At 38.7% G+C, this 132,537-nt stretch overlaps 1 protein-coding gene across 1 annotated transcript; it reads right to left on the reverse strand.

Annotated features, from left to right (window-relative positions):
• Positions 1-11,240: 11,240 nt before the first annotated feature.
• On the reverse strand, positions 11,241-116,823 carry STK33 (serine/threonine kinase 33). The gene is made up of 13 exons (XM_043972391.1): positions 116,440-116,823; positions 114,989-115,111; positions 102,442-102,555; positions 96,819-96,923; positions 81,547-81,685; positions 78,323-78,411; positions 59,096-59,180; positions 53,439-53,514; positions 42,937-43,049; positions 41,728-41,813; positions 32,349-32,573; positions 18,223-18,306; positions 11,241-11,995 (listed from the first exon to the last, which is right to left on the reverse strand). The coding sequence occupies exons 1-13, from the start codon at positions 116,821-116,823 to the stop codon at positions 11,789-11,791; spliced, it is 1,830 nt and encodes a 609-aa protein (XP_043828326.1). The 3' UTR covers positions 11,241-11,788.
• Positions 116,824-132,537: the final 15,714 nt, after the last annotated feature.

Genomic DNA, 132,537 nt, shown 5'->3' on the forward strand with positions numbered 1-132,537 from the left:
GGAAAGAGCACTGAACTTGGAGTTAGGGCACATGGGCCCAAGTCCAAGCTCTGCCAATGGGATTTGTCCTCTCTTGGTTTTGAGTTCCTCTTCTGTAAATGATGGCGTTAGGATCTTGCGATACTATTCTCTGTTCCAGGGTCATTTCTGGCTTGGAGATTCGATATTATCTGTGTTGATCTTCTATATTATGGAGTTCTTTCATCTCTGAAACTGTATGTCCTTTGTTTTAAGCCATTCCCTCTCTGATTATCTATGACTGATCTCGTCCTATCAGAGTATATCTCTGCCAAGCTAAGCCTACATTACATCCTACGGATTCTTTGATTCTATGAAATGTCTTCACCTTCTACTTAAAAGCAGACCTTGAAGAAAGAAAGAAAAAAAAACAGGCCTTGGAATGATGCAGTCTCTGTCTGGGTTAATAAAGCTCAGAGAATTTCCTCCCACTGCCCAGCTGGACCCTACATTCTTGCCTAAATGGCAAAACTGTTATGAATTCCTGCCTTTCCCCTGTGAGTCTAATTCCTCAGGCAGGGCCCTGCTGCTCTGTCCCACTGCCCTGCTGTTTGCACAAGGGATACCAAAGGGATGGTGTTAGCAACAGCACAAGCCATAGCTGTTGCCACATCCCTGCAGAGAGCAGAATCTGAAGGCTGAGATTGCAGAGAAACACAGGATGGCTGGGAATGACATTCACCAAAATGTAAGGGAGAATAATCCCGGGCTCTTCCCTCTTCCACATCCCTACCTCAAATCAATTACCAAGTCATAGTCTATTCATTATGCCTCCAAAACATTTTTCATTATCAATTCTCCCTCCCACTCCCTGTTCTCCCAATTAGCCCCTCCCACTGCCACTATCCTAATTTGGACCACATTTTCTCTTAACCTTGATTACTGTGATAGACTTCTTTTTTTGTTTTGTTTTTTAGTGAGACAATTGGGGTTAAGTGACTTGCCCAGGGTCACACAGCTAGTAAGTGTTAAGTGTCTGAGGCCGGATTTGAACTCAGGTACTCCTGACTCCAAGGCCGGTGCTCTATCCACTGTGCCACCTAGCTGCCCCTGTGATAGACTTCTAACTAGTCTTCATGCCTTCAGTAACTCTCCTACCTAATCCATCCTTTACACACCACCAAAGCAATGTTCCTAATGCAAAGTTCTGATGACATCATTCCCTTCCTCAAAGACCTTCAACTGCCATCAATTGTCTCAAGAATAAAGTTCTTGTTCTTGATCCTGACAGTCAAGGTCCTACCTTATGGTTAGAAGTTACAAAAAGCTAGGTTTAGGATTGAGACAAGAAAAACACTCCTTAATTTTTTTATCTATCTAAAATGGAAGATAGTGAGTTCCCTGTCACTGGAGACCTTTGAGGAAAAGGCTAGATGAGCATTTGTCGGGGATGTTGTAAAGATCACTGATGTACAAGTTCATGGCAGAGGAGATGACTTCGGAAGTTCCTTCTGTGATTCTGCTGCTTTTTAGGGAAGCTTTCCTGATGACCTTTGCTAAAAGTCACCCCCTCCTTTCCTGAATTTCTCAAATCATTCTTCCACTGCATCCACACTCCAACTTATACTGTAGCTATGTGTGTGTCTGTCACCAACTCCTTGAGGGCAAAGTTGATGCCTTTTTTGTTCCTATTTGTATAATGAGAACCAAGTAAAAGTTCTTTAATGGAGCAGGTATTAACTGATTTAAAGGGAGAGTTGGGGTCTGGAGGAGTGATATGACAACCAAGGTCACAGAATGGAGATCTCCTGTGCTTTTCCCACTAGCCTTTGTGGTTGGCTCATCCCTCTCACACTGGGAGCTGGGTAGTCTTAAGTGATTTCACTCTCCCAACCCAGGGCTCATTCATTACCCAGACCAATCCACTGAGGCCTCTCTTTACCATGGGAAGGGCATTGGGCTCCTATCTCCTCCCCGATATCCCAGTTTTATGTCATTGATCAACAGGGTCTTTGGTGGTCTTTCTTTCAGACTGCCAGGGAATCAAATGACAGAATCTTGGCTGGACGTTGCTCTGATTCCCCCACCCCATCCATTGTCACCCTGCTCTGCTGGAGGCACCTCCTGCTGCCAGGGTCAAGACTCACTAACCACAGGCACAGTGATGGCAAAAGACTTTGAGCACTATGAGAGAGCCTCCAGGGTTCTGACCTCAATTATAGTGCCATTCAAAAGTTATTCCCTAGCTCCATCAATGTGCACCAACAGTATCCTCCTTCCTCAGAAGCAACCATCAGTCCAACACAATCTTCCTCTCTTACAGGAACCACCACTCACATGTGGGCACACAGGTTCATTAGTATATACACTACACCCACATGTTCTCACACGTACAGTGCAGTGTCTATACATATGTGCCCTAACATGCCCACAGTCATGTATACGATGCACACAGGGCACATACCTACACATCCACAAATGTCTACACATATATACATGGACACCTGATTGCATATACAGGGTTTGCACTCATTCACCTAGGCGCTCACATATACATGTTCCCATGTGTCCTCACACACACACACACACACACACACACACACACACACACAAGCATTTGCTTGCCCCATTTTCTCTTTGTTGGATTGTATGCGGTACTGTACAATGTTTCCAATTCATTTCCTATTTTTCTTCCTGAAACGCCAGCGATAACTAGCTCCCTAATGCATTCTCTGGCAACCTCCCCTATAATTCAGTTTGTGCCTTCTCCTTTCTCCATATATCTCAATAGATAATTAGCAAGCCTGATACTTAGGAAAATGAGTCTTTCTTTCCCTGTAATCTCAGGACTCTGCTAATAAATGCAGACTTGGAGATATCTGCGTGGGCTCTTGTCACTCCCCCAATTCCACTCTGATTGGAAGCAGCTTCGGCTGTGATCATCTATACCGTGTTACAGGAACACTGATAGGAAAATAAATATGCTTCAGGGACCCATTTTAATTAAAGCTCGTCCTATTAAACTCAAATTAGATCTACCAAGAATACTTGCTGACAAGAAGGTGATCTTGGGCTGCATTCACAAAAGTCTACCATCCAGAGCAAAGGAAGTGATAAGCCTGTAGTTTTCTGGTCAGACCACATAGAGAGTGCTGTATTCAGTTGTGGGGGTGCCACATTTCAGGAAGGATAGCAGGAATCTGAAAACTGGCAACCAGGCTGGGGCCCAGCACTAGAGCCCATGCCACATGAGGAATGGGTACAGAAACTAGCAATGTTCAACCTGGAGAAGATTTGGGAATTGGTGTGTGTGTGTGTGTGTGTGTGTGTGTGTGTGTGTGTGTGTGTGTGGAGTGTTTGTGATCATTGCCTTTAATGGGCTGTTTCTCCAAGGATAACCTGTATTCTGCTTCACCCCAGAGGACAAAAATAGCAGTAAAAGGAGAAAGTTACAGGGAAGCATCTTTTCACTCAAAATAGGAAGATCTTTCTAGGAACCCAAACTGCTTAAAAATTGAGTGGACTCACCTGTTATGTATCTAACTTGGACTGGAAATGTTCAGGCAGAGGCTGGATGATCTAAGAAGTATTCTTATACTGGCTGGGAGTTTGGACTAAATGTTCTTTGAGGTCTCTTCCAGCTCTGAGATGGTAAGACTCTGTGAAATCTCGGTCTGCGTCTGGTACTTTGTTCATCAAGGTGGCTTGTTTTGATTTGTGTGGGATGGAAGAGAAACTACCCTGAGTCATATTGTTTTGGCTTATTGCTTATTGGAAGATGTGAAACCGTGTTCTAGAAGCTGTGGGCTCATCATGATTCAGCTATGGGAAACAGAGGCCATGAGTCCTAAGTCTATCTCCTAGATATTCTCTCGCAAAACACTGCCTGGACATGATCTTCCCCATTCCCATTCCTATCACTACCATCATTGCTATCATCACTACAGGCCCCCCTTTTTTCTGGCCTTATGATCTGATTGGGCTTCTTGACCACTGTTAATGAAGGGTATAAAAAATCATGTTACAACATCTTCACTCACACTTGTCCTGAACCTTTCCCACAGAGTATGTGCCCATCTCTCCCCACAACCCCAAGGAAAATTCTATCCATCCTTCAAAACCCAACTTTAAGAGCATCTCTCAAGGAAGTCTTCTTTGAACACTATAGTCCACTGTGTTCTTTCTTTTCTCTGTGGTCCTGTTAATCTTTAGGTCTGTGTTACTCATCTCATCACTTAATCACAGATAATGAGGATCTCAGTGTTCAAAGGGGCTTCAAGAGTCCCCTGGATTCTAAATGTCTTCTATGAGATCCTCCACGAGGGGGCACCACAGCTGTCTTAGATTATCATGCAACTTTGGGCACCTATTAATTCAGTTATTGCAATGGAAACACATGCTTGACTTGGGAGGTGCAAGTCAGGTCAACTACTTTTGCCGTTTCTGATCTTCTTAGTGCATGAGGGAAGCTGTTAGCTTCCAGAGAGCAGGGACTATTTCCTTTGTAGCTGCTGCTGTTTGTCATTCATTCTTAAAGAGGACTGTGCAGTGAATTGGACTTAAATGAGGTAGGACCATGAAAGGTCACCAATCTCACTCTACCTACCTCACTCTCCTCCAGAGCAATCTGGGTCCAGTGGCAAAATATATATCAGGATGAATGGAGATGACCCCAGATGTTTAAGGCAATTGGGGTTAAGTGACTTTCCTAGGGTCACTCAGAGCTGAGGCTCTTCCGGAATGTGAGCTCTCTCTCTCTCTCTCTCTGGCTTCTGCCCTTCCAGTGGTGTGAGCAACTGTAGACTTTTCAGGTGTTGGTGAGTAAACAACAGAAAACCCTAAATTCCTTTGAATTAGCTTAATTGGAAATGATCTGGGGATTGCATAGGCTAAGTTTAGAGTTGAGTATTTATCTGTATTTCTCTTTTTCCTATTTCCTTGTCTTTGATTTTTATTAGTTTCACCTTTGTTGTTTAATTAATTCCCAAGTAATAAAATCTGATCCTTTTGTGAATTAAAGCTTAAAGGCTCCTTTCTTATTGGCCTGGGAGAAATATCTAAAAAGGGCAGTTCAGAGGGGAGGGTGAACCTAAAAGGTCCCTCATATTTCCAGGACCCCAACATTTAGGTGAGTCACCCAATTAATGCTCCGTATATGAAATTTGGCCCTCACATAAACCTTAGTTATAAAATCATGATTTCTTATATACATGCATATATATGTAAAGATGTGAATATGTATGTATGTATAAGTAGATAAAACCCATTTCTATGGTGCTTTGTTTACAAAACATTTTCCTTATATACAACATGTGAACGTATATGCATAAACACACACACACACACACACACAGCACATTGCTTGTCACCAGGTGGCTAAGTCATGTAGAGGGAATCCAGTTCTTCAGCTATCCAATCACAATCCTTTTTGTTAAGGCTCCTCTGGGCAAAATGATTGTCATTGCTATGACTGACCTACCATTAGTGGCTTTTACAGCTACCAGATTATGAGGTGGCTCTTCTCATTGGGATGGTTATCATCACTGTAATTCATTTAACCTAAATTACTTTACCAGGTGGTCAACAGAAGGTTACTCAGATATACTCACTTCTGACCAATTTTCCGTGCCTTCCGTGAGATTTCTTATCCATATAGGCTTATCTGATTTGCAGTTGGAAGGAACTTTCTAGATAGTACAATCCAACTGCCCCTTTTTGTATGGTGTCCTCTTCTAAATTTTAGTAGCTAAGGAAGTCATCTAATAATGGTGAAGCTCGTTTGTGTAAAAAGTACCCTTACCTAGGGACTAGTCAGTCCTTGGATGTGGTGGTTTCATTTATTAGATTTTCTCTTATGACCTTAGGAGAAGCAAAATTCTTTGAGGTATGTGCAGGGGGGAAGGGGGAGACCTCTCTCTCTCTCCCTCCCCCCTTCTCTCTCTCTCCTTTCAAGCAAACAGGAGAGTTTACTGGTCATTTAGGTTTTTATAAAGACTCAGTTTCAAGCCTGGGCACAAGAGGATGCTCGGTAGAAGTCTGGATTCGAAGATCCAGGATTAGGAGGTTAAGGAGGACACAAATGACCTAGATAACGTGCTCTTATTGCCAAGGCCAAGACCTTTGAGGACATCATTTCCAGCTCACCCAAAAAGTAAATCGTGTTCATCACAAACCTGCTATTTCGAATGAGTATGTCTGAGTGAGGGCTCAGTGTTCTGCTTCTGAAAGTCTTCAAGCTTCCTTGTGAACTTCCAACATGGCAACTAAGTTTTAAACCAGCTGACAGGATCCTAAATTATGAATCATTTTCCTTCTCTGGGGACAAAACTACGGCAGGCAGTTATCTGATTGGGAGGGGCTGCTATATCAAACTTGGCTTGGCTATCTCACCGGCACCGAACGCTTTCCCCAATCTTGGACTGTTCCTGTGTCTCTTGGAATGATCTACGCTCTCTGAAACAGGATGCTGTCTGCCTGATAAGGAAAACATCATCACTCCACTTAACACTATCCAAGGCAGTATCAACAGTGAGAGCTGAGAGGGAGAGGCACCGACTCCAGCCATGGAGGCGGAGGAGTGAAATGCTCCAGCAGCTGCCCATATATTCAGCCGCACAGCTTGCCCATGCTCCTCCAATGAGGAATTATAGGAAATAGGAATGTTACAGTGATTCTTCAACCCCCAGCTGACCTGTAAAGGCAATTATGACACTTTTCTTACTGCTAGCATCAATCTCCTGGAGCAGCACACGCATGAAGGCCCCCAGCTATGGAAATGCCTGACCAGGAAATGCGCTCCCCATTCCCTCTTTGGTTGGGAGCACATTCCAAGGTTGCTGGAAGCTTTGTGCTTGCAAATGACTATCATGACACCACGGATGGTCTTTGCAAACATTTTCGAGTATACTTTATTATAAAATATTGTCATTCAAAGAGTACAGAAGGCAATAGACCAAATAGAGAACTGAATTAGGTCTGCTTTTGCTCTTTCTCCCCTAAATTTCTCAGTGACTAACAGGAATTGAAACTCACTCCTTTTGTAAACCCCAGGGCCCAGAGACTACTCCAAGGAGCTTACTGCTGATGGAAAGAGCTGAGCTCTCCCAGGTAGTTGCAGGGCCTTCACAGGCTTCAGTCATTGCTCAGCCTTTCCGAAGTCTATGCCCGAACTCAGAAACAATCACAGGCTTAGATTATGAGGGAGCAAAGATATCTGAGCCTAACTGAGCTGAACTGGGTGAGGACATTTCTTCAGAAAATTCAGAGACACCCTTTCACCAATAAATGTTAAATATCCAGCTTGTCAAAGACCTTAGATTTCCAGGGAGCTTGGTGCCAGCCAGCAGTTAAGCCCTCTTTCACTCAGCCTGGGTATTTGTAGGGCAGGGATGGAGAGGCTAATACCAGTTGGTTGGTCCAGGGCAGGTCTAGTTGACTCAGAGCAAATCCAATCAATTGTTCCACATACAGACAGTTCAGGAATGGAATTCATTGCATATTGCTAAAATATTCTACACATTCAAGAGAAGTCATGAGCTGCGGCTCTAGACCTGACCCCCACGGAAAGCAGCTGGTCTTCTGTAGCCTCTGTCCCTGGAAGAGGAAGTAAGATGCCGAGAGAACGTGCAAGCTTTCCATGGGGAAGGGAGATAATAAGGGTTACTAGGGTCCAAGATGCAGAAATAACTTAGGGAGGGAAGTGTACAGAGCTAGCCCATGCATCACTGAGAATTCCTTGGGAGAGCGCAGGGGCTGTGGAACTCCTTACAGAAGCCACAATAATTACCTAAGTCTTCAGATACCAATTACTTGCAGGCTAAGAGGGGGAAAGGGCAGTTCTTTGGGATACCATCAACCTTCTACTTATTGAATTTGCCTAATAATTCCAGATAATAAAATATTCAGATTTTTTTGTCAGTGAGGTAGAAAAAAATTTATTGTACTAGCTACTGAAAAGGGCTGAGGAAGGTATAAGACATATGCCTTACTTTGGAGGGGAAAAAAAGGTAAAGAAAACTGGCTTCACCAATAAGCATTAAAGTGATAATCATTTCCTAAACCCAAATCAAAATCAAACTTAAGTCAGCTTATTGAAAAGAATTCAGGATCCTGAAAGAGAATGTGAAAGCCTTCTTGAATAGTGAATCACCACTTAATTGCTTTGCTAAATGACTTTAGCACTTGTGAATTGGGGTTACATGAAAATCACAGGGAACTCAGTCTTTGTCTTTCTTTGCTGTACATGGCCCCTGGGTCAATGGTCAGAGCTGGAAGTCAGCCTAGTGGGTCACTGCCTAGCCTGAAAAGCCTGCAGGCAGAGAGATAGTAATGGTCAGCTTCCATCCTCTGACTATCTCCATCTGCTCAAAGGGACCAGAAAAGGTATTCATTGTGTCTTTTGGAGGAATGAGGTATCTTCTTGGCTCAGAGACCAGTTAGAAAGACCCGAAGCGCATGCCAACATGAATTTTGGTATTTTGTCATTCTTACTTTATCTCGGTGGACCTGGGTTTGGTTCTCTGGTGACATATCAGAATCCTCAAGTGTCTTCTGTCTTATAGTTGTATATACCCTTAGAAGCAAGGGTGGGGAGAATAGTTCTAAAAAAGCCAGATACATTGATGCTATATTTAAACACATGGAAGGTATTTGTTTGGGTGCTTTTCTCTATTTTGGGTTTCTCTGGTACTGTCAGAAGTTATGGGAAAGGTATAAAAGGAGAGATCATTTCCTCCCCTCCAGAGACACATATTGATCTCCATCCAGAGATGTTTTTGAGAACAAAACTTCCTTGGTCAATTCCACAGCTTTACTTGATACTGAGAGAGCAAGTCTGAACACAGCATTTACTCTGGATTCCCAAATCAGGTTTGCCTTGAATTCATCTAACCTGGAGCTTATGTATTGGAGTCAAATAGAATTACTTAATTAAAGTATTTCCAAAACAGATGCTTTAGCTGTATTCATCATTCAGACACCTCATTTAAATATTCTTATTTAAAATGGATGGAGGATTTGGCCACACTTTAGAAAGCTTACCTCACTTGGATCTGCTCTGGAAAAATCTTCTATTGTATAGATTTGTCGGTGTCCAGGCAAAAGCAAGCCTGGAACTGGCTGGGACAGTGTGAAGCCCCATTCTTTTGGGGGGTGGGCAATGAGGGTTAAGTGACTTGCCCAAGGTCATACAGCTAGTAAGTGTCAAGTGTCTCAGGCCGGATTTGAACTCAGGTCCTCCTGAATGCAGGGTTGGTGCTTTATCCACTGTACCACCTACCTGTCCCTGAGGGCTACCCTTTTCTTTCCTTTTCTTTCCTTTTCTTTTCTTTTCTTTTTTTTTGGTGAGGTAATTGGGGTTAAGTGACTTGCCCAAGGTCACACAGCTAGTAAGTGTCAAGTGTCTGATGCTGGATTTGAACTCAGGTCCTCCTGACTCCAGGGCCCGTGCTCTATTCACTGTACCATCTGGCTGCCCTTAGGGCTACCCTCTTAAAGCAATGAGAGGTCATCCAGCTCCTTCCTTGAGCACAGAATAGCTTATTGTCTTCATTAGTATGCTTTGCTTGTATTTCTGTTTGGATTTAAGCCCTTCCCTTATTTCACTTGTTTCCCTGAATTGAACCACATTCGTTTGTTCCTCTTCTCACTATCCTAGCTCCCATACTTTAATTTATCTCTTACCTGAGCTGGTGTGTGATCTGCATTACATGGCCTGGACATAGCTACTTTTTTGCCTTGACTGATTATGTCTCTCTGTTACACAGCAAAGCCTTCCTTGCTCTAGGATTCATGGGGCATAAGTGCTACAGAGAAGATGAAGGCATCCAGCAGTTGGCTTATGGTCTTCAGAAGCCAACATGAAATGGAATAGTTAGTTCACCATCTTGACAGCAGGTAGCATATTAATAATGGCAGGGTGGGAAGAAGATATGGCCAAGATGCTTAAGAGCTATTTAAAAGTCACTCGTAGCAAAAAGAGTTCATCCATGATGTGATCTTAGCTAAATAATGTGTGACTGACAACTTTAAAGAGAACCAGGATAGGGAAGAATGTATGTAAATTCATATAGTACAATAGTGCTGGTTTTGTCTGGACCTCAACCCAAATCTACTGAGTGGAATTAACTAATTTCTCAGCACCAAAGAGTAATAGTGCCCAATTTAACAGCATCACTTTCTATCCTCAGAAGGGCATAACTCTAAACTAGATTGCTATAAAAATTAAGAGCATGATGAGGACATAGAACCTTCATTTTCAGGCCTCAGGAATCGACAAACTTAAAACCCAAAGGCAGAATCAAAGCTGGGGCCGTGCCTTATTTTTTTTCCACAGAAAGCCCTGGCCAGACTCTGGAGCATCAGGGTTGGTGCCCTACAGGAACTTTTATGTGGAAGATAAAAGACTGGTGGGTTATACTTCTTTGAGTATTATTAGGTGAGGGTGATCCCCACCTGTCTAATGAGGCCACCTTCCTAATTAGGTGAACAGAAACTGGCTCTTCAAAGGTAGGTTCACTTAGCACTGAATAAAGGCTAAAGGCTAACAGAGATGGTGTGTAGGTTGGTGGGCCTCTAATAGTCTAATCAGGGATCAGAAGGTCTTTGGAGAAAGCTCCACTCAATCCAGTTTGAAAAGGAAAGTTAAACCCATTAAGGTGAAGTTGGATGGACCAATTACTGAGGAGCCCCCCTGGGAACACCAACACTTTTGGGAGAACCATACAATTGGGTAGTAGGATTTGACAGTGGATCCCATCCTGCAGATGACCCCCTAAGTGTACATTGGCCTTCAGGTTTCACTCCTGCTAGAAGACTGAGATGATCTCATATAACAAGGGTTTGGAACGAAACCAGGCTACTACTCTTGATGAAGACAAAAGTAACTGCTTCTTCCTTGTGCCCTGTTTCTAATTTGTCTGAGAGGCCTGCAGAAGCATCTAATTGTTTGTACAGCCTCAGATGGCAAACCCTCAGCCAGCTGGCTAGAAGACGCTTGTGACACAAGTCTAAGGGAAATTAAACAAAACCTTCTGGAAATAGTTTCTCAGTTCAATACTCTGACTAGCCACAAAGAAATTCTGCACACAGAAAAATAGACATTCCCTTTTTTAGCAGCAGAACAAGTTCAGAATCTGTACACGAGCTCAGCCAATCTCAATATGTTCACCCTCTCCTCTTTTATGTAAAAGTTAACTAGAGTGGTTAATATCTGTTTTTATTGATTTACTCAATACAACTGGGAAGATAACAGCAGGTAGTTATAAAAAAACAAACTTCTCCCATTTTCCAAGTTTAAAATGAGTTAAGTAATCTAAGATGACCTAAAAGAACAATGATACATGCGATGTGTGGGTTTCATTGCACTGTATGCCTGGAGCAAGGTGATGGGCATTTTCCTAGCAAAGTCCTCCAGGGTAAAGTGCTCACAGGTAGCAGGATCCCCAGGGACCAAGTCTGCCCTCTCATATGTTCCCTATAAATATCTGTGGCTAAATTTAAGAATCTTAGGTAAAACAGAGCAGAAGGGCTCGGGAAACTCTCATAAGTGGCTTGCCGCCTCAGACTAAAAAAATACTTACATGTACCTCTAGTCAGTGACAGCTCTGCTCTGCCAACACTGCTGTGAATGGGTGTTTGTTAACAGGGTACACGCTGCTTTAGAAGGAGCTTCAGGTTGAAGCCGGTGCAGACAGAGAACTCTCCCCTGACAGGGTGGAGGAGAGCTAAAAGACTCAATGTGGCCCTGTCCACTTTGTCCTTTATATATACCCTTCTTCCACCAAAAGGAATCACAGCCCTGGATCTGTGCTGCACAGAGCTGAAGGATACCTTAGGATTTCTTTTTGATCTTAGATGTGGCAGGGGTTTTGGAGTAGTTTTTTGGTGACAATCCTGGACTTCGGGTCATGGAAGACTTATCTAACTCCCCCTTTGGTGAAGGGGTGACCGGTTTGGATGATGGGGAACCCTGAGGGAACACATTTTCGGAACTGTCCATATTCCGCTTCGGACTGGCTATTTTTCCACTAGTAGGGACCTAAAAACAAAAGGAAAGTCCAGAGTGAATTCTTCTCTCTCTTCTCTCTCTTCTCTCTCTCTCTCTCTCTCTCTCTCTCTCTCTCTCTCTCTCTCTCTCTCTCTCTCTCTTGCATGCACACACACACACACACACACACACAAATATGTTGAATATTGAGAAACATGCAAACAACTCCAAAATTCTTCTGAATGTTCAGATGTATAATGCTAGATAGATTTTTAGGTAAAATGAAATAATGTAAGTATAGTGCTCTGCAAACCTTAAATTGTCCCATAAATGTCAGTAATTTTCTATATCTATGTAAGACATTGGTATGTAATAATAATGATAACTCACATATTCAAGTGTTTTATGGTTTGCAAAATGCTTTCCCCAAAATAAGCGTGGGACACTGTAGGTAGTATATGCCTGGTTAATTGCTGTGAAGCTCTAGCACATTGTAGGGGCAAGGGGACTCAGCACTCTGTTTGTTATATCATATCACTCTCCTGACATTTATTTCTCAAAGGTCACCTAGGACCCCCTTATCACTAAATCCAGACCACTTCTTAGGCCTTTTCCTCTCTGATCTCTATTTTATAGGTGAAGACACTGAGGTTCAGAGTGGCGAAGCAATTTTCCCAAGGTCACACAATTAGGAGGTGTGTGAGATGGGATGAAATTTGAACTTAAGCCTCCTGACTCCATGTCAAGCACTATTTCTACAGCACCAAGCTGTAAAGTCAATATGAAATGTCAATGGAAACTCCTGTTAACAGCTCCATGGAAGCTCTCAATTGTGGAGTGTTTGAAGCAATGGGAATTGAATAGGCTCAGTTTCAAATCCTCATCTGAGAAAAGAAAATAACACTTAGATGGTAAAGTCCACTTTGACCTGACAGCTCTTATCTGATGTCATCAGTATTTAGAGACATTTCTATATAGATTCTGTAAATTATAGGAATGACTTTAAAAGTACATTTTGACCCCTGCTCAGAGTTATCCTCTTCTTCAAGCTCAGGAAATACGTTTCCTGAGCATCAAGGGGATGCGTTTGGACTATTTCCTATTTGCTACCCATCCACTAGACTGATATGAGTATTTACACATATCTACTCACTCTGCTGCAGACTTGAACTACCCTTTAATGTTTAAAAATGATGAATCTGGTATAAAGAAGGTAAAGGGATTTCCTTCTGGCCACCAGGATGGATTTAGAAAGGGACACTTTCCAACTGTATCTTAGCGTTCTAAGGGAACTACACAAGTAGTAAGCAATTAAATTGGGATTGAATCACAGTAAATTCACATTCATTAAAAAACCCCAATACCTTCCCTTGACCCTTCTAATGCCTCATATTTCTGCTCTTTTTCATTGCCAACCTCCTTGAAAAGTTATCTACATTTTGGGGCAGCTAGGTAGCGCAGTGGATAGAGCACCGGCCCTGGAGTCAGGAGGACCTGAGTTCAAATCCGGCCTCAGACACTTAACACTTACTAGCTGTGTGACCCTGGGCAAGTGACTTAACCCCAATTGCCTCACCCAAAAAAAAGTTATGTACATTTCATATCTCCCTTGTTTCACCATCTGAGGAAGGAGGAAGCATGGTTACCCCTACCATCATGAAAGAATTCCAGGTTGATATCTTGCATATTATCATGACTTTTAGTCATAAAGGCTTTGGGGTTCATAGGGCAAACAATCAGTATAAGGGACCTTAGATATGAAAGAGTCCAAACTCCTCATCTTTACAGATGAGGGAATTGAGGTTTTAAGTGATTTGTCCAAGGTCACACAATTCATAAGGCAGAATTCAATCCCAGGTTTTCCTGATCCTCGTCCTTGTCCAGCACTCTATCCACCATGCTGGCCTGATGTTCCCATTTACTTTACAACATGGCAAAGAAGAAAGGACAGTCCAGAGACCTGAATTCTGACACTTTCTTGTAGGATGACCTTGGGAAATTAATTTCCCATCTCTGAAAGCACTTAAATGTCATGTGAGGCTGTCAAATGCTTTGCTGGAGCCTCGTTCTCTATGTCCCTTGGTCTAGCTGCAAAAGGACATGATTTATTTTGCGTGACCTATTTCTTGATGAAGCAGTGTTAATTCTCAGTGATCCTCACTTCCATTTCTAAATGCGCACAAACCATCCCTTTAACCATATAGTCTAGAATTTTACTAGTAACAGAAGTCTAGCTTATTGGCCTAAGGTTTGCTGACTCCATTATCTTTCCTTTTTATGAAAGTTAGGACATTTGTTCTTCTCCAGTTCCAGATCACTGATAGTGCGATGACCTGTCTAGGTTTCTTCTAGACTCAATTCATTCCTAATTTACTTGTCTACATTGGCTTCTTCTGTCAACTCCTGGCTTTGTTCTCAGCAAACCTCCTTCCTTTGCACTTTGTTCTTCTCTTCTTCCTTCCCTACAATATTCCCTACTCAAGAATATTTTTCTTTCTTTATCCAGGTCTATTAAGTGTAGCTAATTTCTAGAACACTGTGGGGGACAAACCCCTTATGTACCCCTATTGATATTGCCTTCTCTTTCCTTTTTTTTTTTGGTGGGGGCAGGGCAATGAGGGTTAAGTGACTTGTTCAGGGTCACACAGATAGTATCAAGTGTTTGAGGCTGTATTTGAACTCAGGTCCTCCTGAATCCAGGGCCAGTGCTTTATCCACTGCGTCACCTAGCTGTCCCCGATATTGCCTTCTCTAAGGTCATCTGGGTGCTACCAGCAAAAATTCAGGCCTCTTCTCATTCCCTTTCTTCTTTGATCTCTCTACAGTATTTGAGACAGTTGACCACAGTGGCATTTATTCTCCCTTGTATTGTGGTTGTTTGCAAATGTCATCCCCTAAACTAATGGGAAGCTTCTTGAGAGGATGGTCTATGTTCTAGCTATCTTTTTTATTACCCTGTTGCCTAGCATAGGACCTTGCAAATAGCAGGGTCTTAATAAATGTGTGTTGAATTACATGCTACATGCAAAAGATTCATTGACAGAATGAGTCATACCTAATCCTTGACCTTGTGGAATTTATGGGGGGAAGATTTGAGGGAGACAGTTCATTGGAGCTAGGAGTGAAGGGCTCAGGGCTGGAGACAGATCTAGATCTGAGAGTCATCTCTGTAGAGCTTATCTTAGATGTCTTGGGAACGTGTGAGATTGCTAGAGCAGAGTATGGGAGAGAAGGGATGGCGTTTGCCAGGACAGAGGAGACCAGGAAGTCAGGGTTTCTGTGGTGCCTCATGAAGCTGGGTTTCCTCTCACTCTCTGGCTTGGCCTTTTCCGCCTCCTTTGCCAGCTGATTCTTCATAACATGTCTATCCCATAGTAACAATAACTAACCTTTATATATAGCTTTAATCACAACCCATTAAGGTAGATTCTGTGATGGTCCCTCTTTTACAGATGGAGAGAAATTAAAGAACTCACCCAGGGTTACAGCTAGTTAAGTGTCTAAGGCAGGATTTAAACTCAGGCGTTTCTGACCCCAGTCTAATACTCTATCCATTGCACTACCAAGCTGCTTAAGGTGAACATTGTCCATTTTATGGGCATAGTGAAGAAAGATGCCCTGAGACATGGGGATAGGGTTTGAAGAGGAATTTGGGAGTGAGCATTCCTGGCCTGGGGGCCCTTTCTTAACTGGGAGGTTCCAATCTTTTTTCCTGCTCTGCTGGTCTCCTGACTGTGCTGCACAGGCTAATGCTGACGAGAGTTCGACTGGGCCCCGCTCGAGGTTAGCAGCAGCATGCACTTGACACGGTCTCTCTCTCTCTCCCCAAAGGTGGCCTTGGGTTTTTGGTGAGTTTTATACGGAATATAGACTAAGCTTAGACTTAAGACGATTTGTATTGTATTTCTACTTTCCTATCCTTCTAATCAACATCACCCTGTGACTACCATACAATAAAAGCTCTAACTAGAAAACCAGAAGCCTCTTCCATTTACTAGTCTGGGAGATAAATTAAGGGAAAGGTTAAAGAGGGGAGATTTATGATCTAATATCCAATTTTAAATCTCACAGAGAGGGAGAAGGTGGAGGGATGCTCTAGGATGAGAAGCCTGCTAGAGCATGGTGGTGAGCTCAAATCTGGACTCAGACACTTACTAGCTGTGTGACCCTGGGAAAATCACTTCACCCTGTTTGCCTCTGTTTCCTCATCTGTAACAATGATCTGGAGAAATAAATGCTAAAAACACTCCAGTATCTCTGCCAAGAAAAGTCCTAATGGGGTCACAAAGGGTTGGACATGACTGAAAATGACCGAACAACAAAAAAGAGGACAACAAGATAGCAGAAGGGTTATTGGGATATACACTGAAGCCTCTAGGATGATAAGAATGAGAAAAGATGTGGAAAGGAAAAGTGAACTGGGTACCAAAGTCATGGGAAAAGATGGAAAAGAGTCCAAGAGATTAGTTGATGGCATAGGCTAGGTTTGGGGGAAAATGGAACAGTTGAATAAAATGAACTTTAAAAGAGAAAAGGCTATTAAATGATGTTGGCAGAGCAAAGACTTGGATGCAGCAGTGACTTTGGAGTGACATGGTAGCTGTGACTGCTAATTCTCTCCCCAGGCCTTGCCAGGATGGGGGAGAATGAGTAGCCAACAATGGAAGGGGCTGCCACAGATTTGGATCCCTCAGGAGAGAGCCCCACTTCGATAAATGCAAGCTGGCAGAAGGGAGACAGCAGGGAACAGCTCGAGGATGAAGGGGAGTTTATCAACAGTGGAACAATTTCCCAAGGGCACAGTAGAGAAGATGGCCAGGAAAAAGTAGAGACTAAGGTGGGTGTGGAGTAGGGGATAGAGTGAACAGGAGGGAGAATACAAGGAGAGCTATCAAGGGGACAGGGCTTGTGCATAGAGCAGTACATCTGGATAACTGGGATTAGGAGAGTGGCACATTCAGAGCAACCTTACCGATATCACCAAATATCTGCTTACCAGGGAAGCCATTCCTAGTTTACTTTCTGCTAGCACGACCTAATACTTGAACTGATAATTTTGGGGGTGGGGTGGGGAATGAGGGTTAAGTGACTTACTCAGGGCCATACAGCTAGTACGAGTCAAGTGTCTACGGCCACATTTGAACTCAGGTCCTCCTGAATCTAGGGCTAGTGCTTTTTTCACTGCTCCACCTAGCTGCCCGTGAGCTAATACTTTTTAAACAATTTGTTCATTACAAAGATTTGAAAACTGCAAGAACATCTTTCCTATAGGGTTTTACTCCAAAGGAACTGCTGATTTTCTTTCCTGGAGTTTCTTTCAATGGGTGGATGTGATTTTTTTGGGCGGGGTGGGGGGGGTGGATGTGATTTTAAGATTTTCTAAAGGGCTCTAAAGACTAGAGTCTAGTTACTTTTGCAACAGCAGGAAAACATACACATATAAATTTCTTTCTGTCTACTTAAGGATTTGTTACTTTGAGAAGTACAGGCATAGCATACCTAATATTATTAATTGAACTTGTGAAAATAGAATGTTAGGGGGTAGACTACTTTGACAGAGAGCAGTTAGAAAAATGAAGACAGCCAGGAACACTCAGGTAGCTGATGAAACAATATCACAGTGAGGTTTGGTTATAACAACAGTAACATCTTGAGGCTTTTCTCATAAGAGCTGTCAGGGAGGGTGAGTGTCATTACTTCCAGAAAAAATGTGACTTGCCCAAAGTCACCCAGTCAGCAAGTGACCAATCTGAGAAAGAAAATCGGTTTTCCCGACTCCAAGATGGGCCTCACTGCTTTCACATAGCACTCCACCTCTCCAAAACGTCCAATTAAGATAACAATGTTTCAGTTATTGTAATGACTGTAAAACAGCACTGATAGGGGCAATGCTACGTGGTAAACACGTTTATGATAGTGTTCATCAAGAGGTGAACGCTACTAGAAATAATCAGTTCATAAAAATCCATTCTCTACCCAAATCCTACCTAAAGGTGGTCACTCCTTTCTTCCTCCAATCTGAGGCTGTCTTGTGAATAGAATTTCAAATGTGGGGCAGCTAGGTGCAGTGGATAAAGCACCGGCCCTGGATTCAGAGGACCTGAGTTCAAATCCAGCCTCAGACATATGACACTTACTAGCTGTGTGAACCTGGGCAAGTCACTTAACCCTCATTGCCCCACCAAAAAAAAAGAATTTTAAATGTTTTTGATATGTACAATATGATCAGAACAGAAATGACAATGCTTTCATTTTATTTCATTTAAAAATGGACTCACATTACTAGATGACCTCAAGTTGACATTTTTCTTCTTCACTGTCCCATTTGTTAATGTACCTGTGTTGTTTTTTTTCTTGCTGATCTGTAAAATACGAGAAAGAAATTGTAGTCACCAAGAAGGAAAACCCTGGAAAATGCTTCTTTCCCATGGGTTGAGCATTTGAGGTTATCAAAGAATCACTGAATTTAAGACTTGGATGGGACCTCATCAGTCATCTAGTTCAATTCTTACCTCAAAAAAGACCCCCACCACGCCACCCTCAAAGGGTCATCTTAGCTTTACAGGCAAAGGTTGGTGACAGTGCTTTTTTTTTTTGTGGGGCAAAGAGGGTTAAGTGCCTTGCCCAGGGTCACACAGCTAGTAAGTGTTAAGTGTCTGAGGCCAGCTTTGAACTCAGGTCCTCCTGACTCCAGGGCCAGTGCTCTATCCACCGCGCCACATATCTGCCCCGACAGTGCTTTTTTACTTTACATGATACATTAAACAATTGACAGTATGCCCATTAATAAACCCCTGAATTTTCAGGTGAATTGAGAGAAACAACCCCCTATCACCCCCCAAAATGTTTTCTAATTGATGTGGTAAGACCTCTAGCCTCCGCACTTGATTAGGCACCTTTTTTTTTGTTTTAAGAACTAATAGCATAAATCCCATTTTAAAATTAGTCCTAAAATAAATTTAAAACTGACTGTGAAGGAGTAAATCAAAACAACTGTGCCTCACTTAAAGAGATGATCAGTTCACTGATTATGTTATTACAGGTTCTCTCCACACTTTTCTTATAAATGAGGAGTTGTTATATTGGCTAGGTTTGAATTCCATTGTTTCGAAAACTAACTCTGTGGGACAGCTGGGGGAGTTCTTACAGGAGATTGTTTGAACCCTTTTCTTTAAAAAAAAATACCTCTTATTGGAATTAAGCCTTTTATCCTCTTTTGGATCTCACTTACCAACCTTAAACCTGAGAAACATTACATCAGAAAACCATTCTCATTCTCATCAACAACCTTCACCTTTATGTGAGGGGGGTCTATGATTATAAAACACTGTGACAGACATTCATTTGATCCTCATGACATCCCTGAAAGGCAAACAGTACAAGTATTGATGCTTCTATTTTACATATGAAGAAAACCGAGGTTGTAAGTACTCTATTACTAGACTACAACCATCCCATATGATTCAGGGCCTGACTTTCCACACTGTGAATGATCCAGGCCCCAGGTTTCTCTTTCTTCTTCTTCTTCCTCTGTTCTTTCTGGCTTCTAATAGCCTCCACAGAATGAATGCTTGGCATGGTATTATTTCATTTCTTAATAAAGGAGATGGTGGAGGAATTCAGACTGAAGTCTTCAAGTCTAAAGTCCTTGACAAGGTAGGTAGTAACCTGATTTATAACATGAAAGTGTAACTAGAGACCATTTTTACTATTTTTAAAAGAAATGGACATATTTTAATGCAGGAAATCTGCCCCTCTATGGCTTTAGGATAGGTGTTTATTTTGAAAAGTCGCATGGGGACAGCTAGGTGGCTCAGTGTATAAAGCACTGACCCTGGAATCAGGAGGACCTGAGTTCAAATCCAGCCTTAGACACTTGACACTTACTAGCTGTGTGACTGGGCAAGTCCCTTAACCCTCAATGCCCTGCAAAAAAAAAGAAAAGAAAAGAAGAGAAGAGAAAGGAAAAGAAAAGAAAAGAAAAGAAAAGAAAAGAAAAGGAAAGAAAAGGAAAGAAAAGGAAAGAAAAGAAAAGAAAAGTATTATGGCATGATGTGAAAGCACTGGATTTTAGTCAGAAGATGTGGGCTTGAAGCCCAGTTCTGCTACTATCTCTGTATGGGATCTAGTCTATCTGGGCCTCAGCTTTCCCATATGTAAAATGAGGGGGCTGGACTATATGACCTCTAAGGTCCTTTCCAGTTCTCAATTCCGTCATTTGCATAAGGCATCAAAGAGGGCGCAAGGAACATGCATTCATAGGTGTTCACCAAAAGAGTTTGTCAGTGTCATTGATGATGTCATGCACCAAGTACAACTAGAAGAGGGATTCCTTGAACACCAAGAGGTTCTACAAATGTTCCTGTTTGTGGTCGATATTATGCTTTTTTCAATGAGCCCCTAGATGTCAAGGCCTCCTCATTGAGATCCATTGGGATGCAATCAATTAGATGTGTCAGACTCTGACATGCAATTGGGATGCAACAAGGGCTAGATGAATGACCCTGGGCAAAACTTAATCTCTCAGTGCCCCCCAGAAAACTCTCTAAGACTCTAAGTTGCAGATGACTTGCTGATGTGCATTGGTGGAAGGATGTTCTGCAGTTGGAGTCCCTTCCTTTACTGAAGTCACGGGTCCTCAGTGAAAAAAGAACATGTTGTTGAATAGGTAGCTTGCTGAGTTGTTTCACCAGAACACATAACTTGCTCATTGCCAGTGCCACAACCTAATGATAACCCAAGCCCAAAACTGAACAAGAGGGATAGATTTGGGTGAGACTGCAGTGGGGCAACTTTGCAGGAATTTCAATCATATCATGTTGTTCCTCATTATAACAGCCCATAATTTTCACACAAATATTCTTCTGTCGATGCTATGTGGCCATAAGTCATAGAGTACAATGATCTTAGAAGAATAAAAATCGTAGGGGCTACTCTCCAAGGGACAATGGAGAGACTCCTGACAAACCCAAAGAGGCAGTAATATATTTTCAACAATTATTTGTATACAAGACCTGCTTAGAAGACATCATTAAGAACTGATATGGCCAGAAAAGGAGGTGGATCTGTCATACTGCAAAGATAAAAGATGGACAGGGATGGACAGCCCATGGGTTGCACTGGTATCCACGAGAATAGGTTGTTACAGAACAACCAGAGGAAAATCCATAGCTAATTGGATAATCCTCTATGATGCTTTACGGCAAGATATGTGGAGGAATTGCATGGGATTAGAGAAAATGGACATGGAAGGTGTAGCCAAGCTGATGAAATCACCAGTCACAGGAAGTATTGAAGAAGTCACATTTCATGTGTAACAATGAAGGCTCAGCATGTCTGGTGGACAGTAATCCCCTAGGGGTGCAGTTTTTCAATAGTCTGCATTGCACAAATACCTGTTCCCACCCTGCTGTATTTACTAAGGCCCTCGGAGCAGTGCAGTGCCAAGCCAATGGAGAGACAAAGCAGGAAGTTCTTATGAGATAAGAACTTATAAGATAATGGGAGACATGTGGCAGACAAGCTTCAACATGAAAAGTATGAGGTATTGAGGAAAACTAAACCAAGCTGTAGTCATAGAATTATACCAATCCAAGAATCAGGGGTGACTTAAGCTCAGCATTTTGCCACTAGAAGGCCAAGAAATTGCTGGAAATAATCAGAAAAAACCTTGGAAATCAAACATAGCATTATCTTTTCCTTATATGCCTTCATTCATTCAATAAACATTCATTATTCCCCTACTATGTGAAAAGCACTATCATGGGAAATGGGGGAAGCAAAAATAAAGGAGAAACAGTTCCTTCTCTTGATGCGCTTACAGCCTAGTTGGGGAGAGAAGATAAGGCAACAAATAACTAGAATACAAATTATGATAAAATAAGTACACAAAAGGGGTGCAAAGATGGTGGCAATTGAGTGAATCAGCCAAATCACCCTATCCCATTTAAAGTGATAAGATGCCATACCCTGATAATTTTGTCAGGTGAGAATGCATCTTGATTTTTCACAAAGTGTGCCTAGGTACAACAACAGGAAGTTTGTTCCCACTAGATGAGAGACAGCCACGCCCTTGTCAGCCTGTAGAAAACCATCAAGCTAATTGGCATTGGAGATTTGAGTGCCTGGCAGGGGAGAGGAGAGAACATCTCAGCTAAACTTCTGAAAAGCAGCCAACTGGGAGGAAGAACAAAGATCCTCCCTCCTCCCACCTTGGCTGAAGAAGCTGCTTGAACACTGAAATGTCCAGAGGATTTGAACTTGTTCCTTAGCATCCCCAGAATGGTTGACAGCAGCATCTGTAGTGGGAGCCAAGAACTAGGCTATATAGCACACTTACAGAGGCACATCTTGAAGACTCCATTAGGCGCTTCTTTGTCACACATGCTTTCTAAGCTTAAGCCTAGTTTCCCATGGAAGGGTATGACACAGGTATTTGGGGGGAATGTCTGCACCACCCGTACCAATGATACCAATTGTACCACCTGTACCATCTTAGTAAATAGGCCTTTTCAAAAACTAGTTAAGTCTGGCTGACTGATATCAACTGATAATCATGAGGAAGTATATCAGAAGGGGGCTCATGAGCTATAAAATTAGAAAGATATCCCTAAATCCTTCTGGGTTACCCTAAAGCCCTGAGGGAACCTAGTAGCCACCTTCTGGGGACCCAATCTGCCTGTGTAAGTGGAGATATGGATGAGGACCCCCCAGAATCTATGTGTGCAAGAGGAATACAAGATGCTATGAGATTAGATGACAGATAGCACTTCCAGTCAAGGTGATCAATGAAGACTTCGCAGTAGATGGAATTTGCATGGTACATTTAAGTATATTGGTATTTAGACCTGGGGTTGGGGGAGAGGCACATTGAGAAGCAAAAGACATTTTAGTTGTAGGAAACAGCAAAGGCCCAATAGTAAGGGTCTACGGTTGTGTTTGGAGGGCAATAAACTATCCAATTGATCAGAGGGTAGAGTATATGCAGGAGGGTTGTGGGAGATAAGACCGTCAAGAAAAGGATAGAATTAGGGTGTGGAGGCCCATGAATGCCACATTAAGGAGTCAAGGTGGGAGACACATCATACGATCATAAGATCATAAATTTATAATTATAGTTGATATAACATTTGATGGAAGCCATCATACCCAAGCCCTTCATTTTATAGGTGAAGAAAAGCATTCGCAGAGAGGTTGTGATTTTTCTCAGGGTCCCACAACTAGTAAGTGTCTAACAGGGGCCATGAACCCAGGTCTTCCTGACTCTGAGTGTCTTCTCCACTATACAGTGCTGCCTCTAAGTTTCATTTGAGTCAATAAGCATTTATTAAGTGTCTACCATCTGCAAAGCATGAGGCTAAGAGCTGGGGACACAATACAGTTCCTTCTGTCATGAATCTTACATGGATGGAGTCAGCACACATACATCATGTACTAGACCATTAAGTATCATACCAGAGAGAATGTAAGAGGAGCAAAGGTTGGATCCAGACTCAGCACGACTTAAAAAACTAAAGAGGAAGAAATCGTTTCGACTGTGGCTGGGCTGGGAGCATCAGGGAATGCCTCATGGAGGGGGTGACACCTGCATTGGACCTCAGAGAGAAGTCTTCCAGAAGACTGGGATGGAGAGAGGGTGTGTTTCAGGCACAGGGACAGGTTACACACATCCAGCAGCAAGGTGGGAAGCTGGGACATGATGGTAGAATGGGAAGAATACGGGTTCCAGAGTCAGAAGACCTGTGTTCAAATGGTCCCTCTGACACTACACGTGCTGCTCCGGCATGTCACCTCACCCCCCCACCCCCCAACACCCCCCCCAACCACGCTCAGGTTCCTCATCTTTAAAATAGGGGGAGAGTAGACTAAATGACCATTGAGGTTCATTCCAGCTCAAGGTTTACAATCCCAAGAGATCTGTGCTTGCATCTGTATCATATGAGAAAGACAAATCTGTCAGCATCTGGAGTAAGTCATGATGCCTCCACATCTGGTGTTTGGTGAACACTTTGGCTTGATTATGGAACCAGAGCACAATAATGCCTTGCATGCTTAGGGTGACTGGAGCTTTACAAAGTGCTTTGCTTCACAAGACACCTGTGAGGTACACAGTGAAAGTGTCATCGCCTCAATTTAGAGGTGAGGAAGGGAGACTGAGAGGTTGCGACAGCCTTTCCATGTAGGGGGTAGGGGACAAAGCTGGGTCTGACTACAAGTTCATTGCTCTTTCTCCTTCACCTCCCTGCTTGTCTATGTTGACCAAAAAGACATTGGAAGAAGTGGAGAAAGAGTGAAATATTGTGGGCTCTAGATTTTCTAGAGCTTTTTAGATCATTTTGTCCAACTCCATTATTTTACAGATCAGAAAAACTGAGTGAGATACAAAGACATTTGCTTATGGACGTACAGGTAGTTGTTAGGTATTTCTTCAAGTAAGTAAATGCTTCCACATGGAAAAATAAAGGCTAAGGGAGATATCTGTGTAATCAAATACCATACAATCCTAATGGGCGTGCATGGATGAAAGACAGCCTTATTTGCCAAACTCTAGACAAACTACCACCAAGGTAGATTCCCCATCCCTTCCACCCACCCAATCACAACCATCCCTTCCTTTAGAATATAAAATCCTGGGCTGGATGGACCATGGGCTGACAGGTTACAGCACAGCTTCTCATTTGTCTGGAGAAGTTTAGGTATAGTTCTAGCTGGAGGCCACAGGATGAACAAGGTGACCATTCTAGGTTCCCTTCAACCTTATGATTCTATAATTCAGTGACTTCGAGTATACTGGGCTAAATTCCCCCAGCTCAAATGATTAATTTCCAAAGGGGATACCATGTGTGCAAGGGGAGATATGCTCTAAGAAAATTGGGGCTAAATATACATATCTTGTTATTCACTGGCATAACTTTAACCTGATGAACTCATCTGGTGATAATGGATGCAAAACCTGTAAGCTCTAGGCGTATCATTGCAAGTTAATACCAGGGCATGATTACGAGAAACTGTTACCATTTCTCTGAATTTTGAGTAAAAATACATGCTATTTAAGTAAAGTGGTTTATCACCATAGCAACCATCTCTAGAGTCATATTAAAATTATAGACCAATATGGAGTCCAAAGCCAGGACATTCAAGTACAAGTTCTGCCCCGTAGTTTTGCAGGGTACTAGCCATTCACCTCCTAGAAAAATTCCTTCGGTTTGCAGAAAGACAAGGGAAGGAAGGGAAGAGAAGGACAAGGCCTGCTTCTTCACCGATTGTTCCTGAAGCATAGAGGCTTGGTTCTCCAACCTTTTCCAGGCCCCACCTCCAGCCTGGGAGAACTGAGTTCTGTGGATTTAATAGAAATGAAATCTAACTTGTAAGTTAGGCAGGGATGCCAGTTTCTTTCAGCTCCAGCATATGGGGACTAATTCCATGGTCTTGATTCAGTAAGCAGGGCCCATAGGACTAAGCCCGCTGACATTAATGCCTGTGACATATGCGTCCCAAGTAAGGAGAAAAAATCCATCCAAAATGATGAGCTCTCTAAAATGGCAAGCTGGCCAATTTTATTAAAAGCGAGCTTCAGACACACTCATTTTCATTACTATATCAACGTACAGGAAAAGAGAGAATGGGAAGGGAAAGACGTTAAGCTGAGCAATCCTGACGAGCAGAGATACTGTTCTAGGATTGAAATGATGCTCATTGTGACCCAACTCCACTGGGCAGGATCTATATGAAGAGTGTATTAAAGCATGATAACCAAGCGGCTCTTCTATGTGGGGTTGAAGGGAGGTAGCCACTCTGGGAGAACAGAAAACAAGTGTGCTTTAAGGAGGGACTGACACATCACTCTACGTCCTAGTGGCCTTGCAACAGACTGCTGGGAAAATAGAACAGCAAATGGGATGCAACTGGCATAAAGGAATCAGGAAGGGGATGAAGGGGTCTTCTAAGAAAGGCTCTGGGTTGCTTGGGCCAGGGTCCCAGGACTGCCACATGGCAGGATCTTGCTGCCTCCTATGCAGGGATGTCCGACAGAATATGGAAAAGCTCCAGGGCTGTTGTCCAGGGCACTTCGGTCAGTGATCTCGCAACAGGGTCATCACAAAAGTCTGTGCCCTTTGGTGTACTCTCTCTTGAAGACCTGAAGCATGTCACAGCTTAGCCCACCAGATGTGACTTTTGCCACGAATGCAAATGACAGAGACACAGAGGAAAAGCCACCATGCCAACCAGATTATCCAGAATTTCATTACTCTGCAACCCAGAGGCCTCGCCTGCCTCTTTTGTTCTTCAGTCTTCTAACACCCTCAGCCTAATCAGCAGAGGATAATGGCCGGCCTAAACAGTAGCCCAGCAGCCTGGATTCTTCCTATTTTTATCTGTTGCCTACAGGCAGCCTCAGAGTCATAGAGAAACTAGTGCCCTTGTGAAAGGATATTGGGAGCAGCTGCTGCCATGCTGCAGCCTCCACAGATCAACTGCTCTGACTTCTAGATCATAGGAAAATTCTGTGAGACTCAGGAGGCTCTGCCAAATGGGATGGGATGAGGCGGCCATAATCATGTGGGCAGTGTGCACACGACTGTCCACACATGACTGGTTCCCACTATTCCCAAGATAACGGTGTTGACACTGCCTTTGAAAATGAAGGAAAATAGTATAGTTTGCTTTTCTAAAGACTGACTCCACCATGAATTCTGATTTACAGTCCCTAACAATGTGTTTCCATGGCATGGAGACGCATGTCCACTTAACGATGTGTGGTGGGCCCCTTTTATTGGCAGACAGGTGATGGACTAAAGGACTTGTATGTTGTATGTCTGCACTCGATGCAGACTTGCTTTGACTTAAATGTTTTTCTTTGTGACAGTGGAGGGAATCTTTATGGTAGGGACGGGATAGCAGGAAATTTTTGTGGTATAAAAAAACAACTATCAATAACAACTTAGAAAATATGTTCTAGGAAAGGCTGAATTCCTCCCTGAGGCCAGGGGGAAAAGGAACTATAGTCAAATGCAAGGGAGCATTTTCTAGTGGAAACTAAATGAAAATGCCACTGAGACAAGAGCTTTGTTCCGAGTCCCTCCTAGCTTTCTCACTCACTAATTGTGGGGCCTCAGCTAAATCAATTCCTCTGTGTTGTCTCCCCCTCTGCAGAATGAGGAGCCTGGAGCTGTCATCTCTAAATTCTTTTTTGACTCTTACATCCAATAGTTTCATGGTAACTTTGCCCATATGTCTTGTTGACATATGTCTTGTTGTTCAGTCATTTTTAGTCGTGTCTTACTCTTTGTGATTCCATTTGGGGTTTTCTTGACAAAGATACTATTTTACCATCTCCTTTTCCAGCTCATTTTATAGATGAGGGAACTGAGGCAAACAGGGTGAAGTGACTTGCACAGGGTCGCAAAGCTTGTAAGTGTCCGAGGCCAGATTTGAACTCAGGAAAATGAGTCTTCCTGATTCCAGGCCTAGCACTTTGTCCACTGTGCCACCTAGATGTCCCCCAAATATGTCTGGTGAGCTGAAATTGAATTTAGATTTTGCTCAAAATATAAATAAGATTTCTCTCATCCAACTGAATTATTTTTTTTTCAAAACCTGACTTCTTTTATGACAAAGCAATGCACTACACTTTAATTTCAAGCTAATGGAAAACTATTTTCTATGAAGTTCTTGCTTCCTTGGCTTTTTATTTTCAAACTTATGGGAAAAGATCCTCCTGCAAATAAATATCACACAAATACATGAGTACTGCAGTCATCACAAAATTAGGTTTTAAGTTTCTGAAGGCCAGACACATCATCTTTTCTTTTTCATAGTTTAAAGTGTCAATTACACTGACAGACAATACCATCCCCCCAAAGCATGCCCCTAATAGGCCATCCTTTCATTGAGCGAAAATCATTGCCCAAGGATTTTATCTTATATTTGCATTACACTAGTTCATTCAGGACTGTATCCAATGAATACTGTGACAACTAGGGATTGTTTTCATTTATGAAATGCCAAAGCAAGAAATCTGTAATACATAGAGAGTTCTGATTTATCAAATGATTTCATTCCTCCATACCAACCCCTCTCCCCTCCCTGTCATTGTTAGGGGCCAACTTAATTGGCAGACTCAATAATTTCTCTCTAGTTGTCTTTGCAGCTTAATGAGTAAGGGCAGAATTTGGTCATCTATCAGGTTACTCTAAGGAACAAATTCTAAGCGATATGTTTGAGCAATCGGTAACATTTTGTGAAATGCCTCATTTGATGACTACTGGAGTTTAAGCCTTTATTTTATCAGTATCCAGCACAGTTGATTAAGAGCCCACCATGGAAAGTTTGTAGGATTACTAATAACAAGAAACATTAACTGAATGTCCACAGCCTGGTAGTTACTATATAGAATATGTAAGAAACATCAATTCTGCTCTGAAAGAGAATGATTCCTCAAAACAGGCTGAGATGTTCATTTGAAAGGAAAAACAAGAATGTTAGGTACCAGATATCCCAAATGAAGGAACTTTCAGATTCCTACTCAAACATGAATAGGGTGCTGTCTGTCTGTCTGTCTGTCTACCCACCTATGTATGTATGTATGTATGTATGTATGTATGTATATATGTATGTCTCTATCTATCTATCTATCTATCTATCTATCTATCTATCTATCTATCTATCATCTATCTATCTATCTATCTATCTATCTATCTATCTATCTATCTATCTATCTATCTATCTATCTATCTTTGCCCCTATCCAGCACAAGTTGCTTTCCCTCAATTAGCCAGCTTCTTCTCTGTATAATGAAGAAGGTAGAACCAGATGAGCTATATGATGCCTTTCAGCCCTGGCATTCTATGACTAAAGTAGTTTAATATATAGAGACTAAGTTGAATGGAAATGTTTTTAGTATCATAATGTCAAGTGTATTAATTATTATATGAATCACGTGTGGACACAAGAGTAAATGGCCAGTACTATTTCGAGCCTATCACTTCAGAATTTTAAATTCTCAGTTCCATCAATAATTCTCACTGCTCTACAAGGTCATCAGTTCAAACTCCAATGTGTACTGTTAATGAGGACTTGAAAGAACAGAAGTAACTTCTTAATATAAACCTGACTTCTGTATAATTTATAACAAATGCATATTGATTCCTATAATGCCTTAAGAGCATTATACTTTCCAGCCCTATAATGTGAAGAGCCCTTTATTGCTCTTTTTATAAACAGTCAGTACAGTTCAGAATGGCTTAGAAACACAGTACCTGGTCCCAAAGAAGTAACAATTATGAGCCTAAACAACCATGATCTCGACCCTTAAACTATGCAGTTGGAAAGTAATCCCAATGAACATCCACTACTTTGTGGCTGTTTCTGGCTAGAATGAAAGGAAGGGGAGGAGAAAACATTTTAAAAAACTCATTCGTTGTGTTATCTTAGATTTCTTCAATATTGCAAAAGACCTGTGGTTTTGTTAGTATGGGTATTTTTGTCACCAATGCAAATCATAGCTTCTTGGAGAGAGTACTTCATGAGCTACTATGGCCAAAAACATTAATTCTCTCTTATGAAAGTCTTCTCTACATTTTACTACCAGTGTTCTTGAAACCATTCCCTCCTTTCTATCCTAGGAGCTTGCCAAGCAAATCATTCCTCCTTCCCCCCATCTTTACTATTTCCTTACCCATTTTTCCTTTCACGACCCTAAGAAACGTGGCCTCATCTCTCCTATTGTTAGAAAACCTTTACTTGCCCTTGGAATCCCATAAATGATTATGGTGTATCTATTTTCCCTTTCATAGTCAAAGTCTTGAAGGGCTTATTTACACTCATTTCCTCACCTTCCACTTACTTCACAATCCCTCTGGAACTTTGCTCCCAACCTCACCACTTAACTGAAATAGTTCTTCAAAATTACCAATGGCCTTTACTTTAAAATTCATTCTTTTTTATTTATTTTCAGTTTCTGATTCTTTCATCCACTCTTTCCTCATGAATCCTTTCACCTCTAATAGCAGCTGTGAGGCTGCTCTAACCTGTTTCTTCTTCTGCCTGTCTTCCTGCTTCTTCTTGGCTTCTTCTGCTAGGTCATCATCCATTTCCCTCCCATCAAATATGGCTGTCCTCTAAAGCTCCATCATGGGCCTCCTTCTCTTTAAACACTCTCAATTGCCCCAGTTCTGTACTTTTAAGAGTTTGAATAAATTGGGGCAGCTAGGTGGTACAGTAGATGGAGCACCGGCCCTGGATTCAGGAGTACCTGAGTTCAAATCCGGCCTCAGACACTTGACACTTACTAGCTGTGTGACCCTGGGCAAGTCACTTAACCCCAACTGCCTCACTTAAAAAAAAAGTTTGAATAAATAGATGAACAAATAGTCATACTTTTATCAATACTTCAAAGATCTCATCCATCCTTAGCTCTCTGCAGCATTCAAATTATCTATCATGTCCCCCAGATACTCTCTTCTCTCCAGGTTTTCATGACACTGGGTTCTCCTACTCAATAAACTCCAATGTTCTGTATTGCTTTTAGGATAAAATAGAACTGCTTCTGTTTAGCTATCCAACTTTTTAATATTTTACTACTTTTCCTGGTCCTTATCCCATCTCCCATCACCAAGTCTTTGTGCTGGCCATGTCCCGAATACCCTCCCTCCTCACCTCCACCTAGAACCCCTGCTTCCTTTAAAGCTCTGCTTAATCAGCACTTTCTACATGAGACCCTGTATGACTCACCCCCCAAATAGTAACCCCCATTCCCTTTGATTTTATTTTAGTACATGGTATATTTTATTTTGTCTATCTCTTGTACACTTATTTACGTCCGTGGAATACAGTTTGCATATATCTCTCATACACTTATTATGTTCATTCTTCCTCCCTGATAAACTATAAGATCCCTGCAGACAGGAAACTTTTCCATCTTTGTCTTTGAACCCTTATTACATGGTATGTACTTAATAAGTTCTCCTTGACCACCATCTAACACTACTGACAGATCTCCATCATCACCCTTCAGACACTGTTCCATCAGCCTAGGTTGTGACTTGCTACTGTACATCATAGATAAGCCTCTGCCTCTTCTCTGCTGTCTAGACAGCTCCTCTCAACCTAAGCCCTCTATGTTAGGCCAGTGGATCTGTGGAGCATGAAAGCACAAGTTGTTACTAATACCCCTAATGAGGGCACCAGTCTCTTTAGCCCTCAGAGACTGCTAATAGGCAACAGATAAAAGCAGGGAAAACTTAGTTTTTTGGGGTGGGTGATGCTGAAGTTGGTCTTTTTCTTTCTGCTGTTTCTTGACAGGGAGTATAGGAACAAAGCAAGGTCCCATTGGGGTGGAATGGGCTTTAGGGAATTTGTTGCTCCTGAGTGACTTTTCCTATGTGTTTACGTGTGTGTTAATTTGTGTTGTGTGTCCCTTGGGAATTCCTGGGCATTGTACTGAAGCAAAGGCTAATTGGTAATCTGCCAGCAGCAGGTTGTCAAATGCTGGCTGAGGGGAAGAGACAGAGATTTGCCTGAAGTCTGAAGGCATAAAGAACATAGAGCAGTTTGGGTGATGAGAACTCAGTATCCCGAGATCAATGACAGCTGAATTCCTGAGGCCTTGCCTACATGCCTGGATGAGCTTCTGTCAAAAGTGACGGGATGCTGGCAATGGGAGGTCAGAGGACTCTGACAGTCCACCTACTCCCAGCTTGCTGTGACTCTACTGTTCTGGCAGTTCAGCTAGATGGGTCAGCATAGATGTTCAGAATGACAATCTTGAGGCACAGTAAGAACCCCACTTAGCAAAGATTAATTTATCAGGAATACTCTGTTCCTTCACTTAAGTCCTACTCCAATGCCTAACTGTGGTGTGGAAGTGACCCTATGATCTTGAAGGTTATACCAATGGAGTATACATTGTAAAAATTCTACCAAGCTACAAGCTGGAAAGGCCTAAAGTATGGGCCTGGTGGCCAACTGTGGGTCTGTCCTTCCAGGAGCAAGTTGGCTAAGTTCATAGAGATTCATTTCCTTGTTGTAGCCTGCCTTCCATTCAAATTCCACCAGGATGTTTCTTTGTCCCCAACCTTTCTTCTAATTTCCCTTTCTCCTGTCCCCAGCCCATCTGGATACCAACCTCCTCACCCATGGGGAAATCTAAAGCTCTATACCCACTCTCAGGCCCATTCCTCCCTACTCAATTGCTGTGAACACCTTGAACAAGGAAGTTGTTGGGGGATTCCTGTTCAGGTAAGAGTTGGAATGGCTGCCCCTAATGGGACTTTCCAGTTCTGGAATTCTAGAATTCTAAAAATCTTCTGAAAATAGAAGCCTTTCCAAGTCGATAAGATGAATAATTATTACAGACCTAGAGATTTTGTTATCCTTTGGAGCAGAGGGAAACTTTTTCTCCTACCTGCTTTCCTGGCATAGGGGATTTGGCATTTCTATCATCTGTATCTTCAACCACGTTCTCGTCGTTGCCATTTTCCTCTGGTTGGCAGCTTGTATACACTTGTATTTTGGTAGCCAGATCAGCCTTTAGGTCTTCTAGGTCTTCTTCATCACTTCCTGGATGGTTCTTCCACTGTTTCATCAGTTCTAGAACATTTGTGGGTCTCACAGGAGTCAGTGTATTGCCCTAATGTTAAGAGTTAATATTTAGTGCTTTAAACAGTATGGATAACTGCACATTGCCTTATTTCATCTCATAGCACATAGACTATTTTAAGTTAGAACCCCTCCAAAAAACAGGCACTTTCAAAACTCACAGCTTCTACAACCATATTAAACTGAAGCTATGATAATTAAAGTCTACAGGGCAATGACAACACAAAGAGTTTAAACAATAAAGTAATAAAAACAAAATGGTGGAGAAGGAAAAAAAAACCAAGGTAGATAAAAGACTCTGACCTCCATGTGCATTCTGCTTTCCAGTTTCTGGTGAGCATCTTTACTGAATGAAATTTCTGTTACTCTTTTCAAAAGTAGTCAAAAGAGCATCATCAATTAGAATCAGGGTGACAACCATCTTTACCTCCATTTTTGACTGTTTCAAAAAAATTAAACTTACCTTCAAAGGACAAAGATTCACCAGGGGAGAGAGCATTCAAAATAATGTGCTCTAGAACCTAAAAACAATGGTTCCCAAAAGTTTTAAGTGACTGTATCATCCTTAGAATCTTTCTATAGTCTCCCAAGGTAACTACATTGAATTAGATAATATTCACTTATGTGAATTCTGGTATGGTTTTTAATCAGTTACAGTGCTTTAGAGTCATACCTCATATTTGAAAATATTGCTTAAACCAGAGTCCTCCCTTCAAAATTCAAGACCTGTGACATTCAAATGTGATTTGTGGAACTTAAATATGGTTTTTTTTACTAGAAGACTTAAATGTCTTAAATAGGAGACTTTGTTTAAATGTTAGCATTAGCTAACACAAGGAGTGTCTCAATGAATAAATTTGCTAATTGTTTTCTCTGTTTACAAAATCAGCCTAGTTTAGCTTTTATCTATATTGTATTATATATATATATATGTATATACATGCATGTATATATGTATATATAAGTATGTGTGTTGTGAGATTTAAAATTGGATATTAGATCATAAATCTCCCCTACTTAACCTTTCCCTTAATTTATCTCCCAAACTAGTAAATGGAAGAAGCTTTTGGTTTTCTAGATAGACCTTTTTATTTATTGTTATGGTAGTCACAAGGTGATGTTGATTAGAAGGATAGGAAAGTAGAAACACAATACAAATCGTCTTAAGTCTAAGCTTAGTCTATATTCCTTATAAAACTCACCAAACCGAAAAGGCCACCTTTGGAGAGAGAGAGTCTGTGCCGCGCCGTCAGGAGTCCCGCCAAGCAGGCCAAAGCCCCACTTCCGTTCTCTCCACCCCGGAAGTCGAGTCCCGCAGGCAGTCTGACGTGCGCAGCAGGCGGACTGTTCGTCTCCTCCCCAAAAGGGTGGTCCTTGAAAAACTGGCGTCTTTCAGTTATCCTAACCGACTGTTAAAAACTTTCATATTTTACCACAGTGTACATATACGAATGTATATGTGTGTATATATGTATATGTACATGCACATACATATGGATGGATATATATGTGTGTTGTTGTTGTTGAGTCATTTCAGTTGTATCTGACTCTTCATGACCCCATTTGGGGTCTTCTTGGTAAAGATACTAAAGTTTGCTATTTCATTCTCCAGATCATTTTACAGAAAAGAAAAATGAGGCAGACAGAGTGAAGTGACTTGCCTAGTAAGTGGCTGAGGCCAGACTTGACCTCAGGTCTTCAAGTGTCTGAAAAGTCACTCAATTTCTATCTGCCCCAGTTCCCTCATCTATAAAATGGGGATAGCATCTACTTCCCAGGATTTATGTGAGGAAAAATGAGATGTTTATTATTCACACAATTTAACAAATTTTCTTTTAGAGTCATTATATGGAAAGGCAAATTACCAAATAATACTCTACCTCATTACTGATTAAAAATTTAAAAAGTGAGTAGCTAGGAAAATAAAGGAATTCTTTAAAAAATGACATGTGGGGGCAGCTAGGTGGCACAGTGGATAGAGCACCAGCCCTGGAGTCAGGAGGACCTGAGTTCAAATCCGACCTCAGACACTTAACACTTACTAGCTGTGTGATCCTAGGCAAGTCACTTAACCCCAATTGACTCACCAAAAAACAAAAACAAACAAAAACGAAACAAAACAAAACAACATGTAAGGAATGGCAGAACCATCTTAAGATCAGTGAAACCCAGAGCTTAGGGTTCAAACATAAACATTTAATAGAGGTGAATGCAAAAGCAGAAGGTGCAGCACAAAACCAGCCCCTGTGTGAATATTTTGGCCAATACCATCCTGATCTCCTACCACAAAAGAATGGGATCATCTTAGTTCTTGAGGGAGCCAGCTGTGACCAAGAAGAGTCTGCAAGATATGGACTGCTTATTCTGAATCTGCTGAGGGTAAATCTCTAGGGAACCTTCAGGAAGTCAGTTTGGCTCAAAAGCCAATCTGGAGCTGATACTCTGAGTCCTGAACCCAAATGGACTTCTAAAACCACCCTGACGCATTATGAAATCCCTATTCCAAGAACTGAATCGTTCTCTTCTGAGTGTGTAGATGGGAGATAACTGAGGGCTGAGCTGGATGCTTTGAGGATGTTCAGAAAAGAAAACAGATGCCCCAATTCCAGTAAATTTATATCTGCCCTCCTGGGTGCCAGACCCAGAGCAGTTTGCAAAGGGAAGTAAGTGAGGTCAGGTCAAAGCATTTACCTAAAAACTGCTTATTTCATCACTTTTCCTTATGATGAGACAAGTGTGGGTTTTTTCTGGAACTTTACTCTTATAGAAAATTTAAGGTTTTGAATGTTTAGCACTACATGAAAAATAATATAAGATCAAGGGCTTTGGAGCTGGAAGTGACCTTAGAGATCAATCAGCCTTTGCCTGCCTTTTGTAGAGAAGGAGGAAAATGAGTCCCCATGAGGTCTAGGTCCCATATGAACTAAATGTAAAAAAGTGGTATTCCACACCTGTGTCCTTAGACTATGAATCCATGGGTCTTTCCATTGTATTACACTCTTCTCTAAACTATTACTGACATTAGGAGTTTATCCCTCAAAACGAAGGGAAGTGCTCTTTCTAGAGAAGACTCCTCTTCCTGAGTTCAAATCTGGCCTTAGACATGTACTAGCTGTGTGACTCTGGGCAAGTCACTTAACCCTGTTTGCCTCAGTTTCCTCATCTGTAAAATGAGCTGGAGAAGGAAATGACAAAGGCAAAAGAAATGACACTTCGGTATCTTTGCCCGAACCAAACCCATATCAGGGCACAGAGAATTGGACACAACTGAAACAAATGAATAGCAACACTCTTTTTAGGATAAATCTAGGACCAAGGTCAGTGACAAAGCACAATTTAAAGAGACTTCAACTACTTCTACTTGGCTACTTCACAGATATGTTCTTTGTTTAGTGTTGTACTTTTCCCACCAAAGCAGTCCCACTCTAGGCCTTTCTGAGCATTCGTCATGAGCATCCTTCTGGTGATGAGGCTCTCTGAACATAGATAAGCTATTCTCCAGTCACAGACACACAGAACATGCCAAGCCCCTCCTCCATGTCTTTTCAGCTTGATGGGACCTATCTGAACTTGCAACCTGCTGGCACTCAGATAGAAGCATCAAAGCATTAACACTACATTTGGAGGGCAGCTAGGTGGCGCAGTGGATAGAGCACCGGTCCTGGATTCAGGAGGACCTGAGTTCAAATCCAGACTCAGACACTTAACACTTACTAGCTGTGTGACCTTGAGCAAGTCACTTAACCCTCATTGCCCCCCCAACCCCCCCAAATAAAAATAAGCTCACTACGTTTGAAAGACTGATGGAAGATGGTATTGTGTACCCTAGCTCTTCAAAGTAAAATCACCAGTGTCATTTTTAACATCTGTGACTCAGGGGTTGGCATCAAGGTTCTGCCAATGTTTTCATTGGCAGTTGTGTTGAAATTGGAAGTGAGTGAGGCATTGTATGTGCTCAGTGTAATAATAATAAAATAATAAATAATAACAGCTTAATGATATCACTTATTGAACATCTACTATAGCAGGCACTGCAGGGCATAAAAGGATGAAAAAATACTTCAAGGTTTTCCCCACAATAATATTGTGAGGTAGGTAATATAAGTATTATTCTCTCTATTTTACAGATCAGGAAACTGAGCCACAGAGAGGCTAAGTGATGCCACTGAGCACTGGAGCTGAGACTCAAACCCAGGTCAAGTAGCTCACAGTGTAACTAGGTGCTACAGGAACCTAAGGGAAGAAAAGATTATCTACCAAGGAAGATCAGGAGATACTTTTTAATAAATAGCATCTGAACTGGGATAAAAGGACTGTGACAGGGGGAGATGGAGAGGGAACAAACCAAGCAAAGGCAAAGTATGGGAAAGATTGGGGAGTGTGATGGGAATAGCATTCACACTTGCCTAGAGTGTAGGGGGTAGTGGGAGATATGGCAGGAAAGATAGGAAGGGGTCAGAGAAGAGGCTGACAAATACCTGGCTGATGACCTTGTACTCAGTCCTATTAGAAGGAAGGCATACTGGAAGGATTTGAGCTTAAGGAAGACAAATCTGTTGGAAAATTGTAGGATGGATGAAGGAATGGGAGGTGGTGGCATATGGAAGTAGACAGACCAGTAAGGAGACTCAGAGCACTAAGGGTGATGTGGTGGTTAAAAAAATACTTTGACCAGTGGTGTTGAACAAGAGCTAAATCAGAGAAAATAACCCCAGCCATCCTGCCAATGGGGGTCAGCAGCTTTGAAGGACAAGTCCTTCCTGAATTTGACCTTCAGGAACATAGGGTCGCTTTTTCCACATTCTGCCACCTTCATTTCTATGCACACACACTTTGTATTACTTTCTCCAGAACACCTTGGTTGTAGATAACCCATTACACAACGCACAAAACATCCACCAAATGATGGAAATCTTTCATGCGGCAGAGCTCTTTGAAAGATGGTTACATTTTGTGTGAGTTGTTCCATCAGGAAAGGTTGGCTTTGGAGCAGGGAGCCTCTGAGAGGCCTGCCATGTTTGCTTTGGACTATTTCAAACAGAGACTCTGAAGTGTATGTCGCCAGGCTGTACACATTTAAGCAAAGGGTTTTGTCTTTTAGAAGTTCGTAAAGTGGCGATGCTCTTCTAAACTTCACACGCGGAACTCCTAAGGGTAGTCTTGTTCAGAGCACGCTTCCTGGCACATTGTTCCTGCAGCAGATAATTCAAAGGGGCCCATAAAGAGACATCAATAACATTTTACAAAGGATCCAAAGATGGGAAACTTGGACAAATCATTCAAGCTCACAACTGAATGATATTAATTAGTAACTGTGATTAAATGATTCATCAGTAATCACTTGCATAGCCTGTGGGCCCAAGCCAAGCATTGTCTTCAGCTGACAACAGAGAAATCTCTAGGCAAGCAAACTCAAAAGGAGTTTCACAGTTGGGATTTTGTCCAACTGTAAGTGTGCTTACTACAGTTTTCCAGTGACTGCTTGTCACCTCATTTGGGCAATCATTTGCTGTCAAAACAGCTTAGTACAAAGCAAAAATCAGAGCTAACATTTTTGTAGTGTTTTAAATCATTTCACACACTCCCCCTTTCATTGATCCTAGCAAGTTAACAACAATATGTGACTACACTGTGCACTGTGCTAGGCACTGGGATACCAAAGATAAAAATGACAGTCCCTGCAATCAGGAAACTTTATTGGCGGGGTGGAGTAGGTAGAGCTACAACAGGTATACAGATAAGTATACTGAAAAGCAGAAGTGTCAAACTCACTGCAGGTTTTATATTAACTTGGTTTTCAAATGTAATATTACCTATGTGTTATTGCATTTTAATTAATTCTGTTAAATTGTTCCCAATTCCATTTTAATCTGGTTCAGTCCACACTTGGAAGTGTTATGGGTTGTATACAATCTAATGGCTGTGTATTTGACACCTTTGCTGTGAAGTCTATTAGACAGTGACATGCTTTAGAGAAGGGAGTTTTTTTTTGCCTTTCTTTTTATCCCTAGTTCTTAGCATAGTGAAGTGTTTACTGACTGACTCAAGCAAGGTAGGAAAAGGGGGAAATGGAGGTTTAGACAGTATGCTCAAACAAAATTTGAGAAATTTCAGCTAGGAGATCAGAGAAGGAGGTGATCCATGAAGGAAGATAAAAATTCAGAAAGGCAGAGATGATGCGGCATAGGGGAAAATGGCATGATGAGTTCAGGGAATCCTTAGGAGTTGAGTTTGGCCGGAATAGAGAGTGAGTGAAGGAGAATTCTATGGAACTAGGCTAGAAAGATAGGGCAGACAAGAGAGGGTCTTATCTGTATGTTTTAATTGGACTTAGAGGAAATGGGGAACAACTGGAGTTTGGTGTTTTTTGGGGGGTGGGGGTGGTTAGGCAGACTAGTGCCCATTAAGCCCCTGTGTATAATCACTGTTCTCAGTGCTGGGGAAATTGTGAAGTTCAGGAAAAAACCATTTTCCTCATCCTGATGGAATGGATAGACAAGATAAATACTCAGATAGTCATAATAAACAACATTGCATAATATATTTGTTAGGGAATTGTAAGATACAGTGGTAATGAGGTCTATTTCTGAGACATGTGGTACAAGTATTTAAATATTATCATCCTCATGTGACTTGAGAAAATGGACAGTCAAGACAGAAAAGTAACCCCCGCCCCCAAGGCCAAAGGGTCACAGGAAACATGATATGCTAAAAAAGCAAAATAAAAAACAAAACAAAGCCAAACAAGAATATAGGCCAAAATTAGATCCTTGAGACACTCTGCTAAGGACCTAACTCCAAGTTTATATCAATCAATTAATGACAACTCTCTGGGTCGAATCATTCAACCAATCCTGCATTCATCTAGCTATACTAGTATTCAACCCACATTTCTCCATTCTGTCCACTAGAATAACAAGAGAGACTTACTGAAACCTAGGTATACTATGTCTGAAATGCATTCCTGATGTACCAAAGGAACACATTCATTCCTATCCCAATGTTATTAAATTATTCCTTTAAAATAGGATGTTAAATGAAAATCTATTGTGAAGGGAGGCATTCAGAAACAGGGCAAGACAAGACCAATGGTTTAGATAATCAGGTAAACATTTAAAAAAAGAGAAGTTTAAAAAAAACACACAGTAGGGCCATATTTATGTAGCAATTTAAATGTAAAGGGGGGAGGAGGATTTGGTTTCAGTGCCCCATTCCCATAGCTACAGGATGTGATCACAGATAATGAGCATTTAATGTGTTAATGAGGTAACATTATCATATTAGGAAGTATAAGCATCTCTCTCTGAATGAAAAAGAAGCAACTTCTTGGAGAAACAAAAATTGGCCATGTCCTTGTAGGGCTTTAAATGGATAAGCCCCAGACATAGTTGGCATTTCAGGTAAGCTGAAGGAGGAGCAAGAAGTCAGGGAAGTATCCAGGTCTTCAACTTCTTAGGAAAAGATGGGATTTTTCTCACCTCATCCTGTCCAATTCCTCTTCCCCAAATTAATTTTCCTAAAGCATATTTACTGAATTCCAGAGAGTCTGAAACATAGCTGAAGGAGCAGAGACAGAATCCAGACAGACCTAGATATGGAGAGGCAGTTGCTTTAGGCTGAAAGCAGCTTCAAGGAGAATGACACCTGGCAGTATAGAAGAGAGCCAGCATTGGCCTCTTGAGAGTTGCTGTCAAAACAAAACAAAAAGAGAGAGAGACAAAGACAGAGACAGAGTTGCTGTGTCCTGTCAGCAGCAGATCCTGGGAGCCCAGCTGAGGCAGCTTTGTAAGGATTCCATGGGAGGCCCAGAGGAGTGAGTAGCCTTTGCCACATGCCTTCCCTACTTGTGTCTCATTACTCTTATACACCCACCCTTCCAATGGGTGCTGTGTATATTGGTGGGAGAGTGAGCCCCAGGTTTGCGGTAGGGATGCTTGGTAGCTTAATAATCCTATTATGACATTTTAGGAATTGTCATTGCTTTGAGCTAAATCATATCTCCTGCTGTTAATCAGTTGTTTTTGTCATGTCTGACTCTTCTTTTAGTTATGTCTGACCGTGTTTGGGGTTTTCTTGGCAAAGATACTGGAGTAGTTTGCCATTTCCTTTTCCAGATCACTTTACAGATGAGGAAACTGAGGCAAAGAGGATTAAGTGACTTGCCCAGGGTTACACAGCTAGTAAGTATCTGAGGCTGGATTTGAACTCAGGAAGATGAATGTTCCTGACTCCAGGATCAGTGTTCTATGCACTATGGTGCCATCTAGCTGGTCTTTATAAGCTGCCTCAATTTACCTTTCTAGACTGATTGCACATTATTCCACTTCATGCACTCTGTCACCGAGCCACACTTATGGGCTTCTGTTCTTCCCATACAACACTCCATTTTCTTTCTCCATGCCTTTGGAACAGCTGTCCCGCATCCCCTGAATATACTTTCTCTCACCTATACCTCTCAATACCCCTAGTTTCTTTTAGGACCACTCAAGGACCATTTACTTCATGAAAACTTTCCTGATCTTTCCCACTGCTAGCAGGTTACCCCTGAAAAACAGCTTTGTATCTGCTTCGCATCTCCTTTCTATTTCCCCCCATGTGGCTCTACCTGCTCCCTTGGGAGAATCTAAACCTCTTGAGGGCAGTCGGTCTTGCTTTTGCCTTTCTATCCCTAATGATTAGTAAAGTGCCTGGGACATCATACTGCTTCTTCAATGTTTGATGACTGATTGAACTTTTCTCATGAAGTTACCACATCTCATTATCTGGCAGTATAGCTGCTTGTGAAGTCCAGGAGGGCAGGGACTGTGTCTTCTTGATCTTTGTTTTGCCCTGTGCCGAGTACAGAACCTGTCTCAGAGTTGGCATCTAATAAATGCCTGTTCAATTGAATTAATGATCTCAATAAAATTTTGGAAGACCAAACCATCCGGCTGCTTTAGTAAAAGCTGATACAAAGCGGGCAGCTAGGTGGCGCAGTGGATAAAGCACCGGCCCTGGATTCAGAAGGACCTGAGTTCAAATCTGTCCTCAGACACTTGACACTTACTAGCTGTGTGACCCTGGGCAAGTCACTTAATCCCCATTGCCCCGCAAAAAATAAAATTAAATTAAAAACTAAAAGCTGATACAAGGCTCCAGAATACAATTTCGATAAATGGGTAAGAACAAATAATACTCTAACTCACCGTTATCCACCGGTTATCAAGCAGTTCTTTAGCTGTTATTCTATGGGCAGGATCCACTTTCAGGAGCTGTTTCAAGACGTATCTAGCTGCAGGAAAGGAAAAATCCCTGAAAATTCTCATTTCTCTAACCACAACGAATGGCACTCACCTCAGAGTTTACCTTTGGTCACGTCTGCAAGGCACAAGGGGGAAAAGGGACTTAGTAACTACATAAGAAATATCGTAATCACTGTGTAGAAAGTGTGACAACTGCATAGACAGTCAAGAAGAGATTATTTTTTCAGTCTATGGTGAGTTTTTTGCCTACATTTCTCAGCTTGATGGTTCATACAGCGCACATTAGCTAAATTATTAGCAAACATCTACTTTGTTAGACTGACCCCTGAATATTGGAGCTGTTCTGACCTTAAACTCCCTTCATAGGCAGCCTCTCCCTTATAGCCCCATCTATTTCTCGCTTTCTGTTACCGTGCGTCATTGTAGACAGTAGAATATTTGCAATAATGGGATGAAAAGAAAAGCACGGCCTCTTCAGAGGTAAGAGTCAGCACTTGACTCCCATGAGGACTAGATACACGATGTACATGCTCATCTCCCATCCAATAGGAAATAGGACGGAATGCCTTTTCAAGTTCTCTGGCTTCCTTAGGGAAACTCTAGGGCTCTTCTCAAGAGAGCTTTTAGATAAAGGAAATGGGCCTCAAACAAAGAAATAGCTTAATGACCAAGGGCCCTATCAAGAGGTCTGACTTTTAAAGGCTTTATCATAATTGAAGGCAGAACAGAAACATGTCATGATGTTTTGGGGGCTGGGGTGATTCCCCTTGTACCTGGCTGACCCGATAGTGGAGGGAGTGCCATTCTTGCTGGGCCTCAGAATCAGGGTAGTGATTTCTCAGCAATAAATCTCTGTGTGCTTTGCTCTCATTCTTTCTTCTCTCTAGACCTTTCCAACCTAACTGTATAACATGGTTCAATTTGGACCTTGTACTTACAACTTCTTTCAATTGGTTGGGCCATATCTGTTCAAAGTCATTCCACAGAATAAACAATATCAACTTTCCTTTATAAAAAAGTCACTAAGACAGTTTTCCTGTAGTAAATATAATAACTAAAAAGATGTTCAAAATACTGATGGTGTTTTGAATTTTTTTTAAATATTGTCTTTATTTGCTTTAATGAGAAAGCAAAAAAATTATATATTCTTACCAGAGTCACTTGCAGATTCCCAGATACTATTTTCAAAGCACAGTTGCCCTTTTCTTATTAATTCAAAAAGTTTCTCTTCTGAATTTGCCAAAAAAGGAGGTTCCCCACATAATCTACAATAAGAGAAATGTTTTATTCAGACAGCCAGAATCTCAAAGATCAAGTGGATGATAATCATGGTTTACATTTCTACAACACTTGAAAGGTTTGCAAAGTGCTTGGCTCACAGCAGCCCTGTGAAGGAGATTCCATCAGGGATTTCCATCCCACAGATGAGGACACCAAAGCTCAGAAAGGTTAAGCAAGCTGTCAATGGTCACACTGCTAAATGCCAGAACAGGGACTTAAATCCGGGTCTTCTGACTTGTCCAGTACAACTTCTACTAGTTCAAGTTGTAACATCTCAGTCTAGCACAACTTTTACAAATAAGCAGCTGCATCTTAACCGCTGCAGCATCAAACATGCCTGTAGAAAGATGGAATGGGCTGGGGAGGAGGGAGGTGGTGACAAAGGCATGCTACAAGTGCCCCTTCCTTCCTATCCTCACTCTTTAGACTTAGCCACCATGACTCTGCTGCCTTCTCCCCTCCATTACCCAATTCTACTTCTGTCTACCTTGCCAGGCTGCTTTCTCCCATTGGTGAGTTCCTTCCAAGAACTCTATTTTGAGGATGAGGCCAAGCCCAGCAGGCATCATCGTGTCTCCTTCCTTGCCTTTAGGACCAGAAAAGGAAGCGCCACCTCATACCAGTTCTTTCAGTGATATTTTGTCCTTTTCCAATTCCTGATGGTGGCACAAAGCGTTCCTACACACACAAAGGTGCGTAGAAGCCAGGCTTCATCAAGTCCCATTCAGATAGAGGCTTCATAACAGTCTCTAGCTGTAATCAGAGGATCAGCTCAGTTGCATTCAAAGAGGATTGATATGGATCCTCAGATAATTTTTTTTCTTTTATTTTCTTTTTTTGGTCACAACAGTCCAAGGAGATTATCTACTAAGATGTGGAGGGGTTGTGATCCCTGTTACTTGAGAGTGAATTTAACACGAACATATAGAATTGTTAGGACCAAGAAAGAAAAGGTCTAGTTAAATGTAAGAAGTATCCATTCATGGTTCTTCCTGATTAATAATGGGATCCTAATGGAAACCGGGCTATTTAAAGAGCCTACCAAAAATCTGTGAAGCTGATCTTGCTGAGGGCACCTATGCTTTCCTCCAGAATGTTCTCCAGACATACGCCATTATCAGAGAGCATCTTGGACTAGGTGGGTCATGGAACTGACTGTGTGGCAGTTCTTATGGTTTCAATCTTCTACTTTACTGTTGATGGAATTAAACCAGCATTACCATAATAGATGATCCATTTGTTGCTGTGTGTGCTAGTACAAATGGTCTCTAAATACTTTAATCCTAAAGAAATGAGTTAGATCTTTAAGGTCTTAATATGGTCATAATTTGGTCAAAGTTCTCTATCCTTCTGTTCCTGCCTCCAAGGAAAATCCCAGACACTAACATTTCTGAGCTCGTACCAACTTGAGCTATATTTGGGATGATGAGGATGATAATATCTTTCTCAGAAATAAATGACTTCCATTCTTGTGATCTAGTGTAAACTGAACTTGACCGCTTCAGGAAAAAAAAATCCATACTCAAACTTGTTCACATACCAAAGGTTTCTGTTAAGAGATAAGCATCTATCAAATTGTTTTGTATACATATATGCTAACACCTCCATGGTTTATTTCTCCAACTTATCCTGACCATCCCATCATCCTTTCCATTGCTAGAAGGAATGAGAAGAAAGGCTTTATGGGAAATCACTATATGTTGCAGCAAGCACTGGCCATCTTAAGGTCTGGGTTCATTGAGCCTGCTGCCAACCTATGATTCCAAATCAGCTGATCATTCAGGTGCTCCAGCACAGTCTAGGTAGCATATAATTGTAGCTTAAGGGCTAAATGTTTAAAGTTCAGATGTTTTTTTGGTCTCTGCAATTTTACCTATAGAAAATTGTATCTAATGGTTGGTCAATCAAAGGATATGACATTTTATGACAACAATTTTCTGCACGCACAAAAAAAAGGGAGGCCTAGAAATGAGAAACGTCTTAAAATCTTTCGATTATTTTCTGTTGCATTAGTCTAAGTTAAAATAGCCAAGGAAGAGTACACACAACGAATATTTACTACTCTGAATTCTACCCTGAAGAAAGAATGATGACTTGCTCTTCTAAGCAGAGGTGGCATTAGGTGAGCAGAATCTAAGAAATGGGAGAAAATGTATCCCCTCTGGAAATGATAATTAATACATATGATCACAAGCTAGAGTGGCTCATCAATGATTAATAAAGACATTAACTTTGTAAACAACGGTGTGTGCAAAAGGGCATATAATTTTATTATGATGCCACATAGCCATGATCTGAAGCTGAGAACGTGTTAAGCTCTCTTTTTATAAAAGAAGTGGGAGGGGGCAGGAAACAGGTGCCTACTAAATTCACTAAAGAAAATCTTTGCTATACTAACAGAATTATATGGGTCTCCAGAATGAAAGTGAGGTAATTATGCCACTGAGGTCTGCTCTCATCAGAAGACTTCTAAAGAACTTTGTTAAGTTATGGATGCTACAATTCAGCTATGAGTGCTTAAAATTTAAAAACCTTCACTTGACCCTACCATCCCCTCAAGCTATCATCCTATATCTTTTTTTCCACCTTCTATAGCCAATCCCTAGAGAAAAAAACAAGTTGCCTATATTCATTACCTTTGCTTTCTCGCTTCCCTCTTGTTCCTAAACACTTTGTAATCTGGCTTGTGACCTCACTTGACTGAAATGTCTCTCTCAAAAATCACTAATAATCTCTTTATTACTAGATCTAATAGCCTTTTCTCAATTTCCCTCCTTTTTGAACTCTCTGAAGCCTCTGACATTATTGACTAAGACTTCATTCTTCTGAAACTACTCTACTATCTATCTTTCCTGATACTACTCAAGGATTTCTCCCTACTGGTCTGACTGATTATTCTCTATCTCCTCTGTAGGCAATGATAAATTCATCTTCTGCTCCCTACATGGGAATATAACCTAACACTCTTGTTTCTCTTCTCTTCTCTTCTCTTCTCTTCTCTTCTCTTCTCTTCTCTTCTCTTCTCTTCTCTTCTCTTCTCTTCTCTTCTCTCTCTCTCTCTCTCTCTCTCTCTCTCTCTCTCTCTCTCTCTCTCTCTCTCTGTCTCCCTCTGTCCCTTCCTTTCTCTTTCTGTTTATACCTTTCTCTTTCTGTCTTTCTGACTGTATCTGTCCATCTCCACCCATTTCCATCCATTGCTCTCCTGGTTCTGCCCTCAGGTCTAGCCTAATTAGTTTTATTTTATTTCATGGGTGTGTGTACTTATGCACACAAATACACACACACAAAGCCAGATAGGAGTTTGTGTGTATGTATCTACATGTGCCTATACACATGTATAAGAATATAAACATACATGATAGACAGACAGACAAATAGACAGATAGAGATAGATAGATGGATACACCTATACAGATAGATGATAGAAAGAATTCACTTATTTGTGAACATGTTGAGGGCTAAGGACTCTCTCAACTTTGAAATTAGTGTCCCAAGCACTTTGCACAGTGCCTAGCACAGCGCAGGATTGTAATAAGTCTCTGTTGACTGACTGATCGAACAACAGTAAAGAACTAAAATGCATCCAATAAGAAAGCTGAGGGGAAAATAAAAATGAATTAAGACAAAACAAATTTAAGAGAAAAAGAAAAAAAATAATGCTGAAGAGACTTAAGACCATTTCATAGAAAGAATTGTTCAAAGAACTAGCAAAGTTTAGCTTGAAGAAAAGTAGACTTAGGGATTATAGAATCTGTCAAGAGGAAGAGAGGAATTTGATATACTCTATTTGTTCCCAGAGGGCAGAGCAGGAGAACAAAAAAGTCTGGGAAGGCAGATTTTCATAGGATCGTAGGTTTAGAGATGGAAGGAACTTTAGATAACATCTAGTCTAGCTATCATCCCATTATCCTTGAGTGTCTTCATTTTGCTTATGAGACCCAAAAAAGAAGTGACTATTACAAGGTCCTATAAAGAGTTAAAAACAGGGCCGTGATTTTTACCCAGGTCCTCTGACTCCAAATTCTTTCCACCACCCTAAGTTAATTTCATTGCCTTCCTTATAGTGACTAGATATGAGAAAGAGCTTCTTAATAATTAAGTATTATTCAAGTGATTATCTAATTAAGTACTGTCCAAAAGTGGAATGGGCTGTCTTTGGGGAGAATGAGTTCCCCTTCAAAAGAGATATTCAAGCAGAGGCTAGGTGATTAACTGTCAGGGATCTCAAGAGAAAGAATTCATGCTTCTGAAAGGAGCTGAACTGGATGACTTTTAAGGTCCCATCCCACTCTGAGACTCACATTCTATGAGATATAAAAGCCAAGAATCTCACATGCATACACACATAGAACATTCTGCATTCACATGTGGGGAGGGAAATCACAAATTATTCAAATTGCACAGATCTCAAAAGCATACGACTCAAATGACACAATACCTATTCTAATGTACAATATGCTGGACGGAATATATACATGGATATATATATATATATATATATATATATATATATATATATATACACACACACACATACATACATACATTGATGAAAAGTAGAGCTGAAGAATTAAGTCATAAAGCTCATTTCTCTCCTTTTTCTGCAGATACCGACCATTCTCTAAAGTCAGAGCTCTTTGCTTTTTGAGAGGAATCTCAATAGGATTATCTAATCAGATGGATCCCCAGAATACTTAAAATTGTAATACTTCAAGAATCTATAATTTCTTAGGCATGAATGGAGATCACAGTGACCATACACCCCAGTAGGCCATCTGTGGCCCTCTGATTGATCATATGGTGGACTAAATTGATAATGAGCTTTTCCACACCTAGATGACAGATATGCTGCCTATCATCAGGTGTGTATGCATATATATATATATGTGTGTGTGTGTGTGTAGGCATATATATGTATTTATGTGTGTATATAGGAATATATCTTAAGCTTTTCCTGCTTGGTAGGACCTACTAGAGATTTTTGTTCCACTTACATAGCCTCCAAGAGCCTCCAATATTACTCCACTTTTCTCCATGTCAAGATAAGTCAAGACCAAAGTAGAAATAATGAAATGTAGTTTTTAAGTCATTAATTTCAATTTGGATTTGATCGTTCTCTTAAAGTAAAGGAACTTCTTAAAATAAAACCTCTCATCTGTGGAGCAAAAAAAGTAATCATGGAAGATCAAGCTCCCATATGTTGTCATAGAAAACCACAAATTTACCAAATCCTTCCTAGACACACACACACTTGTGACATGAAAGTGACAGTCTCAGAGGAAAGATGGCTCTGAGTTAAAATTCTGCCTCTAATGCTTACTACCTGTGGAACTTTAGGAAAGTCATTTAAGTTCACCAAGTCTCATTCCTTAGTTGGACTAGAAAGACTCTGAGGTCCCTTCAATCTATAGAGCTATGCTTAAGCCTCTGTACCAGTCAAGAACACTGAATATGCTTTATCTTTTTAAGGAGAATGTAGTTTAAACTCCAAAGGAAAAAATAAACCTGATTGAGGCTCTTAAAAATTCTTAACATGCTACATGTTATCAAGGAAGTATAGAATGCTGGATGGGGCAGCTAGATGGTACAGTGGCTAGAATGTCAGGTCTGGAGACAGGAAAACCTGAGTTAAATAAAATCTAGTCTCAGACACTTAATAGCTGTGTGACCCTGGGTGAGTCACTTAACCCTGTTTGCCTCAGCTTCCTCATCTGTAAAAGGAACTGGAGAAGGAAATGGCAAACCACTCCTGTATCTTTATCAAGAAAACCCCAAATGACATCATGAAGAATCAGCCACGACTGAACAACCACAATAAAAAATGTCACAACTGGGATAGACCTTAGCAAGCATCTAATCCTTTTTCATTTTATAGACATGAAAACTGAGACCCCAAGAGGAGTGACTTGGGCAAGGTCACATAGCTGACTAATGAGAGAGACAGGACTAGACCTTGGACATCCTGCCTCCAAGTTCCATGCTCTAGCCACCATACCACTCAGCCTCTCCCACCCTAAGTCAGAACCTCAAAGTCTACAGAGGAAAGACATATTCCAGTTTATAACAAGAGAATGTTTAATCCTCCAAAGCATCATCAGCATGGATGAATAAAAATAATCAATTACATTTTTATATAATGTTACAGTTATTTACAAAGCATTTTAAATTCACGAGTTGGTGACCAGAGGATTACTAGAGCAGGCAGTCAAAGCTTTGGCAAGGTGAAATGTCATGCTTCCTCCTCCTGGAGACTGTGGCTTTTGCACCTCATGACCCTGAAGCCTCGAAGAAGGGAGATGGGCTCCAGGAAACAGAAAGAGAACAAGGGCTGGTGCAAAGTTGAGGGAAGCAGACATAGAATGGACTGTAACCTCCCCTAGCAAAGCCTGTGTCCCTTTAGAGTTGGGAGAGGTGGAAGGTGGACCTAAGAGAGGAAGGTGGGCCTGGGAAAGGATGAGCAAGCAGGGTTATGGTCCAGCAAAGGCTGGAAGAGGGAGGGGAAGGGACAGGCTACCTCTTCTCCCTGATTTAATTGGTCTGGTTTATATTACAACATGGGGAGGGGGGAGCCAAGATGGAGGAAAAGTAGTAACCTCTCGGAGCTCCCCACACGATCACTCCCAAAACCCTCCAAATAATGTCATAAGACAAAAGATGGGATGAGGTCATTTTCCAGCCAAAGACAGCTTACAAGGTTGGCAGGAAAGGTCTGTGGTACTGAGGTGGAAGAGGAGCCCAGACCCAGGCGGCCACACCAGAGAAAGAGACCTCTGGAGCTTCTGAATTGGCTGCAGCTGTGGCTACTTCTATGTCTCAACATGGCTTGCAGTGTAGACAAGGCAACCCCAAGAGAGGGGAAAGGAGTGAGATTAAGAATCGTTGGATATTGAGGGAGGAGGGATGTTGGATAATCTTCTACACAGTTACAGACCGCCATCTCCATATTATCCTCTGTGCCAACCTATTCCCCGAAGGGTTTTTTCCCCGTGTGAAAAAATTCCTAGTTATAAGAATGCTTATAACAACTCTGTGAGGCAGGCTGTGTATGTACCATTTCATTCCTTGTATCAGGATTGAGTCCAGATTCAAACCTAGGTCTTCCTACTCCAATCTACTACTGTTTCCAACAGGCTACCTTTCTCATGCTTCCTGCACTTCTAGTCTTTGCAAGATATCCTAGGTCCCTAGGAGTTCTGTAATTGGTCAGAACAACAATTCCTAATTTTCCAATGCACTCTTTAGACACCAAAAATGACCAGAACTGACATGACAGAGATTATCAGTGCTATTTCAGCAATCCACTGCTTCATATATGGCTAAGTGTTATTATCAACGTCAATTTGGTGGGTATTTATATAGAAAACACCTACTATATGCCAGCTATTGTACTAGACAATGGAGATACAAAGACAAAAACAAAATGATCCCTGTCCGCAAGGAGCTTACACTCCATTAAGTGACACAACATGGAGCTAGATAAGGAAATACAAAAATCATACTAAGTAAATACAAAGTATGGTGTGGGCAGCAAACTAAAAACTAGGGTGCAGGAAAAGGCCTTATAGGGATGATGGCACCTGAGCTGAGTGATCCTTGAAGAGAAAGAGGGGAGAGCTAGGAGAGGGAGCATAGAAGCAAAGAGAAGAGCATTTATTTTTATCTCTTGGCATGAGTGACTCCATCTTTAAATAAGACTCCATTATGGCATAAAATGAAGTCATGTTCACTCCCCTGGGTTTGAGGTTTACATCCACTGCTGTCTGCTTCCAGAATTTTTTATACATTCTTATCATTACCAATTTCCTTATCACTGCAATGAACAAGTCTCTAAGAAATCAAAAAATCATATCTGAGAACTGTGTACTCTGTCTTTATCTCTCCTTGTATGGAATACTGTCACCATATACCTAGTAACAATTTGACATTCAGTATCTATCCTCTTCTCTCTCTCTCTCTCTCCCCTCCCTCTGCCTATTTATGTGTGTCTTTCTCTGCACATACAAATATAGGTTAGAAATAGTTTATAATCAGAGTTATTTTGATTTATACTGGACACTTAATGACTCAAACAGCCTTTCTTGCCATGTTTTATAATAACAATCCAAATAAAACTTCCTATATGACTTGTATCCTAAAAATTCTGAGCTGTGTTTTTCACCCAAGACAATGAACATTCCAGGAATGGAAGCACCAGTGCAAATCATTTACTGAGCACTAGGAGGCAGGAGATATAGAGGCAAGGGATGGAATGCTATGTACACTAACTTCAAGTAGATTAGTTTAGCTGGGGAAAAAGTACATGATGGAGACTAATGTGAAATCAGACTAGAAAGATATGTTGGTGTGGTGGCATATTGTGAAGGACTTTAAACAACAAACAGCTTAGTCTATATTTTTTCCTAAAGGTAACTGGGAATTACTGAAGCTTCCTGAACAGAGCAGTGGCTTGGTCAGACCTGTGATTAAGGGATATCAATTTGGCAGCTGTGTGGAAGATGGATTGGAAGGGGGAAGAGAGACTCAAGGAGACCAATTAATTAGGTTGCTACTGCAATAATCCAACTAAAAGGTAGTAAGAGCCTGAACTAGGGTGACTGTGGTTGTGAACAGAAAAGAGGGTTAGAAGTGAAAGATATTGATATAGAACCAACTAGACTTGGCAGTTGGTTGGATGAAGAGAGAACATAGCAACAGCAACAACAACAACAACAAGAAGCATTTATAGAGAGCTTTAAGGTTTGCAAAACACTTATGGTCCCCACAACAGTCCTGGGAGGTGGATGTTATTATTGTCCCTGTTTTACATATGAGGAAACTGAAGGAGATAAGAGGTTAAATGATTTGCCCAGGATAACACAGCTATAAAATATTTGAGGCAGTATTTAAACTCAGCTCTTCCTGGCTAAAAGTTCAGTGCTTTATCCCTTGTGCTGCCTAGCTGTACCTAGAGAGTGAAGGAGGACACCAAGATTGAGAATCTGGGTGACTAGAAAAATGATGATGTCCTCGAGAGAAATAGGCACGTTAGTAATAGGGTTATGTTGTGAGAAAAATAACAATTTCTATTATAGACTTTTAGAGTTTGAGATGTCTATGGAAAATTCAGGTGATGTCTAGACCACTGGAGATGAATGTCTGGTACTCTAGAGAAAGATTAGGGCTGGAATCTGTAGGAGTCTTTGCATAGAGTTGAAACCATGGACGTGAATGAAGTTCCCAAGTGAGAAGGTGTAACAAGAGAACAAGGGTCCAGAACAGAACTCTGGTTACCCCCACACCAAAGGGGTGGGGTTATGAGTGATGATCCAGCATGTTGTACTTAAAAGGCAGACTCTTCAAAGGTAGGAAGAGACCCAGGAGAGAGCAATGAATGCCAAAAGCCCCAGGGAGGAGAAAGTATTCAAGAAAAGGCAAGACTCAGGTGCCAAAAGTTGCAGAGGTCAAAAAGGATGAGGACTGGGAAAATGCCACTGAATGTAACAATTAAGAGACTATTGGTGATCCAGAGGATTACCACCAGTTGAGTGGTGGGATTGGAAATCAGGTAGCAAAAGGGTGAGAAGTAAGAGGGAGGAGAGTTTGTGGAAAAGGGAATTGAAATGGTATTTTTTAGGAATTTGGCTGCAAAAGTGAAGAGAGATATGGAACAATAGTTTGAAGGGTTTTAGAGTCGAGTTTGAGCCAAGGCTACGGGAAGATGCTCTTTTCCCCTGCCCATATCTAGAGTTTTCAATCCTCCATCAACCAATGTAAGGGTGTTAAAATTATAAGAGCATCCTAGGATTTAGAATCAGAGGACCAAGGTTTGAACATTAGTTCTGTTACTTAATTTATATTTGGCAAATTACAACCTCTCTGTGAGCCCTAGTTTTCTCAACTGAAAATTAGGGGACTGGATTTCGATGATCTCTAAGGTCTCTTCCAGCTCATGTACATAATTGAAAATAATGCATTTCTAATAGACATAACTGATGACTGATAAAATGCACTAACAACTATCTGAAAATTGCTTTACATGTCATGGCTAAAGTAATCTTGTAATAGACACTTGTTTGTCTTAATACAAACTCAACATTCAGCATGAGATAGTGGGTAGAAGACCAGCCTTGGAGTCAAGAATACCTGGGTTCGAAGCTTGTGTTAAACACATACTAGCCGTGTGACCATGGGAATGTAATTCTCCGTGCCTCAGGAAACTCTCTATACTCAAGTTAGAGACCAATTGCCAATTTGTACTCCTTGAGAGAGATCCCACACCAAGGAGTTACCCTCTTTGTTGAATTCATAGATCCAGGACAAAAAACAAAACAAAACAAAGTCATGAGCCTCTCTAGCAGGAAGTCCCATTCATTCATGTTTTGCTGGCTACTTACAGCATGTACATAATGACACCTATGCTCCAGATGTCACACTGTTGGCTATAGTCATGGGCATTGATCACTTCAGGTGCTGCCAAGCAAGCAGAAAACAATAATATTAATAATGCAAAAAAGATTGAAAAGCTTAAATACAGAGCATGAAGGATGCATGGATGGGATGTCATTGATTTTCCTTTGAAAACAAAAACCAGCAGATGTTTTAAATGAATAATGCACAGGTCTTAAAAATCCATGTGGATATGTCCTCACTTCTATCACTCAGGTCCTAATGAGATGATGACATAAATTGAATAACTAAATAGGACTTAGTTTTTCTCTTTGTAACTGGTCAAAAGTGATTTATCAAATACTGCATACTTCTAGTTAACCAATTCAATTCTACTTTGTCTTCTACTCTCAAATCTCTTGCTCCCATATCCTATTTTCCACTCATATCTTGTAAGCCCCAACTCTGGATTGTTCCTGACATCTGTCTCCTCTGCTTCTACTTATATGCTACAAAGGAGAGGTAGTCATACAACCAAGCTAACTGGGACACTACAAATTTGTTATCTAATCTCATCTGGGTTTTTACTGCACCATGACAGGACTTTTACTCCTTTCTAATTGATTCACTATCCTATTCTATACATTGGCTGTTCTAAACATTCTCTCCTTTCCTCAAGCTTAATATGCCACTTCTCCTTTATCCTTTCAGGTGACCTTGACTCATTGTACAGAGAAAATAGAGGCCATCCACTGGGAACTCTCCATTCTTCCCACCTCATTTAACAAGCCCATGTCATCATTCCTACTATCTTTGCTCCGGTTTTCAATATTGAGCTGACCTTTCTCCTCAAAAATTCCTCCAAGTGTTCCTTTGATCCCACTGCCTTCTGTTTTCTGTAGCTGATTGACCCCATTATTATCCCCCTTCTTTCTCTAGTCTTCAATCTCTCCCTGCATAGTGCTTCCTTTACTTATGACTGCAAATATGCCCAAGTATCTCCTTAACAAAACTTCATGAGGCCTTGCCATCCACTCAAACGTTTTAGCTTCTATTGCTCCTCCCTTTATTAGTCAAAATCCTGGGGGGAAAGCTGTCTTCTACCCTGATATCTATTTCTCCTCACTTATTTCTCATTACTTGGCAATCCGAACTCATCATTCAACTGAAAATGCTCTTTCTGAAGTTACCAAGGGCATCTTAATTTCCAAATCTGTTGGCCATTTCTTGATCTTCACCCTTATTCACCTATCTGTAACATCTGATACCACTAACCATTCTCTCCTCCTGGATATTCTCATTCTCTCTCTCTCTCTCTCTCTCTCTCTCTCTCTCTCTCTCTCTCTCGCTCTCGCTCTCGCTCTCCCTCTCTCTCTCTCTCTCTCGCTCTCGCTCCCGCTCCCTCTCTCACTCCCACTCCCGCTCCCGCTCTCATTCCCGCTCTCACTCTCACTCTCTCTCTCTCTCTCTCTCTCTCTCTCTCTCTCTCGCTCTCTCTCTCGCTCTCGCTCTCTCTCTCACTCTCACTCTCATACTCCTCCTTCCTTTCTGACCATTCTTTCTCAGATTTCCTTTGCTGATTTCTCATCCTCATCATGCCTCCCAACTGTAGGTATTCCCCAAAGCTCTGTCCTGATGTATTTTCTCTTGTCTCTCTACACTTTCATGTAGTGAACTCGTCAACTCTGTTGGATTTAATTATCACTTCTACAAAGAAGATTCCCAGATCTATACCTTGAGCTCATCTCTCTTTGAGCTTTAGTCCTGAATCAACAATTGCCTAATGGACATTTCTAATAGGCTACTTCATAGGCATCTCACACACAACAGGTCTAAAACAGAACTTCCCTCAAAGCCCACCCTTCTGAACTTCATTGTTTCTGTTGAGGGCATCATCATACTCCCTGTAACTCAAGTTCACAAATTGGTGTCATCTTTGAGTCCTCATACTCGTTCACCTCACATATATAATCTATAGCCAAATCTTCTCTATCCACAACATCTCTCACATATATCCCCTTTTCTCCACTCATATAGGCACTTCTCTATTTCAGGTTCTAATCACCTCTCATCTGGATTACTAAAATGGTTTCCCAATTGGCATTGCAGCATTGTGTCTCCCCACTCCAATCCATCTTCCACACAGCTGCCAAATTGATTTTCTTAAAGTTCTGGCTTGACTATGTCAGACCCCTTCCCTCCCTCTTCTTAATAAATTCAATTGATTCCCTATTGCCTTAGGATCAAACGTAAACTTATCTGCTTGACATTTAAAGTCCTTCACAACCTAGCATGAACCTTTTCCATTTTATTATGCATCATTCCCCTTCACAGAATCTATGGTCCAGTCTAACTGGCCTCCTTACTCTTCCTCATACATGCTTTTCCATCTCCCATCTCCATGCCTTTGTGTTGTCTGCCCTTCCTCCATCCCCTCCCACATATCTGGAATGAACTCTATCCTTTTCTCTTCCTCTTAGAATTCCTAGTTCCTTTCTAGAATGAGGTTAAGCAACACCTTCTAAATGAAGCCTTTTGTGATTCCTGTAATTGTTAGTGACTTTCTGCCTAAATCAGCTTGTTTTTATTTTACATATTCCTACATAGGTATATGGTTTTCTCTCTATAGGACAAAACTGTCTCTATCTCTCTCTATCATCTATCTTTCTATCAATCTAAACTGACTTTAGAAATATTCAGATGTTTATCAAAGGAATGTTGTGTTTGTTCATTACTTTTCATTTTTACATGACTTTTACAATGTTATTGTATTTGTTCCTCACAACAACTCTGTGAAGTAGACAGGGCAAGAATTAATTTCCCCATTTTACAAATGAGAAAAGTGTAGCATATATTTAGTCCTACAGCTCAGTATCTAGGATGCTAGAGCTAGAAGACACCTTGTAAAGCTCTCTAAGCATTTGGAATAGATTCCCTCCAAAGTCTCCTTCAACTAGAAAATTCTAAGATTCTATGAATGAGAACACAAAGGCCCAGAGGGGTCAAAGGATTTCCCTAAGGTCCTGTAACTGTTTAATATGAAAGCTAGGACTGGAACTCAGACTGAGTCGATCACAGAGTAGACTCCAAAAACCTTGGGGCCTCTGCTTTTAAAAACAACAGGATCTTTATTTCCTCTCTGGAATGTAAGGTTTTCACTTTTGTCTTTGTGTTCTAGTTCCTAGGACAGTGCCTAGCACATTGTAGGTGCTACACAAAAATGCAAGACAGCAAAGTCATGTTTCTCATCAAAAACCAAAAATATAATTAAATGTTACTATTTGTTATTAAAAGAACCTGAGGAAGGCCTCTAACACATCGGGTGGATCTCTTATGAAGGAGTTATAGAGAAGATATAAACAAACATTGCATGGGATGAAAAAGCATAGATGGGATGCTATCTTTAATGGTGGATGAGATCACACCTTCTCCAAGTGTGGAAGTACCAATATTACAGAGATTCTCCATCAAAGCTTTACTCTAATGTCTCACTGTGTCTTTTTTTGTGAGGCAATTGGGGTTAAGTGACTTGCCCAGGGTCACACAGCTAGTAATTGTTAAGTGTCTGAGGCCGGATTTGAACTCAAGTCCTCCTGAATCCAGGGCCAGTGCTCTATTCACTGTGCCACCTAGCTGCCCCCCTCACTGTGTCTTAATATGTCCTCTTGCTTTAAATTTAATTCAATTAAAAGCATTCATTAAATGCTTACTATATGAAAGGCAGAAATGAAAACTTCCTGCTTTCAGGGAGCTGGCCCTTTTACTAGAGGATATAGACAGTAAACAATAAGCCAATATCAGAGAATGTGAGGAGAGAGAGAGAGTGCATACACCAGGGGTTAAGCAAAGGCTTCCTGGAGAGGTAGATGGCACATGAGATAACCCTTGAAAGAAGCTGGGGGCGTCAGTAGCAGTTGTCACTAAAGCAGCTCTGGCTGGAAAGTCTCCAGAAGAGGACTCTACGTTTATTCTCTAAGGACCTGCCTCACTCAGGTGCTCACTATCCAAAGACTGGCACTGGATAGTAAACCTTTCAGCAATCTCAACTCTCAAAGAAGATCCAGAGTAAGGACAGGTTGGGATTAACATGAGCAAAGGGTGGACACACACCCATAAAACCACACATATTGGAAGTATTGAAGAATCATGCGGGTATGCTTTGCTTTGAATAAATTTAATATGTGAAAAGTCTCTTTACAAATTCAGATACTTACCAAAGGTCTGTTCTTTACTTTTAATTTTTTAGACTACTTTTACACCATTATCTCATTTTGTCCTTGAAGGAGAGAGGGCAAGTATTAATGTTCCCATTTTACAGATGAGAAAACTGTTGTATAGAGAGTTCTGGTGACATGGCTTAGAATCACAGGATGCTGGAGCTAGGAGAGACCTTTAGAGATTTCAGTGATTTTGGAAAAGATTATCTCTAAGGTCTCCTTTAGCTAGAAAATTCTTTGATTCTAGAAACATACAAGTATTTCCTAGCTGTGTGACCCTGGGCAAGTCATTTAACCCTGTTTACCTCAGTTTCCTCATTTGTAAAATGAGCTGGGGAAGGAAATGGCAAACCACTCCAGGATCTTTGCCAAGAAACCCCAAAATGGGGTCACAAAGAGTCAGTGATGACCGAAATGACTGAACAACAATAAACCACATGAAAGGGGTCAAATGGCTTACCTGGGGTCATAAAACTAATATTAGAGCTAAAACTAGAACCCAAGGTAAGTTAATGACAAAGAAGGCTCCCAAAACTATGGGTTCTCTTGACTCTTGACTCAGGGCTTGTTGATATATAAACAAAAAGATCCACAAGCGAATCCCTTAACTCCCACACCAAAATGTGATTTCCTTAAATAATACTGATACACAGCTTTTAAAGAATGTCTTCTGCATAAAATGAGGCACATGTGTAAAGCCAACTTTGAATTATCTTTTCTAAAGAGAAAAGTGGTATTATAAACAAAATTCACACACAATACAAAAACCCCCAACATATTTTAGACAATTTTTCAGGCCCCCAGTCTGCATGCACACAAGCACCTTTTAGGGATCAGTTATTAGAATAAAAATGGATTAACAGTAATAATAGCTGATACTCATATGGTGCTTTAAGGTGTCGTTCAGTTGTTTTCAGTTGTATCTAACTCTTTGTCTCCCCATTTGGTGGTTTCTTGGCAAAGATACTGCAGTGGTTTGCCATTTCCTTCCCCGGAACCCCTATTCTATTGTTAACAAACTGCTCGGCATATGAGACCTAATTCCTATTACTTTGACTAAGTTTTGTATTTACTTATGCATGTGTTGTTTCCCATCCCCACCAAAGAAATGTAAGCTCACTGAGGGCAGGCATTCTGTTGTTTTGTCTTTGTATCCCTAAGGCCTGGCACAGAACAGGTGCTCAATAAATACTTCTGAAATTGGACAGAATTTCAATCCTAACCTTCCAATGACTCGGACAAGTCCCACCCTGTCTTTGAGCATCAGTCTCTTCATCTGTGAATGGATTTGATTGAATTAGATGATATTTCATGTCATTTCCATCTTGAAAAATCTAAGTAATGAGTGTTCCTTATTGCTCTTCAATCATTAAGGAGGAAACCACATCATATGAGTAAAGCTTTATAGTTTATTTCCAATATTTAAAACCTTGAAATGCTGAACTTACCCATATAAATAGGAGTCCCACAAGTGGACTGCAACATGACTTCACATCCTCCTTCCTTTTGTACTGCTAAACCAAAATCAGTCACCTAGGAGGAGAAACTCAAGAGTATCAAGGCGTAGGATTGCCAAGTGGCTCTCTGCTTCCAACTGAACAAATCCAGTGGCAGAAATTCAGAGCTCAGGTAACAGTGGAGCAGGGCTGCCTTTAGAAGGCCTTCCTTTAACTTCATTGCTTAGTTAATAAGCAGCACAGACAAGACTATACTTTGCTTTTAATTCAATTAAACAAATATTTATTAAGAACCTAATAAATGCAATTTCCTTAATTTACAGATGAAACAAGAGTTCCTGCCTTTTAAAAACCCCAGCTTATTTAGTAGGGTAAATTAAAAAAAAACACCAATTATAGGTTTACCCTGTCTAGCATTAATCTGTTTCATGAACATGTGACTTTTAGTGATTAAACAACTGTTACAGGGGGATAGTAAGAGTCATACCCACAGAATTATGAATGGTATATTACATATATATATATATTGTATATTGGTATGTATATACATATCTACATACACATATATGTATATGTGCATATGTGGTTTTGACCTTCTGGTTCTACATATACACACACACTAAGGTGTGGAAAGGAAGGTTGGAAGAGATTCGAGGGTTGTAGCTAGGGGTCCTAACTGGGGAAGATCAGGAAGCTCTAGGAATTCTTATCCTGGAATAGGACAGAATAGAACTAAGCAGAACAGCTAGAGTTGCCCAAGGTAGAGGGAAGACTTAAGGAAAGGTATGAAAGTGGAGCGAATACTGGGGGGGGGAGGGGAGGTAACAAGTATTTATTAAGTGCCTACTATATGTCAGTCATATCATGTGATCTTCACAGTGAAGGTGGGAGGTAGGTACTATTATGATTCCCATTTTACATTTGAGGAAACTGAGGCAGGTGGTGGTTAAGTGACTTACCTAGGGTTGCATAGCTAGAGGTGTCTAAGGCAGCATTTGAACTCTGGTCTTCCTGAGTTCTAGACCCTGCATTATATCCACTACACAACCTCTCTGCCAGCTTGGGATTGGCAGAGGCATGGAGAATGTAGGTCCAGAGTCAAATAAATACTGGAGATATGGAGAAGTAGGAAGATAGAGTTGGGAAGAGGGAAAGAGGGCTTACACTGGGAACATTGGAGGGCTAAGTGAATAGGGCAGAGCAGCTGATATGACCCTATCAATCATTCAATAAGCATTTAAGTGCTTTCTCTGTGTCATTAACTGTGTTTACCTCAGGCAACACAGACAGAAATGAAACCAGCCCCAATATCAAAGAACTTAGAGTCTACCAGGGGAAACAACATATCTATATATTATTACATACAAAGAATAAAATATTTACAAGATAAATACAAGGTAATTATGTAAGTTAAGGATGGTGGGGGGAAGGGGGAAGATCAGGAATGGTTTCATTTAGAAGGTGGTGTTTGAGTGAGTTTTGACATAAATGAGATAGTCTCAGAGTAGGAGTGAAGTGGAAGTAGGTTTCAAGAATTGGAGTTAAAAGAGCCAAGAATGGGAAGAATACTAGTCTAGGTGGACCCAATAGTGAAGGAAAGGAGAATTATGATTAACAAGATGGGAAAAGATATTTTAGGGGCATGTAGCAAAGGGGATTAAAAACCAAGTAGAAGAGTTCATATGTAGTTTACTAAGTAGGGCAGTGACATGACCAGACCTGCACTTTAGGAAAATCACTTTGGCAGCTGTGTAAAGGATACATTAATAAAGTAGGGAGAAATTTGAGGCAAGACAATCAATTAGGAGGTTCTTGTAATAGTCTAAGTAAGAGTTGTTAAAGAAATAAATTAGGATGGCTGATTGTGTGAGTAGAGAGAAGAGCACAGGTTTGAGAAATTACAAGATATGTCAATTTACTGGATATTATGAGGGAGAGGAGTTGAAGAGAATGAAAAAGATGTGAGTCTAGGTGTTTGTCGTTGTTGTTTGTCCTTCATTCTTGAAGAGGACCATGACATCAGGGTGATGTCATGACTTTCAATGAATTGGATTTAAGTGAGGGAGGGCTGTGCAAGGTCACCAACTTCACTCTCTCCTCTAGAGCCATCTGGTCCAGTGGCAAGATATAGATTAGGATGACTGGAGATGGCCCTGGATATTTTTAAGGCAATTGAGGTTAAGTGGCTTGCCCAGGGTCACACAGCTGGTAAGTGTATGAGGTCAGACTTGAACTTTGTCCTCCCAATTTCAGGGCCAGTGATCTAATCACTGAACCACTTAACTGCCCTTGTGTCTAGGTGACTGAAGGATGAACATAAAAGAGGGGTGGGTTTGGGCAAAAACATAATGAATTCAGTTTTGGTCAAGTTGCATTTGAAATGCCTCTGGGACACCCAGTTTGAAATATCCAATAGGCAACTGGAAATTCAGGTTTAGAGTTTAAGACACTAGGGCTTGATATAGATCTAGGAATTATTTGTATAGAGATGAAAATTGAACCCATGAGGATTGATGAGGTCACCCAGGGAAGGAATATAAAAGTGAAGAGAAGGGGGCCAAGGACTCAACCTTGGAGTATAACCACAGTTAGGAATATGATACAGATGATAAGCCAGCAAAGGAGACTAAAGAAAGAGGGAGAGAGAAGAGAGGTAAAAGGAGAGTGGGAGAGGAGGAGAATCAGAGGAGAAGATGAGAGAAGTATCATGAGAATCCAGAGGACAGACTATCTAAAAGGAGGATGTGGTCATCCATGTCAAATTCTAGAGTTCAAGAAGGATGAAGACTGAGAAAAGACCACCAGAGTGAACAATTAGGAGACCACTGGTAACTTTAGAGAGAAGAGTTTCAATTGAAACATTGAGTGATGTGATGGGAAGCTAAAATGCAGAGCACTGAGAAACAACAACAGAGATGAGTATAGGCAGCTTTTAGAATTTTTTTAAGCATCAGAGAAACGACCTTATTTTGTAAGTATCAGGAAAAGCGTAGGAAGAAGACAATGTCAGAGAGAGGGGATGGTAGTGGGGGCAATATGCTGAGGAAGATGGGAGGGTGTGGAATCAAGAGAACATGTATAGGGAATGACTTTACCTATAAGAAGAGGTATGTCATTTGAAACTAAAGCAGGGCAAATGGGAATAATGCATGTTTGAGATTTATTTTATGGAAAGGTAGTTCATGATGAGTTTTAGGTACAAAGTGGTGACTGGGAAAGGCAGGCAGGTAGATTCTTAAGGAGAGAGATCTGGAAGACCAAGATGGTCTTTAGTTATTGAGAGGACAGAAGAGAGGGACTAGACTTATGATTTCATTGATAGTGGGAGCTCCAGGTGAAGAAACTCCCTCTGTCAATGCAGGTAAGGACCTTTTCTGCAATTTGTAGTCTTGTAAAGTTGCCTAGAGCAATGAGAGGTTAAATAACTTGCTCAGGATCATATGTCAGGTTTTCTTGTCTCTGAAGTTCACTTTCTGAGATACACTATATCATGGCTGCCTCTCACTTGTTGAATGAGCTAAAAGAAATGTCATAATAGGATTTTGTAGCATTAAGAAACGTTAATAATTTATTAATGGAATTGTTGAAAATGCCATTATTTGTGGCAACTTTCTGTGGAGTATTTTTGCATACAAATAAGTATAATACAAATTAGAAAGTGGTAAGTACAAAGGAGAGATCTAAACAAAGTTTTAAAAGATATCTGAAGAGGGAGAGAAGAATTTGGGGAAGACTTCACAGGAAGTGGTGGCACCTAAGTTGGATCTTGAAGAGAGATATTTGCTTTTTAAAATTAAGGTGTTAAGGGGCAGCTAGGTGGCACAGTGGGTAGAGTACCGGCCCTGGAGTAAGGAGGACCTGAGTTCAAATCTGACCTCAGACACTTAACACTTACTAGCTATGTGACCCCGGGCAAGTCACTTAACCCTAATTGCCTCACTTAAAAAAAAAAAAGTAAAATTAAGGTGTTTTTTTCCAATTAGCAAAAATTGATTTTTCTCTTCCACCTATCTCCCCACTAGAAAAAGAAAAAAAGAAAATCAAAACCCTAGTAACAAATATGTTTAATCAAGCAAAACAATCCTTCATGGACCATGTCCAAAAACATTATATTCTGGACCCTTAATCCATCACATCTCTGTCAGGAGGTAGGTAGCATGTTTCATTATTAGTTCTTTGATTAAAGGTTTGGCCTTGTGTTGATCAGGATTCTTAAGGTTTTCAAAGTTGTTTGTTTTTATAATATTGCTGCTATTGTACTGAACACATTGTTTTCTTTGTTTTGCTCACTTTGCTTTGCATTCAATTTTTTCATCAAATGTTTTCCCAGGTTTCACTGAAACTTCACACCCTTTTCACCATTTCTTCCTGCACAATAGTATTCAATTACGTTGATATACTATAATTTGTTCAGCCATTCTCTAATTGCTAGGCACCACAAGAGATTTCGACAGATGGAAATGGAAAGATGTCCATTCTAAGTATGAAGAATGATTTGAAAAAAGGAGATTGGAAATAGTTATAAAAGAAAGAGAAATAGTAGTCCAGTTTGATTGGAGCATGGAATATGTACAGGAGAGGAGTACTTGATAATATTGGAGAGGTACATTGTAAACAGATGATTAAAGGCATTGAATGCTAGGTTAAGGAGTCTGCATTTTATTCAGTAAGCAATGGTATAACCACTGAAAGTTTTTAAGCAAGAATCACTCATACTCAGACCTATGTATTAGGAAGGTTATTGTAGTAGCTGTGTACAGAATGGATTAAAGATGGGAGAGACTGGAGGTAGGGAAAGCAGTTATGAAACTACAATATTTCAAATGGGACATGATGATCACTTAAGGGTTCACCTTCAGGTTTGTTCCTCTTCTGTATGGTGGGGGAAGAATTCTGCGGGAAATTGGATGGACATTCACCTTAAAAGCCCTAAAAAGTATAGACATAGATGGGTCTTTCTTTAATATACTTAAAAGCAAATATTTAAAACAAAGACTAGATAGTGTTTCCAGTTTAAGAACACTAAAAGCTTTCCTAGTACAAACAAGGATAAAACAAAGTCCCCATAATTATTTTATGGTTATAGAAATACTAGCAATTGAGACATTAAGTGGCTGCTACAAATTTCCTCTTTTCTACTCTAGCCTCTCATAGTACCCACTCCCCTCACCTTCTTAGATGAGGCCTTTGACATACACTGCTAAGAAAAATCAGGGTCATTTGCGGTCTACTCCTTCTTCCTTTGTCTTCATTTCACAACTCCTTGACATTGGCTGTAGAGTCTCTTTTACATTGTGAAAGAGCTACCTACACTTGTCTTCCACTTCCTCTCTTCTAAACTCAATGTAATTAGGTTTCTGACTTCATGATGTAACTGAAACTGCTTTTTCCAAAGTTATCAATGTTCTCTTAATCACCAGATCAAAGGTTCTCTTCTCAACACTTATCCTTCTTGACTTTTCTGCACCATTTGGCAATTACTGACAACCCTATCTTTCTGCATGCTCTCTCCTGTCTAGATTTCTGTGACACTGTTCTCTCTTTATTCTCCTGCCTGTATTACCACCACTTTTCAATTCCCTTTACAAGATCAGTATCTATATTTCACAAACTAATTATGGGTGTAGCCCAAGGCTTTATCCTGGTTACCCTTCTCATCTCTTTCTATACTCATCAACAGTTTAACAATGAGTTCAATTATCATCTCTATGCCAATTATTCCCAAAGCTATATTCACTATTAGTTTCATCCTAACCTTCAAAAATGTATCATCCAATACCTATTGGTCATTCCATACTGAGTGTTCCAAAGGCATCTCAATATGTTCAAAACTGAACTAATTATCTTTCCTCCAAATGCCCCTTCTCCTAACTTCAATTGGGAGCATCATCATCCTTAATGTCATCCAGGGTAGAAAACCTCAGTGATAAGCCCAAATCTTTACTCTCCTTCTTCCCCAATTTCCAAAAGCTTGCTAAATCATATCAATTCTATCTCCAAAATGTCCTTCATACATGTCTGTTCCCTTCTCTCTACTTACATAGCCACCATCCTAGTTCAGGTTCTCATTATCTCATCCGGCATCTCACCTAAGTTATTGCCAGGATCTTTTAATTGGCCTCCTTCACTCAAGTTTCTCCCTATTCCAATACATCCAATGACATATAGCTATGAAGGTGATCTTCCTAAAATACAGGCCTAACCATAATTCCCCTCTAGTTAATAAACTCTAATGACTCTTCCTCTAGGATCAAACTCCTCTGTTTGTCATTTAACTTCTTCACAGCCTGGTCCTGTCCAATCTTTCTAGATTTCTTACATAGTATTCTCTTTGACCACTCTATAGTAGTTTTCTTTATGACTCAGCCCAAGAACTACCTTCTGCATGAGGCCTTTCCTGATCCCCCCAGCCAAAAGGCTCACTTCCTCTACCCTCCACCACCTCCCATTACCTTGTATTTGTTTTGTATATAATGATGTGTGTATGTTTGGGTCAACTTTTAATAAATGATATTTTCTATTTTATCTAATTTATTTATTTTTTCTTTTATCTAATTTAACTCGCTGGATCCACAAAGGGGTCAGAACTCAGAAGAAGCCAGGTCAGACTTCCAAGATCTTTACATTTTTAAAGACAAAGTACTTTGTTCATGTTGATTTTTACAGTGCAAAATATAGCAGAATTTGGCATATTTATTCCTCAATTTCTACCATGTTTCTATTACTTTAAAAAGGTATGACAATAAAGCCAGTTATCCTTTCATGTTTGCATAGATATTATTATTTTATTATGTTTTTGAATCATAATTTGCATATATTTATTTTCTTCATTCTTATTTTCCTTTATTTTTAGAACATAAAATGTAAGTAACATCTCATTAAAATAAAAAAAAGCAAATTAATGAAAAGCTATGCCCATGCAAACCAAGACTATTGGAGGTCAACTGTAATTACACTGACCTAAATAAAATAAAAATAAAAACTCCCCCTCTGGGTTGGGACTCTAGAATGGATTCCAGTGATGTATAATAAGAACTGAAAAGCCATTGAGTACACAACCAAAGTCTTGGTTTTCAGGGTATTCTAGAGATTGAGTTACTTTGGTAATTGGCAACAATGAACAAAATTTGTTCTTAAAAAGAATGTGAATATTTAGAAAAGGAAGCAATGATCACAAAGTCAGAATGGTTTCATCAAGAATACATCATGTGGGGCAGCTAGATGGCGCAGTGGTTAAATCGCTGGCCCTGGATTCAGGAGTACCTGAGTTCAAATCCAGCCTCAGACACTTAACACTTACTAGCTGTGTGACCCTGGGCAAGTCACTTAACCCCCATTGCCCCGCAAAAAAAAAAAAAAGAATACATCATGTAACTACAATGTTCACACACTTGAATCAGATAACCCACTACTAAGCACTTTCCCCAAAGATAGAAAAAAATGGTTTGATATATACAACATCTTTATAGCAACACTTCTGGTATTAACAAAAAGCTAGAAACTAAGTAGTTATCCATCAAATGAGAAATGGCTAAACAAACAATGGTACATCAATGTAATACAATATCATTATACTATAAGAAATAATAAACATGAATAATACAGAAAAACATGGGAAGAATTATATGTGAAATAAGCAGAACTAGGAAAACAATATGCACAATGACTGCAATACTATAAATGGAAAGGACAAAAGAAAATGCAACTAAATACTATGCATTTATAATGAACAATCCTGGCCTCAGGAAAGAGGTGACTATTTGCTTCCTTTTGTTGCAGAATTGGGACACTATGGATGGGCAATAACACTTATATTATCAGATTCAATTGATTTGTTGGCTAGTTTTGCTAAGTTGCTTTTGTGTTCTATTATGAAGGATGGTTCCCCTGGAAAGGGAAAATGGTGGGTTATAGTTATTAATGATTATCATTTAAAAACAAAAAATAGTATTAATAATTGAAATTTAAAAGGACCTGTCATGCCACACTAATTTTAATGCTCTTTTTGAGAGGGTATGTATACTGATAAAGTTTCTGAGGAAGTCAATTATATTACTTATTTATTTGAAATTTTGAGTTCCAAATTCTATCCTTCTCTCATTCCCTCCCTCCCTACCCTTCCCCCTCCCTGAGGTGGTAAGCAATCAGATATAGGCTATACATGTGCAATTATGCAAAACATTATCATATTAGCCATTTTATACAAAAAAGACTCAAGTAAAAAAAGAAAAGGAAGTGCAAAATAGCAGGCTTTGGTCTATGTTCAATCAATATCAGTTCTCTCTCTGGAGATGGGTAGTATGCATCATCATTAGTCCTTTGGGATTGTCTTGTATCACTGCATTGCTGAGAGTAGTTAAGTCATTCACAATTGCTCATAGAACAATAATGTCACTGTGCACAATGTTCTCCTGGTTCTGCTCACTTCACTATATATCAGCTCATATAAGTCTTTACAGGTTTTTCTGAAATCATCCTGCTTGTCATTTTTTATAGCACAATAATATTCCATTGCAATCATATACCACAGCTTGTTTAGTCATTCCCCATTTGATGGACATTCCTTCAATTTCCAATTCCTAGCCACCACAAAGAGTTGCTATAAATATTTTTGTACATTTTTTTCCTTTTCTTTTTTTCATAGTTACTATTGTTAACTGTTTCTCTCCATCCTATTCCCTCCCCATGATATTTACTCTATTATCTATCTTCTTTCACCCTATCCCTCTGCAAAGGGAATTTGCTTCTGACTGCCCCCTCCCCCAATCTGCCCTCCCTTCTTTCACCCCTCCCACCTTATGCCCTTTCTCTCCTACTTTCCTGCAGGGTTAGATAGATTACTCCACCCAATTGAGTGTGTATCTTACATTACTTTTTTTGGGAGGGGAGGAAATTGGGGTTAAGTGACTTGCACAGGGTCACACAGCTAGTAAGTGTCAAGCGTCTGAGGTCAGATTTGAACTCAGGTCCTCCTGACTCCAGGGCTGGTGCTCTATCCACTGTGTCACCCAGCTGCCCTTACATTACTTTTTAATCAGATAGATGTGAACTAAACAATAGTACAGCAAAGTGGAGCCAAAGTGGTATATGGCGTGGGGGTGGGGGGGGTGTAGGAGGACCAGCACCTCTGGTGTGAGAGATTGCTGAATCCTTTCCGGGTCTGCTCATCTACCTTTAGTGTCTACCTAATTCACCCACCTCTTATCTATGGCTCCAAGAAGCTATATAGCATGGGCAGTGGCCACACCCTGGTAAACCATCTTGACAGATGGACTAAACCAGGTTGAGGATAACTGATAGGTCTCAAACCCGTCTATCAATTAGGGTGATGTCTACCCAAAACATGTGAAGACTTCTCCTATCAGAATGGGGGCATGAAAACAATTTGTTCAATGGCTACGAAGGTGGTTAAAGCAGGCACTATGGAGTGCTTAGAGCTTAGTCAGACATTGATCTCTGCATCCTGAGTCATCGACAATCATCTTGACTTTTCTCCTGCCACTGGACTTTGATGACTCAGGAAAAGTCAAGCTGATGACTCTATGCAACTCTGCCTCACTTAAATCCAACTGAAACACAAGTCAAGATATCACCCGTGATGTCACGGATCCTCTTTGAAAACAGAAGACAAACAACAAACAACTAAGTGAATATGGAATTAATTGAATGCCCAAGCCTAAAGAGTATTTTTATAAGGCTTGCAGTCAACCTGGAACACAGTCTCTAGAGAACTGTTTAAAGAATCTGTGTTTAACTCTATGCTATTTAACTCTTTTAGCAATGATATAGTTGGAAATGACATGATTGTCATCTTTATAGATAACACAAAGTTAGGAGGAATCAATAGCACATGAGACAACAAGGTTAGGATCCAACTATAAATCAACAGGCCAGAAGACTAGGAAGAATGAAGTAAGATGGAATTTATTAAATTTATTCAATGTAAAGTGAGAGCTGCCAGAGTCAGAAACAGAAAGGTTCAAGTCCTGCCTGATACATCCTGGTTGTGTGACTATGGGCAGATCAGTTTAATCTCTCAGTGCCCCACGTCACTCTCTAAAACAAACTGTTGGACATTTGCTGGGCTGTATTAGTGGAGGGAGTTTCCTCACTAGCAGTAATCAAAAGATGAAATCACAGGACTAGAATAATAACAACAGCAAAAAAAGTAAAGTCTTATTCTTGAGTTCCAAAATTCAACTGCACAAGGACAAGATGGGGGTTTCTTGGGGAGATAGCCATTATGTCCCCAAAAGATCTGTTGTTTTTATGACATTATAGCAAATTAAGTGAACTACATATGCTAAGTGCTTTACAAAATTTACAATGTGATATAAATGTTAGCTATTAATATTATAGCCTCAGTGTGAGTCCACAGTACCAAAAAAGCATGCAGTCTTAGGCTATATTTCTCAAAGCATAATGTTCAGGAACAGGAAGCCAGTTGCCCTTCTGATCTGCCCTCGTCAGACCAGGGAGTATTATGTTTCATTCTGGTTACCATATTTGAGTAAAGAATTGAACAAATGGAAAGCACTCAGAGGAACAAGACCAAAGTAGTGAAGGGCTTGGAGATCATGCCATATGAAGACTGGATGAAGGAACTGGGGATGGATGTTTAGCCTAGAGAAGAATTGGGCTGGTGGGATGGGGAGAGGATGAAGAACATAATAGCTTTCTTCAAGTTGGAGGGCAGTAATGTCGAAAAGGGATTAAACTGGTTTGGTTTAATCCCAAAGAGGTGAATGATGTTGCAGAGGTGATTTCAGGATTAATATAAAAAATAAAAACAAAAAACTTCCTAACAATTAGAGTTATCCAAAAGTAGAATATACTGCGTCAGGAGGTACTGATCTCTTCACAGAAGGTTTTCAAGCAAAGGCTGGATGACTAATTATCTGGCATGTTTTAGTAGCATTTTGTTCAGGTGCAGGTTAGACTAGATGGACTCAGAGAGTCTTTCCAATTATGAGATTCTGTGATTTTGTAAATAAAAGAGTGGCTCAGTAGATAGAGTATTGGACCTGAAGTCAGGAAGATTTATCTTCTTGAGTTCAAATCTGGCCTTAGACACTTACTAGCTATATGACCCTGGAGAAGTCATTTAACCCTGTTTGCTTCACTTTTCTCATCTGTAAAATGAGCTAGAGAAGGAAATGGCAAAGCACTCTAGTATCTTTGCCAAGAAAATCCCAAATCAGGGTCACAAAGAGTTGGGCACAACTGAGAAATGACTGAACAACAACAATTACAGAAGTCATATTATCTCTAGATTAATCCAATCCTCACATTTCAGAGATAGGAAAAATGTGGCCCAAGGAAACAGCCAGCAGGTAGGAAAGTCAGGACTATAATCCAATGCTCTTTTCCATTCACTCCAGGGCCACCTAGCCATTGCTATTCTAAGATGAAGTATTGTCATGAAGGGGGCTTCGTGGAGACACCAATAAAAACTTAGAATTATTTTATTTCTCTGAAGATACAAAGTAGCAAAGACACCAACATACAAAGGAAACGGAACATCAAGAAATGTGGTTTGCACATCAGCTTTATTACTACCAATGTGGATTTGGGCAAGTCACTTCAGTTTTCTGGTTTTTAGTTTCCTCACCTATAAAGTGAGGACCTTAGACCAGATAGACTTTGGACTTTTTCTCACCTCCGAATTTTCATTATTATGAATTTGATATAAACATGAATATTTCTATATACAAAAACATAAAAAGAGTATATGGAATATATGAAGTGCATGGAATGTATATGAAACTGTGAACTTATAGTGTATAGATTCTTTTAAGTATACTTTAAATTTGACATAGTATCAACATTGCTCTGCTTGTATGCATATACTTCTGTACTTCCTTTTGCTCTGTTTTCCAAATATTTCATTAACACTCTTTCATTTATTTTTTACCTCTCTGTCCCTTCCCTTATACAATTTTCCTCCCCCTTACCATAAAACCTATCCTTATAATAAATAGATATCATCAAGCAAAACATATATATGTGTATATATGTATATGTATATGTGTGTGTGTATATATATATATATGTATGTATATGTATATATATTGGCCATGTTTGTCTCATTCTGTATCTACAATCCATCACCTCTGTAAAACAAAACAAAACAAAACTGGGAGGAATTCTTCATCAATGATTGTCTGGAGTCATCAATAGTCACTGTATTGATCAGAATTCTTAAAATTTTCAGTTATTTTTATTTGTTATTTATGGTGTCATAATCTTTATATAAACTGTTTGCCTGGTTCTGCTCACTTCATTAGGCATTAGTTCATATAAATCTTTTTAGGTTTCTCTGAATCCATTCTTTTACCATTTCATATTAATGGGATGAGGAGGTCAGTGACATTTTAGGTATAGTTCCAAATTGCTTTCCAAAATGCTTGAACCAGGGGAAGCTAGGTGGCACAATGGATAGAGCACTGGCCCTGGATTCAGGAGGACCTGAGTTCAAATCCGACCTCAGGCCCTTGACACTTACTAGCTGTGTGACCCTGGGCAAGTCACTTAACCCCAATTGCCTCACAACCCCCCCCCCAAATGCTTGGACCACTTTGCAGCCTGCCAACAGCACATTAGTATGCCTATTAATCCCATAGCCCTTCCAACAACTATAATTTTCTTTCTCCCTTCCTTCCTTCCTTCCTTTCCTTCTCATCTTGGCCAAGTTGATTTGAAGTGGTCAAAGAGGAATGTTGGAATTGTTTTAACATGCATTTCTCTTAATATGAGTGATTTGAAACATTTTTATATGGTTGTTGATAGATTTCATCTCATTTTGAAAACTGAATTTCACAGCCTTTGATAATTTATCTATGATCATTTATCATTTATCAATTTATTTTTTATATTTTATCAATTCCATTTATATGTGTGTATGTATGTGTATATGTACATTCACATATACATACATGTATGTATTTATCTCAAATATCTATTCTCTGAGAAATGTATTGTAAAGATGTTTTCCCAGTTCATGGTTTCCCTTATAATTCTAATTAAATTGATTTTTTTGTAGAAAATCTTTTTAATTTTATCATAATCATCTATTTTATCTAAGATCATCTCCATCCCTGGTTAGGTCAAGAATTCTCCCTCTATCCATTGCAATTTTAAAAAAATCTCCAACCTTTCTCTAATTTATGTTATTACTTGTTACATTTAGAGCTTATTAGGGTGTTTGGTGTTAAAAGTCGGTCTAAACCTAATTTTTGCCAGATTGCTTTCCTATTTCCATAGCAATTGTTGTATAGTGGGTCCTTTCTCCAATACTTGTAGTCTTTGGGTTTATTGAATAATATATTATTATATTCAATTGTTTCGGGACCTTTAGTATCCAATATGCTCCACTAATCAACTTTCCTGCATTTTAATCAGTACAAAAATAGTTTTTCTGATTATTCTTTTGCAATATAGTTGTATATCTGGTACTGCTAGGCCTCCTTCCTTCTCATTTTTTACATTTCCATATTTCCCTTGAGATTCTTGACCTTTTGTTCTTCTAGATAAATTGTTATTATTTTATCTAATTCTTGAAAGTACCCTTTGGTAGTCTGGTTGATATAATAATGAATCTGTAGTTTAAAGCAATAGTATTGTAATTTTAATTTTATTAGTATAGACCAACCACAAATAATTAATATTGTTCTAATTATTTAAGTCTTTATTTCTGTTAAAATTGTTTTATAATTATATTCATATAATTCCTGTGTGTTTTGGTAGAATGACTCTTACATGTGTGTATACACATATCTGAGTATGTATGTACATGTATGGATATGAGAATGACTCATATGTATGTATATATATACACACACATGAGAGTCATTCTCACATATATACATATACATACATATTTATTTATTTTGAATGATATTTTAAATTTGGATTTCTTTTAAATGGTATTTCTTTTTCCTTCTCCATGTCAGTCTGGCCCCAGGGTAATGGTATCAAAATCAAATAGAAACAGAGGCCCTAAATCATACATCCATTCCTATGGGCTGCATATTGATTTAATTTAAAAATGTTTTATCATATTTTATTTGTTTTATTAAATATTTCCCAATTACATTTTAATGTGGTTTGGTCTATCTCAGGAGTGTTGTTGATCACCTGCATCCCATAGGCCATGTGTTTGATACCTTTACCCAAGGCCTAATGTGGTCCCTTGACTAGACTCAGTGCTTAATAAATGCTTATTCCATGGAATTGAATTGAGAAGTAATTAATTTGACAAAAACCCTTGATTTAATCGATAAATATTCATTAAATACCTATTGTCTATCAGACACCAGTGATAAAAAGACAAAACCCAAGAACAGTCTCTGCCCTCAAGGAGCTCATATTGTGAAACAATGTTTATACTTATGAATACATTTAGTAAATACAAGATAATTTGGGAGGAAGATACTAACAACTGGGCAAATCAGGAAAGATCTCACACAGGAAGTGGTGCTTGAGCCAAGCTTTGAAAGAAACTAGTAATCCTGAGAGGTTGTAATAAGGAAGAAGTGAATTCTACATGTGAGCATCAGCCTATGCAAAGGCAAGGTGAGGAACAGCATGTGTGAAGAACAGCAAATAGACTGGCTCAATTGGGCTAGACTGTGAAAGGGAGTAGAGTACAATAAGTTTGGAAAGTCACACAAAGGAATTTCTATTTTATCCTGGAGAATAGAGAACCACTGAAATTTCTGAATAGGGATGGATTAGAGAGAGGAGAGACTTGAAAAAAATGAGGCCAATTAGGAGGCCATTTCAATAATCCAGATGAAAGCTAATGAGGGCCCAAACTAGTCTGTCGAGTGGTCTTGCTAGGGAAGAGAAAGGGACAGGTGAAAGAGATATTGTAGAGGTAGAATCAGTAAGACGTTCATTTCATTACATTATTCAATACATTAGTGTATTAATTGTAGCTTATGATGGATCCTTGTGTGAATTTTCTAGAATGACAAGGTCAGTTTCTATCATGGAATACATAATCAAAGAATTTCTTTACATACTTGAATTCTTTAATGAATCTGATCTTACCCACATAGGTTCTTCCCCCAATGTTGCAGATCATAACTCATTCATACATTTTTATCATCTGTGACTTATTTGTCACTTCCTAAATTTCTATAGCAGGCCAATCTAACATATTGGGAGTCTTCTCCTAACTCTCAGCATTATGTGGGTACCAGTTCATCTGTCATCCTTTCCTTTTGTTACTTAGCCTGTGTCTTTTCCCAATTATGCACCTCTCTCTCTGGCATTCTTAAACCTTTTCTTGTGTGTAGTTCATCTTTGGTAATATGTAGAGGCCTATTTATGCTCACCACATATCTTGTCATTGCCTTTGGTGTGACCTGCAATTTGGTTTGCTCAGAGATTGTTGCATCATTATTTGTAGCCATACAGGTTCACAGAAAAATATTGGTGTTAAAAAAGATAAAATGTTTATTTCACCCTAGGGGTCACCAAAAACATGGTATAATCTCCCAGCTTCCACTCTCTCTTATTCAATTCTGAAAGAAGCTCATTCTTCATCTGTAGTAGCTGCTTAACATATTACTACTGATAGACAAGGTCAATTACCTGTCTATCCAACCACCACACATCATAATCACAACAATAAGCATTCTTCCTCCACTTTGAACTTTCAGGGGATTACAAGTTATTATCTATGGGGAATCCCTCTTCCATTTGGATACTGTGCTGAACATTTTCTATGATAGCGGTGAACACATTTACTAAGCTTTTAAGTCACTGTTTTTGTTCTACTTCACATTGGACGAGTCCTATCTCTGCTGCTGCATCTAGTGAGGAATATTGTATGATCTTAACATATATATGGAAGATAGCTTGTTGGAGGAGAAACCTTAAGGCTGAATTTTGGTTTATCAATCAATCAACAAATATTTATTAAGTGTCTACTATGTGCCAGACATTGGTACAAGTACAAAGAATGAAATAATACTTATAAGGAATTTGCGTAGCTTTTTTTACAGTCAACAAAAATAAGTATCTTTGTAGTCAACCATATGACTAAAATATGTGATCTGCTTTAGAGTACCCTTTTCACAAGCACTTCTTTCTTGAATTTTCATCAAGCATATCATCTTGCCAGATACAATGGTGTGTAACTGTCTTCTAATCCCTGCTAATTGTTTGGATTTGGTGGTTCTGAGCTACGGTAGGGCTACAGCCAGTTGGGTGTCCACACCAAATTCAGCAAACCTCTGAGAGCAGAGAGCCACCAATCTGCCTAACAAAGGGTGAACAGGTTCAAGTAGGAAAAATAGGGCAGATTAAAGCTTTCATACCAATCAGCATTGGAATCAGGGCCATTTGTAGCCATTGTGTTTTCAGCCTAGGTGAAATAGGAAGTTCCTATTTCAGGAAGGAAGGAAGGAAGGAAGGAAGGAAGGAAGGAAGGAAGGAAGGAAGGAAGGAAGGAAGGAAGGAAGGAAGGAAGGAAGGAAGGAAGGAAGGGAATAAAGGAGAGAGGGAGGGAGGGAGGGAGGAAGGAAGGAAGAAATATTTTTATTTAAGTGCATTGAGCATTCTCATTAAGATTTTGGAGAAGATATTAGGTACACAAATCAATATTCACTTGTTGGGGGCAGTAATCCTATCTGGTTTTTTTTGGTCTAATTATCATTTTTCCATCTTTTTGCTATCTTGAAAATCAAACCCTCAACAATTTCAAAAGTTTGTCATCTTCTGCACGAACATCCTTGGAGTTTTTTTTTTTTTTATCTTTTCTCTCTCACTGTTATTTCTATTTCATCACGCAGAACATTAGTAACTGAGATAATAAAAATCCAGGTGTTTTGGCTTCACTTGATATTGACAAAGAAAAGTTTCTTGTCAAAATATTTATAAATTCTTTCTTTTGTGTGTGTGTGTGGCAATGGGGGTTAAGTGACTTGCCCAAGGTCACACAGCTAGTAAGTGTCAAGTGTCTGAGGCCGGATTTGAACTCGGGTAGTCCTGAATCCAGAGCCGGTGCTTTATCCACTGTGCCACCTAGCTGCCCCCTAGATTATTTCTTTTTTCATCTTCCTATTTTATCTTTAATGAATGACCTAGCTTAACAAGTCTTCCATAAGTTTTTTTTTTAAAAAAACTGTTTTTCCCCTCCACCTCTTATTGATGTTGTACAAGGCTACACTACTTAATATCTTATACCATTTTCTCCACAAAGTTTTTGAAAATGAGCTTGTATTCTAAACCAGTATTTTCTTGTCAGCTTCTACAACTCCCCATTTGACAAGGAAATTGAGTATTTGGGGGTTGAAATTGTTCTTAGGCTCTTTTGACTTCCTCATTATGTAAATACGTCATTTAGAGGCACATATCAAATGTCAATAGTTCTTATTTATGTCTGTTCCTTTATCCATTTTCCATTTTTCCAGTTTCCAGTTATTTGAATAGATCAGGTTGGATTTATTTTAATTGCATATTACATCTTCATCATGTTTTGGTCCTTTTTCTAAACTAGTATTGATTTTTACCTGTATTATAACAAGTCAATGGTCTATATACAGATATCATATATACATATATATATATATATATATTCATCACCAGTGATCAGTTAGTTCCCATCTATTAAAATATATTCAATTTCTGTGTGCACGAGAGATTTTGTCACTATGTCTAGTGCCTTCAGACTGCCTTCTTGAAGAAAGTAATCACAATATACAGGTGTAAAGTTTCTATGTAGTCTATAAGTTTTTAACCTCTTTTATTTCTTAACCCTGAATCATATTTTCCAACACATTTCTCACTGTCCTCCTCTTTACCCACCTTTATACCAAATTCACTGAGTATTAAAGTATATGTCAATTTAATTTGGATGGTTTTGAGTGCCTCCTAGAATTTCTTTACCTTCCCATCTGCAACAAATGACAAATGTTGGTTCATAAAACTCAATCATGTTCATGATGGGTTTTTTTGGCAAATGTTTATCCTGAGCACTACAATAGATGACTAAATAGTTCTATGATGTGTTTCTTATTGACTACAAACAGTAATAAATACCTACTATTGAACTGAATTTGTATGCAAAATGAAATCAATTTACTAATTCCTTAATGTGCCTCTCCAAATAGAATCTAGGAGCTATCATTCCATTTTGCTGCAACTTCCTTACATTTTCTGGTTTCATTAATACTAAGAATGTCAAAATTCATATGGTTCAGTTTCATAATAGTATGTCAATTATTTTGTCCCTGGACAAAAATCTCACATTAGAATAAGTAGTAGCACTAGAGTGACTAGAGTAATGTTAGCCAAAAAACTGTGTGATTTTTAAGACCCTTTGTTTATTTTTCACTATTCTGCCAAAAGTACTGAAGAAATAGAAAGGTCCCATAGGTCTATGGGGCACATACTATTTTTCTTTGCTTTGTGGGCTGCCACAGTCATATAATTCATAATCTAGTTATTAGCTGGTCAGCTTATTGGTGATGCTCCTCCTCATACTTATTATCTAGGCTGGTCTAAAGCCATCAGACAAAGTATGCTTCTGTCAATCCTGAAGCCTTTTCAGCATGGTAGAACTGCCAAATTGTGTTCCACTCACATAACTTTTTAGAAGCCATGTCACCTCCATGCCATGAAGCAGCACCAGAGTAGGACTTTTGTGAAGGCCTTACACATGGCAGATACTTCATAAATATTTGTTTAAATTCATTTGTTGGCTGAATCAAAGCTTAATCTAGGTGTGCTTTTCTCTAAATTACAAACACATTTACATTATATGTCAGGCATAATTTAGAAATTAATTATAGTTCAGAGCATCTGTTTGCTCAGCATAACAAATGATTTAGAGTTATCCAAATGTGTATGTACATTAATAAAGTAGGTTTTTGAACAGAGAGTAAATGGTTTTTATTTTTAAAATGTTAAAGCCTCATAGACGAGTATGTAACTGACAAGAATAATTGGAGAAGTTAAGTGGTATTGCTGAAAGGCTTTCTTATGCTGAAGAATATGTAACTTCTAAAATTATTCGTGTCAGTTACATCTTCATCTGTGAGAAGTCTTTTTAAAAATGAAAACCATTTAGTCTCTGTTCAAAAAGCTACAAATATGCATTTAGAGGAAGATAATGACTTTGACACTTGGGTATCACTTTCCACACCCACAGTTTCTTTGGTTTAACTTAATAATCTCTAAGATCCTTTCTAGCACTAATATTCTTACCTTTATGTTAAAGTTGGTTTCATTTTTTTCATTAGTAGAGCTGCTTTTAACCAAAATATTTTCCAGCTTTAGGTCTCTATGAACAATATCTACCAAGACAAAAAAATAGATAACTTGAGGTCAGTAATTGAAAGTTACCTAGAAAGGATACCAAGTGAAAGTGTGAATGACTGCTAAATGAATTGGCCAAAGATATCATAAAATGTCCCAATGACTACCACTTGTGAAATCTTGAAATGATACAAGTTTGGAGATTTTAGAAATTAGCCTAAAGAATTCTATCTCCATTCTTTCTCGTTCCATCAGGAGATAATGAACACAGCTTTATCACCAAACCCCAAAGACCAATTGTGTCTCCCTGACTTGGTCTGCTCCTAGCTATGTGACATTGGGCAAGTCACTCACTTCATTTAATAGGGTCTTACATTCTCCTTTATAAAATGGAGATAAATATACCTGTCATACCAGTAGCCATGGGGCTATTGTAAGGCAAGAGCTTTGTAAATCATGAGGTGCTATGTAAAGGGAGCAATTATTATTACTATCTGGAACTTTCCCTTAAAAACACATTTACTGGCACTTCAATGGAAAAAAGACCCTGAAGAGACTGTTGAAATAATTTATTTTAAACTTTTTGAGGATGTGAGAAAGAATGGAAAATGTGTCATCAAGTGGTTCACAATTCTTAGCTATACAGTAGGGACAGGGCTAGGGATTGGACTAGCAATTTTATTATTAAATTTGACTGGTATTGTTTTCCTTTAAGCATGCCAATGTGGCCCAATAGCAAAAAAGTGTGGGTCATATTATTATTAATTATTATCACATTATTATCATATAATTATTAATTATTAATAATGAATGTTGTTACTCTGTCTTATCACCACTAACACTACTCACTATTCTTGAAAATAAGCCTTGTAACTTCACACTCCTTAAGGGCACTGAACTCCAAAGTTTTATATTTTATGCTTTCTGGGTGATGCTAACTCCATTTCACCAGTTTACTTACAACTTTATCTAATGCTATAAAATAACCTTTTGGTATTTTGATTGATATTGCTTTAAATTTATAAGTTAATTTGAGACATAAGTTCATTATGACTACTCATGTTTGACTTATTCTTCTATTTTTTTCAGTTCTTCCTTGATTTCTATCAAAGTCATTTTAAAATTGTATTTGTATAGGTCTCATATGTCTTGATAAAGTAATGCTAAGATATTTGAAACATTTTTTTTTCATTATTATACAAGGTATTTCTTTGCTGTAAGTTTCTGGTAGTGGAATTTAGAAACAAAGATGATGTTGTGGCTCTATTTTGTATCCAATTCCTGCATAGAAGTTATTGCTCCATTAATTTTTGTTGCTATTATTGATGATTTTTGGTTTTCTGGGCATAGAATTTACCAAAAGAGATACTATTTTCATTACCAATACCTTTTCCTTTTATTTCTTTTTTATGCATTCTTTCTATTTCTAAGACTTTTAAAAATGGTTAACTTGGAATGATGAGAATAAATATCACTATTTAGCACCCTTTTGTTTTTCAGGGCAATGGGGGTTAAGTGACTTGCCCAGGGTCACACAGCTAGTAAGTGTCTGAGGCTGGGTTTGAACTCAGGTCCTCCTGAATCCAAGGCTGGTACCTTATCCACTGCACCACCTAGCTGCCCCCTAGCACCCATTTTTAAAGGGAATGTTTTTAGTGTTTCTTCCCTATGTACAATATTAGGTTGTGGTTTCAGATGCATATTTTTGATGATATTCTGGAAAAGTCATTCTATTGCCATTGTGGTAAAATATGAAAGTTTTTAACAGTCGGTTAGGATAACTGAAAGACACCAGTTTTTCAAGGACCACCCTTTTGGGGAGGAGACGAACAGTCCGCCTGCTGCACATGTCAGACTGCCTGCGGGGCACTTGACTTCCAGGGTGGAGAGAACGGAAGTGGGGGCTTTTGCCTGCTTGGCGGGACTCCTGACAGTGCGGCACAGACGGTCTCTCTCCAAAGGTGGCCTTTTCGGTTTGGTGAGTTTTTATAAGGAATATAGACTAAGCTTAGACTTAAGACGATTTGTATTGTGTTTCTACTTTCCTATCCTTCTAATCAACATCACCTTGTGACTACCATAACAATAAATAAAAAGGTCTATCTAGAAAACCAAAAGCTTCTTCCATTTACTAGTCTGGGAGATAAATTAAGGGAAAGGTTAAGTAGGGGAGATTTATGATCTAATATCCAATTTTAAATCTCACACCATGGTTTAAACTATTTTAACCTATATAAATGCTATATTTTATCAAAACCCTTCTTCATACCATGAAATAGGCTTTTCCCCACAAGACAGGATCATGTGTGTAGTCTATTTTTTTCATCAATAAATTTTATTGTTGTTTATTTGTTCTTTTCCTGGAACTAACCAAACTTGCACAGCATGGTGCAGTGGGGACTGTGCAGGATCTGGAGTCAACAACCCTGGATTTGAGTTCTTACTCTGTCCTTTATCTGTGATCTTGGGCAAATCCCTTACCTTTGTTGAGCCTCAGTTTACTCATCTACAAAATGAAGTTTGACCTGATGACTTTTAAAAGTTATACCCAACTACAAATCTATGATTAAGTGATAGATCTAAAAATATTTTCTGTATTCCATTTTCAGACATTTTACTTCATTCTTCCCAAGGATATCACTTTATAGTGTTCTTCCTCTTTTCACCTGGTTTAGGGATCAATGATCGGTGCTGAATCTAAAATTTTTAAACTCTGGGTTTGAGTAATGGCTCTTCCATTTTCTACTTGGTGACTTCCATAATTAGCCATGTGACTTTGAAAAAGTTCTTTTAGCCCTCTGACCCTAAGTTTCCTCAACTGTGAAATGCAAACAATAATTCTTCTACTGTCTACAAATCAAAGTTGTTTGGGGTTTTGTTTTTTTTTTTGGTTTATTTATTTTTATTTTTATTTTTTTAGTGAGGCAATTAGGGTTAAGTGACTTGCCCAGGGTCACACAGCTAGTAAGTTTCAAGGGTCTGAGGCTGGATTTGAACTCAGGTCCTCCTGAATCCAGAGCCAGTGCTCTATCCACTGCACCACCTAGCTGCCCCCACAGTTGTTTTAAATGTTCAAATGAGTGAGTTTATATATAATCCACAAATATAATTTATTATAATTATCATTTTTTAATTTTAATGAAGTACATGTGGGTGATGAGCATCCTTCTTACCCTTTCTGTGAAGATATGCGATAGCTGACCCTAAGTCCCCAATGATCTGTCTTGTCTCGTTCTCAGAGAAGTGCCCTTTACTGTTCAGTATTTCTTTGAGTTCTCCATCCTCACAGAGCTCCATCACAAGGTACATCCTCTGGCATTTAAAAGGAGCAGAAAGAGTTATTTAGCTTTTTGCATAGGTTATTAAGATATATTTTGGATTGTTAAATAAGCTCCAACTTTTAAATGCATAGATAGTAAAAATAAAACATAACAATCTGGATCTTTTAAGATGAGTGATTTCATTTAAAATTCTATTTTTCCAAAGAAAGTATATCACATTATTAAAAAGGAAAAATTACTTTATTATGTTCAGATGATTTAAAAAAAATGTTTGGAGCTCAACTGTGAGCACAGAGCAGAAGAGAGAAATCAGGTTTGTGGAGGTGAAAGTACAGTTGACATTAGTATGAGAGACTGTCCTAATGCTTCTGACCTTTCTGGTGCTATGGCAAACAGGGTATTTAAGCAGAGGGAGCTTTTAGAAGTCAGGTTGGTGTATCCAAACTGGCCAATATACTACTGCTATTGCAGAGATAACTCTGTGAGGGAAGAAGCCAGGTAGGATTCATCTTTATGACACAGCTGTGTAGATTAATGATCTGAGCTGTTGATTATTTACCCTGTGTAACTGTGTATTGGTGTTCTTAAGTGTCTGGTTTCTTCAACCTCTGGTAGAGGAGAATTGGTGAGATTTGTGTTCCTCAGATTGCTTATATGTATCTGTAACAGAGTTGTACTTTTCTCAAGTCTGGACACAGTTTATATTACTGGTGTAACTGGTTTATGATTGACATTTTGTTTGTTTGTTTTGTTTTTTATATTCTTTTTTCCCCTCCTTCCCTACCCTCCCACATCCCCAAGGTTGCAAGTATAGGTTATACATGTGCAATTATGTGAAACATGACCATATTAGTAATTTTACATAAAAAGAGAAAGCACAAAATAGCATGCTTCAGTCTGTGTTCAATAAATATCAGTTCTTTCTCTGGAGGTGAATAGTATGCTTCATCATTAGTCCTGTGGGATTGTCTTGTATCATTGCATTGCTGAGAGTAGTTAAGTCATTCACAATTGCTCACAGAGTAATAATACTGTCACTGTGCACAATGTTCTCCTGGTTCTGCTCACTTCCCTATGTATCAATTCATATGAATCTTTCCAGGTTTTTCTGATATCATCCTGCTTGTCATTTCTTACAGCACAATAATATTCCATTGCAATCATATACCACAACTTGTTCAGTCATTCCCCAATTGATGGACATTCCTTCAATTTCTAATTCTTAGTTACTACAAAGAGTTGCTATAAATATTTTTTGTACAATTTTTTTCCTTTTCTCTTTTTCACAGTTACTATTATTAACTGTTTCCCTCCATCCTATTTCCCTTCCCATGATATTTACTCTATTTTATATCTTCTTTCACCCTATCCCTCCTCAAAAGGGATTTGCTTCTGATTGCTCCCTCCCCCAATCTTCCCTCCCTTCTTTTACCCCTCCCTCCTTATCCCCTCCCCCTCCTACTTTCCAGTAGGATTAAATAGATTACTTCACCCAATTGGGTGTGTATGTTAATTCCTCCTTGAGCCAAATCTGATAAAATTGAGGTCTTTAGGAGTCAATTCTGATGAGAGTAAGGTTAATTTACTGCCCTGCTCCTCCCCATTTCTACCCCCCCACACACACACACACACTCTATAAGCCCTTTCCTATTTCTTTCATGTGGGATTTCATCCCATTCTACCTCTCCCCTTCCCTCTCCCCCAGTGAATTCCCCTCACCCCTCAATTTTACCCTAAAGATGTCATCATGGGGCAGCTAGGTGACACAGTGGACAAAGTACCCACCCTGGACCCAGTAGAACCCAAGCCCAAATCCGGCTTCAGACACAAGACACTCACCCACTGCATGACCCCAGGCATGTCACCTAACTCCAACCACCCCATGAAAAAAGATAAACAAAAAATAAATACTTTACAGATATCATCCCTTCATAATAAATTCCTACCTGTGCCCTCTGTCTCAATTTATTTCTATCATCTTCCATAATACTGAGAAAGTTCTTATGAGTTACACGTATCATCTTCCCATGTAGGAATGTAAACAGTGTAACCTTTTAACATCCTTCTTTTTTTTTTAATTAATAAAGTATTTTTTTTCCATTACATGTAAAGATAGTTCTCAACTTTTGTTTATACAAGCTTTACAATTTCAGATTTTTCTCCCTCCCTCCCCTCCCTCCCCCCTCTCCTAGACAGCAGGTAATCTGATATAGGTTATATATATATATATATATGTGTGTATATATATGTATATGTATGTATATGTATGTATATATATATATATATACACATAATAACATTAAACATATTTCTGCTTTAGTCATGTTATAAGAGAAAAAATCAGAGCAATAATGAAAAACCTCAAAATAGAAAAAAACAACAGCATCAAAAACAAAAGAAATAGTATGGTTCATTTAGCATCTATACTCTGCAGTTCTTTTTTTTTTTTCCTGGATTTGGAGATCCTCTTCCATCACAAGTTCCCTGGAACTCTTCTGTGCCATTGCATTGGTGAGAAGAATATAGTCCATCACAGTAGATCAACACTCAATGTTGATGATACTGTGTACAATGTTCTTCCGGTTCTGCTCATCTCACTCATCATCAGCTCACACAAGACCCTCCAGGTTTCTCTGAACTCCTCCTGCTCATCATTTCTTATAGCACAATAGTATTCCATTGTATTCATGTACCACAACTTGTCCAGCCATTCCCCAATTGATGGGCACCCCCTCAACTTCCAATTCCTTGCCACCACATAAAGAGCAGCTATAAATATTTTTGTACATGTGGGTCCCTTTCCCCTTTTTCATGATTTCTTTGGGAAAAAGACCCAAAAGTGGTATTACTCGGTCAAAGGGTATGCACAGCTTTATCACCCTTTGGGCATAATTCCAAATTGCTCTCTAGAATGGTTGGATAAGTTCACAGCTCCACCAACAATGGATTAGTGTTCCAATTTTCCCACAGCTTCTCCAACATTTATTATTTTCCTTTTTTGTCATTTTAGCCAATCTGATAGGTGTCAGGTGGTACCTCAGAGTTTAACATCCTTCTTAATTTCTTTTTCTTGTTTACCTTTTTATGCTTCTCTAGAGACTTGTATTTGAAAGTCAAATTTTCTATTCAGTTCAGGTCTTTTCATCCTGAATACTTGAAAGTCCTCTTTTTCATTGAAACCCCATATTTCCTCTAAAAGATTACACAAAGTTTTGCTGGATATGTGATTCTTGGTTGTAATCCCAATTCCTTTGCCCTCTAGAATGTCATATTCCATGCCCTCTGATCCTTTAATGTAAAAGCTGCTAGATCTTGTGCTATCCTGACTATGGCTCCACAGTACTTGAATTCTTTCTTTTTGGAAGCATGTAATATTTTCTCCTTGACCTGGGAGCTCTGGAATTTGGCTATAATATTCCTGGGACTTTTCCTTTTGGAATCTCTTTCAGGAGGTGATTGGTGGATTCTTTCAATTTCTACTTTACCTTCTGCTTCTAGAATATCAGGGCAATTTTCCCTGACAATTTCTTGGAAGATAATGGCTAAGTTCCTTCCTTGATCATGGTTTTCAGGTAGTCCAATAATTTTCAAATTATCTCTCCTGGATCTATTTTCCAGGTCAGCTGTTTGTCCAAGAAGATATTTCACATTGCCCTCTATTTTTTAAAAAAATTCATTTGAATTTGCTTTATTGTATCTTGGTTTCTCATAAAGTCATTAGCTTCCATTTGTTCAATCCTTATTCTTTGGCAATGAATTTCTTCAGAGAGCTTTTGTACCTCCTTTTCCATTTGGCCAATTTGGCTGTTCCAGCTGTTGACTTTTTCCCCATGATCCTCCTAAATCACTCTCATTTCTCTTTTCATTTTTTCCTCTACCTCTCTTACTTTGTCTTTAAAGTCCTTTTTGAGTGCCTCTATGGCCTGAGACCAATTCATATTTTTCTTGGAAGCTTTGGATATTGGAGCCCTGACTTTGCTATCCTCTTCTGAGGGTGTACCTTGATATTCCTTGTCACTAAAGAAACTTTCTATGATTCTCAACTTTCTCTGCTTGTTCATCTTGCCCATCTTTTACTTGACTTTTAACTCCCTCTTAAAGTAGGGCCTTACTTCCAAGCTTTCCCAAGCTTTAGAGGGTCCCATGTGTTTTGGTTTAAGGAAGGGCAGGTTCTTCACTCACCTGGCCTGTTTTGTAGATAACCCCAGGCCAACTTGCTAATTAACCAGACAGCAAAACTTTGTGTGTTGTGGTTGTCAGCTCTGATGAGCCTGTGCTCCTCCCCAACCTGGGCCACTGCTACTCAAGCCTACTTTCTGGTTCCCAGCAGGGGTGGCAATGCCCAGGTTCTGCCTCAGCACCAGCTGAGACCCCTGTAGTCTCCACCCCCTGCCAAGGGCTAAGCCCTCTCACCAGACTATGAGCTTAGTTCCAGATGATACTGGTGCTGCAGCTGATTCAGAAGCTCCGGGGTCTCTTTCCCTGGCTCAGCCTCCCTGGAACTGGATCTCTGTCAGCATGACTGTTGGGTTGGTCTCTACTCCTGCCTTGGCACAGCAGCCCCCTCCTGCTGACTTTCTAAGCCATCTTTGGATGGAAAATTATCTCAGCGCATACTTTTGTGGGTTTTGCTGCTCCAGGAATTGTCCTATGTCATTATTTGGAGGTTTCTTGGAGCGATTGTGTCTTGAGTTCTGAGAGCTTACTGCCTTTCCTCCACCCTCTTGGCTCTGCCCCCAAAATCCCCTATGATTGACATTTTGACTAGATTCACACTCACTGCTACTTGAAGACAGCTATTTCACTGGAGGGTAAAGCTTGTAACCTAGGGAGATGTCCTAATGAAGCACACTTGGGGGAATCTAGAATACAGGGTAAATATTACATTATGAGCATTAAGATATGCATGTAAATGCAAGATAAGGAAAATGCAAATGTGTCATACTATCTGTTTAGAGCAGATTCTTCTTTATGTTACCAATGACTGATACTTTTTTTTTTTGCTCCTATATCATGTCTCTTCACTTGCTCCCTGAATTCTACTGATCCTTTAGTACCAACTCATGGTTTTATTCAGGTTTCTACCTTCTGTCTTGGAAAATTTCATAGAAGTCAGACCATCATAAAATATCAAAGAAGAAGTGATCTTGGTCATTAAGTTTAACTATCTCCTTTATGAAACTGAAGTCCATAGAGTTTGCAACTTGACCAAGGTCACACAGCAAATTAGTGTCAGAATTGGAACTAAAAACCATGTTCTTAACTCCTAGTCCATTATACTATACTACCTCTATATCTGAGAAGGAGATGGACTAGTTTATCATGTTGCGGAAACAAGAGTAAAACTGTTTTAGTTAACTGTATCCCTTAAACTGGATTGATAGGTGAGAATGGGTAAGACCCTACTAATTAATTTGCTTTGATGGCTGAACACATGACAAGAATAAGAGTGGTCCCAAGTCATTTTCAGATTTTATTCTTGTGCCAAATCAAAGAGTTTTGCTATTTCTTACAACCTCTTGCCTAACCTATCTTCCATGGAACAATATTCTCTCTAATTATATAAGTATTGATCTATTTGGTGGCTTCTTGCATGACTGAAACAACTGAACAATAACAAAAAAAAGAAGGCAGTAATCTGCATGGTATATAGAAGTCACAGGAGGAAAGGACTGTTAGATTTATTTCTACCTTTATGCCTTTGCTTATGTTGCACCCTGTGTCTAGAATTCTAACGCCTTCATCTCATTCCCTATCCCCCCACTTATTGACATTCTTCAGGGCTCACATCAAACACTACCTGGGCAGGGGGAATGTATAAACAAGTCTTTTCCTCACATAACCCACCCACCCACCCTTCTGTACTCTTATGCACCCATCATATTCTCACTTGGAGAGGCAGCATTGTGTCATGGAAAGAGTGCTGGCTCTGGAATCAGAGGAACTGAGTTCAAGGCCCACCTCTGATGATTCAATTGTATAAGCATGGGCAAGTCATTTCACTTCCCTGGGCCTCAGTTTTCTCATCTGCAAAATGAAGGTGTTGAACAAGCTGGTATCTGAGGTCCCTTCCAGTTCATGAACTATGACCTTATGATATTAATTTATAGTACATTTATAAGTATCTAATCACCCCTCCTGGGGCAGGGTCTAATAGCTAATACATGTTAATAAAGTCCAGATCTAAAAATATCTCAGCAGTGCAGGATGATGGGCCAAATGGAATGAGGTACCATCGGGTTAAAAGGGGGTATCCTTGGGTTAAAAATTTTTTTACAAGTCCAGGATAATGAAAAAATAAGTAGCAAGTATTTGTGAAAATACTCTAGAAAAAATAAGTTTCAAATAGATACTTGACAAATAAAAAAGGTCACATCATAAAAGATGAGAAGAAAATAGATGGAAATATATATCACAACTATGACTAAGGGGAAAACTCTTAACAAAATAAAGGATAGAGGAAATCACAAGGGATAAAATAATTTAGATGACAGAAGATTGAGAAGGGTTTACATGAATAAAATTAAGGCAGCTAGGAAGCTAGGGGAAAAGGGGGATTGACAACTGGGAAAATATTTTCATCAAATATTTCTAAGATGGTCTTTATATCCAATATGTACATAAGAAATTAATGGAAATATATAAGATGAAGAGCAACTTCCCAATGGATAAGTGATCAAAATATATGATGAAAGAGTTCTCAAAGGTGTTTAGCAACTATATGAAAAAGTGTTCCAAATATTAGAAATACAAATTAACACAATACTGGCAAAAAATTGGAGAAGATAACAAAAGCTAGAAATATTCAGTGTTGGAGGGCTTGTGGGAAAACAGGCACTAATACACTCCTGAAGGAGCTTTAAATTGGTTCAACAATTGTGGAAAGCAATTTGGAATTATGTTTTTAAAAATTAATAAAATGCCCATATCCTTTCACCCTGGAGGTTCCACTACTAGTGTATACCCTAAAGAGAACAAAAATGGAAAGGTCCCATAAATACAAAACTATTCATTGCAGCATTTTTGTGGTGGCAAAGAACTAAAAACAAGGAAATACATGTCATCTGGGAAATAGTTAAACCAGGTACATGAATGTAATGGAATATTACTGTGCTATAGGAATATGAAGAATTCAGAGACTCAAGGAAAGACTTATGTGACCCAACTCAGTGGGGCAAGAAGACCCAGAAAAGCAATATACATGATGATAACAATTTAAACAGAAAGAACAATAAAATTAATCTAAATATTGTGTAATGATAACACCAAAATATGGACTGGAAAAGAGTTGAGAAAATTCACCTCACTCCTTTCATTGCAGAGGTAAATGACTCTGGATAGGGAATACTGCATGTACTGTTAGATATTATCTGCATGCTGGTTAGTTTTGCTGGACTGTTTTTCTTTTTAATCCTTTGCTAGTTGAGAGGTAAGGAAAGGGGAGGAAAATATTCAAAAATTAATATAATGTGAAAACAAAACACATTGACTTTTAGTGTACTCTATATGAGTCAACAATTTAGCATGGCAGACAACACCAAACCAACAATCTGACTGCTATCCAAGGAAACACATCTAGAATGAATGAATGGACATAGGCAGGTTGAAACATCCAAAATAGGGGGCTGGAATGATGAAAGGATGGAAGAATGTGTTGCCATAATGCTTGATTGGATGAAAGATCTGGGTATTTGGGGCCTGAAAAGAGAAGTATTGTATGAACACAACCATGGTCTTCCAATATCTGAAAAGCTGCCCTGGGACTGGAATTATTCCATTGGGTTCTAGATGCAATGGGTTGGAGTATAAAAGAGGAATAGGTTGATATAGGAAGGAGTAGCTTCCCCTTTATGGGTAAGTATGCAGTTGCTAAGGAACTTGCTAAAGAAAATATAGAGATGATTCTTGGTTAAGTATAGATTGGACTCGAACTTTGAGGACTCTTTTGACTCAGGTTATCTTAGTTATCTTCCAACAGCACAGTGCCTAGCATACTCATCCGATAATTGTCTGTTGTTGCTTGAATATTTTTCCAGTATTGGACAAGGAAGATGAGCTCTGATTCTAGCTAATCACCACTTTTTTATATAAATCCACAGGTTGGACCAGTTTAATGCTTTATGGAAACATTCCTTAACAACTCTATTTGGTAAGCAATGTTCTGATCTGTAATAGTATACAGACTACCAGGAAGGAGGACTGTTTATTAGGTCAGGGTATATCTCTATTATCTTTTGAAGATGTTTTTATTTTGTTAACTATTTCCCAATTACATGTAAACATTTTAACCATCTTTTTGAAAAAATTTGTTCTAAATTCTCTCCTCTCTTCCTTCACCCTTCCTTGAAAAGGCAAGTAATTTGATATCAGTTAGAATTGTAAAGTCAGGCAAAAAATTCCATTTTAGCCATGTTGTAAAAGAAAACATATTGAAAAGAATAAAAATAGAAAGAAAATAGAAGATGGTGGAGGAGCTCAGTTGGTCTCTCAGACAACCTCATGGTGGAGGACTTGGGAGAAGAGCAAGGCCAGACTGAACTCTTATCTCTCCTCTAGGGTAGATAGGCCTCTTAACTTTCTAAACTCCACGTGTTCTCTCTTTACTCTTTAATAAATGCTTAATGCCCCCAAACTGGTGCTACAGCTTCTAATTTATAAGTAAACCCTAGCTAGGTTTTCATACACTGGGGACTGGAATAAGGCAACCACACATTTAGTTTCACTCGTCACACTTTTTATTTTGCTTTCTCATATGCTCTCCCATAAGAAGAGTTTAATGTGAAGATGGTGGAGGAAAGGCAGTGAGCTCTCAAACTCATGACACGATCGCTCTAAAAAACATCTAAATAATGCCATAGGACAATGCCTGGAGCATCAAAACCCAGAGAAGAATGTATTGAAATCATCTTGCAACCAAGGACATCTTGGAAGGTCAGAAAGGGGGAGATGCTGTGCTGATACAGGAGTGGAGCTCAACCCCACAGTCACCCTGACACAGATTCTAGTCCCAGGAAGGCCTTGCCAGAGAAAGAGACCCCCAGAACCTCTGAATCATCTGCAGTGCCAGTGTCATCTGAAACTAAACTCACAGTCTGGTGAGAGGGCTGAGCCCTTGGCAGGGGGATATTACAAGGGGTCTATGCTGGTGCTGAGGCAGAATTTTGGTTTTTCACCCCTGCTAGGAACCAGGAAGTAAGCCTGAGTAGCAGTGGCCCAGGTTGGGGAGGGGCACAGGCCTGTCAGAGCTGACAACCACAACACACAAAATTGGTTGATTAGCAAGTTGGTATGGGGTCATCTACGGACCAGGGAACAGGCCAGGTGAGTGAAGAACCTGATCTTCCTTAAATCATACCACCTGGGACCTTTTGAAGCTTGGGATAATGCAGCCTGGAAACAGTGCCCCACTTTAAGGAGCTAAAAGTCAAGTAAAAGAAAGGCAAGATGAACAGACAGAGAAAGGTGAGGACCATAGAAAGTTTCTTTAGTGACAAGGAAGATCAAGGTGCACTCTCAGAGGAAGATGTCAACATCAGGGCCCCTATTTCTAAAGCTTCCAAGAAAAATATGAATTGGTCTCAGGCCATAGAGGCACTCAAAAAGGACTTTGAAGATAAAGTTAGAGAGGTAGAGGAAAAAATGGAAAGAGAAATGAGGGTGATGCAGGAGGATCACAGGAAAAAAGTCAACAGCTGGAACAGCCAAATTGGCCAAATGGAAAAGGAGGTACAAAAGCTCTCTGAAGAAAATCATTGCCAAAGAATTAGGATTGAACAAATGGAAGCTAGTGACTTTATGAGAAACCAAGACACAATAAAGCAAATCCAAATGAATTTAAAAAAAAAAATAGAGAGCAATGTGATATATCTTCTTGGAAAAACAGTTGACCTGGAAAACAGATCCAGGAGAGATAATTTTTAAATTATTGGTCTACCTGAAAACCATGATCAAGGAAAGAACTTAGTCATTATCTTCCAAGAAATTGTCAGGGAAAATTACCCTGATATTCTAGAAGCAGAAGGTAAAATAGAAATTGAAAGAATTCACCAATCACCTCCTGAAAGAGATCCCAAAAGGAAAACTCCCAGGAATATTATAGGCAAATTCCAGAGCTCCCAGGTCAAGGAGAAAATATTGGAAGCAGCTAGAAAAAAGGAATTCAAATACTGTGGAGCTATAGTCAGGATAGCACAAGATCTAGCAGCTTCTTCATTAAAGGACCAGAGGGCATGGAATATGATATTACAGAGGACAAAAGAACTGGAAATACAGTCAAGAATCACTTACCCAGGGCAGCTAGGTGGCACAGTGGATAAAGCACCAGCCCTGGAGTCAGGAGTACCTGAGTTCAAATCTGGCCTCAGACACTTAACACTTACTAGCTGTGTGACCCTGGGCAAGTCACTTAACCCCAATTGCCTTACCAAAAAAAAAAAAAAAGAATCACTTACCCAGAAAAACTGATTATAATCTTTTAGAAGAAAAAATGGGACTTCGCTGAAAAAGAGGACTTTCAGGTATTTGTGATGAAAAGACCTGAACTGAATAGAAAATTTGACTTTCAAATACAAGACCCTAGAGAAGCATAAAAAGGCAAACAGGAAAAAGAAACCATGAAGGATATTAAGAGGTTAAACTGTTTATATTCCTACATTTTATTCCTACATATTATCTTCCTAGATAATACTTCTAACTCATAAGAACTTTCTCAGTATTAGGGCAACTGAACGGAATATACTTAGACAGAGGGCACAGGTGTGAATTTAATATGAAGGAATGATATCTGTAAAGCATTTATTTTTTGCTTATCCTTGTCTTTTGGGGGAAAGATGGGGTGGGGTGGCTTATGCATGGGGCCAGATTTAGGCTTGGGGCCTCCTGGATCCTGGGTTGGTGCTTTGTCTATGGTGTCACCTAGCTGACCTATGATGACATCTTTAAAATAAAGTTAAGGGGTAAGAGGAATGCACTGCAAGAAAGGAAAAGGGAAAGGCAGACTGGGGAAAAGAAGCTCACATAAAAGAAACAAGAAAAAGCTTATGCAGTTGAGGGGAAGATGGGGAAGGAATTGGGAAGTGAGTGAGCCTTATTCTCATCAAAATTGACTCAAAGGAATAGCATGCACACCCTAGTGGGTATAGTAATATGTTTTGCCCTGAGGGAAATTGGGAAGGGAGGGCAGATTGGGGGATGGGGCAGTAAAAAACAAAACACTTTTGAGGAGGGATAGGGTGAAAGAAGATAAAAAAGAGTATATATCAAGGGGAGGGAATAGAATGGTGGGTAATACAGTTAGCAATAGTAGTTGTGAAAGAAATGATGAGCAGGATGCTATCAGAAGGATGTATGGAAAATGAAAATCATCAACAGAGAAAAAACTAATGGCATCTGAATACAGACTGAAGTATAGTTTTATTTGTTAGTTCCTCTTTCTAAAATTATTTTGTCTGTTTTCGTTCATTACCTGACTAATGTGAAGATGTTTTGCATGACTTCACATGTATAACTTATACTGAATTGCTTGATTTCTTAAGGAGGGTTGAGGAGGAAGGGAGGAAGAAAATTTGGAACACAAAGTTTAAAAAAAATAAAGAAATTTTTAAAAGTATGCTTCAATCTGTATTCAGGATTCATCAGTTGTCTCTCTCTCTCTCTGGAAATAGCATTTTTCATCATGGGTCTTTTGGATTTGTCTTGGATCTTTGTCTCGATCAGAGTATCTGTCTTTCACAATTGATCATCCTTACAATATTGCCAATAACTGTGTATAATGGTCTCTTGGTTCTGTTTACTTCACTTTTGCATGAGTTCCTATGTCTTCCTGGGTTCATTTAATGTTTTAATGTATTATTTTTTATTGTTAATATTCATTTTAAAGAAGATTTTGAGTTCTGAATTCTGTACTTCCCTCTTACCCCACACTCAGTGAGAAGACAAGAAATGTGTATATCTCCATTATCAATGAATAAATCTGATTCATTAATTTCTTGTGAGTACAACTGACCTGAATATTGATTCCTTAGAGTTTTATCACCCCAGGGTGAATTAATAAAGAGGAGCCCCTGAAACTGCAAAAGCTAATGACTATACTTCTGAGATGCTATAGAGTCCATATTGAAATAAACAATCTTTATTCATTCAATACAATGCTAAGATTCAGTGCTAAATTGTGCATATCATTAATTCAGAAGAATAGAAAGAAGAAAAAGCTTTAGGAACATTCAGAGGAAAAGATAGCAAAATCAGAGTCTCCTACATGTGACTCCTAGCTGAGCTACCACCTACGTGGGTGATCTTTGTCAAGTCACCACCTGGATCTGTTTGTTAATTTGTATAACAAGAAGGCTGCATTGGATGAACTCTAAGATGCCAGTACAGCTCTAATTCCTAGCAGTTTCTGATCCTACTATAGCAAGAAAACAAGAGGCCAACATATTTTCATATGGTAGATACAATCTTCCTAGATTCCTGCAATTTGACTTGCAGGAGCCTCAGAATTTTCTAGACTTTTAGGTGCATAAATTCATTTTTAAGCTCATCAAATAAGTTTCTATAGTGGGCCCATATTTTCAGTTGACAGCACCAATCAGACATATTTCAAACTCACTAATACAAAAAATGGTAAGTAATCCACTTACATAGATCAACTTGTCAGACCCATAAGACAAAACGCTTGTTTTAAATATATGTATTGAGTACAATTACCTCGACAACAAATGTGACACAGTATAGTTAAATGAAATCTAAGAGGGAAAAGGGTATGCCACTGGTGAAAAAGAATTGGGTTAATTGATATTCAGAAACATCTACTTAAACTAAGGTAATATCCCTCTTCAGAGAATGCTTTGGAGCAGAGCACAGCTGATCATGTCATATCGGCAGTTTGGGGGATCAATACCAATCACTGGGGCCTAATCAATCAAGTAGTCATTCCATCAATCATTCAGATTGCCCCAATGATAAGGCTAACCATGTTGGGATTTGTGCAGCCAGCCTAACTGAATTAAGAGCAAACAACACAATTGTGAGGACACAGTCATATATATAAAAGTAGGCCAATTTCCTTAAATTTCCCTTTCAGCTATTCCAGACTTCAGGAAGAAAATCAACATTATAAATTCATCTATTTTTCTGGTGGCAGAAAGGTAACAATAGTTATCAGGCCTTTTGTATGTATAACTCAGAATGGTACATTCTAAGGCCATTGGTAGTTACCATTTATGAAGGATAACTAAAGTATCTAACACTTTTAAAGTACAGCCAATGATACCACCACTGTGTGCAATATGAAATACCATGTGTTTGTCTTCAGAGCAGTAGAGTGCACAGAGCACTAACTTTGGAGATAGACAAGGATGAAATTCTGGCTTTATACCCATCCAGTTGTGTGGTTGGTCTTGACCAAGTCACTCAACCTTTTAAAGCAGAATGATAAAGTTCTAGTGGAATGTATCCAAGGACGATGAGGAGGATAGTGTGGCACCTGAAGACCAAGTCATAGAAAGACAGGTTGAAGGAGTCATTTATCCTGGATTAGAGATGATTTAGTGTGGCCGGTCTTCAAGACCTAAAGATGTAGAATGATCTTCAGGGTTAGTCTACTCCTTATTCATGAACAAACTTTGTTCAACACCCCAAATAAGTAGTGGTCCCCCCACAAACTGCAGAACTCTAGTGATGGGGAACTCATTGCCTCTAGAGGGAGGCCATTGCGCTTTTGGATAGGAATTGTTAGGAGGTTTTCCCAAATATCTAGCCCCAAACTAGCTCTATCTCAAGGGTTCTTAACATTTTGTGTATCATGGGTCCTTCTGGTAGTTTGGGGAAGCCTATGGACTCCTTCCAGTAATAATGTTCTTAAATGAATAAAATTTAAAAAACAACAACAGGATTACAAATATAAATATGAGGTATTCCAAAGGTTTTCTTGTTGTTGTTGGTAAGTTATCTTTTAGTCATGTCCAACTCTTCCTGATCCCATTTGGGGTTTTCTTGGCAAAGATACTGGAGTGGTTTGCCATTTCCTTCTCCAGCTTATTTTATAGATGAGGAAACTAAAGCAAAAAGAGTTAAGTGACTTTCCCAGGGTCACACAGCTAGGAAGTGTCTGAGGCCAGATTTGAACTCATGAAGATGAGTCTTCCTGACTCCAGGCCCAACACTCTATTCATTGCCCTGTGTAGTTAGTGTAATTTTAATGAACTCTTATGCCCTATATAATGGAATAAAATCATCAAAATATTTTAAAAGAACACAAGTTCACAGATCCCATGTTAAAAGGCCTTCAGTCCATATGGTCAAGAACAGCTCTAATTCCTCTTCCACAAGACAATCCTTCAAATATTTGAACAATCCTTTTTCTAGGCCAAAGAACTCTCTCTGTGGCATAAATTCCAGGAGCTTCACTATCCTGATTGTTTCTTTATGAATATGCTCCAGTTTATGAATGTTCCTCATAAAATGTGGTGATTAGAACTAAATCTTGTCTGTAAAACAGAGCCTGGGGAAGGTGATAGCAGGGGGTCAGGGGATTGGACTAGATTCTCTTCAAGAGCCCTTCTAGCCATAATATTCTATTATTCTGTGAAGCAGAAAAAGTAATCCCCAAATCACTACACCTGTCAGTGGGAGAGCACAAAGCAACAGGTATTTGAAGGAAATTATTAACATCAAATTATTAACATAAATTAATTAACATTGCTAAGGGAATTTTTAATTTTTAATTTACATTAAAATTTTAAAAGGGGCCCACCTTTGTAGGGTCTAGCTAGCCTTTGTTCCTTTGCAGCATGAGAGAGGATTTGTATTTTGCATGTGACAATCATAGCTAATTTTTCTCGGTGCTACTTGGAGACATCATTGGACCCTTAAGCCTGACTGTGTTAAAATACATGGATTACATAAGTAATAAGTCCTTCATAACATGGTGTGGCATCACAGTGATAAGAACAGAGGCCTCAAAGTCAAAAGACCCAGGTTCAAGTCCCAGTGTGGCCACTTTCTTGGCTGTGTGACCAATCATAAAGAAGTCACTAACCCTGTCTGAGATTCCACTTCTTCATCTCTCTGACAAGGCAGTTGTTACTCTTTTTATCACAGGACTCAACAATGTTTATTCTGTATTAATTATAACTTTCAAATTACTCCCACTTCTTCAACCTTACCTTGGGTGTTTCAAACACTCGTTCCAGATGAATGATATGCTCATGGTTCACACTTTTCAGGATGTTCACCTCCCGTTCAAGTAATTTCACAGCAGAGCTTCCAGCCTTAATTGATGGGGAAACACAAGATGAAATCAGAATGTCACTTCAAGCTATTTCTGGGTAACAAGTGCATATTCTTTATATATTCTTTATCTTTTCATGCTATTTCTCTTTCATATGGTGATAAGCACCTTATTCTCATGATTAAATTAGATTCATTTCTGTTTTTACTCTGGTCAGTTTCAAATCTTGTGTAGTGCGGACTCTGGAGTTAAGCAGACACTTACCCTAACTTCCTTCTCTCTGCTTCTATCAATTCTGCTCCTATAACATTTGTCATCTCCAACCTGGTCTAAGGGAGGGCCAGGATTGCTTCATTTCATACTGGAAGGAGCCCACATTTCTGGCTAATACTGTTTTTTATAAGCATGGTCAGAGGAAGGAAAGGCAAAGAGGAGGGAATGATGGGAGGGAAGAGACACTATTTCCAAACAAAACTGAGTTTCTACTAAGAAACTGATGTATCCCCTCTGCTTTGAGGTCATAGATTTAGAGTTGGAAGAAACCTTAGAGATATTATCCAACTTCCCCTTTTACAGATAAGAAAATGGAGATCTAGAAAAGTAAAATTACTTGCCTAATTGCACTAATACAGTCAGAATCTGAACCAATATCCTGATGGTCAATACAGAAATCTTTCTACTATACTATTGTCCATCATGTAGTTCACCCCCACAAAGATGATCTGAGGCCTGGAAAAATTAAGTGACTTGACCACAGTCACAAAACGTAATAGTTGCAGTCTTCCACAATTTTAAGCAAACCTCATTTCTAATTCTCATATTTGTTTAATATAGCTACTTTGTTGTCTGAAGGTCAACTTCAACAAGGTAAGCTATGAACTTAAAGGGCAGGAACTGAGTTCATAGCATTACTCTTTTTTCTATTATACTTAACAGGTTCCATACCAAGTAATTCAGTTCGATGAATAGTAATCATTTTTACTGAATTGAATTCAAAGCTTAGGAAATTATATGGGAACATAATTATGGTATCTAAGGAATAATTTAATTTAGGGACAAAGAGCAGTTAACAGTCTGACATTGAACTGAGAAACCAGACACTTCAGTTCTAATCTGGGGACTGCCATTAACAATTTGTATAATAGTTTAATCTCTGGATACTTCAGTATTTTCTGTAAGAAGTTCTAAGCTTGTGCTCTTTACGTGGTAGCAAGGAATTGGAAGTTGAGGGGGTGCCCATCAATTGGGGAATGGCTGGACAAGTTGTGGTATATGAATACAATGGAATACTATTGTGCTGTAAGAAATGATGAGCAGGAAGAGTTCAGAGAAACCTGGAGGGTCTTACGTGAGCTGATGATGAGTGAGATGAGCAGAACCAGAAGAACATTGTACACAGTATCATCAACATTGAGTGTTGACCTACTGTGATGGACTATATTCTTCTCACCAATGCAATGGTACAGAAGAGTTCCAGGGAACTCATGATAGAAGAGGATCTCCAAATCCAAGAAAAAAAAAGAAAGAAAGAACTGTGGAGTATAGATGCTGATTGAACCATATTATTTCTTTTGTTTTGGGTGCTGTTGTTTTTTTTTTCTATTTTGAGGTTTTGCATCACTGCTCTGATTCTTTCTCTTGTAACAGGATTAATGCAGAAATAGGATTAATGTTATTATGTGTATATATATGTGTGTGTATATATATCTATATGTATATGTATAGATATATATAGATATAACCTATATCAGATTACCTGCTGTCTAGGGGAGGGGGGAGGGAGGGGACGGAGGGAGGGAGAAAAATCTGAAAGTGTAAAGCATGTATAAACAAAAGTTGAGAACTATCTTTACATGTAACGGAAAAAATAAAATATCTCAAAAAAAAAAAAAGAAGTTCTAAGCTTGAATCAGATGATCTCTACTCTCCCTTCCAACTCTGATATTACATATTCTCCAAGTTCAGATATTCTATGTATTAAGGTGCCTTATAGCTCAAGTATGGTTTGCAGAGCGATTGTGTACAATTCATCCTGAGTCTCAGAAAAGACCTCAGAATTACCCTGTTTTTTTGCCGTCTGTGCTATCTAAATTTTGTTTTTGAAATCATTTGATATAAATTAGAGGTAAGTATGATTGAGAAGAAGGCTAGAAGCAGAGTCGAAAGATGTGGAGTATTAGACCCAACTTACTAGCCAAGTGACATGGGGTAAGTCCCTTTACTTCCTGAGTCTTCAGGTTCCTCTTCTGTAAAATCAGGTTTTGGGATGAGGTGGTCTCTAATTTCCCTGGCCAGTCAGTTCTAAAATTCTAGGAAAACTAAGGCATCTCTTAAATTTCCTACCTTCCTTCTTCACTGATTTTGTGCATTACAGGAAACTCAAGAGAATTTAGAATAAGGACACTTAGGTTAATTGTTGTTGATGATACTGACCTCTCTCCAACTTTTCCTCTCATTTTTCCTCAATACTCTAAATTCTTGAAGCTCAGGCTAGGGTTTAGTTCTGACTGATTATCCCAAGTTGGAAAGGTTTGAAATACAGGATCTGGAGACAGACTGTCTTCTGAGGACCAGCCTGGCTAAGGTTAGAGGTGCTCATCTCCAGAAAGTTGTCCACCAATGAATGAAAGTTTTAGATCACGGCATCTCACTCTATTGTTTGTTAAAATGCGACTATGCATTGCAATCTGTATCAATGGTAGGAGTTCAAATATCAATGAAATGACAGATTTTTTGAAACATGAAATATGATTAGTGGGCTTTCCCCATTTCCATGTGCTTAATTTTGACAGTGCTAAGGTTACTAGTAACATTTAAAATTATATGTAGTTTTATCAGTCTATGAGAACTGAAATCTCTCTAACTAGAAATAATTTTGGTTCTTAGTGCTTTCCTTCACTGTTGACCCTACAATTATATTTGTCTATCACCAATTTTCATGGAATTGGTAGGAAACTAAGTATAGTTTGTTTTAGTTACTGGGCAAAAAACCCCACTATCTTTATTTCTAATTATATTATGTATCATACTGATTCTAGCACAATATACTATAAAGTTAACAATGTTATAAATTTTTTCCTTACAGGCAAAGAAACACAAAAATAATGATAAAATACTAAAGTTTAAAGCACTGAGTTTTAGTATTCAATAGTCCATCTGAAAAAGAGATGCTTAGCCAATTTCAAATAGGAAATGGACAAGTAGTCTGGGAAAGAAGAGGGCAGACACTTGAGGGCAAGGAGTGAAGAGCAGGTAGGATAAAGTAAGGTTACTTTCAGGTAGCAATGAAAAATTATAATAATAATTGCTGACAGCTTGTAATGTCATTTACAAAATAATGCTTTATATATACATACACATGATCTCATTTGATATTCTCAATAGTTTTATGAGGCCTTGTTGTCTTGTTCAGTTGTTTTTCAGTTCTGTCTGACTCTTCATGACCCTATTTGGGGTTTTCTTGGCATTGATACTAGAGAGGTTTGTCCATTTCCTTTTCCAGCTCATTTTACAGATGAAGAAATTGAGGCAAACAGGCTTAAGTGACTTGCCGAAGGTCACACAGGTAGCAAGTGTCTGAGGCAAGATTTGAACTTACAAAGATGACTTCTCTGACTCCAAGCCTGGAACTCTATCCACTGTGCCACCTGGCTGCCCTGAGTTTTATGAGATAGGTGATAGATAGATAGATAGATAGATAGATAGATAGATAGATAGATAGATAGATAGATACCATACCATACCATACCATACCATACCATACCATACCATACCATACCATACCATACCATACCATACCATACCATACACACATACATATATATGCATATACATACACAATATAGATATTTGTGTATATAAAATGATATTCTCATTTTAGAGATGAGTAAATTGACTCCTGAAAAGAATAATTGACTCATACAAGGTCAAAAAGCTAGCAAAGAGTTGAGTCAAAGTTTAAACAAAGGTCTTCTGACTCAAAATCCCATTCATTACTCATCTATAAAATAGGAATTGCAGCAAAACTTCCTTCACAGGATTGTAGTCAGCATCACATAAGATAATGTATATAAAACATTTTGTAAATGGTTAATTACTAGATAATTGATAGTTGTATCCATTATCTCTAAAGAAATAGTTAAGTAAATGGTAAAGAGGAGAAACTCAGTCAGGGCAGCTCACACCCACAGACCCATTCTTTTCCCTTTCCATCATACTGTTTTTGGTAAGTACTCTACTGACAGCTCAGTGAACTGGTCAAGTATCATTATTCTCATTTTATAGATGAGGAAACTGAAGCATAGAGAAATTGATGTTCAAGTCCAAGGACATATAACTAGTTAACTTGAAATCCAGGGCTCTGATACAGGTATCCTAACTCCAAATTCAGAGTCGTTTTTACTATATCATACTTGCAATTGATATAGTCACAACATGAGTCCTATGTTACCATTTATTAACTGAGAAAGGACTGGGTGGTTCTCAGGGGAAAAGGGTGTAGGATATTTTTAAAACATTTTAATTTAAATTTTTGAGTTCCAAATTCTATCCTTCCCTTCTTCCTAACCCTCTTTCCCTCCCTGAGATGGCAAGCAATCAGATTTAGGTTATACATGAGCAATTATGTAAAAAAAACCACATTAGTCATTTTGTACAACAAGGGTTGAACAAAAGAAAAAAAAGAAAGAAAGCGAAAAGTTGATTGCTTTAGCCTGTATTCGTGCTTCAGTCTGTGTTCAATCAATATCAGTTCTTTCTCTGGAGGCAGATAATATGCTTCATTATTAGTCCTTTGTGATTGTCTTGGATCATTATATTGCTGAGAATAGCTAAGCTATTCATCAAACAATATTGCTGTTATTGTGGACAATGTTTGCCTGGTTCTGTTCACTTCACTATGCATCAGTTCATATAAGTCTTTCTAGGTTTTTCTGAAATTATCCTGCTTGTCATTTCTTATAGCACAATAATATTACAATCATATACCACAGGTTGCTTAGCCATTCTTCAATTGATGGACATTCCTTTGATTTCCAATTCTTAGCCAAGGGGTGTAGAATTCATTCTGACCTGTTAGGAGAACCATGGGTTTGAGGAGACATAATATGTAGAGTCCAGTGTGAGTAGAAAGGGAAGCAAATAGATGGGTCAGTAAGTATAGGTTTAATTCAGTGAAGAGCTTCCACCTGGAAAATTGTTCCCCACTTTTCATTCTCATGCTATCTGATTTATTTTATCTTCTTTCATTCATGGATTATAGATTGGGGGTGAAAAGGACCCTAGATGCCAAATAGTCCAAGGTTCTCAATTTAAATTGAAGAAATTGAATCCCAGAGGGGTTACATGCTTTGCACACAGATGGTACAGTATAGGGAGTAAGTGTCAGGGCTAGGATCTGAACAGAGGATGTTGGACTATAAATACAGAGCTTTTCCCATGCTACTCACCAAAATCCATATTATGAAATACAAAAGTCACATTATTATTCCAATTATTTATTACCCTTAATTGTTATATTACCTAAAGTGTTATGTGCCCACCCTGCTGATATTTCTTACCTTTTCTTTGTTCACTTTTTTCATGGCCCACTTAAGATCTGTTTCCTTGTGTATGACTTCAATGACCACTCCAAAGCTCCCTTGTCCCAGTTTTCTTCCAAAGGAATATATTTGCTGGAGGAAAAGAACAACATCCTGTTGATCTCTCTCTGTCAGAAAGTGGTTATTGGAAATCTCAGATATTCACAGTGACTGAGCTTACTAAGAATTAAGCAATATCAATGATGAGGCAGCTAGAGACTATGTTCTGAGGACTGTTGTATTCATCAGAGATTAACTTCACTCCCAGATCTATATATACAGCCCTGCTCTCTCTATACTGAGAACTAGTCTTGAATTATCAAGTCAGTCAGCCATTAAAATGTATTACTATTTAATAATGAATAATTAATGTGCCTATGATGAGCCAGACATTGCATCAAGCACTAGGAATACAAAAAGAAGCAAAAGTCAGTCCCTGGTCTCAAGGAGCTCAAAATCCAATGAGGGAGAAAACAAGCAAACAAATATGTACAAACAAGCTACATACAAAAAGAAATAATAAGCAGAAAAAAGGCACTAGAATTAAAAGGAGTTGGGAAATGCTTCCTATAGAAGACAGGGTTTTAGTTGGGGTTGGAAGGAAGCCATGGAAGTCAGCAGATGGAGATGAGGAGGAAGATTGTTTCAGGCATGTGGAGAAAGGCTGAGAAAAATGCCTTCTTGTTTAAGGAATATCAGAGAAGCTAGTGCCATTGGATTGAAGAGTACATGGCTGGCGGCCGGTATGGCAGAAGACAAAGGTATAAAGTGCGAGGAAAGTCGGGGGCTTGGGCTATATTATGAAGGGCTTTGGATACTAAACAGAATTTTGTATTTGATCCTATAGGCAACAGGGAATCACTGGAATTTACTGAGTAAAAAGGAAGGGTAACAGATAAATAGTCCTATGTGAAAGATTTAGAGGGCAACATGGAAAAATGCATAGGGCAGGATCATGGATCATAGATTGAAAGCTAGAAAAGTCCTTAGAGGTTGTATGGTTCAGAATTCTCATTTTACAGATGAGGAAACTGGGGCCCAAAAAGATCAGATAACTTCCACAAGGTTACGTGGGTATTAAGTGGCAGGTGGTGACCCATGGTGCTCTGATTTTAACTCTAGAACTTTTTCTGAATGACCAAAAAGAATGGGTGGATGGTAATTTGCATCAATGGAGAAAATAACTCATATCAATGAGATGACAGATTCATTAAAGTATTGCAACAAACTTATGGACTGATCTTAGTGTGTTATTTCTGAATTTGCATGTATTATTCCTTCTTAATAAATTATATCCCTAACTACTTGCATCAATAAAATAGAGAAAAAACAGATCAATTAATTGAGCATGCAACTAAAATAAACTAGAAAATTAACACATTAAGCATCCCCAACTAAACACCAAATTAGAATTCCTGAAAATCAAAGGAGAGATTAATAAAATTGAAAGAAAACCATTGAATTAATAAATAAAACTAGAAGCTGGTTTTATAAATTATATAAAATACTTATGATTTGTATTATGTGTAATCAAGGGATAGAAGGGAAGAAAGGAGCAGAAGCAAGACTTAAGTTTTCAAAGGATGATGGCATTAGCAAAACTTGTAGAGTCAATTACATTTTAAGTATAACACATCTTGGAACCCAAGATAACAAATTGATTTAGGGACCAGGGACACCAATAAGTTTAGTACTGCAAAGTAGACTTTCAGGGATTAGAGAAAGGCTAAAAAATAGTGAAAACCAAAAGCTCAAAGGTAAAAGCCTTATTGTCTGTAAGTGGAAGGGAAAATAACTATGTGTCAGTGAGGACAAAAACCAAGGGATAGAATCCTTCACAATTAGGACATTCTTAAAAATAAGCACTTCAAAACTATATTCCACAGATAATTAGTGTTTCATACCATAAGGATTCTGTGAAGAAATTTAAGTTCCAGTCAGATTCTCCTCCCCCTCTAAAATGTGAGACACAAAAATATCAAAAATACTTAGTATATGGGATGTCCCCAAAGTCTTATTTCACAGGGTTGTTGTGAGAAAAGCAATCCTATCAATAAACATTTATTAAGTACCTACTGTATGACACTGGCTGAATTCTGGAGATTAAAAAACAACACAAAAATAGCAAATGACCTCAAGGAGAGATCTTATAGTCTATGAAGGAGTGGGTTCAACAGATAAAAGTATATAATTTTTTAAGGGAGCAAAAAGCACCAATAACTAGTGAGATCAGGAAGGCTTCCTCTAGAAGATAACATATAAGCTGAGAATGCACTCCAGGCATGGGGTCAGCTTTTGTAGAGGAATGGTAACATAGGATGGAATATAGTCCTTCACAAACTCTCCATTCTAGTTAATCTGGATTACTAATTGTTACCCATAGACAATATTCTATCTTCCATCATTTCATTTTTATATCTATGGCACTATGTACAACAAATATATGTTGATTTCATGTCATATTTATACCAGCATGGATGCATTATATCCTTAGCTCTGCTTTTAGAATCACTAACTTACTCAGATCAGGTAATACTTCCTCCACTGAAGAAGACTCTGTGGAGTCCACAGAGTGGAATGATTATGGTGCCTTCAATGGAAATAAAGAAATACGAGAAGTAGGCTTATGGGAGAAGATAATGATTTCTATTTTATACATGTTAAATTTGAAATACCTCCCATTGGAAGTCTATAGCTCTGGTATAGAAATAATAATGAAATCCATAGAAATACCACATTTCAGGAAATCATATGAGAAAGCTGTCCAGAGTATTTGAAATAGGACAAAGTACAGTTTCATAGACTACACAAGACACCATCAAAGAAGAAACCAGATGTATAGCTTATGCACTAAAATATTCACCAAGTTAACAGAGAGGTTCAACATTAAAGAAAGAATTTTGCAAGTTATCAGACAGAAGCCCTTCAACACATCAAGGAAAAGTATTATGAGCAATACATGACTACTTATAAATGACAAGTAATGAAAGAAAGGGGGCGGGAAGAAATAATAGATTGAAAAGTATAAGAAGTCAGTCTGTAAGTCAGGAAGTCAGCCTTTTTGCCCTACAAAGCTAAGTATAAATTTTTCAGCAGGAGGTAAGAATTCAAATCATTCCTACTAAGGAAATTAGAAGTGACAAGTGATTTTGATATGCAAATTTATCAAAGAAACTTAAGAAATCTAAAAGAGTCTATTTGGGGAAAAAAGACCTAGAATGAGCCAAGGTTTTCATGATTAATAGAGACAAGTGTGTTGTCTTTTAGTAGCCTTGCTGTGTCTAAGGAAACTGAGAGAATGCAGGGAGAGCATGATACGTGAAAGCCATGAAAAAAGATCAGATAAAGCCATATTAGTAGAAAGAAGCATGGAATGGTGTGAATAGAGTACCACAGATAAAGGTCATTTGAACAAAGAGGGGGGAAGACAAAATGAGTTTGATCTACTCTCAACTGATCTGGGCAAAGGAAGTGTTTAAAAAACAGTAAAGGAAAATAAAGAATATGAATTAGGTTGGGTAAGGTGAGAAGTAGGTATCTGGGCAGAGAGGTGGAACAGGTTATTTTAAGCAAAACAAACAAAACACTTAGTGTTCTGGGGGGGAAAGGAGGTATGGAGGATGGGGCTGGGCAGCGGAGTGTATGTGAAAGGGTGGATAAGGGGATCAAAGTATTTCAAACAAAACAGACCACGTGTACCTAATGCTTATTTTAAAACAAAGAAGATTAGAGGGGGGAATAACCTTAACAGTTATGACTATGAGTAGTAATGGGCTAAATTTACTCCTAAAATGGAAGAGACTTATATCATGGTTTAGAAAATAGCACATAACAATTTATTGTATACATACAAGTAAAACCAAATTTAAAACAGATGCACATACAGAGTTAAAATTAGAGGTAGGAATGAAATTTATTATGCTCAGGACAATGCAAAAATTCAGGAACCCTGAACATGGTTTCAGATGTGGGAACAATAAATAAATAGATCCTTTTAAATGAACAGGAAAATATTTTGCATAAAGGTTCCACAGATAAGAAAACATGAACATTAAATATGCCTTCAATGAATGATATATCTAAGTACTTAATGATAACTGAAATTTAAAAACACATATAGTAAAACAAAATAGTATAAGTTATATCAACATTACTCTCATAAAACATGATAAATACATGTTATATAGATGCATATATAATATAAGAAGAAGAAAGAAGTTAAAGATCTGAATAGAATGTTGGAAAAAGTAGATTGTATGTAACCACAATGATTATTGGATAGAAATATTATTTTCAGCATCACAGGATACCTTTAAAAATGTATCATAAGCTACAACAAAAGGAATTCATAAACAAATGTAGAAAAGAAGAAATATTAAATACATCCTTTATAGACATTTCCTAGTCTAAACTAAAGGAGATATTGGAATACAACATTATAAAAGGCAAAAGGTATGGCTTTATGAGTAAGAGTAACTTAGCCTATTATGATGAGAATAATTGTTCAGGGGGAAAAGGATCTTAATGGAATAGAAAATTGTAAAGTATTTATGATGAAAAGAATAGAGTTGGGCAGGAACTTTGAAATATGAACACAAGAGTCCAAAGAAACCTAGAAAGTAAAATTTAATTTAAGCAATTAGAAGATTTTAAAATTACATAATGATAATGTTCTAATGGTGGAGAAGAAACAAGTGTACCTTCAGAAAGGTATCATTTTCAAAGGATATTGGAGGAGTTAAATAAGAAAAATAGAGGTTCTGGGGTGACTTGATTCTGTTCTAAAGGTCTGAAGAGGGGAAAAAAGAAGTAAGGGTAAAAGGAATACACTAGTGTTAAAAGGAAGAAAAAGTAGGTGAAATGATATTTCTTATAACTGGAGTATAGGAAAAGAAGAATATACAAAGGGATGGGCAGAGTGGACATTAGCTGAACTTCACTCGTATCTGAAATAAATATTTAACATACACAAAGAATTTGGTATAGAAATATATAAACCTCAACAGAAAAAAGTGGGGGCAAAGAAGGAGGATAATAAAAAGAAAGAATATCTACAAACAAAACTTCTTTATCCTTTAGGGGTAAGTCAAAAGAGAAAAAGAGAAGAAAAACAAAGAACTAAAAGCTAAGAACATGCCTTAGATTATCTTTTAGACAAAAGAAGAAGAGCTAAACAAATCATGGTATATGCATGTAAGGAAATATTATTGTACCTTAAGAAATTATTAAATAGATTATTTCATAGAAATCCTAGGTAGCATAAACTGACAAAGAATGTAGTAAATAGAACCAGGAAAACTAAGGATGGCAACATTGTAAAGAAAAATGATTATGAAAATTTTAAGAACTTTGATGAACACAAGGACTATCCATGTCTCAAGAGGACTTATGATGAAGTATGTTACTTCCTTATATTGAGGTGATGGGTGCAAGGTGCAGAGAGAGAATATATTTTTAGAAAAGAACATCATGTGGATTCATTTTACTTGACTATGCTTATTTTTACAAGGTTTTAAAAGGTATTCTGTTTTTCCCTTCCTCTTGGTTAACTGAGGAAGAAGGTTGGGAAAGAGGAGATTTTAGTGATAATGATTTTTAAAAAATAAAGCCTTTAAAACTTTTTTTAATTCACAAGAAAAGAATAGGGAAAGCACAGGATGGTTTTCAAAGTAATATGTGTGATTTACTATTTACTTTTTAAACAAAACAAGGGGTATGAGGTAGAAGCTCATGGTTTCAAAAAGAATCATCTTTTTGTTCTGTTTCATGTATGAAAATGTTATTTTCTAAATGTTAAAGTTCAGAATAAAAAAGTAGCTTTTAAAAAAGAAAATAGGGCATTTATATCTACCCTTCAGAAAGGTACATATATATGCTCATGTATGTGTGTGCTTTCCTGGTGGCAATTTGTGGATACTCTTAATTGTTGCTTTATTAGCTGCAAGAGATGAACAACAATTGTCCATACTCAGAAGTTCTGGACAGTTTTCTTTCTTCTGTATTATTTCTTCCACTCTGGTATTCAGATTTTATGATTTTCCATGTTCTTCTGGAAGACCTATTATCCTTAGGTTATTTCTACACATCCTGTCAAGTCCACTCACTTTGACCTTTATGAAATTCATGTGTACTTTTAATGATAATGTCTTTTGTTTCTCTTCTGTCAAGTGTTCCTCCATTTTGGTATTTGAATTCCAAATCTGACATAATGCTCTCACAGTTTCTATTTATTTATTATTATTTAAAATAATGTAATTCATTTTTTCTTACTCCAGTACTTGTGAGGTTTCTAAAAAATTCTGAATTTGGCTTAAATTAATTTAAAATATCTTTTAAGAATCTTATTTCTCTTTTTTAACCATTTTGGAATTTTTTTGTTATTTTTCCACGATATCTAGAGATCCTACTGGATTCTGCATTTTTTCAATTAGGTAATATAGTATCATTTTCCATTGTATTATAATATTTGTTCAACATGCTTTGGTTTCTCTTTGAGGTTTCACTTATTATTACATTTGGGGGACCCTCTCTCTTGCTTTAATTCTTTGCCAGATATTATTTGGGACTTTTTTTCTAAATCTTTTGGTGTTTCAATTTTTCTTTTGTATTCTCCATCACATGTTCTTTGACCCCTCCCCCTTCCTAATGCTGAAAAGACCTCCATGGTTGGGCTGCTATGTAACCTCAGCCTCCTTACGTTGGGATAGATGTGGGTAAACTGGATTTATGTCTCTTCTATAGGGAAAAGACTGGTCCCACCTGGATTTCTAATCCCCTTTTACCCAGGCTGGATGCTCTGTTCCCCTTTAGCCTATAGCCCCAAGTGGGCTGTACCACACATCTACTCTATTCCAGCTCTTTTGCCCCCTCTCTTTGCCTCTGAATAATGGAGGAGAATTAATAGTTGCTACCTTCTGTGGGATTTGGGCAGAGTCACTGTCTTAAAGAACCATTATTCAAAGGCTTGAGAGCTTGTTTGCACTCACTGGTAGCCTCATGAAATTAGTTAGAAATAGAGGTGCAGAATGAAAACAATGTCTTAAAGTTCTTTGGAGTTCACTCATGATTTTTTTTCCTTGAGTGAGAAGGTTCTATCTTCTTATTTTGTGGATCAAGATATAATTACTCAATAACTTGTGCTTAATTCTTTCTTTTGATAGTTTGTGGTTTGAGACTTTTGCAGAAAGCAACTATGCTAACATCTTGGTGATTATATTGTCTGTCTCCCCTTTTTCAATTCCATATACATGTATACACATATATGTATCATATATATATGTGTGTACTGTATAAATTATGGTTATTCAGTAATTTCCAGTCATGTCTGACTCAACATAACCCCATTTGGGGTTTTCTTATGAAAGATACTGGAGCAGTTTGCCATTTCCTTCTCTAGCTCATTTTATAGATGAGAAAACTGAAGCAAACGGTGTTATTAAGTGACTTGCCCAGGGTCACACAGTTTCATAATAAACCTACTTTTCAAACATTTTTATTCCTCCTAAAATCTTCCATGGCTCTGCCCCCCAAAACATCCTTTCAGCTGAAGACCTTGCCTCATATTTCACTCAAAAAAAAATTGAGGCCATCCACCAAGAGATCCCTCTTCTCCCCTCCTCCTCATCTCACTTTACTGAGATACATTCCATCACTGTGTCCTACTTCACTCCTGTCTCACATGAAGAGGTGGCCCTTCTCAATACCAAGGTAAACCTTTCTACAGGCCTTCATGATCCCATATTATTCTATTTTCTCTAGCAAATTGTCCCCTCTGTCATGTTCTCGCTTTCAATTATCTTTCATTTCTCTCTGCCTAAGATCTGCTTCCCTCCTTTGAACAAGTACACCCATTTCTCTCCCATCCTCAACCCTCACTTGATCCCCACTGTCTTTATCTGTCTCCTCTCTTTCATGGCTAAACTCCTTGAGAATGCTGTCTGCAGTCAATGCTTTAATTTCCTTTCTTTGCACCCTCTTCTTAACTCTGCAGTCTGGAGTTCAACCTCATCAATCAATCGAAGGTTATCAACAGATCTCTTAAATGTCCAATTTAATAACCTTTGGTGCTCATTTTTCTTACTCTCTTTGCAACCTTTGACATTGCTGATCCCTCTCTTCTCCTGATATTCTTTGCTTTCTAGATGTTTGTAACACTGCTCTTTCCTGGTTCTCCTCTTACCCATCTAACCATTTCTTTGCTGAATCTTCTTCCTGGTCATGCCCACTAACTGTGGGTCTCCTACAAGAGTCTTTCCTTGGCCCTCTTCTCTTCCATCTCCATACAAAGGGTTGGTTTTTAACCTGAGGACTGTTACTTGTTTAAAAAAATATTTTGGGGGGCAGCTAGGTGGTGCAGCAGATAAAGCACTGGTCCTGGATTCAGGAGGACCTGAGTTCAAATCCAGCCTCTGACACTTGACATTTACTAGCTGTGTGACCCTGGGCAAGTCACTTAACCCTCATTGCCCTGCAAAAATAAATAAAAATAAATTTTAAAAAATATTTTGATAGGGAATTGATTTCCTTTGTGTTTTATCATTTAAAAACATTATTCTAAAGAAGTCCATAACACAAAAAATAGATAAGAATACTCACTTCATAGCAGAGGTATCAAACACAAAGCCTGATCCAGCCCACAACACTCCTGAGTGTGGCCTGAACCAGATTAAAAGGTAATTGGGAAATATTTAACAAAATGAATAAAAATGCAATAAAACATAAATGATGTTAATGTTAATGGTTTTCTAAGTCAATATGCAGTCTGCGAAAATCTTTATGTATGGTTTAGTGGCCCTTGTTTCTATTTGATTTTGAAATCACCACTCTATATGACCCTACTTGGTAATGTCATCCACGTCCACGGTTCCAATTTTTATTATAAAGATCACGCGGGTGATTTTTATATTTATTTATCTAGTCCTAATCTCTCTCCTGAACTCATATCTCCAGGTGCCCATTGGATACCTCAAAATGGATGTCCTGCAGATATCTCAAACTCAATATTATCTTCCCCACCTCTATCCCCACTGTCTTCTCTTCCAAATTTCCTTATTATGTCAAGGGCACCACCATGCTCCCAGACCTGTTAATACTCACAACAGTGCCAACTATAACTCCTAACTCATATCTACTCCACATATCCAGTGCCATATCCTATCATTTCTTTCTTGACAATAACTCTCATATAAAACCCCTTTTCTCCACTCATACAGCCTCTACCCTGGTGCAGGTCCTCATTATTTCACCCTAAACTACTTCAATAACCTGATCAGTCTCCCTGACTCAGGCCTCTCCCCACTCCCCCATCCACCTTCACTCAGCTGTCAAAGATATCTTCCCAAAGTACAGACCTCACTATATCATCCTCCTACTCAATAAACTCCAGTGGCTCCCTATTAACTCCAAGATAAAATATAAAATCCTGTTTACAACCTGGTCCCTTCCTACCTTTCCACTCTTCTTACCCTTTCCTCCCTCTACATGCTTTAAACAAAGGGATGTTGGACTTCTTTCTGTTCTTTGTACCTAATATTCCATCTCCCAAATCAGTGGCTTTTCATCAACTGTCTTCTATGTGTGGCCCTCCATCCTCATCCCTACCTCCTAGCTTCCTTCAAGACTCTGCTAAAATCCTACATTCTACAAGAAGACTTTCCCATTGTCCTCATGGTCCCCCTTACTGCATATCTCCTCACTCCTACAGTGCCTTCCATTTGGGATTATCTTCCATTTACACTGTGTGTACCTTGTATGTACTTCTCCCCACTAGAATATAAACTCCTTGAGGGCAGGGACTGTGTGCTTTTGTCTTTATTATATCCCAAGGACTTAGCTCAGTGCCTAGCACATAGTAAGAATTTAACAAATGTTTATTTATTAACTGATTTTCTGTTTTCTGAATAATTTCTTTCACTCATCAAATTTTCAAGTTGACTCAGAAGTCATCTAAGATAAATCCTTTCAAAATTATCTTTGAAAGACTGTGAAAGCTAATGCCTTTTCCCCAGCCTATAAAGGTCAGAGAATCATGGAATTTAAAGCTGAGAGAACTTAAGAGAAAATCTAGTCCAGCTCCCTAGTTTTAAAGAGGAAGAAACTGAGGCCCAAGAATGATTTGCCCAAGTTCACACAATTAGTAAATAGAGAGTGAGGATTCAAACCCAGGGCCTATGTCTATAAATTGAGTAGTTTGTTCATAGTACAATACTGTGTAATCATACTTTGATTTTTTTTCTTTTTTTATTCTTTCTACCCAGACCTTTCATTTCATTGATTTAAGGAGTTTGTGGTGAGGACATGTCTTTAATCATAGCTGTTCAGTGACTGTTCTGCAACATAATCTTAGAAAGTTATCTGGAGCACTGAGAAGTTAAAGAACTTGCTCACAGTCTCTATCTAGCTATCTAACTACCTGTGTGTATACATATATACATATAAGTATGTGTACATATATACATATACATATATACACACATACGTGCATATATCTATATCTCAGAGGTGAGACTTGAACCCAGATCTTCCAGACTCCTGGTCCAACTGTCTACTCGTTATGCCACTGTGCCTCTCTTATAAGGCCAGTACAACCTAGGATATTCTGTGGCTGCCAAACAAGTTTTGATTATAATTTTTGGCTTGCCATGTAAGACTTCATTACAAAAAGCTACATCTTCATAGCTCTCAGCTTATCCATCTAACCTACCATCCAAACACAGCTAAACTCCTCTGTGGACATGATGTAATTTCTGCACAAGTATTAACTTATTTACTCTTGGACATAGTATGGGCAGAGATAACTTCAGAGGGAGAAACCCCTGGTTTTTTTTTTAAAAAAAGCAAACTAAAGAATGGGTGGGCAACATAGGTTCTGAGTTAAGATGATTCTTAATTGCATTAAGAAGTTAAGACATTTAGCTACATTTTATAGAATTTGAGAGCTGGAGGAAGCCCTAGAAAGCAATAAATCCAACCCCTTTATTTTACCAAAAAGGAAATTGAGGATTATCAAGTCTAAGTGCTTTGCCCCAAATTAACATATTTAATGAGTGAGAGAGCCAGCCCAGTAATTGTGATACCTTTGGCAAGTCACTTGCCTTCTCTGGGTCTCAAGGGTCTCATCAGTGAGAAAATTACACAGATCATCTCTAAGGTCTCAGCTCTAACATTCTACAATATTATGAACCTAGTTCTCCTGACATCCAGTCTGCTGTTCTTTCTAGTAAGCTACTCATATTTCGACATCCATATGTCTAATTAATTTGATCCTCTTTGATGGAAAATATATAGAAAAAGACTGCTTTTATAATACCTTCTAGTATGTCACACATCTAGACAGAAATAACATTCCTCAAGACCCAAAAAGTGGAGCAAGAAAAAGCCTGTCCTCACCTTCTCAGTTTATATGTTATGTGGGTCCAAGAGCCAATAGGGGAAATACATTGTAGTAGAAAGAGCCCTGAAGTTGGAATCAGAAGGTTTGAGTCCTGTTCCAGCCACTTAACAGCTATGTGACCTTGGACAAATCCCTCAAGCTCTCTGAGCCTCTTAGTCTATTCATCTGTAAAATGGAGTTGATATTTTCACAACAATGTTGTGATGTGTAACAAATAAAATAAGCTAATTTCTTGGTGATCATAAGCTACATTAATCTAAGTCTTTATTCTTATCATGGCATGGAAATAACTGGAAACACTTGAAAGCTACATCAGCAATAGAGAAGTCTGGCAGATTCTATTGGGCTCAAAGTGTTTTGAGGATAGGCCAAGAGAAAGAATGTTTATCTGTTGTTTGAGGACCAGCCCAGCTAAGTTTCTAGAGGCTCATCATCAGAAAGTTGGCCACATGTGATGTTTTTTCAGCCACAGTAACCCATAGAAATTTTCTACCATGGAAAAGTAGTTGAAATCTTCATTAGTGAAGTACCTAGTCACACTAAAGACATCATGTGTCCTTGAAGTATTCTTCTTCATCCTATTCAACAACAAAATGAATCATAGGATTGGAAGTGACCGGAGAGATTATGTAGTTCAATCCCTCCCTTTTATGGGAGGAAACGGAGGCCTGGGGTCATACAGGTTGTAAGTGATGGGGGTCCTACAGTACCTAATAAATCTTTTTGACACATTGGCCAATTTACAACAAAGAACTAAATTATAACACAGAAAAGGAACTCTGGGATGATTTCTAAGTGATACAAAAATACTCAGGTAAAAAAAAAAGTCACATGGATAAAACACTCTAACTTTTAACTGATTTTTTTCACCTATTCTTTATTCATGTTGATTTCACCCCAAACTTTCTGTTCTGGTAAGTAGTTAGGCTTGTTTTCTTAAAACTAGTAAGAGAATTGTATATATTTCATTACAGAAAATTATTTTCCCCTAAATTTACTGGGTTAGCAAAAATGGAAAATTTCTTCCTGGTAGTTAAAAAAAAATAGATAAGAGAATAAAAAATTGTGTGCTCTTCCAGTCTCATTTGAAAAACTCATTCTGAGACACAGGGAAAGTAGTACTTGACTTCATACCTGTATAGCAGTGCAATCTTCCATCCTCATGTGAGGAATTTTTCCTTCTGTAGAGCTGGAACGAGTCCACTGCTGTTGTGAGAGTTTTCTACATGTCTCAATTGTGTCTGAGGTTCTTAAGGGCTTTTGGCCAAAAAGGAAAAATACAATTATGCTACAAATGTAATATTCCTATTAATATAAAGCCAATACTTTAACTCAGATAACTACATATAATCTCTAATGTAGACCAAGGCATTTTTCAATGTAAATGGAAATAGAAATGCTTTCTCATTCAAATTAAAAGACCCTATATGACTTATCTCATGGCTTTTCTTGGCTTTGCCTCTGGGGCTAGGCACCTAAGCCAGCAAGCACTCAATGGATTGTTTTGCTGCTGTTGCAAATGCCAACAGTTGGCACATCTCCATTGATACTTGGCCTATATTACAATATATTAGCATTTCTGTGCTGAGCCCAAGTGTAAACAGGAATAAGTCCAAACTTGTCCAATGGGGTGTCAAAAGGTTGGCTGTCACTGGTGAAAAGCAATCTCGTTCAGAGACTACATATGACATTACATCTAGACAACCAGAATTATTCTTAAGTAATAAAAATACCTTCACCCTATATCTGAACTTTAATCAGCATCAGCTAGTGAAGGTGCTTTGAAATTCAGATTTAATTTCAGCTAAAATCTAAGCTTCTTTCTCACAAGTGAGGAAATCTGGATTGACAGTACTTGCATAAGCAACTGGGGTAAGTGTGGGGGTACAAATTGGAGCCATTTATTAGAGCTGAGCTTTAGAAACTCCATTGGCTGGGTTAGAGAGGGAAGAGAATTTAGGTAGAGTTAGTGGTGCCATACGGGTCAAACTAACCAATCTTTGGTGATATTCTCCATGCAGAGTTTAGGAGAATGTAGGGGCAAACTTTTAGGTAAAGTATCAGAGAGTGGGCCATTATGCCTCTGTGTTTGTTCTGTGTTATAACCCTACCTATTCATAATCTGAGACTGCCAGGATACTGTGTGATACATCTCTGTTCTCCCCATATTTGTATGTGGGTCCACATTTGGGTCCCATGCTACTTCAGAATATAAAAACTATATCCAAATGGGAATCTGAGTAATTTTGACACTTCACAGATACAAGCTACTGCAGCATATGATACTTAATGATTAAGCACAATCTTCCTTCCCCATTCCTAGAAAAGGGGGACTGGGTCTCAGGTGTCAGGGTGTGATACCTTAACTATAACTTGCTTCTGTATGGTAGGAATTACAATTTATTCATTTTTGTATCTTACCCAATGACAAGTAGAGTGCTCTTCACATAGTAAGCATTTAATAAATGTTTGTTGAATTGAATTGAGCACTCCTGGTCATTCAGGGTCATGAGCAATGATTGATTTGAGCAATACCTGGAAACAAACACAAAAGAATAATATGCCACTGACCAGAATCTGCTCACCTCTCCAGTGCTAGAGAATTGTTCCTTTGGATGGAAAGATGCTTGTGAAATCACTGATGGGGATAAGCTTGGGGATGACCACTGGGATGGGAGTGTGGAGATAGATGGAGAGAGGATTGGTGACTCTTCCAATGTATGTTCGAAGTTGATAGATTCTTTTATGGTGCTGTTTTCAGTGCTTGAGTTTTTATTTCTGTTGATGTTTGTTGTAAGTGGAAACTCTACAGTGTTGATGATTGAAGTTTGGGATGTCTCCACCACAGAAACAATGGAACCAGAGCCATCCTTTCTTTTGCAGCGACATGTATTAATCCTGTCTGGTTGGGAAATACCAGAACATTCAGGGCATTTTAGGTTTTTTCTGCCAAAGCTACAATCAGCCATTATTTTTTTAGGTTTTTAACCACATGCAGAGGAGATGAAGAGAGAGTGTTTCGACTGTTTGAAGGAGTAACAAATGGCAGGAAAAGCAAGAAGCAAACTCCTTCAAATAAAGTACCTTCTGATGTAATCTTGCAAGTTAATGAAACTCTAAACAGCCATTGGCACACCAGATCTGCAGAAACAAAAGAAATGAAAGTTGTCAGCTTCTACCCAGCGAGAAACCAGAGTATGGACAAAGTAACTTTTAGGAGTCTTAGTCAAAGTCTGAAGACCCAGCCACCCATGTTCTACCTGAGTGACCTCAGGTCTGTCTACTCTCCACCCTGGGCTTCAGTCTCCTCACTGTAAACTAAATGGATTAAGTTAGATTATCTAACTTAATGACTCTATAACAGTATTCCTGGACACAAGAGCTTAGGGCTTAGAACAAAACCACAGAGAATGTCATCTCTAAAAACTGGCCCCTTTATAGAAATATATCCTCATTGAATGGATCATTATCTCCTATAATTGCACAGGGATGCCTGAACAGTGAATGGACATTTGCATTGCACTCCAATCAGAAAAAATCATCCTCTGTCTGACCATGATTGCAAAAATGCCAAATAGCATAATTGAAAAAACATATATGACACTTAAGTGTGTGCTTTGGTATCCTTATTAAAGCAACAGCTTTATTAATTCACCTCTACTTACAGTAAAGCCACAACATTTTCAAGGGAATTATCTTATTCTAAAGGTCTATATGATGAAAGTGTAAATAAACTCTCATCCTCATATTCCCTATAAGAAAAATAGAGATTATTGTAGAGTAGAGATTTTCCATTCATCTTAGAAGGATGTGACTTATGGTTGCAAAGGTAATGTGAATTGGAGAGGAAAAGATACTGGACTTGGAGTCAGAAGTTCAAGAATTTAGTCCCAATTTTGCCACCTTTCAGCTCTGTGACCTTGGGAAGGCTGCTATTCACATTTTCATAGATTCTCAGAGTTGGAAGATATCACCTAGACTAACAGGCACCTAAGTAGGAAATCTCTCCACCATATTTCTGACAAGTGGTCATTCACCCTCTGCTTTAAAAATGAGTGATAGGTGGTGTAGTGGATAAAGCACTGGCCCTAGATTCACTGGACCTGAGTTCAAATCCAGACTCAGACACTTGACACTTACTAGCTGTGTGACCATGGGCAAGTCAATTAACCCTCATTGCCCCGCAAAAAAACAAACAAACAAAAAACTTGAGTGATAGGGAGGTATATCTCCCAAGAGAGTTAATTTGGACAACTTTAATTGTTGGAACCCAGATCCCTATAATTTCTACCAATTAGTGCTACTTCTGCCCTCTGTGGCCAAATAAAAAAAAGGGTAGTCCCTCTTTAATAAGATAGCCTTTTAGATAGTTGAAATAAATTGTCACATCAATTTTCTACTATATCAGTCTCTTCTTACCTAGGTCATGCCAGGACCTAGAGAATAAAAATAATTTCATAGAGAATAAGATTTTAAACTCAGAGACCTGGAAGATCATTTAGTCTAACCTCACTTTATAGGTGAGGAAGCTGTCTTCTTGGGAAACTAAGTGGCTTGCCCAAGGTTATACAGTTAACAAGAAGTACAGGCTTAAACTCTAGGTCTCTCTGACTCCAAACCTAGTACCCTTTTCATTATACCATCCTCAAAACTGGGAGGAACTGTGATATAGCAGAAAGAGTACTTGACTTGAAGTTAGAAGAACTGGGTTTGAATTTGAGTTCAGATCCCTGTGGCCCTGATCATATGATTTAACTTCTTTGAGCTTCAGCATCCTCAGAAAATGGAGCTGCTTCCATTTCCTGCCTCATAGAGTTTGTGTTGAGGAATGCTCTTTGTAAATCATAAACTACTGCAGAAAAGGAAGTTATTATTATTATTATTTTCATCCTCCTTGTTATCTTATTCTCATCTTTTTGATCAGTTCAGTTTCGAAACCAACAGGACAAAACACCATCCTACTATTGTTTGATTATATTCAATGTCCTGTAGACTACTGCACCAAGTGCATAAAATGATTGCTTTGCATAACTGAATAAGAGTATTGGGCTGTGAGCTCATCTTCTGTAAATTCCTTGAAAGCACCTTTGTTAACTCCACTACAAGACAGGATGATGGGATGGGATGTTCTTGGTCTTCATCCCACATGGTTTTGATTTCTTCTCCATGTATTCTGAAGATTTCATATTTGGTATGGTGACATCTATGAAATATGCTGTATTTGATTCATTATGGATCAATGTTATGTCCAGGTGGTTGTGGGCAACATCATCAAGTTGTATCATCATCATCAAGTATTTTTATCGTGCTTTAAGATTTGCAAAGCACTTTATTAATAGTCTCTTATTTGATCCTCACCATATACCTGAGAAGAAGGTACTATTATCATCCCTGTTTTTACAGATGAGGAAACTGAGTTAAACAGAGAATCAGTGGCTTGTACAGAGTCACAAAGCTTGTGTGTGAGGTAGGATCGGACTTTGAGTATTCTTGACGACAAGTCCCGTGCTCTATCCACCATGCCACCTAACTGCAACCATCACCATCGCCACCACAATCATCATCACCATCATTTACAGGGGTGGAAGGAGAAAGCAAATCCTTTTGGACTCTTCCATATGATCGATCAGAAAGTATTTATTAAGCACTTCTATGAGCCATGAATTCAGAGAGGAAAACAAAGAGTGGAATTGTACAACATGCACCTATACAAATACACACAGAATAAGTGCGAGATATGGAAGGAGGCCAGGCAGTAAGTGTTAAGGAAAAAAGGCAAAGGCTTCATGTAGAGGGCGGTGCTCAAGCTTTACCCTGAAGGAAAGCAGGGATTCCAAGAAGTAGCAGTGAGGAAGGATTCCATTATTGGCATGGAGGAGAGCGGTGCAAAGAAATCAAGACCGAGTCTGGAGAGCTGTGTGTGAGAATCAGAGACTGGATCAAAAAGTTCAGGGGAAAGAATAAACAATAAGCCTAGAAAGATAGGCTGGGGGGCAAGTTTGGTTTTGGTTTTGGTTTTTTGCGGGACAACGGGGTTAAGTGACTTACCCAGGGTCACACAGCTAGTAAGTGTCAAGTGTCTGAGGTCGGATTTGAACTCACGTCTTCCTGAATCCAGGGCTGGTGTTTTATCCACTGTGCCACCTAGCTGCCCCCAGGGGCAAGTTTGTAAAGAGCTTTAAAAGCTAAGCGGTTTGTATTTTATCTAAGAGGCAGAAGAAGCCACTAGAGTTGATTAAGAGGATAGTAATGTGATCAGATCTACACTTTTAGGAAAATTGCTTTGGTTTTTATTTTTAAAATAGCTTATTATTTTAATTTTTCAAGTAAAAAGTATTTTAAATGATGTTTCCTCCTACTGCCCAATTAATTGAACATTTTTAAAAAGCCCCCAAAACATACACTGCATAATCCAAAAAAAATTACCACATTATCCATGTCCAAAAATGTCATTTTCTATATTTTAAATTCATAACCTCTAGGGGGACAGCTAGGTGGCACAATGGATAGAGCACCAGCCCTGGAGTCAGGAGTACCTGAGTTCAGATCCGACCTCAGACACTTAACACTTACTAGCTGTGTGACCCTGGGCAAGTCACTTGACCCCTATTGCCTCACTAAGAAAGAAAGAAAGAAAGAAAGAAAGAAAGAAAGAAAGAAAGAAAGAAAGAAAGAAAGAAAGAAAGAAAGAAAGGAAGGAAGGAAGGAAGGAAGGAAGGAAGGAAGGAAGGAAGGAAGGAAGGAAGGAAGGAAGGAAGGAAGGAAGGAAGGAAGGAAGAAAGAAAGAAAGAAAGAAAGAAAGAAAGAAAGAAAGAAAGAAAGAAAGAAAGAAAGAAAGAAAGAAAGAAAGAAAGAAATTCATAACCTCTGTCAGGAGATAGCATGTATCAATTTCATTCTTTTAAACTCACAACCTATCATTGCACTGATCACCATTTTAAAGTATTTCAAAGTTGATGAGGTTTTTCTATAATGTATTTGTACAAATTGTTCTACCTCTGCTCATTTCACTCTGCACTAGTTTACAGAAATCTTCCCAGTTTCCTCCAAAATTTTTCCTTTTTTAATTTCTTATGGCACAATAATATTCTTTCACATTTACACACCGCAATTTTTTAACTAATCCTCAATAGAAGGACAGTCCTGTAACCTCCAATTTTGGCTAACATGAAAATGGCTACTATAAATATTTTTGTCTACTGATTGTTTTAGGCATCAAGCTCATATTTGTGTCATAGAAATAGATGCGAAAGGTGTCATTTTTTCTCATTTTTGCAAAAAATGTATGTGTGTTAAAATTAATTGTTCTTTTAATATAAGAAATCACTAGGTCTTAGAGTTCTTTTCCCATACTTTGAGAGTTATTTATAGTCTGTTATTTTTTCTTCTTTTGTTCATGTAGGTATTTTGTATTTTTTAATTATCCATTTTCCCTAAACTATGTGTTTTAGTGTATAAATGGGTAAAACAGTTTCTGATAATCTCTCTTATTTTATTATCAGCTCATATAAATTTTCCTTTTTTACTTTTTAATATAAAAAGTTGGTTTATATCAAGTAAGATAGAGAAATATATAAATTAAATAATTTATTATGTTATAAAGGAACTTCTAAAGCAAAAAATTACCAAGAACAGATTTATAACTTTCATAAGTTAATTCTATCACATATCCAAAGAACTAATTCCAATATCAAACAAATTATTTGCAAAAAATAAAGAAGGCACCATAGTGAATTCTTTATTAGACAAATATGGCCCTGAAACCTAAATCAGGGAAAGATAAAACAAAGAAAGGAACTATAGATCAATAACTATAATGAATATCAATGTAAAACTACTAAATCAATGTTAGCAAAGAGTTTACAGTGATACATTAAAAAGATTGTGCAATATGACCAGGTTGGATTTATAGTAGGAATGTAAACTCGGTTCAATATTAGGAAAGATACAAACATAATAGACCAGATTAATAATAAAATAAAATCATATATCAATAGTTGTTTTTTAAAAGCTTTTGACAAAAACCAATAATTATTTATGTTAGAAACATCACAAAACTTTGCAGTAAATGGACCTTTCTTTAATATGGTAAATAATATCTATATAAAAATAAGAACTGGTCTCATCTGTAATTGAAAACCACTATTGGTTCTTTGCAATTAAACTAGGGGTAAATCAATGATGTTCACTATCAACATTATTATTTTCTATAGTTCTAAAAATTCTTCCAAATGGAACAAGATGATAAGAAGAAATTGAACAAAATATCATAGGCTATTAAACAAAATTATCACATTTATATATTATATGACAGTTTACTTTGAAATATCTAGAGATTCACCTTTATAAAAACTATTTCTGGGGCATAAAAATCTCATAAACAAATGCAGAAAAGTAGAAATATTAAATATATTATTTACTGACCAAAATAAAATAATATTATAATACATAAATTACATGGATAAGGACTGGTCCTGGGATTTTGTTGGAATAGGGAACTCCAAGATGAGGAAAGTCCTTCTACCTATGCAGATCAGCATCTTCTGTGCAACTTATAGAATTAGCTGTCTAAAATATAGAAAGAATAGGTGACTTTTCCAGGATCACAAAGCTGGCATATGGCAAAGTCAGAACTTGAACCCAAGATTTTCTGACTCCAAAGCTAGCTCCATTCCATGATAATGATACTTGCCAATATACAATATGCAAAATTAATTGAACTGAGTGAATTTCAGTGAAATGATAGGATATAAAAAAATCCATAAACATTATCAGACTTTCTATATACTGCCAACAAAACATGGCAGGAAAGGATAGGAAAAAATAATATTCAAGATAACTACAGAATATATAAAATAGAGGGGCAGCTAGGTGGCGCAGTGGATAAAGCACCGGCCCTGGATTCAGGAGTACCTGAGTTCAAATCTGGCCACGGACACTTGAAACTTACTAGCTGTGTGACCCTAGGCAAGTCACTTAACCCCCATTGCCCCGCCAAAAAAAAAAAAAAAAAAGATGGGGGAAGTAAGGAAGTTCCTAATAGTACCAGATCTCCAACTATATTACAAAAGAGTTACCATCACAAGTATTTACTACTGAACAAAAGAGAAAAGCTGACCATTGGGTCAATTAGGTATTCAAATCCCAGAAGAAATAAAACATAGTGGCATAGCATATAATAAACCCAAGGATATCAACTACTGGAGTAAGGACTCACTGTTAGATAAAAAACTACTGGGAAAATGGAAATCAGACTAGCAGAAATTAGGTTTAACCAATATTTCACATGACACCACAGTAAGCTCAAAATGGATATGGGTGTCATCTTTCATTCTCAAAGAGGACCAAAATAACATCACTATGTTGGAGTCAAGTTACAGTGTGTCTGTCTGTAGCTAATAAGACCAATATGAGCTTGGAATACCCTACTACAGGCTGGACACCAGTAGTCCATATGAACATTTGGAGTGGAAATATCTCTAAATTTGTGTGTCTCAATTTTCTTTTGAGCTACTGAAATCCTGCTTTACTCATAGAGCACAGTGTCTTCTTTGATGTGGGAACATGGCCATTCTGGGAAGTCCTTTGCCAGCATCTCCCATGTCATGCAATAAATTCCAAAGTTCTTCAGAGAGACCTTGAGAGTGTCCTTGTATTGCTTCTTTCTGATCATGATGGGAGCACCTTCTTTGCATGAGTACTTTGGAAAATCATCTTTTAGGCAAGCATATATTTTGTATTCTAACAGTGTGGTCAGCCCATTGTGCTCTCCACCATGGAGTTTGAATGCTTAGCAGTTTAGCTCAAGAAAGGACCTCAGTGTCCAGTGCTGTAGCCTGCCAGATAATCTTCAGAATCTTCATAAGACAATCCAGTTGCCCGGCATGGCACTGGTAGATTTTCCAGGTTTCACAGGCAGTCTCTCTTCTCTCCCAAATGCTGAGCTAGCTCTAGCAATGCATGCATCAACTTCATTATCAAGTATACTGCCGAAATGAGTGAACTTATTCACGACATTGGAAACTTCTCCTTTTGCTGTAACCTATAGTTCCACATAGGGATGGTGTGGGGCGGGCTGGTAGAGAACCTGTGTTTTCTTGATGTTAATTGTTAGGCCAAAATTAGCACAAGCAGTGGAAAATTGACCCATGCTTTGTTGCATCTCAGCCTCAGAGGCTGCATTAAGCACACAATCATCTGTGAACAAAAACTCACACACCAACTCTCTCTCTTCTTTGGTCTTGGCTTGGAGCCTTTTCCAGTTAAATAGTTTACCATCAGTGCAGGAGCTGACCTTGATGCCATCTTTATCCTCATTGAAAGTATCTGACAACATTGAAAACACCATGATAAAAACCATGGGAACAAGGACAAAGACTTGCTTCATGACATTGGTGACTAAGAAAGTATGACAGCATCATCCGTTATCCAGAACCTGGGCAAGTATTCCATCATGAAATTGACCTATGATACTGATTAATTTCTCCAGACACCCACATTTTGACATAATTTTCCATAGGCCCTCATGACTGAAAGTATCAAAAGACTTGATTAGGTCCATGAGCATTGTTTACACATGTCTGTTCTACTTCCAGCATTTCTCCTGGAGTTTGTCAGACAGCAAACACCATATTGACCATTACTCAACCCTTTATGAGGCCATAATGGCTCTCAAGTAGATGACTATCTTCCAGGTGAAGGATAAGCCTAATAAGGAGGACTCGGGCAAGAAACTTGCCCGAAGTGACTAAGAGATACCTCACTCTGATTGTCAAAGAACAATCTATTTCCTTTACCTTTATAGAGATGGACAATGGAGTCATGCTTGAACTCCTGGGTGATAACCTCCTCTTGTCATATAACCCAGAAAATTTCAGTCAGCTATTGTAAGAGCAATTGACCCCCACCTTGTAAATCTCAGCTGGAATAGAATCAACACCAGGTTCTTTACCACACAAGAGGAGTTGAATGGCATTCAAAACCTCTTCTTCAGTTGGAAAGTTGGCTAGAGAGGGATAGACTTCAACCTGAAGTAAATGGTCAATAGCTTCAGCATTGATTGATGATGATCTGTTGAGAACACTGTGGAAAGTTCTCAGACCATCTCTCCAGGATCATGTCCTTATCATTAATCAATGCGGCTCCAACAACATTGAGTAGGTGAGATGCATCATGTTTTTGGCCCATAAATAGCCTTCAGAGCATCATAAAAGTGCTTTGGATTGTTACTATCAACGTAAAACTGAATTTTAGCCACCTTCTTACTGAGCTAAGAATCCTGTATCTCTCTAAGCTTTGTTTGCATTTTACTTTTGATGGAGTTAAATGCTGCCATTTTAGAGACAGATGAACTATCCTGCTAGTATACTCTGTGGAATTCTCATTTTCCATTTAGCAGCTTCTGAATTTCTCCATCATTTTTGTCAAACCAGTCTTCATGTTTGTGAGTGTTCTGACCCAGATAGTAAATGAAGTACTGTACACCAAATCTCTGAAAGCTGCCCACTCCTTTTCTGCTCCACTGCTGGCCATTGGGCCATTAGGCATTCAAGTACCAGAAGAAATAAAACATAGTAGTATAGCGTATAATAAACCCAAGGATATCAACTACTAGGATAAGTACTTATCCACTGTTAGACAAAAACTACTAGAAAAATGGAAATCAGACTAGCAGGAATTAGGTTTAGAACAAAATCTCACATGACAAACATACCACAGTAAGCTCAGAGTGGATATAATATAATATTCAGATAAAATAGGTTAAGTCACAAACAAATTAGGGAAGGGGATGAGATACCTTTCACAAACAAGGAATAAAAATTATCACAGAAGATAAAATAGACAATTTTGATTACATAAAATTGAGAAGTTTTTACACAAGCAAAATCAATGCAGTTAGAATTTAAAGAGTACTCTTAAATTCCTTTGTAGGACATTTCTCAGATAAAAGACTGATATCTTAAAAATTGACATAAATATATAAAAAGTTATGAATAGAAAACTCTCAAAATATGAAATGCAAGTTAATGACAACCATATGAAAAATACTCCAAATAACTCATAATAAAAGAAATGCATATTAAAGTGATTCTGAAATACATATTTATAGGCTCTACCTCATACCAAGCAAATTGGCAAAGATGACCCCAAAAGTGCAAATGTTGGAGGGGAAGTGGGAAAATAGACACACCAAATCACAACTGATAGATCCAATAATGAACTGGTCCAGTCAGTCATTCTGGAAAACAATTTGGAACTATACTCAAAAAGCTATTAAATTATGTATATCTTTTGACCCAGTGATATCACTCATAGACTTTGGATATATATATACACATACATACATATATGTGTGTGTGCCAAAAAATCAAAGAAAGAGAGAAATGATTCATATGCACAAAACTGTTTATAGCAGCACTTTTGTTGTAGCAAAGAATTGGAGACTCTTGGGTACCCATCAATTGGGGGAATGAAGAAAAAATTATGGGGGGCAGCTAGGTGGCACAGTGGATAAAGCACCGGCCCTGGATTCAGGAGGACCCAAGTTCAAAGCCAGCCTCAGACACTTGACACTTACTAGCTGTGTGACCCTGGGCAAGTCACTTAACCCTTATTGTCCTGCAAAAAAAAAATTATGGTATATGAATGTAATGGAATATTATTATGTTATATGAAATGACAAATGGGATGGATTTAGAGAAACCCAGGAAGACTTGTTTGAACTGGTAAAGAGTGAAATGTGCATAACCAGGAGAATAATTTATACAACATTGTAAATAAAAATAATTTTGAAAGAGATAAGAACTCTAATGAATGCAATGACTAATCACTACTCCAGAAAACTGAAGCATACATCTCATCTCCTCTTAGAGAGGTGATGGAATGTAAGTACAAAATGAGACAGTTTTCAGACAGAGTCAATGTATAAATTTGTTTTGACTTATTCCTTAAAAGGGAAGGATTTATTTTGGAGAAGGAGGCTTGTGGAAGGGTAGAGTTACAGACACAAAAAAAGAAAGAAAAATGTCAATAAAACAGAAATGTTCAGAAGAAAGCAGAAGAAAGTTTAGAAAGGGATACAGATTAACAATGTTGATAATATTGTGTTAAATTTAAGACCTACTTTAAAAACTCTATGAGTGATAAAGTTCATGGTTTCATACTCAATCCTGTTTTCTGTTCCTTATATATAGAAATGTTCACATGTGCTGGTCTTTGTGAAATTATTACTGTGATGTTTAAAATCTAAATTGTGGTTGCCTTAAATTAGAAGCTTTAGCACCAGTCCTTGGGCATTAAACATTTATTAAAACATACAGATATTCCCATAGAGTTCAGAAAGTTAAGAAAAAAAGCCTATTTAGCCTAGAGTTCCAGCTTGGTCTGGTTCTTCCTCAAGTCCTCTGCCACAAGCCTGCTTCAATCAAGAACTCTCTCCAGCAAACTGATTGTGGAAGCTTTTTATAGGTCTGGAACAGAGGTGGTCCTTACACACTGCTTCAAGCTGATTGGTTGGCATCATCCAAATCCATTGGTTCTGAAGGTGTTGTCAAGGTGTGATTACAATCCAGTTAACTTGAAGTAGGCTAATCAGCAGTTAATCACTCTCACTTGATTCAATCAGTCTAGATTAATCTCCAGGTGGGTCTTTGAGTATCTGCTAAATCTCATTATTTCATCACATTACAAAAAAGAAAACTTGGGGGGAGGGCAGAGAGGAAATAACAAATGGCCTTCTAATCATCAAATAATTTTTTCTCCATGCTCATCCTTCTTGACTTCTCTCATAAATGTCCCAAATAACCCATAACACACTCTTGGTTCTCTTACTACCCACCTCTTATCTGTTCCTTCTAAATGTCTTCTCCAAGGGTTCTTTTTCTTCCTCCTTTACCCTAGATCATGGTCCCTGGAATTCTGTTATCATTCTTCTTCTCTCTCTACACTTTCTCCCTTGATGATTGCATCCAACACTCAGTGGGTTTTAATCTAACATCTATGCAAATTACTCCTGAGCCTCTTTCAAGTTCCATTATGTCTAGACATCTTTACCTGAATGGCCTTCTGGCACATCAAACTTAATACACCCAAATTTGAACTCCTCTTGCTCATAAAGCTGCTCCTCTTCCTGACTCTTCCATTTCAGTTACTGGCACTGTAATTACCCACAATACTATCTTTAACACTTCCCTTTCCCTTGACAACACATCCTGTTGTTTCTTCTGGAATATCTCAAGGATGCTTCCCATTCTCTCTGTTCTCACTGCCACCAATTCTAGTTATCACTTTTGATGCTTAGCTTTATTTGTTTTGTTTTGGTTTTGGGTCTTTTTTTGCTTTTTGCGGGGCAATGGGGGTTAAGTGACTTGCCCAGGGTCACACAGCTAGTAAGTATCAAGTGTCTGAGGCTAGATTTGAACTCAGGTATTCCTGAATCCAGGATTTATCCACTGCGCCACCTAGCCACCCAATGCTTAGCTTTAGAAAGCATCCTACAGCTGGTGCTTCTTCCTCTTTCAGTCCATCCATCCATCCTCTACACTGCATGCTATTAGAATAACTTTCTTGGGGCAACTAGGTGGCGCAGTGGATAGAGCACCGGCCCTGGAATCAGGAGTACCTGAGTTCAAATCCGGCCTTAGACACTTAACATTTACTAGCTGTGTGACCCTGGGCAAGTCACTTAACCCCAATTGCCTCCCTAAAAACAAAACAAAACAAACAAAAAAAAAACACAACAAAAATAACTTTCTTAAAGTGGAATCCTAATCATGTCACCTCCCCAGTTAAAAACCTTCAATGGTTTTCTATTCCTACTAAAAGGTATCTGAACATTTTACCCTGGAATTAAGGTTCTTCATGACTTTACCTATCTTTCCATCATTATTTCAAATGCCCTAATAGGTAGTGAGCAGTATAAGGCCAGAATCTTTTTTCTGATTTTTATTTATATCTCCCATAGTGACTAGAATAGCACCTTGCACATAGTTAATGTTCAAAAAATACCTTTTGAATTAACAATTGATACAGGATGTGATACAATCAAAGCTAGAAGAGTACTGACATACATACATACACACGTGTCTGTGTATGTGTGTGTATGTAGTGAATAGGCAAGTGTAAATTCAAGGAAAACAAAAGTCGATCTAAGATGTTAAAAACAATCAAAATTAGAGATAAAGGAAATGAAACTAAAATATTTTAGAAGCCATTTGATTTGAATTAAAGCTTTGGAAGGCAGAAAAGGCTCCTGGTAATCAAATGCCTAGAATGATTCAAAAAGCCTATATCCCCTTTCTCTGACCTACCCATTCCTTGAAAAAAGTAAGTCAAATCACATTTTTAAAAAGCCCCATCTTTGAAGGTTCCCAGCAAGACCACAGCTCTGAATCCAATAATACTTGAGGTCATTCAATATTAACATCACTCAGTGTTCACAAGACGATGGGGTTTGTTTTTAAGCTCTTTTAGATACATCTTGAGGAAAGAGAGAATATGTCAACAGAAGGCAGTATTAATAAGAATGGCAGCATATAAAGAAACTGTGATAGAGCACAGAATTATCACACTAAAGACACAAGCAGTAAAATATAGGTCCACAAAAAATGGCACAAAGCACTGCAGGAACATAGCTAATTATGGCTAAAATACATCTAAGAATGATGGAACTTTGGGAAGGAGATAAAGTAGGAATTCTTCCTTATGGAGGTTAAAGGGTTATTATCATAAGCACAAGGGAAGCAGGAAATAGCCACAAATGAGTGGAATATGAGCAGAAGGTCAAAAGGATAGAAGAATGGCCAGGGAGACATGGGAGTAAATGAGGTCAGAAATATAAAAGACAGCAGATTTATAGTGGGTTCTGAAAAGGAGAATAAGACATTTGAACTTTGTATAGAGTGAGCATGAATATTCGAGGAATTCCAACTATGAAAACCAGGGCATTCCTTGAAAAAAGCAAAAGCTCTTTTTCCAATCTACTAAGGTTTTAAATGAATGCTCTCAGGACCAGCATGACAGAGGAGAAAAAGGCATAAAATAAGTTTCAATTTAACAATCCTGAATATCTAGATATGTTCTTCAAGCTTTCCAGGAAATATTCTACCCTCCATTGAGACCAGACATACTAGACTAGCTGAGACAGTACTAGGTTTTGTTTTCTTATCCAGGACAGGTCATCATCCAAGCTGCTTTAAGACCTCTGTGGCATGTCCCAAGCTGAAGAGTGGGTTTAGAGGTATTTGGGGAGGTTCTTGAGCCTCACTCCTTCAAAAATACAGGTTAACCCAGTAATATAAAAGTTAGATTCTACATAGATTTTAAAAAGGTGATACCTGATGTGATTTATTTCCCAAACTGTGTTTTCTTTGGCCCCTGGTGTTTTACATTATGTAAACAAGGTTTGCCTAAGAACATCTCAAGGGAAATATGCTACCTAGAAGGGACTTACCCTCCTCTCAACTCAGTGGGAATAATCTTTTCTATAAAGGGACTTAAGAGGGTACTGTAAAACCATTCTCAATTTCATTCTCTTCTTCCTAATGAGAAGGTTTGACTTCCTAGATCTTAGCTCCCAAATGACTGTGAGAATCTCCAAAATTGGGAGACTATCATAACTGTAATTTTTCTAGAAAAAAAAAATCTCTAGAATAGGAACAGTCCCACAGAGGATCAATAAAGGCTTATGGAAAGCTGGGAGGATGAAGGGTGGAGTAGATTTACACAGAAGTCAAGATTCAATTATTCTTTCCTTTTTTCTCTACTCTTTCTCCTTTTCCTTCTCTCTTCCCTTCTGTATTCCTCCCCTTTTCTTTTGTTCTTTCTCTTGTCTTCTTCCCTCACCCAGCCACATTTCCCCAATCTTTGTTCCACCCTTCACCTCAACCAGTGCCTGATCTAAAAATGGAAATTTTACTATATACCACTATGCCTTTTAAACTTCTGAGTTAATGGGTAAAATGTAAATCAACACATGCAGTAACTTACATTTGTCTAAAACTCATTTCTATACCTGAAAATCGAAAGGCATACTTTATTGACTGGTCCCCACACTTCACTTACTAAATAGAGAAGTCTGTTCTCTCATTCTGAGCTCATTAGATTCATGCCTGGAAACGTTTTATGGTTAGTCCACTTGAATGGAGTTTGCCAAAAGGGATGGAATTCTGATTGTTTGTCTACAAAAAAAAAATCATCATGTGCAAATGGTTTTATTCCTAAGAAACTGGCTTTATCAGAAAAATGGAACATAATGCCCTGAAAAAATTTTAATCGATTCTTTCTTTGGCAGATGTTTTTGGTAGTTAGAAGCTTACTATTTTGATCAGCCATGCATTTACAATTTAAGTGAGTTTATTATTTTCTTCCTATACAAAATAGATAATGCCCCATAAAAACAAAATTAAGATGAGCCCTAGCACACTGTCAGGAGACCTGTCACTAATTCACTGTATGACCTTGGATAAAATTCTGTGCCTGTGCAGACTTCAATAGTCTCTTCCATCTTTGTGACCTTGGATAAGTCCCTCACCCTATTTGGACATGTAAGGACTTTAGGGGACTTTACAAATTTATGCTTCTGGGAAGACTCAAATTCTGAGTTCCTCTGTCAAAGCAAGACTGGAGTAGCAGCCAGAAAGAGCTCTTTCTTGCCTAGTAGTGAGTTAGAATAACTAGTTGCCAATTTCTTAGGCAGTCCTTTTAGCATGAAGCACCAATCCACAACCTTGACCTTTGTCCTAGGTCTAGGCTCTCTGATTCCCCCTCTCAATGTCTAGTCCTGCTTGACCCAGAAAAAGAACCCTATAAAATTCCACCTAACTTTGCCAGCTTGGGACCTAACTCCACCTGGGATCCCAGCCAACCTGCTCTGCATCCATCGTCCCCAACTGTACCTGCACTCAATAAAGCCTGCCTGCTTCATTTTTTCTCTGCCCACTCTCCTCGTAGGCTATGTTTTGCCTTTAGTGCTGATGTCCCAATTTTGTGTTATAGTGCTCATGCACTGTAAGTCCAACAACAATTTTCTTCCAGCAGTTGACCAGGGCTGAGAGTAAAGGTCATGGAAGCCTCAATAACCTCCCAAGCCACATCTGAGGAAATATATAACACAGAGCGGGAATACTGTAGCTAGTAGTAGGGTCCTAACCCTTTTCCCCAACACTTAGGCTGTGACTAGGGTCTTATCCCAACCATGTGTCCCTCATGGGGAGACTGTCATCTTTTCTTGTATTACACCTTGGAATCCTGACCTTCACTCAAACTGCATTATGTCAGGACCTCAGTTGAATCTGTAAAATGAAATGCATTGCCAAAGAGCCCATGACCTAGGGCCTAAACCAGGGTTTCATAAACTTTTTCTACTTGCAACCCCTTTCTGCCTGAGAAGTTTTATATGACCCAGGTACATAGGAATATAAAATAGGTTATACATAACCTTTTACTGTTGCCAAATTTCTCACGACGCCCACATTAAGTTATGCGATTCCATATGGGTCCCATATAATACTTGGAGAAGCTAGGGCCTAAATGATGTCTAAGGTCCCTTGCAACTCCAATGTTTATAACTTTTTTTTTTTTCCTGAAGAGGTGGGGTAGGTTCTGGTCCTGTGATTTCACTGGTAATAGAAACTTTCTAATGAGAAAACTCTTTTTACCAATGCAAATCAGCAATTGCTCTGAAA

Source organism: Dromiciops gliroides, chromosome 6 (genome assembly GCF_019393635.1).
Source record: "Dromiciops gliroides isolate mDroGli1 chromosome 6, mDroGli1.pri, whole genome shotgun sequence".
NCBI lineage: Eukaryota > Metazoa > Chordata > Mammalia > Microbiotheria > Microbiotheriidae > Dromiciops > Dromiciops gliroides.

Excerpts from the sequence above, each read along its gene's own strand:
- STK33 (XM_043972391.1), bottom strand. The coding sequence starts at position 116,823 with ATGGCTGATTGTAGCTTTGGCAGAAAAAACCTAAAATGCCCTGAATGT. Across the intron at positions 115,112-116,439 it reads AATTCTCTAGCACTGGAGAG|CCCTTAAGAACCTCAGACAC; the intron begins GTGAGCAGATTC and ends TTTGGCCAAAAG. Across the intron at positions 18,307-32,348 it reads CCCCTATGCCAGGAAAGCAG|ATCAGCAAGAAAAAAAACAA; the intron begins GTAGGAGAAAAA and ends CGTATTTTACAG.